At 38.6% G+C, this 102,946-nt stretch overlaps 3 protein-coding genes across 15 annotated transcripts in view; all 3 read left to right on the top strand.

The window, feature by feature from the left end:
* LOC142858167 (interferon-activable protein 204-like) overlaps positions 1–20,611 on the top strand; it is a 40,421-nt gene extending 19,810 nt beyond the window's left edge. The window contains exons 9-14 of the mRNA XM_075987360.1: positions 11,287–11,692; positions 13,690–13,793; positions 14,424–14,591; positions 15,962–16,378; positions 18,302–18,490; positions 19,469–20,611. Of these exons, the coding sequence (XP_075843475.1) occupies positions 11,287–11,692; positions 13,690–13,793; positions 14,424–14,591; positions 15,962–16,378; positions 18,302–18,490; positions 19,469–19,504 (1,320 nt within the window). The 3' untranslated portion in view covers positions 19,505–20,611. The remainder of the gene's footprint in view (positions 1–11,286; positions 11,693–13,689; positions 13,794–14,423; positions 14,592–15,961; positions 16,379–18,301; positions 18,491–19,468) is intronic.
* A 13,777-nt stretch (positions 20,612–34,388) lies between these two features.
* On the top strand, positions 34,389–69,497 carry LOC142859024 (interferon-activable protein 203-like). 8 transcript variants are annotated; one of them, XR_012912110.1, is made up of 13 exons: positions 34,857–35,187; positions 38,521–38,802; positions 40,411–40,514; positions 41,545–41,703; positions 43,779–44,204; positions 45,239–45,655; positions 47,585–47,773; positions 51,967–52,826; positions 56,755–56,879; positions 59,768–60,037; positions 62,070–62,212; positions 62,937–63,008; positions 67,439–69,497. XR_012912110.1 is itself a non-coding variant. In XM_075989194.1 (8 exons), exons 2-8 carry the CDS (start codon positions 38,691–38,693, stop codon positions 48,808–48,810), a joined length of 1,443 nt encoding a protein of 480 aa, XP_075845309.1. In that variant the 5' UTR covers positions 34,389–34,850; positions 38,651–38,690; the 3' UTR covers positions 48,811–51,955. The 8 variants fall into 8 exon arrangements, 5 of the variants coding, with proteins under 5 accessions (XP_075845309.1, XP_075845307.1, XP_075845308.1 ...); XR_012912109.1 differs by lacking the exon at positions 67,439–69,497 and having other exon boundaries at positions 62,937–65,710; XR_012912111.1 differs by lacking the exons at positions 59,768–60,037; positions 62,070–62,212; positions 62,937–63,008; positions 67,439–69,497 and adding an exon at positions 57,176–57,491.
* A 948-nt stretch (positions 69,498–70,445) lies between these two features.
* LOC142859026 (pyrin and HIN domain-containing protein 1-like) lies at positions 70,446–86,442 on the top strand. 6 transcript variants are annotated; one of them, XM_075989200.1, is made up of 9 exons: positions 70,446–71,130; positions 74,945–75,060; positions 76,247–76,531; positions 78,062–78,198; positions 79,376–79,534; positions 82,516–82,566; positions 83,023–83,439; positions 84,406–84,591; positions 85,726–86,442. In XM_075989200.1, the coding sequence occupies exons 3-9, from the start codon at positions 76,267–76,269 to the stop codon at positions 85,744–85,746; spliced, it is 1,236 nt and encodes a 411-aa protein (XP_075845315.1). In that variant the 5' UTR covers positions 70,446–71,130; positions 74,945–75,060; positions 76,247–76,266; the 3' UTR covers positions 85,747–86,442. The 6 variants fall into 6 exon arrangements, with proteins under 6 accessions (XP_075845315.1, XP_075845311.1, XP_075845316.1 ...); XM_075989196.1 differs by having other exon boundaries at positions 74,893–75,060; XM_075989199.1 differs by lacking the exon at positions 70,446–71,130 and adding an exon at positions 74,223–74,450 and having other exon boundaries at positions 74,893–75,060.
* Positions 86,443–102,946: the final 16,504 nt, after the last annotated feature.

The raw sequence follows: 102,946 nt of genomic DNA, 5'->3' as shown, positions 1-102,946 counted from the left end.
GTGAAGGTCAAGCTGGTAATATGAAAAAATGACCAGTCATTTCTCCTGGTCTAGCTTCATCCCTTTGTGATTCTCTAAAACACAAAGAACCCACCCGTCTCTCTACAAGAAACGTCAGAGCCATCATACTTGATGGGAACTCATATTGACCACCTGCTTACCTGTGCCCTTCTTTGCCTTGTCCATTCTTCTTTCTCCAGAGTACTCTTAGAGCATCTGCTGCCTTCTTTCTTCAGCTCCTCCACATATGTTACCTTCATTCATAAGGACCAACAAAAACATAAACAACAAGATCATTTATCTGTGTTGTAACTAAGCCCCCAACCCTTAAAGGGATGGATGCACAGTGGGACTCCCTTCCAGATTCTTGATTAGGCACAAACCATACCCAATGCCTGTTTTTATAGGGAGATCCCTTATTAAGCAGGGAAGAGAAGTTAAAGTGGCCGCTTTCTGGTTCTGACAGCAAAACAGCAGCAAATGACCTTGCAGGTACAGTTTTAAAAGGAGGAAAAAGGGGAGGTCTGTGATAGAATGGGCTAGGATGCAGTGGTAAAGGAGATAGAGTACTAAGAGAAGGAAAGGGTACAACGGGGAGGGAAAGCGGTATTTCTCCTGGAAGAACAAAAAACTGCCTGTGGATAGAGCGTAGACAGATGTTGGACACATAGGGAAATTGCAGTTTATTAGGGTATCGGGGGAAACACCTGTTGGGATGAGGTATTCAATTTTAACTGGTCATGTAAATTAGGTTAGTCATAAAGGGGTTCTGATTGCTGGATTTTGTTATTCTGCCTCGGAAAGAAGTTATCAAAGAAAGGAATAGACATTGATGCTAGCTTTAGGAATGTATTCTAATGTTTTTTTTTTTAACAAGACAGAGGGATTATGGGAGAAGAGCAAGGGCTGCAAGAGTCACAAGGTCTAGCTGGGCGGTGGTGGTGCACGCCTTTAATCCCAGCACTCGGAAGGCAGAGGCAGGCGGATCTCTGTGAGTTCGAGACCAGCCTGGTCTACAAGAGCTAGTTCCAGGACAGGAACCAAAAAAGCTACAGAGAAACCCTGTCTCGAAAAATCAAAAAAAAAAAAAAGAGTCACAAGGTCTAGTGGGCTAGTGTCTCTTCAAAACATACTATAACAAGCCATGAGAAAAGCAGATTAGCAGAAATACATGACAAGAACTTTAAAATAGCAAGTATGAAAATGCTAAAGGACTGTAAAGAAGATATGAATAAGTACCTCATTGAAGATCATGTAAACACAAATAGTTGGTGTTGTGGTATATTAGTTGAAAATATGTTACATTTATTTATACTGTGGAATATTTATTTAATGGTACAAAGATGCATTGCATATTTTTATATTGTACTATTTTAACTCCTGTAAAGCTGTATCACTTTTTCTGGCTAAATCACCTGATAGAGCTAATAAGTGTTGAATGTCCAATAGTCAGACAGGAGAAGGGATAAGTGGGACTGGTAGGCAGAGAGAATAAATCGGAGGAGAAATCTTGTAAACAGAAGAATAAAGAAGGAGATCAAGAAAAGAAGACACCAAGAGAGAGGGGGAACACTAGGGACCAGCCACCCAGCTACACAGATTGGATGCAGGGTGTATTTCAATCTTCCTATATTTGATGAGAGTTCCTTTGTAACCAATATGCTGTAAATTTTGGAGAAAGTTTCACCGAGTTCTGAGAAAAAATAAAATAGTGTTTGTGTGAAATGTTCTGTGATTTATGTTAGGTTTATTTGATTTTTGAGATGATTTTACTCCCAAGTTTCTCTGCCATTTTTTTTTCGGTCTGGATGACCTGCCTATTGGTGTGAGTGGCATGTTGAGATTATCCACTATCATTGTGCTAAGCGCAGTATATGATTTTAGCTGAAGTAGTGTCTCATTTATGAAATTGAATACCATTATATGTAGTTCATATGTTAACAGTGCGTGATGACTTGTAATATATTCTTGTTGTTTTTGTTTTCCTTTAGTGATATTGTATCAAATATTAAAATAGCAACTATGTTGCTAGAGCCTGCACATTGGCTTCCCAGACACCTAGGCTCCTCAATAATCACACATAAATCTGTATTTCTTGCAATACCACTTGGGCAATAGCTTAAGCATCTTTCTAGATACCTCTTATCCTAGTTAAATCCATTTCTATTAATCTGTATATCACCACTTCACTGTCCCTGACCAACAGTGTTCTGGCATGTCTGTTTCAGGCAGAGGCTACTTGGCTTCTCTTTGACTCTGCCTACTCTCTCTATCTATCATCTATCTATCTATCTATCTATCTATCTATCTATCTATCTATCTATCTATCATCTATCTATCTATCCATCTATCTATCTATCTATCTCTGTATTTGTATATCTATCTATCCATCCATCCATCCGTCTATCTATCATCTATCTATCTATCTATCTATCTATCTATCTATCATCTATCTATCTATCTATCTATCTATCTATCTATCTATCTTCCAGCCTGGCTATAATCTGTTAAGCCATTGGCCGAAAGCAGCCATTTTTATTAACCAATAAAAGCAACATATATACAGAAGGATTTCCCACACCATTACTATACTCTACTTGCTTCTTAGTTTCTTAGTTTCATTTACTTAGAATACTTTTTTTTTCATTTTCTTGCCTAAATTGACTGCTGTCCTTGATGATAAAGTCTGTTTCTTTAAAACTGTAGAAAGATAAATCTTGATTTCTAATATGATCTTTTTGCCTGTGTCATTTATTGAAGGAATTGAGACCATTATTATTGGGAGACATTTTGGAAAAGTATTTATTAATTTCTGTTATCTTGTTATAGTGGATTTTAGCCTCTTTTGAGTAACTATTCTGGTATTGTTCTTTCTTTGTGTCCACTTTGTTGTATGACCCTTCATATTGAAATTTTTCTATCAGTGTCTTCTGTAGAGACAAATTAGTAGAGAGAAATTGATCAGTGTGTTTATATCATGAGATGTTTTCTTCTTTGTTGATAGTTGTTGAATTTTTGCTGGGCATAGAAATCTAGGATGGCATCTGTGTTCTTTCAGAGTTTATAGAACATTTGCCCAGACCCCTCTTTTCAGAGTCTCTACTGAACCTTCAGGTTTTATTCTAATAGGTCTGCCTTTATAAGTGACCTTGTCTTTTCACCTTACAGCTTTTAGTAGCCTTTCTTTGACCTCCATGTTTAGTATTTGGATTCTTTTATCTTATGGAGAGTCTCTTTACACCTCCTATCTATTTGATGTTCTCATTCCTACCTGAAAGAGTCAGAGTTTGTGCTGGTAGGATGGCCCAGAAAGCCAGCTTTTTTTTTCTGCTATGGCTTAAAACCAAAACGCATGCGGTCATGTTTTTAACATCATTTAAGTGTTTTCTGGCAGGATCTCTTAAAAGGGCTGTAAGGTTTTATAGCTAAAGTTGAGTAAGGAAGCCTCTCTTAAATAAGAGTGCTTGCCTCAAGCACACAGAGCCCACCCAATAAAGTGTTGCTATCAATAAGCCATGTTTGACTCTTTTATTTTATGTCTAGAATTACTTTACAAGCTCTCTCAGGCTTTATGTGGATGCAGTTGCCCCATGTTGGTTGCTATTCTGTTGTCAGAGGTTTCTGTACTGTCCAGTTTACACAGTCATTAAGTCCCAAAGAAATCACCCAGAGGTCTACATTAATCATAGACTGATTGGCCTCTTAGCTCAGGCTTCTTATTAACTCTTATAACTTATATTAATACATTATTCTTGTCTATGTTAGCCACGTGCCTCAGTACCTTATTTGACGACTCAGTCACATGTTGCTTCTTCTGTGACTGGGCCATGATTCAGACTAGGACTTTCTTCTTTCCAGAATTCTTTTATTATTCTCACTGACCTGCCTCTACTTTCTGTCTGGCTACTGGCCAATCAGTGTTTATTTAAAATATAAATTGACAGAATACAGACCATTGTCCCACACCAATGATAAGATTGTCTTTCTGGACAGTAGCAATTTATTTTTGATTTTGTTACAATATTTTCTATGCATTTGAACTGGTTTCTTCTCTTTTCTCTATGATTTTTCAGATGATTTTTCTTTGCTATATTATCTCAATGTATCTGGCTTTATGCTGAGGTATTTGATCTACTTTGAGTGGAGTTTTATGCAGAGTAATAAATATGGAACTTGTTGCATTGTTCTACATGCAGATATCCAATTAGACCAACACCAAATGTTGAAGATATTTGTTGCAAGAAACCGCTTGTTCGTCTGGGCCACCCAGAACTGAAATAATCACACAGAACCTGTATTAAATCACTGTTTGACCCATTAGCTCTAGCTTCGTATTTGCTAACTTAATTTAATTTAATCTTAATTTAATTTAATCTTAATTTAACTTAATCTTAATTTAACCCATTTCTATTAATCTGTATATCACCACGAGGTTGTGGTCTACCAGCAAAGAATTGACATGTCTGACTCCAGCAGCAAATCCATGATGTCTCCTAACTCTGCCTGTCTTTCTCCCAGCATTAAGCTCCATCTTCCCCACCTACCTAAGTTCTGCCCTATCAACAGGCCAAGGCAGTTTTTTTATTCATTAACAAAGAAAAGCAACAAACAGAGAAAAACCTCCCACACCAGATACTGTCTTTTTTTCCAGTGTGTATTTCTGTCTGTATATGTATAAATCAGATGTCCATAGGTGAGAGGAGTTACATGTATGTTTTTCATTCAGTTCCATTAATCAATGTTTATGTGCCAATACCATCTTATTTTCTATGACTGCAGTTCTTTAGTACAATTTGAAATCAAGCATGGGGATATCTCCAGCAGGTTTTTTTTTCTATTTAAGGATTGTTCTAGCTATCTTGGGTTTTCTTTGTTTCTAGAATGGTAAAGATTAATAAAAATATGTCAGTAGATACAAGCATGGAAGGAATAAATCTTATCCATTACTTGTGGAAATATACCCATTATGGAAGTTAGTGAGTTGTTTCCTCAAAAGCTAAATATAGATCTTTCACAAGATCCAGCTAGCCCACTCTTGTGCATATACCCTAAGGAGTACACCATACTACAAAAACAATTGTTCATCAATATTCATAGATGTTCTATTCATAATAATTAGAGGATTGGAAACAACCTGGATGTCTGTCCATTAGTTGATGAATGGATGATGAAGATATGCAGTATTTACAAAATAAAGTGTTATATTCATCTGTTAAGAAAAATGTAAATATTCAATGTGAACATAATAGAGCTAGAAACAATCATCCTGAGTGAGGTAGGCAACCTAACTCATGCATGCATTCTCTTAGAGATAGATATTAGCTTTTAAACTTTAGGTACTTGTGTTTTATTTAGAATATAACCACAGAGTTTATATAGTTAGGAAGGGACCAGGGAGTGGAGGGGACTCAGGACAGTTGAAGGAATATGGGGGAGATAACTAACACTAAAGACTCTTTGAAAGTCATACAGGAACATACTACTATAGAAGTTTCCTGAAATTTATACATATACACATATGACAGAAATTTCAATGGATCCACCATATAATGGGGAGATAAACTCCCCAGTAGCAGAAATGGGTTACATCTTGTTGAATCTTTGATCAAAGGAATTCCATAAATTTCCCTTAAACACTGCTGGCTCCTGTTTCCTTGTTTTCTCTTTTAAATTGAGTGTCTGTTAGTGTGTGTGTGTGTGTGTGTGTGTGTGTGTGTGTGTGTGTTCATGTGCTGTATGTGTGCAAATGCATGCATGCATGTGTGTGTGGAGAAGTAGAGAGATAGAGATAGAGAGACAGAGATAGAAAGATAAAGAGAGAGAGAGGGAGAGAGAGAGAGAGAGAGAGAGAGAGAGAGAGAGAGAGAGAGAGCATGATGCAAGATGATGCTAATGTTGTTCTGATAGGTAAATACTAAGGATCTGGAAGGAGTTGGTTGAGGCAAAAAACTATTAAAAAATTTACTGTAGGAAATTTTAGTTTTGAAAAACAGTAAGTACCAAAAAGAAAAAAAAAGAATCAGCAGAAGTAGTAGCAAAGGTGCATGCAGCAGAGCAGGAAAGACATGCAGGCAATCAGGAGGGCAAAATGAACAAACATGGTGAAGCTGCAGGCTTCCTGAATTGGCAGCTAAAGAGAATAAGGATGGTGGTCATAACAGCATGCAGAAGCAGAGAAGATGATGAAGTATCAAACACATAGAGAACTAGAGGTTCTGGGCATAGGAAGACTTCCTGAGGGATGTTGAGCTTTTGGAGCCAAGGTTCTCAGGTACACTAGAATCAACACTGGCTGCTATGAAAGACTTAAAACTCCCCAAACGTAATCTCTCCATAAAGCTACAATTCTAGGCCAAGTTAATGCTGAATTATAAGTCTTCAAGAGTTGGAAAGCAAAGGATATGAAAGGTTTAAGTCTGTCTACACAAGAGCTATAGATCCTGGAAGCCTAAGACTTGTAAGAAAACTATAGCACCAGAGGGCAAAACTTGTAGCTGCTCCTTCCTGCATGCTACATTCTCTCTGTCAAAATCAGAGGGCACAAGAGCTGCCAAGGACAAGCTTTTGAAAGTCCTCTGGCATGTCTATGTGTGCATCCAGGCAATGTGTGCAACCCTAACATGCTGAATGATAACACCCCAAGAACACGATCCTGCTTGCACATCAGCTGGCGTGATTTCACCACCATCCACTGCCTGTCACCATTTTTTCTGTGTCCCAAATTACAGGAAACTTCAGAGATTTCCCCACTCTGCTTGACAGAAAGACACTAGGAAAATGGTCATTTAAGTTCCCTGATATTACTAACACCTGAGGGCTTTGCCACGGTTGTCAAAACCTCCACTTTGTTATCACATAGGCCCATTACACCTGCTGGGTTTATCCATAAATATTGTTTTTATTTTTTCATAAATGTCTTAATAGTGCAGAAATGCTAAGGAATCTTTAACTTAATCACTAAACGGAAAGCAGTGTAGCTCTTGTCTGGACAGCAACAAATTCCTTCCCATTTATTCATCATTAGATTAGTAAGTGTATTGAGTTAATTTGGTTTTTTTATGAGGTGGGGCTAGGAGAACTATTAATGAATGAGAAAATACTTTAGTAAGCTCTTAAATCAAAAGTAAGTGCACTATATATCTTCTTCTACCCAGGAACCACATTCAGTTCTTGGTTGCAATAGGCACCTGCTGTATTCTCTCTTCCTGCTACCCTATGCTGAGTGGAAGGAGGGAGAAGTGTCTGGGCAGCTCACACTTTCCCTTTCAGATGTTACCTTTATTCAGAGGAATGTATGTCTTAATTACCCATGGGTAAAGCTGTTGGACATGAAGGCTTAAGTTTAGAATACCTCCCTTTGAATATATGTAAGAAAACAAACTGAGCACAAAAGATCTTTGTTATTTCTGGTAAGTAAAGCGTATGCAGTTAGGAGACAATCCATTCTTGCTAGCTGGGGAAATCGAAAGCTAAGTACAATGGGAGGAGACTTCTCTTCTTCAAACCTTCACTTCCAGGAATAGCAGAATGCAAGCCACCCAAGGTTGCTCAACCTGAAGTGGAGTGAAACAACCCAGACTGATGTCATTCTTCCCATCTTTAAAAACACTTCATGTTCTGGGCAGCTGAGAGATTGCAACATACTGGTCCAATCACTGAGAGATTTATTTTCTTACTCAAATGAAACCAGTCCTGATTCTTGCCTTGCAGATGAACTAGGATCTGGACACTGCTGAAGAAATTTCTGAGAAGGTGAGTCCCGAACCCCGCTATGTAGAGTTGTGAGTTCTGTGAACCCACAAAGGCACGGGGGCAATCAATGCTGTTTCTTTCAGAGGACAATGGAAGGAACAGGGCTTGTACCCACTGCTTTTAGGGAAATGAACCCACAGCAGATAGATTCTGATGTTTCACTAGGGCAGATGGCAGACATTTTTATCCCACCCTTACTGGGCCTTGAGCCAAAAAAAAAAGGCATTTGGATTATGGCAGATAATAAAATAATTTTTTAAAGTATAAGTATGAGTAAAGACAAAATGAGAAGAAAGCTTTAGTTATCTTGGCTGGAGAGTAAGGAGTAACTTCTTGGCTATTTTGATTACTGTGGAATATTTAATGAAAATATATCAGGACATGGAGCTGCACTCTAGTGTTCTGCACGGGAAGCAATGGACATGTATAGCACAGAGTTCCACAGATTCATAGTTATTCAAGTACATCTTTTTTATTCAGCCACCAACATACTTGCTATCTTTTACAGCAGCAGTATCTCAATCACAATGAGTTAGTTCCTGTCATCTTGAAAGTTTTTTGTTTTCTTTAGTTTTACATTGCTTGGATTTGTTTTTAGTTTTCTGGTGGAAAACCTAGGGGTATTCAGGAGAGTTAAATAGAAATATATCTCTACTACATACTTTTAGAATATTTTAAAGGCTTTTCATGTACCCTGTAGAATTTCTAATATGTACTTGAACAGAGTATTTTAAAAATGATTTGAGACATGTATATATATAATGAGATCTCTCTTGGTATTTTCTTTATGTTTTTCAAACATTTTAAATTTTTTACAGATATTTATACCTTGATAGTTTAGTAATTGAGAAATATACTGCTGTATCTATCACAATGTTCTGGGTTTTATCTAATTCACTGTATGCTCTTTAACATACACATGAAGAATATATGTATGCAACTTTCCATTTGCAAAAGAAATATTCAGTGTTGCTACTTATTATGATCCTATCAAAAGACACAAAATACTAAGAATTACCATACACTATTAGTGGTATACAATCCCAACATTTAAAGTATTAAGGGTATGTTCTGGTTGCGTTTTGGCAACTTGGCACAAGATAAAATTATCTGGAAAGAGATTCCTGGGTTAAGAAAATGCTTCCTTTAAAATTGCTTGTAAGAATGTGTGGACGTCATATCCTTGATTAGTGATCGATGTGAGTGTGTAAACCTGTGGGTGCGGTGCCACTCCTGTGCAGGTGGTCCCGAGTGCAGAGCAAGCCATGAGAATCAAGTGAGGAATCAGTGTTCCTCATAGCTTCTGCTTCAGTTCCTACCTTCAGGTTCCAGCCTTGAATTAATTCTCTGACTTCTTTCAATAAAGGACTGTGATTTGGAATGAAAAATTACATGAACTCTTTTCGTCCCAGGTTGGTTTTGGTCATGATGTTTTATCACAGCAAGAGAACCTGTAACTAAAAGAGAAACCGGTACACGGTTTGTGGGATATTGTTGTGACACACCTGACTATGTTTTGGGAAGAATTATGAATGAACTTTGTAACTTTGGACTCTAAAAGCAATTGCATATTTAGAGATTAGTGTGGACTACTGTGGGAACTTAAAAAATAATGCAGAGGGCAGTGCAGATGACGGAGGCCTGACTTGGACTTCAGAGGGAAGGTTAAACGTTCCCTAAAGAATCTACTGAGATGACTTAATATTTTGAATTACAACTGTGATTCTGGTCATCTGGCATTGAAGAATTGGCTGTGATTAAGAAGAGATCAACATTATTGAGGAATAATATGGGAAGTATCTTCTCACTCAGTTCTTAGAGAAATTTTCAAAAAGCCAGATTTTTATAGTTTCTAATTTTCTAATTATTCTCTGATGAGTGTTGAAAGACAAGTGTATATAATAAAAGTTTAATTCCACTCCTACTTAGTAGAGTAAAATTAATAGGTTATCAAGAAGGCAGGAACTATGAGTAGTCTTGTCATAGGTTTTCCATCTCAGAAATGGTGCCAGGTTATGGTTTCAACTTATACATGATAGAGATCAAATCAAAAAAAGGATGGTTAATCCTACAATGTTCATGCCACAGTTGCACCAGTGACCATGTGATGACAGACTGTTTGTTACCTCCAGTAATCTACAACCAGGTAAGGTTAATGACTATTTTGCTCATCTGGAAGGTATTGTGCAGAATACCTTCCAGAATATCAAAATTTATCCAGTAAGGATGAGGCTTCCAGGTGAGCATCAACATGATTTGTTCGTGTTCTGTGACTCAAGAATGTGGTGTCTTCAGTAATACATTCTGAAATATAATCAAGAGCATTGTCAACAAGCTATATGTTGGGGGTATATGAGAACTGACTGGCCAATAACTTTAACAGAGAAAATTCATTCCTAGAACTGGGCATTTTGTTAACCTATGGTGTTTATTAGAAACTTGTTGCTCATTATACAGTAACTACATGTAAATTGTTGATATATATTATATAAAACAAATGATGGATGGCAGATAGATGAATAGATAAATAGAGTGTATATTATATCATATCACATGCCATTTTATATTATATTTTAGGAAACTTTATGTCAGTAGGCTTCTATCTTAGCTTTTGTAAACATAGTGTTAGTTATTTTCTCTCTCTATTTCTTCTACTATCCTACCCTCCCACTAATGAACCCATTTAACTTTTGTTTTCAAAGGTTTTCCAAGCAATGAAAAAGAAATTAGACATACCACAAACCTTGACAATAGGAGTGTATTTTGTATATTTTGCAGCAAATGACCTCAAGAATAAAAATAAACATAAATGGGATGAATGCAGATTATGCTAGAACTTCCTTTATATTTTAGGAGAAAGAAATATTTTTGACAAATTAAGAAAGTTTTAAAAGATCTGGGGAGGATTTAAGCATGACTTTCATGTAAAAATTGTGTCTGTGTACAAATAGAAACACTTAGTCAAGCCTGAAAGGATAAAAATCAAGAAACTACTGATATAATTCCATTCAATAAAATCTAGGGTGCTACTCTGAAACGTATGTAGACATTTGGGATATTGACAGCAATATGAACAAAAAAAGGACCCAAAGTGCACACAATCAGAGCCCAGGAGGGATAGTATGCTCATGAGGGGTGTTTGAGGGAAAGCCTAACGGATAAGCGTCAGTGGCTCAGCATGGCCATGATACTTGAGTCATGGTTCATCCAGGCATACTGTAATAGGATGGAATCCATTTGCTTATAGGTCACTTTACAATGGAAACAGTCAGAAACCCACAGGCAGATATCCAGAGATGAACTATAGCACCAAATAAGAAAGGAAGAAGGACCCAGAATTTTGACACTCATAGCACAAATCTAAACAAACATTGCAACAATTTCTGATCCAACACTTTACTAAACCACAACTGCCTCTGGTCTAAGTGACCTAACATGTCGAGAAGGGGGAAGCTTCCTAGGCTTGTTTATTAATACAGAAGTTCTTTATCAGTTTGGCACAGTGACACAGATTATATTTAACTCTAATTTTCTCTCACATGCAATTATAAATATTACCTTTTGGGGTCATTCACTCACACAGAAATATCTGACTTGGAATTGCCTGTATATGTGCATAATCCTATGTCTGCTTACATCTATTTTCATCTTTTAGGATTGTCCATAATTTTAGAGATAATGAGTGAATATAAGGAAATCATTCTTCTAAAGGGATTGGAGCGTATGGAAGACTACCACTTTAGGGTAATCAAGTCCATACTAAGAAAAAAACTAAATCTATCTAAAAAGATGCAAGATGATTATGACAGAATTCAGATTGCTGACTGGATGGAGCATACATTCCCAAAAGATGCAGGACTGGACACACTGATAGATGTGTGCCAAAGCATCAAAGAACTGGAAGGCCTTGCCAAAACCCTTAAAGCAGAGAAGGCAAAAGGTAACAGGGACCAACGGGACACTCATCCCTTCTCCACCCTCCCCAAGAGGTCTAGTTCCCTGCAGGGTTCAGAGCTGATATGTAGCTTTCCCAGGGCGTGCCTTAGAAACAGCAAGGGTGGAAACATTTCAGAGCAAATCAAGTTGGTGATTTCAAAAAACTCTTTCTTACAAAGAAACTCGATATATTTCTCGTAGACATCTTTTGTTTTGTAGGTAAATAAAATAAAAACAGTTGTTGAGGTAAAGTAGAATACCTATCGTGGTAGAAAAACAAGAAAATGATAAAGGAAAACTTGAAAAAAATCACTTAGAACATTTAAATAAATTTAATACTTTATTAACAATCTTACCCATTAATGGATATCTATTCTGGTAAAAAAAATGTGATCTAATATTTAAGTAGAAGCACAAATATTAGAGATGTGAATGAGTTTCTTCATATAAAGACACGAGATTTAAAAAATATTGTGACCCGTCCAGCAGGCCATGTAATTCGTGGGCCTCGACTTCGCGATCACCTGGGTAGGAATGGGGGGAAATAGAAAGAGAACCAAGCACGTATAAAGAATGACAGAGTCAGTCTGAGATGCATCTAGGTTCCGTTTATTGCAGGCAGGGGTTTATTCTTATAGAGAGGTTTTGGTAGGGAGGGGTAGGGTTAGAGGGGAAAGGAAACTATCGCTGCCTAGGCCAGGGAGGAAGCAATATATCTCTTGACACATCTTGTGGTTAGGCCATGTTTTGGAACACCTTGAGGTTAGGCCATTCTGATAACTGTATCACAGCTGTTTGTGCAGCAAGCTGTTTTTGCAGCAAGCTGTTTTTGCAGAGAGGATGAGGAAGATTGGCCAGTACTTTAGGTCGGGGGGCTTCTTGGTCCCCATCAATATTGAATGTACTGGTACACAATTCTGACCTGTGAATTTAGCATAAGGAGCCTCAGTCCAGAAAACCTGCAAACTGAGAATACCCTGAGTTACATAGAAAGATACATGGCCAATAGAGAAGTCAAAATCCAATGTTGCTGATTTGTTACATCAAATATCGAAACATAGTTCTTTATAATTATTTATAATTTGGAAATTATCTTCTTTAGAAGGTGACCTATTAGTATTATGATAAAAGTTTCATGTTTTTAAAATAAGACTGTTGGATAAGAGTGACAAGCTTATACAAATATGAATATATGTTCCCAGCATAGAGAAGCTAAGTCCACTACAGCTGGGTTGAGCAGAAAATCCCCTGAGGTAATTCCTGTATCTGACTTGTTACCACTGAAACCCTCCTATCCAGGCAAAGCCTCTGCAGCAGAAGAAAGTAAACACACAGACACAAGTAGAGACTAATTAGTTCTTAAAATAGTTGCTGGATAGTTGATCACATTTTCCACCAGGAGATTGCATTATTATTTGGGGAAAAAGCCCCCCAACAAAAAAAACTGTTGGCAGAATTTGGCCTGCCTCAGCCCTAGCACACACCTTTAATCCAAGAGTTTTCAGCTTAAATATTTTGATAGGATCTTAAAAAGTCAACCATAGATGAAGGGACGGAGCAAAAAACCAGTTGAAAGGAAGTAAACATAAGACTATTAATTTAAGAAAAACACATCAAGAGTAACAAAAAGTCAGCATGATGGATAGAGAGAAGCACAGGAAGTAGAGTGAAGGACATTGAGCTTGAAGGATTTTGGTTTGACGTGGTACTGGAAACAGGAAATTATGGAACATCAGTGGAAAAGGAAAATCAGATGGTTGCTATCTCTGTCTCTGTGAGCTAGCAGGCTTTCATCCCAACATCTGTCTCTTAAGTTTTTACTCGTAAAATTAAATGATAGCGGTTTTGTTAAAGTCAACATGAAATTATTGTCTTTCTCTAAAATCATTAAGAAAAAGAAAATAAAATACCCATTTTTAAAACTGAAAGAAAATAAATAATTCTGAGTGAGTTTCAACCATCTTAATCCCTGGATTTACTGTGTTTCCTTTATTCCAATAGTTCAGAAGCAAAAGAAAAGAAAAAATAAAACTGCATTGGGAAAAAGAAAGCAAGATGAACCCAGTAGTTGCCAATCTCTTTCCACCGGTAATGAATCAAACAAGGTAAAGTGGCTAATCTCCAGACAAAATGCTTCTACCCAGGTTCTTCCCCTTCTTAACTCTTTAGGAAGATTTAGCACTCTATCTATCTAGTCCAAGGCTCTATGAAAATGAAGTTCTAAATCAACAAATTCATCGTGGCCTGTGACTCATTTTGTGGCAGATATACTGGTGCAGTATATCCTCAAGGATGTAAACAAAAAATCACTATGTGGCTTTTTAAAAACCATTTACTAAAATATCAGTCACTTTAGGATATGACTTTTAAAACACTTCAACCTGAATATGAACTTTGTTAATCCACAGCTATTTTCTTATGACACCACAGGAATAAGTAGGATGAGATAAATGTAACTTTTTAACCCCTTTATAAGACAATTCTTCATGTCTTAGTTAGGGTTTCTATTTCTTTGAAGCAATGTCATGAATACTGCAAATCTTATGAAAAGCATTTAAAGGAAGCTTTCTTATATTCAAAGGGTTAGTCCATTATTATCAATGTAGGAAGCATGACAGCATGCAGGCAGACATTGTGCTAGAGAAACTGTATAGAAAAGCACATCTTAGCATGAAAGCTGGGGTTCAATTTCCAACACACAGGAAAATCAATAAAGAAAGACATTTTTCTTTCAGAAAAAAAGAAAGATGCCCACAAAAACCGAAGGTAGCAAGAAAAGGAAGCTTACACAGGAGCAGACTGAGCTTCCAGAACCTTCAGTAAGAAACACACAGAAAGATGAAGGTTGTCTCCAGACCTCTCATAAGCCTCCACCGACACCATTGAGCAGTTCCTCCAACAAGGTATCACTTTCCTATTCCCAGTGTTTGCCCCTTCCTGAAGTTTAACTGGGCTCACCACAGCCTTAGAAAAATATCTCATTGATCCCCTACTTCAGAGATTTTCCTCCTATTATTAAATATCTCATTAAGTTATTTATTCATTTATTACAGGCACCATGGTAGTGAAAAGGTAAATATTCATGAAATGATTTCTAAGGCTGTGAATGAACTTTCTGCTTAGGGTTCAGAAGGAAGTATAAAGGAGACAGATAGAGATGAACACTGGAATATATCAATCCCCATTGCCTATTTTCTTCTCAGTCCTTTTCCCTTTGCTAGTAGCCCAACTTCAGGGGATGTTTTCAACATTCTCTGTTCCTCTAAGTAGGTATTTTGACACATGCTGTTTACCTGCTTTGAAGTCTTTAGCCTGTTCATTCACTAACTAAATACTGTGTAATTGTAAGGGTTCTTTTGCTGGGAGTCAGATTCAGACCCCTTCTAGGCATACACTAAACTCTCCCAGACATTTCTCATTGAAGGGTTCCTGTTCTTATTTTGATGCCTTCTGAACAAAATTACAACCATACTAACCATGAAATTAGTTCTCATACAATTTCCTAATTTTGTACAATTTCTAATCTTCAAATTAATGCCCTCGTCTAATCTACTGTTCCATTTATACTAGAAATATACTTTCTGATATAAAACACATAGTTGAGGAGTCATAGTTAAACACTGCTACCAATAGGGTGAAGTCTACATGTTTCCAAGTCGAATTTCAGGGAGGGCTACCTCTTACAGCTGCCTTCATGAAATGTATCCATGTTGGCCATGACTGCCAGCATGCTTCTACTTTGAGTTCTATAGTGTTGCCCTCATTTCAACGTGTTCTCCTGATGCTCAAAAATGGAGTAGGAAACCAAAGTAAAATGGTTCGAAAACTTTTCCTGGTCCCAGGATTCTCCTCCATGCCTGCTATTATGCAAAAAGAAGAACTGCTTGTCTGAATCCTTTCTGATTAACAACATTTAAGGGGCACTTTCCGGGGCTGCCTGTCTAACCTTTTTTCCAGAAAGTTTGACAAGTTAGCCAAGATTTTATAACTAAAATCTTAAGAATGTTCATACATAAAAATAGACTAGAGCACTGGGGGCTTTGTGTTCATCCCCCATGACTATAATAAGTATAATCCTTTTATTTACAAGGTAAAATAGCATTAACTGGAAACACTAGGTAGGAATTTAAGTTAATGTCCATTTCTCCCTTTATCTAGGTTATAGATTGCGATCATTGTTCCAACGTTCTCCGTGGTACTCAGTGAGATTATGGAGTTGTGCCTTATGATCTGTCTGAATTATGCATGTTTATCCTGTGTGTGTTTTATATAGACACCAAGGACGGGAAACATACCAAAGGAACCTGTTAAGGAAGAAGGTTACCATCGAGAACCCAAAGAAGTGATGGTTTTGAAAGTAACAGAACCATTTACTTATGATTTGATTGATGACAAAAGGATGTTCCATGCCACAGTGGCGACTGAGAATGAATTCTTCAGAGTGAAGATTTTTGACCCAGTGCTAAGGAATAAGTTCATTCCAAATAAGATTATTGCCATATCAAATTATTTTGGCTTAAATGGCTTTCTGGAAATACACGAAACTTCCTGTGTGTCTGATGTAGACAAGAACAGAACGATGGCTATCTCAAAAACACTGAGGCAAAGAGCTAATGTGACTCCTAAAATTAGGGATCTTATCTCACAGGCACAGGGGACATATGTGAATGGAGAGTTTGTGGTCTATAAGGTAAGCCATTGTGATACTTGGGAAATTCCTTTTGCAGTCTGGGATTTTAAGTTTTAACTTGTCACTGGAATTTGCTCAACTTATTTAACACAGTAAATAACTGCTCTTCATCTCAGAAAGAGATGAGTATGGTTTCCTCATTTGGGGATTCGGAGAGTCTCTTTTCATTCTTCTCCACAAGGTAAAACGATGAAAAATCTTTGAAATCGATTCATCAATAACCTTTGGCATTTTTCTACCAGGAACAATCCATTATACCCATCTTATTCCCAGACACTATTCAATTTATAGCACACTTCCAGATTCTTATTCTTTGATAGCTTCAATACCCATATTATTAGGAACTGAGTTGCAAAAAGAGCCAAACTCAAAGCCTACATACAGTTTGAGATGATGAGAATAAAAAACAAGAGACTATTCTGCTCCAGATTGAAGGCATGACCAACAAGCCAAGATTATTTCTTTAATAATCTTGTTCTCATTGTAATATTCTTTACATTGTATCAAGCTCTTTTGATAGGGTGACTAATGTTTTAAATAATAAAAGGAAGAGGAGTTTTACAGTCTAGTTTAATTTCACAGTTAATAACTAGGCACAACAAAAGTGATGAAATTCAACAAATCTGTGACTTTCTGGGGTTTCTTTAAGTGCCAATGTACCAATTCATTAATATGCTTATTAAGAATATGATTTCATATTTCATTGTTTATGAATCAGCCATGGCTTTTTAATTTATCTATGCTGTTTTTGACTGTGCTGGTGCATTTGGTTACACAATTAGTAAGTAAACTAAGTGGGACACGAACTTAAACGCCAGGACTAAAAGCTGTAGATTTAACATTTGAGTGATTAGGAAGGAGTAGAATGAACAATGTGTGCAAGAGCAAATGTGATCCATTTAAAACGGAGGTGAGTGTGTTTGTGTCTGTGTGTGATGAATGAATGTAACAGTCCTTCTGTCTGTCTGTTAGTATCTATTTGTATGTCCATGCATTTGTATCACATAGTATCTCTTATTTCTGTTAGTGTGTTCCTTTTGTTTCATTCTTGTTGGTTTTCTTCTTTATTCACCTGTTTGTTTTCTTAAGAGAGAGAGAAAGAAGCTGTGGAGTTGGAAAGGTAGGGAAGTGAGGATAAACTAGTAGGAGTAGGGAAGGGAAAATTATGATCAGATTAGGTTACATGAAAATGAGTTTATTTTCAATAAAAATTGAAATAAATTAAATTAAAAAAACTTAGAGTAGTGTTTCTCAGACTGACAACGAGTCACAAGTAGCCTTTCTTCTCAGGCCTCCTGGAGACACCTAAGAAACCTGCAATGGTAACTAAAGGGTTCTTGCTTTTTATTCTTGTTTTCATTTTTTTTGTCCCTTAAGAAATCTCAGATATTCCTATATATTACCATTGTACTTAGAAATATACTCATTTTTTTCCTAAAAACACCCAGCAGAAGAAATCCTCAAGTAGGTAACACATAAGAGTGGCTTCCAAGGGCTGCAATGCTGACCCAATCATTAACGCTAGGCCCACAAGGCTTCAAGAGGGATTTCAAACAAAACATTTGTTCACTAAAACATCTTAAACTCTCTTGTGCCTGAAAACTTTTTTTAGTTATTTATTTTGTCTGGGAGGGATGGGAAGAAACACAAAAACTTTTAAAGTAGTGTGGAAGTCATGAGAGAACTCCACAAATGACTTCTCTCTTTCTACCATGAGAGCTGCTCATTGAGCCCAGGTAATCACGCTTGCCAGCAAGCCCCCTTCCCCACTGAGCCATCTCACTGGCCCTTGTGCCTGTGATTCTAAACCTAAGAGCCATCTTGCCTTGGCAGGGACAGGTTAATGCCGACACTCTTTATTCCTCATAGAGGTGACAAGCTTTGACACATTTCCTAAAAGATGAATGTTAACTTGCTTTTCAGAAAACTGAGAGGAGTCCCTTCATTTACTATGGAATTGAAGATGATACAGGGAAAATGGAAGTGGTGGTCCATGGAAGACTGACCAATATAAAGTGTGAGCCAGGCCAAAAACTTCGACTCATCTGTTTTGAATTGTCCTCAAGCAAAGATACATGGCAGCTGAAGTCTGTAAGACACAGTAACATGCAGGTGTGTGCTCTGAAATTTAATATTATTAAGAAACATTCATATATATGATTTCATAAATACATATATATCGTGTACTTTTCTGTTGGTATTACATATACAATCCAATAGAAATAAAAATTAAACTTTTCACGTTTAATAATAAAGTTCCTTCCACCACCTTTTAAGTAAATATTTTTAAATTATACTAAAGAAAAAATTCAAAAAATCTCAAAAGTTGTTATATGTTTAGATAATGACAAAAAGTATTTCATTTAACAAAGCAGAGAGATAATTTGACAGGACTCAGGTAATTAAGATGTTTGTTTTAAATTATGACTCTTTGATTTTTCAAAATGAGCAAAGACTAAAGCACAAAGAACCTTGGAGCCTTCATGTATAATATTCAAATACTGTCTGTTGCAGAGCATGATGTACAGAAATCATAAGTTCCAAAGGATGCCCTGGGCAAATCAGACCACAATGTGCTAAAATCCACAATCCTTGTTATACTTACACATTGTGTGGGATTCATTTTACACTTTTAAAAAGGCCACTATAACCACGTGAACTGAAAAATAGAAGGGATCACATGTTCATTCACAAAGAAAAGCTCTTACAGCACCATGGTTCTCACACCACCAGCCAAAGGTTTAAAACCTCCCCCATGGCGGCTGCAACAGCAAAGTCGTTTCTCCCTCCTCCCAGCCTGCCTGTTTAATGAGTCTCTAAACTCAGTCTCTCCATCAAGGATGGCAGCTATTTCCTCCCCTCTGGAGCTCTGTGTCATACACAGCCCTTCCAGCTGTGCTCAAGCCTGTAGGTGTGACTACTTTCATAGTCCCAAGTAGGGAAGAAAGCTGACTCCAAAGCCAGAGAGGCATTAAAAAGATAGACCAGTGAAAAATGGGACGTGACCTATAGGGTCGCATCAGTATCAATGTAGAGTGTTTGGTGTCATTGAATTTCACTTGATCTGACATCATCATCTTCTTCTTTAAGGTTGTCAATGTCAGAAAGAAAGTCCGTCAAGCCTGAATCAGATCTGAAAACCTGGATGCCAAGGATACTGTTTATGGAGATAAGATCCAAGTCCAGAAAATAAATGTATATATGAACTGTTGCAATACTATATCTATGAAAGCCAGCACCTTTTTATGGTTTTCCAAGATAGGATTTCTCTGTTTAGTCATTGTTGTCCTGAAAATCACTTTGTAGACCAGGCTGGCCTTGAACTCAGAGATCTACCTGCCTCAGCCTTCTGAGCGCTGGGATTAAAGTTCTGTGCCACCACCATCAGACCTGTTCTTAATTCTAGAAAATGGTACTTTCTTATATTCTTTATAAACTTTTGTATGATCTAAGTGCCATATTTTTATCAATAACTTTTATACTTGTTAATCTGTAAGTTTTACAAATAAAACTTAAATATAAACCACATTTTCAATAAAGCAGTGCTGCCATGGGAATATCTGTCAGCCATTTGAGAAATGCTGTCAAATCAAAAGTATAGAATGCATGCTTCACGTGTGAAGTTAAGGACAAAGCATGTTAAAGAACAAGTAGACCACATATGTTCCATAAAAACCAAAGCATTAATAGACACAGAAGATTGAATTCAGCCTTGAGTGCCATTTCCAAAGCTAGTCTGCTGAGGACAGGAGAAGTCTTCAGGTCCTTTTTGTTCAACAAATTTGAGTGTTTCATAGAGTTTAATTATTTGAGCAAAGAATCCCCAAAAGTGAGGTGTTTTATGAGTGGGGATTATTTTCAAGAGTATGGATTCTCAACTCCAATTCTATAATGAAATAATCTCACTGGAAACCTTGAGATAAAAACGACGAGGCCCTGTGGTAAAGGAATTAAGAAATTAGTCAGGATCCCCAAAGAGGCCTTTCTGGAGTATTGTTTACTTCTCTTACTGCTGTAAAAATGGACTGACTGCTGCAGGAGCTCCTTCCACTCTTTTAAGATACCAGCCCACTTGGGAGTGGTCTTTTTTGTTTTAAAAAGCAGCAGTAGCCCTGCTCTTCCTCTCTTGCCTCTGACTCCTAGACTCAGTTCCTGATCGTGCAGAGGGCTGTTGTTTAGGACAGTGATCTCTAAGTTTTCACCTTAAATAAATAACCCTTTTATTAATCAGAATTCCAAACTGGTGTGTGATTGTTTTGTGACTTACTTCTATATCTGATGCTCACATGAATTTGGAAATCCATGTCTTATTTCCCAATCTAATATCATGGAAATTTGGGATGGGGACGGGGGGGTTAGTTCCTGGTCACTTCCCATCAATATATCAATGCAACTTGAAAATCATATGTGGAAGGAAATTCTATTGTTGGTTTTGTTATTTTCATCTTTCTTTTATTTTTTCCTTTATTTTCGGTTTATTCTGCCAGCACATGAGGATGAGCTAGGCTAGCATGCAAACAGCTTAGCCACTTGAGACCAAACTTTTCTCGTTTGATAACCACAGTTACACTTTCCAGCCTGAGACCATTATCTGCATCCCCTGTATACACACATTCTGCTGTCAATATTTCTAAAACCTATTTACCACATGGACAGCCACCATACATCAGGTCACAAATAAATATATAAATGTTGGAAATAATGAAAATGATTACTGTCCTTAGAAATAGTTACATATATTACTTATATTCAAGTATTTCACAAAATCTTTTCGATACCAAAAAAAAACCGATGTAATACAGACTAGACTAGTTCAGGTACATGTACAACAAGACAAACTGTGTCCTCACAAGGAACTTTTATGACTAATATCATGCTTACCACCTTCCTCCTATGTATAATTGTGTGTATATAGTCAAATGAAATACTGTGTTGAAAGGACATGCACAGGAAGTAAATGCCTACCTAATCTAAGCCTGTCAGTTGAAATGAAGATCCACCCATGTCACATCCCCACAGCACCCCAACACCTTCTCCTGAACTCCATGAAAGTGGCTCCAAACAAAAGCTGTGGCCCTTGAACACCTTTTTTCATGTGACCCCTTTTGCTCTTCACGCATATTCCTGTCTGCTCTTTACTGTCACTGTGCTTTGAGAAAAGTTTCAAGGCTTCTTTATAATCTGGATGAGCCTTTAAGTAAGTTTTTGATTTAAAAGGTAAGATTTTAGAAACATTTGGCTTGGATTCTGACCACCACCATATACTGCAACAAAGATACAAGAAGAAACCACACCAAATGCTGGAAGTTATTTCTTGAATTCCCAAACTTGCAGATCTGTATTTTATTTATCTTCCTTATATAACACTTTAGCAGTAGTTTCCTGACACACCAAAGAACAGAGAGAAGAAAATGATGACTTTCCATAAAAGAAAGAGACAGGGAATTGTATCTTATACAGACGGAAAGTTTCAATTTGTGTAATCCACAAATGCATTGCAACAAAGATAAGGGTAACAGTAAAAAATCCACCTACACAAAGTAGACTGGAACCATTCTTTGACTGTTTTGTATGAAAATTTTCCTCAGGAGGTGTAAACAAGTATCTACTCACCCCAGACTGAAGATCAGATCCAAATTTTTATTGTGTTTCTTATAGGAATATTGATAAAGTATTACTTATAGAAGCAGAAATGACTCAAAGATAGCTATGTCACCAGTTCATCCCACAATGAGCATCAGCTCACAATAGAAAGAAATCTGGAGCACCCTTGACAGACTGTAGACAATACAATGCTTTGGAGAGTGTATGCTTCAGGTAGTTCAGGTGGTCAGAGCCCATTCTGCACAAACTGGTTGGTCTCTACTTTTTCCAGGCATATTAGCTTGTCTGAGAGTGCCTAGCAACATCCTGGATATTCTTGAGGAAGGAGGACAGAATTATATCTGGTTGGCAGGACTTCTAAATCGTCTAAATTGTTTATTTCTTGACCTTGATTTTACTGGCAGGATGCGAGTGGCCACCCATTATTGAAATATCCTGCTATTCTGCATCCTTTTGTCAACTCCCTGTATTTTTATCAATATTTCCTCTACAGGGAAAGATTTCTTTTTACCGGGAGATGCTATTAATTCCACAGGTACAGATGTAGAAACTGCAGGGGCCACAGTGACTCCATTTCTCTCTAGACTCATAGACAGAAAGTTAATGTTTGTCAAGGCCAAATAACAGTTTGTTTGATTAAGGTTGTGCCTACTAGATGTGTTGAGTATTAAGGAGGTTATTATGATTGTTTGTTCCTTGTATCATTGATAAAGAAGTCTGTTGCATTCTCCTTTTGCTTAGGGTATTAAAAACTATGATTAATAAACTTCGGGTTTTTCAGTATTCACTGAGAAGCCTTCCAATTCTATCTTCTGTCTTTTGTCTCTTTCTCAATCCTCAATCTACTTTCAGGCATATTAGAACAAGTCAGCTCAACTAGACAAGGAACAAGCTTGGTGACTGTGCAATTGATAACTTCTTACCAAGTTTTGGGCTCTCCTATACAAATGTGACTTCCTTGGGCAAAAAAAAAAGTGTCAGTCACACATCCAGCCAGATGACCCTTAGATCAACTCTGACTATTTAGAACATTGTACAGATACCCTGAGTAAACTGCAATTTTAGCCCGTGGCTTTCCTCTCAAAGATGCAGTTTCAGTGATGCTATTTCAAATGCTTTCTATCCAGCTTTACTATGTGTGCAATAAAACTTGAGGAATCCACATGATCTGGGAATCTTTTCGATCTAGGCTAGAACCAGAGCACTTCCTCAACACTTAAGAGAAATACTAATATAATTAGAGCAAATAAGATATTTCCCTTGTGTGTGATGCACTCTATCTCGTCTACAGAAATCCTTCTCTGCTATCAGCAACAGCTCAACATACTGTGTGAAACTAGAAAAACTGTCCTCTCAATATTAGTCCTAATATAGGACGCCTATGCCGTTTTTATTATTATTATTATTTTGGCAGTGAAGGTCAAGGTGGTAGCATGAAAAAATGATCACCCATTCAGTCATTTCCCTGGTCTTGCTTCATCCTTTTGTGAGTCTCTAAAACGCAAGGTATCCACCTCTCTCTCTACAAGGGACTCAGAGCCATCATACTTGACAGGAACCCATGTTGCCCACCTGCTTACCTGTACCCTCCTTTGTCTCCTCCATTCTGCTCTCTCCAGAGTGCTCTTAGAGCATCTGCTGCCTTCTTACTTCAGCCCCTGAACACAGGCTATCTCATTCCATATAAGACTCACTGATTTCCACCGCCATAGCCAAGGTAACTCTGGTTATTTCTCTACTCTTCTTCCTAGAGCTGGAATCTAAGACCTGTTTATCAGAACTATGGAGCTAGCCCTTCCCTTTATACCTCCAAGTGTTTTTGAACCTGTGGTTTACAATCCTTTCATAGGGTCATGTAAGATCATCTGCATTGTGACATAACTGTCATTGCAGTTATGGAGTAGCAATGAAAATCATTATGTGGGCAGGGTCACCACAACATGAGAAACGGTACTAAAAGGCCAGCTTGACTGGGACTGAACGAGCATGTGATCAAACTGGACTCTCTGAAAGTGGCTGACAATGAGGGCTGACTGTGAAGCCAATGATAATGACACCGGGTTTTGACTCTACTGCATATACTGGCTTTTGGGAGCCTAGTCTGTTCGAATGCATACCTTCCTAGACCTGGATGGAGTGGGGAGGGCCTTGGCCTTCCCACAGGGCAGGGCAACCTGACTTCTCTTATGACTGAAGAGGGAGGGGGAGAAAAATGGGGGCAGTCGTAGGTAAATAGGTGGATGGGAGGAGGTTGAAATTTTTAATAAATAAAAAAATTGATACAGTATTAGCAAGGTTGAGAACCACTGTGCTAACCTGACATCAAAAGTCTGTACCAGTAAGAATGACTAAGATCAAAATTACTGATGACAACTTACGCTGGAGAGATTGTGGGGAAAAGGGAACACTCCTGCATTGCTGGTGGGAATGCAAGATGGTACAGCCCCTTTGAATGTCAGTGTGGTGATTTCTCGGAAAATTAGGAAACAATCTTCCTCAAGACCCAGTAGTACCACACTTTTGGGTCTATATCCAAAGGATGCTCAATTATGCCACAAGGACATGTGCTCAACTATGTTCATAGCAGCTTTGTTTGTCTTACCCAGAACTTGGAAACAACCTAAATGCCCTTTAACCAAAAATGAATAAGGAAGATTTGGTACATTTACACAATTGAGTACTACACAGCAAAAAATCAAAACAAAACAAAACAAAAAAAAACCGACATCTTGAATTTTGCAAGAAAATGGATAAAGTTAGAAAATATCATTTGAGTGATGTAACCCAGACCCAGAAAGACAATTATCACATGTACTCACTCTTAGGTGGTTTTGAAACATAAAGCAAAGAAAACCAGACCACAAATCACAATCTCAGAGAACCTAGACAACAATGAGGACCCTAAGAGAGACATATATAGATCTAATCTACATGGGCAGTAGAAAAAGACAAGATCTCCTGAGTAAATTGGAAGCATGGAGACCTTGGGAGAGGTTTGAGGGGGGGGAATATGTAAGGAGGCAAGTAGAGAAAAATGTAGAGCTCAACAAAAATCAGTAAAAAAAAAAAAACTGCACCAATCTCGGGCTATTTGGAATCTGAACCCAGAATTTCAACTAGAATTTAAAAGCTGGGACTAACTGCAGTCTAAAAATTAATGCCACAGTGACCCCAAGTCTGAAATCTAGGCATTATTTTCCTCATCTAATTGTCAGATGGGGATAATAGTGACCAAAAAAACTGAACATCCACCCAGAATGATTTTTACAGATATCCACACCAAAAATAACCTTGCATTTTCATTACTAGATAATCTTAATTGCTAATACCAAAACCAAAACAAGTAATTAAGACAATATACCTCATCTCTAAACAATCCAGCAACCCAGGATGGGAGGCCTCCATAGTGAATGCTCCCTTCCAGATCCTGGATTAAGATAAAAATCACACCCAAATGCCTGTTTACACAGAAAGATCCTTTATTAAGTGGGGAAGACACATCAATTAGGTGAGCCAAAGTGGTCTTCTGATTGTTGGACTTTGGTAGTCAGCCTCAAAATAAAAAAGTATCCGAGCAAGAATAGGCCTTGGAGGCTAGCTTTATAATCTAATATTGTTTTTAACAAGTCAGAGGAAATGGGAAAGAATGACAAGGCTGCCATAGATACATGCTCTAATGGGCTACTTTCCCTTTAAATGCTATTGTAATAAGCCCTGAGAAAAGCAGTTTAGTAGCAATACATGACAAATACTTCAAAATAGCAACAATGAATATGCTTAAGGGCAATAAAGATAATATTAATAAGTTCCTCATTAAAAACCATGTATACACAAATAGTTGGTGTTGTGGTGCATTAGTTGAAGGTGTTTTACATTTAATTATGCTGTGGAACATTTTGTTGACAATGCAAAGGTGTGTTGCATTCTTTATGTTGTACTTGTTTACTCTGACTAGCTATCTCATTTTGCCAATCAAAATCACCGGATAGATCTAATAAAGAGCTGAATGTCCAATAACTATCAGGAGAAAGGTTAGGTGGGACTGGCAGGCAGAGAGAATAAACAGAAGGAGAATTCGGGGAGTGGGGGGAGGAGGATCAAGAAAGTGACCAAGAAAAGAAGGAAAGAGGACACCATGGGCCAGCCACCCAGCTACACAGCAAGCCACAGAGTAAGAAATAAAGAAAGGAATATAGAATAAGGAAAGATAAAAGACCAAAAGGTGGATGGGATAATGAAAAACTGGCTAGGAACAAGCCAAGTTAAGGATAGGAATTCATAAAGAAGAATAACTCTCCATGAGTTTTAAATGGGAACTGAGTGGTGTGCCCTGAAAAAGCAAAGAGTAAAACCAACCAAGTGTAAGTTGAGTTACATAAGGAAGACAATTGAAGACGTGAAAGAAGTATTTAACAAAGAAATAAAATCACTTAAAAAATCAAGCTGAAGTAAAACTCTAAATGAAACGTTTAGGAAGCCAGAGTCAAAGAGAAAGTCTTACCAACAGATTAAAAACTATGGAAGAAGGAATTTCGGGTCTTGAAGGTAGAAGCAATGGATATCTCTGTCAAAGTAAATATTAAATCTGAAGGCATGCAGGCACCAAACATCTAGGAAAACTTGGGTATTATTACCAGAAAAAAAAACCCTATATGAATAATAGATATAGAGGAAGGAGAAGAAACTGGTTTAAAGGCATAGAAAATAATGTAACACAATCATAGATAAATTGCTGGTGTAAAATAAGAGATGCTTATCAAGGTGCAAGAAGCATAGAGAACATCAAATTGATATGATCAGAAAAGGAAATCTCTTTGAGATACAGTAATTCAAGCATGAGAAGAAAAGAATATAGAAAGGCTATTAAAAGATGAGAAATAAAAAGATCACATCACTTATAAAGGTAGACTTCTTAGAATAACACTGACTTTCCAATGAATACTCTGAAAATAAGGGTCTGGTCAAATGTTCTATGCATTCTGAAGACCACAGATGTCAATCTAGACTACTACAAGCAACAAAAGTATCTATCACAGTCTACAGAGAAAGCAAATATCTCATGATAGAAACACACACATTTTAACAATTTCTCTGTACTAATCCCGCTCTACAAAAGACACTAGAATAAAATATGCAATATGAAGGTCAATATACAAAAACAGGAAAAATTACAATATGAAGGGTCAAAATACGAAAAAGGATACAAGAAATTAATAATACTAAAACAGTTAATCAAAAGAAGGGGAAAATACACAATAATAAAATAAGAGAGATTAATGAATAATTAATGGTCTCTATTTTTCTAATAAAATGAAACAACGTAACAGACTAGATTAGAAATCAGGATCTATCTTTCTGCTTCGATCAATAAACATTCTCCAACTGTCAAAGACAAACATCAATTTAGGGTAGAAAATGGAGAAATATATTTTAAGTAAATAGAAGTAAGAAGTAAGCAAGGAAGAGTAGGTATTTTAATATTTGATAAAACAGAGTTTGTGCCATAACTAATCAAAAGTAGAAAGGAAGGACACTGAATAATCATTAAAGGAAAACAATACAACAAGAAAATATTACAAGTTTTAACATTTATGCACCAGGCATGATGATATTCAGTTTTACAAAAGAAATACTAGTTCAGCTAAAATCATATATTAAGTTTAACACAGTGAAAGTAGGTGACTTCAGTATGCCACTCTCACTAATGGACAGGTCATCAAGGAAACAAAACAGCAGAGAAAATTTGGAGTAAAATAACCTTCTAAAGCTAATGAACCTGACAGACATCCTTAAAACATTGCACCCAAACACAAAAGAATGTAATACTTGTTCAGAAGTCCATGGAACTTTCTCCAAAGTTTACCACATGTTGGATACATAGAAAGTCTTATTATCAGAAATAGGAAAACTGAAGTAATACCCTGCATCCAATCTGACTACTGTTAATTAAAACCAAAAGCAATCTATAGATTCAATGCAATCTCCATCAAAATCCCAACGCAATTTATGACAGACCTTGAAAGAACAATACCTAGCCTCATTGGAAAAACAAAAAACCCAGGATATCCAAAACAATCCTGTACACACAAAAAAAGGAACTTCAAGAAGCATCACCATTCCTGACATGAAGCTTTATTATAAAGCTACAGTAATGAAAACAGCTTGGTATTGGCATAAAAGCAGACAAGTAGACCAAATGAATCAAATCAAAGACATGGATACTAATCCACACCCCTAAAAATATCTGATTTGTAGCAAAGAAGCCAAAACTACAAAATGGAATAAAGAAAGTATCTTCAACAAATGGTGTGGGCATAACTGGATGTCAACATGTAGAAGAACACATATAGATCCATATTAATCCCCATACATGAAATTGAAGTCCAAATGAATTAAAGACCTCAATATAAATATGACCACACTGAACCTGATAGAAGAAAATGTGAGAAGTAGCCTACAATGCATGGGCACAGGAGATCACTATCTAAATATAACCCCAGTAACACAGACATTGAGAGCAACAATAAATAAATAGGGCCTCCTGAAACTGAGAAACTACTGTAAAGCAAAGGACACAGTCAATAAGACAAAAAGGAAACCTCCTGAACGGGAAAAGATCCTCACCAACCCCACATCAGACAGAGGATAGATATCTAAAACACACAAAGAACTCAAGAAATTAGACATCAAAACTGCAAATGATCCAATTAAAAATGCAGAAATAAGCTGCTGTGGGACAATGTCTTGTACACTGTCACTTGTATTGTTTTAACAAAACACCTATTGGCCAATAGCCAGGCAGAAAGTATTGGTGGGACAACGAGGCAGGAAGTAGAGTTCGAACAACAAGAATAAGAGAATGCTGGGAAGAGGAAACACTCAATCTGCAGTTCATCCAGACACAAAGGAAGCAAGGTGGGAATGCTTTGCTGATAAAAGGTACCAAGCCATGTGATTAACACAGACAACATTATGGGCTAATTTAAGATGTAAGAATTAGTTAACAAGAAAGCCTGAGCTACTAGGCCAACCAGTTAATAATTAATGTAGGCCTCTGTGTGTTTCTTTGGGACTGAATGGCTGTGGGACCTGGCTGGAAGGAAATCTTCAACAACACTAAACAGAATTCTCATCAAATTGCCGAAAGATGCTTAAGAAAATGTTCAGCATTCTTAACCATCAGGGAAATGCAAATCGAAATTACTTTGAGATACCATATCACAGCAGTCAGAATGGCTGAGATCAAAAACACCAATGATAGATTATGCTGGAGAGAATGTGGAATAAGGGAAACATTCCTCCATCTAGTAGGAATGCAAACTTGTACAACCACTCTGGAAATCAGTATAGCAGTTTCTCAGAAAATGGGGAATCAATCTATCTCAGGATCCACCAATACCACTCTTGGGCATATACCCAAAGGATGCTCAACCATACTACAAGGGCATTTCTTCACTATGTTCATAGCAGCATTATTTATAATAGCCAGAACCTGGAAACAACCTAGATGTCCCTTAACCAAAGAATGAATGACGAAAATATAGTAAATTTACACAATGGAGTACTACTCAGAGGTAAAAAACAATGACATCTTAAAATTTGCACACAAACGGATGGAACTAGGAAGAAAAAAAAACATCATGAGTGAGGTAATTCAGACCCAGAAAGATGTACATGCTATGTACTCACTCATAAGTGGGTACTAGCTGTTAAGAAAAGCAAAGGATAGCAAGCCAATAGTCTATGATTCTAGAGAAGCTAAGTAACAACGTGAACCCTAAGAAAAACATACACAGATCCACGTGGAAAGAAGAAATTGGTAAGATTGCCTGACAAAATTGGGAGTACAGGGGATGGAGAGAGAAGGGAGGGCAGAAGGAAATGAGGAGGGAGAAGGGGAGCAGCGAGGAGAACGTGGGAGAATGGGATAGACAAGATGGAGGAAGGACAGAGAAGAGAGCAAGGAAAAAATATTGTTATTGAGTGAGCCATCATGGGGCTAACAAGAAAACTGGTGCTTGAGAAATGCCTATGAATCCACAAGGATGATCTCCACTAAGGCCCCAAGCAAAAGAGGAGAGGGTGCCTGAACTGGACTTGTCCTGTAGTCAGATTGATGAATATCTCATATGGGAGCTGGGAAGTATATATCTTAATTAAGGGAGCCATTTTAGGGTTGGCAAGAGCCTTGACTCTAGAGGGGTTCCCAGGGATCCAGAGAAATGTACCCAACTAGGTCCTTGGGCAGCTGAGGAGAGAGAGCCTGAAATGGCCCGATCCTATAACCATACTAATGAATATCTTGCATAGCACCATAGAACCTTCATCTAGCGATGGATGGAGATAGAGACAGAGACCCACATTGCAGCAAGGGACTGAGCTCCCATGGTCCAAATGAGGAACAGAAGGAGGGAGAACATGAGCAAGGAAGTCAAGACCACGAGGAGGGCACCCACCCACTGAGACAGTGGGGCTGATCTATTGGGAGCACACCAAGGCCAGCTGGACTGGGACTGAAAAAGCATGGATAAAACCGGACTCTCTGAACATGGTGGACAATGAAGGCTGATAAGAAGCCAAGGACAATGGCAATAGGTTTCAATCCTAATGCATGAACTGGCTTTTGGGAGCCTAGCCGGTTTGGATGCTCACCTTCATAGACCTGGATGGAGGGGGGAGGACCTTGGACTGCCCACAGGGCAGGGAACCCTGACTGCTCTTTGGACTGGAGAGGGAGCAGGAAGGGAGTAGGGCATGTGGAGTGGGGAGAGGGGGAGGGAAAAGGGAGGCGGGAAGGAGGCGGCAATTTTTAATAAAAAAAATTTTTGTTGTTTATTTTTTTGTTGTTGTTGAAAAAAATTTCTGGCTCCTCCCTGTTTCCCATTTCCCTCCCCCTACTCCCACACATTGCCCCCTCCCCCTACTGCCCTTCCCCATCCCCACTGCTCTCCCCCTCACCCCAATCCATTCCCCCTCCCTCTTGAGACTGAAGAGCAGTCCACATTCCCTGCCCTGCGGGAAGTCCAAGGTCCTCCCACTTCTATCCAGGTCCAGGAAGGTCAGCATCCAAACAGGCTAGGCTCCCAAAAGCCAGTTCATGCATTAGGATTGAAACCTATTGCCATTGTCCTTGGCTTCTTATCAGCCTTCATTGTCTGCCATGTTCAGAGAGTCTGGTTTCTTCCCATGCTTCTTCAGTCCCAGTCCAGCTGGCCTTGGTGAGTTCCCAATAAATCAGTTCCACTGTCACAGTGGGTTAGATCAGTTCCACTGTCACAGTAGGTGGGTGCACCCCTCACGGTCCTGACTTCCTTGCTCATGTTCTCCCTCTTTCTGTTCCTCATTTGGACCTTGGGAGCTCAGTCCAGTACTCCATTTTGGGTCTCTGTCTCTATCTCGATCCATCGGCAGATGAAGGTTCTAAGGTGATATGCAAGATATTCATCAGTATGGCTATAGGATAGGGTCATTTCAGGTTCCCTCTCCTCAGTTGCCCAAGGTACTAGCTGGGGAAATCTCCCTGGACACCTGCAAGCCCCTCTAGAGTCAAGTCTCTTGCCAACCCTAAGATGGCTCCCTTAATTAGGATATATATTTCTCTGTTCCCGTATCCACTCTTCCTTTATCCCACCTTCCTATTCCCACAAACTGTCCCCATCTTCCCCTTCTCATGTTTCTCACCCCATTTCCCCTGAGCCCCATGCCACCTCACCCCCAAGTTCCTAGTTTTTGCCTGGCAATCTTGTCTACTTCCCATATCCAGGCGGATGACTATATGTTCTTCTTTGGGTTCACCTTCTTATTTAGCTTCTCTAGAATCACAAATTTTATGCTCAATGTCCTTTATTTATGGCTAGAAACCAATTATGAGTGAGTACATCCCATGTTCATCTTTTTGGGTTTGAGATACTTCACTTAGGATAGTGTTTACTATTTCCATCCATTTGCATGCTAAATTCATGATGTCATTGTTTTTTTACTGCTGAGTAGTACTCTAATATGTATATAATCCACACTTTCTTCATCCATTCTTCCATTAAAGGGAGGAGCTGGCAATTTTTAATAAAAAAATATCACCATAGAACCTTCATCCAGCAACTGATGGAAACAGAGGCAGAGACCCACAGTGAAGCACTGTGCTTAGCTCCCAAAGTCCAGTTGAAGATTGGGAGAGTAAGAATATGAACAAATAGGTCAAGATCATGATGGGGACAACAACTGAAGCAGTTTACCTGAGCTAATGGGAGCTCACCAACTCCAGTTGTACAGGGAAGCAACTAGCATAGGACCAAACTAGACCCTCTGAATGTGGGTGACAATTGTATGGCTGGAACTGTCTGCAAGACCTCTGGCTGCAGCACCAAGGTTTATCCCTATTGCTTGTACTGGCTTTTTGGAAACCCATATTCTTTGGATGGATACCTTATTAAGTCTAGATATACTAAGGAGGGAGGGCCTTGGTCCTTCCTCAAAGCAATTTGCCTTACCCTCTCTGAGGAGTGAATGGGGGTATAGGTAAAGGGAATAGGATGAGGGGAGGGATAGGAAACTGGGATTGGTATGTAAAATGTAAAAAGGTAGTCTGCTTTCTTTTTAAAAAAATATTTTTATAATAATTTAAAAAAGAGAATTGAGTCATTTACTAAAGTTATACAAGACCCAAAGGAAGCCTTCACAGATTTCTCACAAAAATTGACATCAGCAGTAAACAGAATGATACAAAGTTTAGAAACTAGAAAATAATAATTGAATCTCTGGCTTTGAAAATTCTGTCTCAATGCAAAAGGATAATTAGGCCTTTAAAAGCAAGGACAGGACCCTTGGAAGAATGGATCTGAGATACAGTTAACACTGAATCTCAAGATCATGATGATGCTTAGATGGGAAGTGATATCCAAAGCTTTGCAGAAAATTCAAAATGTCAAGAATTATAATTGTGGCAAACATGGTCACCTAAAAAGAGATTGTAAACAGGGTGTTCCTAGAAACAATGTGTTTTTCTAATCATAATCCAAACATAATGCCCCTCATTTCTGTATATGCAGAGGGTGTGGCAGAGGCAATTACAGTGACCATAGAAGAAAGTTCTTCCCAGGGCAAATTAGAAAAAAACTTAATGCCAATGGTAAGAAACAATACTATCTGGATAATAAAAGAGCTATAAAAGAGAGAACAAAAATCCAGGAGAAACCATAAAGTGGGTGTTTTGACAAGCCTGTATAAATGAACAAAGATCAAAATAAAAACTAGAAAAAAAATTATGTTGTCATTGAAGGTCTGGTGCAGATGTAACAATAATTTATGAATTGGGACTTTATCTCAAGGAAAACTGAACATGAGATAGTTGAATGTATAGGGTCAGAAGGACAGAAGAGAAAATGAAAGACATATGTTGCTAACATAGCAATGAATTTGCAGGGATGTGATTGTTATAGCAATGGAATACTCAGATTAACATTTCCCCAATCTTAGAAACAAACCACAAACTAATATATGTTTTTGGGAAAAAATTTACAATATAATATAAATAACACTCACCAATCATTCAGGAGGAGAGCACTTCAGAATATCGTGCTTCACAGAAAAGTCTGACAGACATGAGATTGGTAGGCTGAAGGTGGGTGCTCCAACATTCCAGAGGAACCTTGATGACTGTCCAGGCAGCCAGTTGCTTCTTTCATTTCTCACAGTTTTTGGAAGTTGTTTTCTTGCACTTCCTGCTTACTCAGGTAATATGATTTCCTTCTCAGGTCTCTGATGGAGTTGAAAACTTTATAGTTACACTTTTGCTTGATACCAGATTCAGGGCCTTTGTGCTGGTTAAAAGGGATGTGTCAGATTTGTTGACTCTCCATGGGAAATCTTACTCACTCTGAGGAATGGATGGGGTGTGGAGTGCAGGTAAGTTGGCGGAGTGGGAAGAGGGGAGGAGTGGGACCAGGGATAGGTATGTAAAATGAGAAAACATTATTAAAAAATAGAGTTTAAAAAGAGTACAATTTTTTAAAGAGTATAAAATTGAGAGACATTAAAAGGTAGTGTTGGTAATGCGAGTTAGAATAGTGAATTCTGTACAACATTTGTCCTCACCAAAATAAAGAAGATGTAGAGTATTTTCTCTGAATGGGTCAGTTGTTCATTGACTACAAATTATTAATGTATTATTGACTGGATATATTGTATAAAGTTATTCTACTTAAAATATATAGTTTTTCTTATATTAGTTACATCATTCTTTTTACTTTAGACAAAAAAACTCAGGAAATGTAGTGATATTATATTGTGCTGTAACAAGTACAACTTGCCTGGAGATCAGAGGGCGGAGCTAGCCACTAGCTAATCATAGAGGTCAGGCAGTAGTGGCACACACCTTTAATCTCAGCTCTAGGGAGGAGAAAACAGGAAGTGATGTGGCTGGACAGAAAGAGGAATGGAAAGCTAGTGGAGACAGGAGCTAACCCATTTCAGGCTGAAGAGTTGGAGAGTTAAGAAGTGGCTGTGGGTCGCTCCTTTGTCTCTCTGCTCTTTCAGCATTTAAGCAGATGTCTGATCCGGCTTTTTTATTATTATTAAGATCATTTAGAATTCACCCTACACTACACTGCCTATCTTCTTCTGTCCAGGAAACACATTCAGTTCTTGGTGGCAGTAGACATCTGCTGAATTCACCTCTTGCCACTTCCTGCCTGATGGAGAAGAGGGAGAAGTGTCTGAGTGACTCGCCCTTTGCTTTTCAGATGTTAACTTTATTCAGAAGAATGTGTTTCTTAGTGACCCATGGGTAAGGCTGTTGGACATGAAATGCTAAGTTTAGAACATCCATTTATGAAGAAAATCAACTGAGCACAGGAGACCTTTGCTTGTTTTGGTAAGTAAAGTGTATCCTTTAGAAGACATTGCAGTCTTACTAGCCAGGGAAATCGAAACCTAAGAACATTGGGTGGCCTCACTTTTGCAATCCTCCTCTTCCGGGAATAGCAGAGTTCAAGACATTCAATTTGCTTTTCTTGAAGTGAAGTGAAATGACTCAGACCATTGTCATACTTCGCATCTTTAAAAATACTTCATGTTCTTGGCACTTGGGGGATTGCAACATCCCAACCCAATCTCTGAGAGTTTTGTCTTCTTAATCAAATAAAACTAGCCTTCATCTTGCCTGGGAGACCAGCTAGGATCTGGACACTGCTGAAGAAATTTCTGAGAAGGTGAGTCCTGCACTCGTTATGTAAAGCTCTATAGAACCCACAAGCGCAGGGTGGAAATCAGTGCTGCTTTCTTCAGAGGAGAATGGAGGGAGCAGGGCTGGTGAGAGCTGCTTTCAAGGCCATGAACCCACGGCAGCTAGGTTCTGATGCTTCACTAGGAAAGATGGTAAGCATCTTTTTCCCGCCCTTACCGGGGCCTGAGCCAGCACAAAGGCATTTTGATTAGGGCAGATAATAAAATAACTTTCTAAGTATAAGTATGAGAAAATGGAAAATAAGAAAAAGACTTTAGATATATTGCTGGAGAGTAAGAGTAACTTGATGGCTGTGGTGGTTGACTAGAGAAACAATAAGCTAGTGACACCAAAGAATTGCTGTGAAATAATGCTTAATGAAAATAGATCAGGAAATGGAGCTGCACTCAAGTATTCTGTTAATGCACGACAGGGGAGACTACAGATTAGTATTAAGTTCTACAGATTCACTGTTATTCAAGTACTCTGATTTTTATTGAGTTCTACATTTTTCTCTACTCCCCTCCCTGCCTCTCCTGTCCCCCTCAACCCTGTTTTTAATAATCCACCAAAACACTTATTATCTTTTACATCAGTAGTGTCTCAATCAGTGAGTTAGTTTCTGTCATCTTGAACATTATTTCTTATCTTCAGTTTTAGATAATTTGAATTTGCTGTTTAATTGTCTGGTAGAAAATATACATGATTGAGAGAAACTTAATTAGAACTACATCTCTATTGGCTGTTTTTAGAATCTTTTAAATGCTTTCCATGTACCCTTTGGAGTACTTAACATGTACCTGAACAGGGTATTTTAGAAATTGATTTCAGACATGTGTTTATGTAAAGTTATCTCTCTTGGTGAGTCACTTATGTTTCTCAAGCATTCTAAATAATTTTGCCAATGTTTATACCTTATTAATTTAGCAATTGAGAAATATATTGCTGTATCTATCAAAGTAATTTGTGTTTTTTCAAACTCACAGATTAGTAGGCTCTTTCACATGCACATGAAGAGGATATGTGTGCATCTTGTCATTTGGATAAAAGATATTCAGTGTGACTACTTATTGTGGTCCTATCAAGAGACATAAAGTGCTTAGAAATACTGTACATTATTGTTGGTATATAAATCAAAAATTTAAGGTATTATCTCTTTCTAAGGGCATGTTTCGATTAATTTCTGTCAACCTGACACAAGACATAATTATCTGGAAAAAGATACATGAGTTCAGAAAGTTCTTCCTTTAAAATTGTTTGTAAGAAGGTATGGAAGTCATATTCTTGATTAGTGATTGATGTGAGTGTGTAGCCCTTTGGAAGCATTGCCCCTTCTCTGCAGGCGGTCCTGAGTGCTCAGCAAGCCATGAGGATCAAGCAAGGAATCAGTGTTCCTCATGGCTTCTGCTTTGGTTCTTACCTCTGGGTTCTAGCCTTGAATTAATGCTCTGACTTCTTTCAATAAAGAACTGTGATGTATAAATATAAAATAACATAAACCCTTTTTATCCCAAGTTGACTTTGATCATGGTGTTTTATCGAAGCAATAAAACAAGTAACTAAGAGAGAAACTGGTACTGGTCATGTGGAATACTCTTGTGACAAACCTGGCTGTGTTTTAGGAAGGATTATGAATGAACTTAGTAACTCTGGGATATAAAACTATTGAGTGTTTAGAAATTAATGGACAACTGTGGGAACTTATAAGGTAATGCAGAGGGCAGTGCAGATGCTGGAGGCCTGGCTTGGGAACATCAGAAGGAAGGATAAGTGTCCTACAAAGAAACTACTAAGGCGACTCAATATATTGAATTACAAATCTGTGATTCTTGTCAGCTGATACTGAAGAATTGGCTGTGATTAAAAAGAGATCAGCATTATTGAGGAATAATGTGGGAAGTGTCTTCTCACTCTCAGTACACAGAACTGAAGTTGTGGTCTGGAGCAGGAAAAGGTTGTACCTTTTGCTGACAAACTTTGTAGTGTGAAAAACTCACCCAGGTGGTACTGGTTTTGGAGGCTTGCTGGAGTCATAGGGAATAGCTGAGGCTTGCTTCTGTGAAAGGCCATGAAGAGCCCTTTATGAAGATATAACCCAGGTGCAATGGGGACCCCAGTATTTTGAGCTGACAGTACTGTGCGATGACCAACAGGAATAGCAACAGGTGTGGAGAGAGGTGTCCTAAGCGTAGGAGAATCACTGTGTGTGTTTGGATGAAAGAGCAAAAGAAATGGATCTGCCAAGGCCAATTGGAGATCAGAAAATCTTTTTATACTGTAGAATTTTAATTTTCTTTTGATTTTAATGGAATTATGACATGGTTTTCCCCTCTTGGAATGACAAGGTAGGTAACTAATTATTTCTTTTGTAAGAGCATACATTTGAGATCCTTTGATATTTCATTGAGACATTGGGTATTTTAGAGAGGCATTGATATTTGGAAGAGATTTTGGGTGTTTGAAAGAGACTGAACATTTCAAGTGTTTAGCATTTTAGCAGTGAGGCTGAACACATTGATACAGAATCTAGTGAGCATAGATTCACAGTGACACAGATATATGGTATTGTGTAATATGGAAATTCTTTTGAGGTTGGAATTAGTCCAAATTCAAAAGCAATAACACTTCAATATCAAAATGAATGTTCTCATGTACGTGGGATCCATAAAAATTACACATAATCTTTGCCATCATTTATCTGGTTGTGTTTGAAACAGTTGTGTTTGCACAAGTACCAATCCCCCAAAAAACCTTTCTATTGTAATTTTCTCTGGGATCTGGAGATCAGTACTGTGTAAAAATTAGAATGCTGACCAAGGAAGCTTTACTGTTGAGATCAGTTTTCATCTTCTCCTTGAATATGTAGATGATCAATTTTTTAATACCCTGCAATTTGTATTAATCCATTACATTAGGGCTTACAGAGTATGTCGTTTCTTCATACTCGTCATTTGTTCCTCTCATGTGTCCTTGTGTGGACACCAAAGAAGAATGGAAACAGAAAACAGGATTTTAACACTCATAACACGAACTCTAAACACTGCAGCAATTATTGTGTACAACCCTTTTATTTCCCCACAACTGTCATTGGCCTAAGTCACCTAACATGGCTACTGGAGAAGGATTTCCTAAAGTTGTTTATTAATACAGAAGTTCTATATCCATTTTTGCACAGTGGCACAGCTTGTATTTAACTCTGTTTTCCTCACACAAGAAATTATGGAGTTATCAATTTTGGTCATTCGCTCACACAGGAATAATACTGTTTTGAAATTGTCTGGATATGTATGTAATTCTTTGTCCATTTTTGTTTTTGTAGTGTCCATAATATTAGGATTAATGAGAGAATACAAAAAAATTGTTCTTCAAAACGGATTAGACTGTATGGGATACTACCAGTTTAAAATAATTAAGTACTTACTAAGATGTGATCTACACCTGCCTGAAAGCACGCAGAATGATTATGACAGAATTCAGATTGCAGACCTGATGGAGGATACATTCCCAAAAGATGCTGGACTCGGCAAACTGATAGGATTTTGTCAAGAAAATAGAGATCTTCAATACCTTGTTGAAGATCTTAAAGCAGAGAAAGCAAAAGGTAACAAGGGGTAGCTCCCTGGACACTCATCCTTCCCCCATCCTTCCCAAATGTCTAGCTCCCTGCAGTGATCAGAGTTGATATGTCCCTTTCCCATTGTGTGCCTTAGAAAATACAGGGGTAGAATCTGTTCTGAAGTCTCTAAGTTAACGATTTTGAAAAATCCTTTCTTACCAAGAAATTTGATATATTTCTGGGTAGACATCTTTTGCTTTGGAGGAAACTGAACCAAAAAGCAATTGTTGAGATAAATTAGTGTACCCAACATGATAGAAAAAAAAATAAATGACAGATAAATTGGAAAAAAACTCATTTAAAGCATTTAAATAGAGAAAATTTAATACTTGATTAACAATGCATACCCTCTAATTTATTCCTTTTCTGTAAGAAATGTGATTTCATAATTAAGTATATGCCCACATTTTAAAAGTATTAAATAGTTTCTCTTTATAAAGTCTATAGGTTTAAAATAAATATTGGAAATAATGGTACATAACTCTGACCCAAGTATTTAGCATAAGGAATCTGAGTCAAAAAGACCTGCTGATTGACTTACATAGAAAATGTACTCTGAGTTACATAGAAAGATATATCCCAACATGGAAGTCAAAATCCAATATTACTACTTTGTTATATCAAATATTAAATCATAATTCTTTCTCTTTTTCTATGATTTGTAATTATATTCTTTAGAACATAACCTATTGGTATTATCATAAAAGTTTCATGCTTTTAAAATCAATCTTTGGGATAAGAGGGTTGGCAGACGGTTATAGTGATATCAACAGAAGTTCCCAAGATGGAAGAGCTGATTTCACTACACCTGGGATGCACAAAAATCCAGTGAGGCGTGAATATATCTGATTTGGTACCACAGGTGCCCTTCTGCCAAGGTAGAGTCTCTGCAGCAGAAGAAAGAAAAAGTATAGACACAAATAGAGATGAAATAGTTCTTGTTATTATTAAATGATATTTGATCACACTTTCCACCTGGAAATTGTGTTATTTACTGTTTTTTTCTTAAACCAAAAACAAAACTATTTCCAAGTTTGTTGTGGGCTCAACCCTAGCAACACTTTTAATCCAAGAGCTTTCTACTTGAATATTGTAAACAGAATTAAATAAAGTCAACCAGAGGTCAAGAGTCAGAGCAAGCAACCAGTTGACAGGAAGCATACATAGATTTTTTTTTAAAGAAAAAAACAATTCAAGAGTAAGAGAGAGTTAGCATGATGGTTAGAGAGAAGCACGGGCTGTAGAAGTGAGGGAAATTGAGGTTGAGAGGTTTTAGTTTGAGTTGATACAGAAAAAGGGGGACCATGGGATGCCAGTGGACTAGGAAGGCCAGCTGGTCCTTTCTCTGTTTCTGGGAGTTAGCAAGCTTTCATCCCAACATCTGGCGCCTGAGTCTTTATTGGTATAACTGAATGGTTGAGGTTTTGTTAAAAACAACAAAAATTCGTTGTCTTTCTGTAAAATCATTAATAAAAGTAGAATAAACTATTCATTTCAGTTTGGAAAACTGAAAGAAAAATCAATAATTCTTAATGAGCTTCAGCCATTTTCACCCATTTCCGTGGATTTACTGTGATTTCTTTATCCGTATAGTTGAAAAACAAAAGAAAGGAAAGAACAAAACTGCAGTGGAAGGAAGGCAAGGGGAGCCCAGCAGTGCCCATGGTTTTTGCTCCAGAAATGCACCCTCTTCAGAGGTATGGTGGCTGATTGCCCAACAATGTTTCCACTCAGGTACCACCCCTTTTTAATTCTTTAGGAATATGTAGGACTGTACCTATCTCGTCATAGGCTCTGTAAGAACGAGGTTTGAAGTCGACAAATTTATAGCGACTTCTCACTCACTGTGTGTCGTATTTACCACATGCTCTAACTGGTGCAACATTACCCCCAACACATACCCAAGGATGCAAACAAAAAATCACTATCTGGCTTTTTAAAGACCACTTACGGAAATAGCAGTTGCTTTGGGATGTAGCTCTTAAAAAGATTCATCCTAAATATGGGCTTTGTATTTCTGCACCCAATACTCTTCTGATACCACAAGGATAAATGGGGTGAGATTAATGAAATTTTTCTACTCCTCTATGAGACACCATTCTATGTCTTAGCTAGGGTTCCCATTACTCTGAAGAGATGTCATGACTATAGAAATGATTATTATTTTTTTAAAAGTCACATTTATTTGGGGCTTGCTTACATTCAGAACGTTAGTCCATTAATATCATGGTGGGAAGCATGGCAGTATGCAGGTAGACATTGTGCTGGAGAGCTAGCTGAGAGTTCTACATCTTCATAGGTAGCAGCAACAGAGAGTGACATTGTGCCTGGCTTTATCATCTGAAAGCTCAGTGACACACTTTCTCCAACAAAGTACACCTACCCCAACAAGGCCATACTTCCTAGTACTGACACTCCCTGGTGATGAAGAATTCAAATCTGTGAGTCTATTGGGCCATTCTTACTCAATCCACCACAATATACATACAGTCCATCTTTTCCGAATGAGGTATGCACAATGATAAAAAAATATAATTAGAACTCCATAATAAGCAAAAGATTCTTGTGGTTTTGAGAATATTATGTGTGACCTTATACTAAAGCCGTTACTACAGACTGGGGATAAAACTGTATAGAAAAGCACAATTTAGCATGTACAAAGCTTGGGGTTCAATTTTCAGTGCATGGGAAAATCAATGAAAAAAAACATTTTTCTTTCTGAAAAAGGAAGAACAAACTGTGGGAACTGAAAGTGGCAAAAAAAGGAAGCTTAACCAAGAGCAGACTCAGCCTCTGGAACCTTCAGGAAGCAACACCCAGAAAGATGAAGGTTGTCTCCAGACTTCTCAGAAGCCTGCAACAGCATCCAGCAATTCCTCCAACAAGGTACCACTTTCCTCTTCCCAGTGCTTGCCCCTTCCCAAAGCTAATTACTGGACTCACCACACCCTTGGAAAAATGTCTCACCTTACTACAAAGATTTCCCTCATGTTAGTAAATAGCTCATTATCTAATTATGTATCAGAGCCTCTGTGGTATTGAAAAGGTAAGTACTTATGAAATGATTTCTACGGCTGTCAACCAACTTTCTGCTTAGGATTCAGATGGAAGTATAGAGGAGACAGATAGAGATGAACACTGGAATATTTAAATCCCCAGTGCCTACTTTCTTCTCAGCCCTTTTCCCTTTGCTGGTGATCCAATTTCAGGGGTTATTCTTGTCATTCTCTGTTCCTCTTAGCATGTTTTTTTTTGATGCATATTGTTTCCCTGCCTTGAAGTCTTTATCCCTGTCCATCACTAACCCGTAGAACTGAAGCGGTCATTTTTGCTATGAGTCAGATTCAGAACCCTCCCAGGCATACACTAAACTCTCCCAGATATTCCTCATCAAGGGGAACGAAATCTTGTTCCCAGTTTGATGCCTTCTTAATATAATTGCAACAACCATAGCCTTGAAAGAACTAACCTCTTAATCATGTACGTTATTGTATATGTCGCCTATTCATCATGCATGTATTTTGAGGTCATGACTGCAATTTACAGAAATGTCCTTATTTTCTTGCATGGTACAATTGTACTGAACCCCTGATATGACCAACATTTGATCTTTTTAAATGATAGAGTCCTGTTACTTAGGATGGGAACTCCTTAGGCATTTCTAATTAACTGTGTTAGTAGATGATGACAGAAATACAATTGATATGTACACAAGTCTAGAAAATAGGCTACAGCTAGTAAACATTTTGCCTAGAATGGCATCAGCTTCTCAGAAATTGTTGAATTTTAGAAGACTTTTATCTTGGATGATCAAAACCACAAAGAGAAACCAGTAAAAAGTGACCTGTACAGTTATACAAAGGTATTTGCATACGAACTTCCCTTTGCTTTTAAAGCAAAATTTATAGTCTTTAAAATTTTTTGTACTGATGTTTCATTGTATTTTAATAAATAAAGTTGCCTGAAGTTCAGAGAACAAAACAGCCACACTGAATAGTCTTACAGACCAGGCAGTGGTGACACATATTTTTAATCCCAGTAGCCACACTAGTGTGGGGAGTAGTGGTGCATGCCTTTAATCCCAGCACTGGAGAAGACTATAAAACAGGAGGAGACAGCTCTCTGACAGTCTCATTCTGAGATTCCTGGAGGCAGGATCACCATTTCGGCTAAGGTAGAGGTAAGAGTCGGTGACTGGCCGTTGTGTTTTTCTGGCCTTCATGTTGAACCCCAGTTTCTGTCTCTGGGTTTTTTATTAATCATGCTGCAGTTTTATACCGCTAAGATTATGAAAGTGTAGTAAATGCTCTAACCAGATCTGTTGCCTGAACTACACGTAGTTCTCACATATGTAGAGGTTGTATTTAACTGGAGTCATGGTCATTTTAAAGACCTACACAGAGGTTTCAATGAGTCCAGATGGTCTTCAGGCATCTTAGTTACTCTGTCAACTGAGCTTCATCATAATTCAATAAATCCATCTAAGTGGATCAATTTTTAGCATACCAGTCACACAATATCCATCACATCATCTGAAGGTATGTGGGGGTTGTCTCCCTGTGTGCACAATAAGGATCAAATATTTGATGGATTGGAAAGTCTACATGAAGAAAAGTACAGAAATAGCCAATTTTACTACATGCTTACTTTCCCATGAAATGATACTGAGAATTGAACCAGACCAAGAAATATTTGGCCAGTTTTGTAAGATACTTTGAGCTAGTATTCTGTCCCAGACCAGAGAAAATCCAATACTGGACTTTTAAGAGAAGCTGTAATATCTAATAGTAAGAGTGAAGGCTAGGTGTTAGAAGTATGTTCTAATCAATTCCGTCAGCCTAGGAGCAAGCTGGCAGGTAAAAGTTCTCGTTACAGAAGGGAAAGTGAATAGAAGCACTTGGTCTCATTTTCAAAAAACCAGTAAACAGTATTAAAAGTATCTCAATCCTATTTTTCTTTAGAAACAGAAAACCACAAACACCAAACAACAGAGTACTCTAAAGATAGATGATTCCCAGAAAAATCACCAGCTTCTAGGATTGTCAGCAACCAGCAACTCCTCAGCTGCATGGGAAGGCCAGACTCTTCAGGGTCTCGCGGCAACAGCTTCTAGCAGCCTCAACACTACCCAGACATTTCCAGAAACATGTGACTCTTTAAAAACATCTCAAGGCTCTCCAGAACCACCCTCCCGAAGTTTTCTAATATCTCCAGTATCAGACACTAGCATCCATCTGAACTCTCTCATGAGTGCCCAAACTCCTTATTTACCTTCATCAACAGCGTCCAGTAATGTCTTGGAAAGTCTCCCAGCTCCACCAACAACATCCAAATGTCCCCTGGCTCCAATGATGTCTTCAGCAACTACCAGCAGCAGTTCATATGAGGTAATGGCTTCCTGCTCTCACAGTATAATGATGAAGATTAGCACATGCTTGCAAGAATTCTTTATTAATCTATATGGACACATAATCTTTTACTTAAATAATCACTATTTTTAATGTGTATAGTTACTACTCCTTTCCTGCATTCAATTTTAGAATACTTTTTATATTCTACACCATTAAGAAAATGTCTGACTCAGTGATCACCTGATCATGCCTACTCTGTAAAGAGTATGCTGAGTCACATGCGTATTTAATTTTGCACATTATACTTTTTATTCAAGGTGTTGTTTTCAGATTGTGAATCGCTGCTGCAATTATATTGGAAGTGTACTTCCTGATGTTAGAACACATCAGTTGGTAATCAGAGTTAAGCCCCATCACCCACAGGGTGAAGTCTGCATGTTTCCAAGTCAAGGGTCAGAGAGTGCTTCAGTTCTAGCTGCCTCCCTGCGCTGGTACCCAGGTCGGCAGTGACTGTCCATGTACTTCCTCCTTCAGTTCTACAGTGTTGCCTCCATTTCAAAGTGCTCTCCTGATGCTCAGAAATGGAGTAGCATACTGAGAAGGCAGGTGATCAAAGTAAAATGACCTCATGAACATTTTCTGGTCACATGATTCTCGTCCATGACTGATATTATACAAAATAATAGCTACAAGCCTGAACCCTTTCTGAGTAGAAACATTTCAAGGTATCTTCCTAGACTGCCTATCTATCCCTATTACAAGAAAGCTCTAATATTTAGTCCAGGTTTTGTAATCAAACATTTCCAAATGTTCCTAGAATAATAACTTAACTAGAGCTTGGAGCCTTTGGGTTCAGTCCCCACAAATATAAGTATAAACTCTTTACCTACCAAGTATCATTTATATTAACTAGAATAACTAGATAATAATTCAGGTAAATATGCATTTTTCATTTTATCTAGATTATAGTATGGCAATCATTGTTTACATGTTCTCCACTGTACCCAGTGGAATTGTGCCTTATGATCTGTCTGAATTATGCATGTTTATCCTCTGTGTGTTTTATGTAGACACCAAGGAGGGGAAACATACCAAAGGAACCTGCTAAGGAAGAAGGTTATCATCGAGAACCCAAAGAAGTGATGGTTTTGAAAGTAACAGAACCATTTACTTATGATTTGATTGATGACAAAAGGATGTTCCATGCCACAGTGGCGACTGAGAATGAATTCTATAGAGTAAAGATTTTTGACCCAGATTTAAAGAACAAGTTCATTCCAAATAAGATCATTGCCATATCAAATTATTTTGGCTCAAGTGGATTTCTGGAAATACACAAAAGTTCCTGTGTGTCTGATGTAGACAAGAACAGAACCATGGATATCTCAAAAACACTGAGAAAAAGAGCCAATGCGACTCCTAAAATTAGGGATCTTTTCTCACAGGCACAGGGGACATATGTGAATGGAGAATTTGTCGTCTATAAGGTAAGCCATTGTAGTACTTGGGAAATTCCTTTTGCAGTCTGGGATTTTAAGTTTTAACTTGTCACTGGAATTTACTCAACTTATTTAACACAGGAAGTAATTGTTCTTCATGTCAGAAAGTGATTAGTATGGTTTCCTCTTTTGGGGACTGGGAGTATCTTATTCTTCTCCACAAGATAAAACCATGAAAAATGTTTAGAAATCGATTCATCAATAACTTTGGCATTTTCCTGGCTATGACAATCAATTATGTCCATCTTATTCCTAGACAACATTCAGTATATAGAACATTTTCCTTTTAGATTCTATTACTTTGATAGCTTCCATACCCATATTATTGGCAACCAGTTGCCATAACAGCCAAACTCAAAGCCTACATACAGTTTGAGATGATAAGAATAAAAAACAAGAGACTATTCTGCTCCAGATTGAAGCCATGACCAAAAGTCAAGATTATTTCTTTAATGTGTTCTCATTATAATATTCTTTACATTGTATCAAGCTCTTTTGATAGGGTTACTAATGTTTTAAATAATGAAAGGAAGAGGAGTTTAACAGTCTAGTTTAATTTCACAGTTTATAACTGGGCACATTGGAAGTGAGGAAACTCTAGGAAATCTAAGACTATATGGTGTTTCTTTGAGTGCCGATGCACCAATTCATTAGTATTGTTGTTAAGTGTATGATTTCATAACTCATTGTTTATGAATCAGTCATGCTTTTACTTTTATCTACACTGTCTTTGTGCTGGTGAATTTGGTTAAAATTAATAAGTAAACTAAGAGGAACACAAACTTAAATGCCAGAACTAAAAACTGTAGATTCAACATATGAGGGGTTAGGAAGGAGTAGAGTGAACGATGTGTGCACTGAGAAAATTTGATCCATTTAAAAGGAGAATGTGTGTGTGTGTGTGTGTGTGTGTGTGTGTGTGTGTGTGTGTGTGTGGTGAGTGAGTTTATCAGTCTTTCTGTCTTACTGTTACTCCCTATTTGTATGTCTGTGTATTTCTTTCTCATACTATTTCTTATTTCTGTTAGTGTGTTCTTTTTGTTTCATTCTTGTTGATTTTCTTCTTTATTCACCTTTTTGTTTTCTTAAGAGAGAAAGAAGCTATGGCGTTGGAAATGTAGGGAAGTGAAGATAATCCAGGAGGAGTAGAGAAGGAAAAATTATGATCAGATTATGTTTCATTAAAAAAAGTTTATCTTCCATAAAAATTAAAATACATTAAATGAAAAAGACTTAGAGTAGTGTTTCTCAGACTGACAATGAGCCACAAGTAGCCTTTCTTCTCAGGACTCCTGGAGACACCTAAGAAACCTGTAATGGTAACTAAACGGTTATTGCTGTTTATTTTTGTTTTCATTTTTTGTCCCTTAAGAAATCTCAGATACTCTTATATGTTACCATAGTACTTAGAAATATACTCATTTTTTTTCTAAAAACACCCAGCAGAAGAAATCATCAATTAGGTGACACATAAGAGTGACTTCAAGGGCTGCAGTGATGACAAAATCATTAAGACTAGGCCCACAAGACTACAAGAGGGAGTTCAAAGAAAAGACTTGTTCACTTAAACACCTTAAACTTTCTTGTTCCTGATAACATTTTTTTCATTATTTATTTTGTCTGTGAGGAATGGGCAGAAACACAAATGCTTTTAGAGTATTGTGTAAGTCAGGAGAGAAGCTCCACAAATGAGTTTCTCTTTCTACCATGAGACCTGCTCATTGAGCCCAGGTAATCAGGCTTGTCAGCAAGCCCCCTTCTCCAATGAGCCATCTCACTGGCCCTTGTACCTGTGATTCTAAACCTAAGAGCCATCCTTGCCTTGGCAAGGACAAGTTTATGCCGACACTCTATTCCTCACAGAGGTGGCAAGCTTTGACACATTTTCTAAAAGATAAGTGTTAACTTGCTTTTCAGAAAACTGAGAGGAGTCCCATCATTTACTATGTAATTGAAGATGATACAGGGAAAATGGAAGTGGTGGTCCATGGAAGACTGACCAATATAAAGTGTGAGCCAGGCCAAAAACTTCGACTCATCTGTTTTGAATTGTCCTCAAGCACAGATACATGGCAGCTGAAGTCTGTAAGACACAGTAACATGCAGGTGTGTGCTCTGGGTTTTAATATTCTTAAGAATCATTCATATATATATATATATATATATATATATATATATATATATACATATTTAGTATACTCGACTGTTGGCATTACATAGACAATCCAACATGAGAATAAAAACTAACTTTTCACATTTAATAATAAAATTCCTTCTAGTATCTTTTAAGTAAATATTTCTAAATCATAATAAAGAAAATAAATTCAAAAGTTGTTATAAGTTTAGCTAAATGACAAAAAGTATCTCTTTTATCAAAGCAGAGAGATAATTTGACAGGACTCAAGTTAATTAAGATTTTTGTTTCATATTCTGACTCTGTGATTTTTCAAATTTAGCAAAGACTAAAACACGAAGAGCCTTGGAGTCTTCATCTATAATATTCAAATACTGTCTGTTGCAGAGAATGATGTACATAAATCATAAGTTCCCAAGGATGCCCTGGGCAAATCAGACCACAATGTACTAAAATCCACAATCCTTGTCATACTTACACATTGTGTGGGATTCATTTTACACTTTAAAAAAGGCCACAATAACCACGTGAACAGAAGAAATTGAAGGGATCACATGTTCGTTCACATAGAAACACTCTTACAGCACCATGGTTCCCAGACCACCAGCCAAAGTTTCAAATCTTCCCCCATGGTAGCTGCAACAGCAACGTCCTTTCTCCCTCCTCCCAACCTGCCTGTTCAATGAGACTCTGCAAACTCAATCTATACCTAAGGAATGACAGCTCTTTTCTCTCTTCTGGAGCTCTGTGTCATAACCAGGCATTCCAGCTGTGTGCTCAAATCTGTTGGAGTGACTAGCTACTCTCATAGTCCCAATAAGGGAAGAAAGCTGACTCCAAGGACATAGTGACATTTAAGGAGATAGACCAGTAAGAAATGGGATGTGACCCATAGGGACTCGTCAGTATGAATGTAGAGAATATTTGGAGTCATTTGAATTTCACTTGATCTAACCTCATCTTCTTCTTTAAGGTCGTCAATGTCAGAAAAAAAGCCACTCTAGCCTGATTCATATCTGAAAACCTGGATGCCAAGGATACTGTTTATGGAGATAAGATATAAGTCCAGAAAATACATGTATACATGAACTGTTGAAATACCATATCTTTGAAATCCAGCTCCTTTTGTTTTGATTTTTCAAGACAGGATTTCTCTGTTTTGTCATTGTTGTCCTGGAAATCACTTTGTAGACCATTCTGGCCATGAACTCAGAGATCTACCTGCCTCAGCCTCCTGAGTTCCAGGATTAAAGGCCTGGACCACCACCACCAAACCTGCCCTTAATTCTAGGAAATAGTGATTTTTTTTATTGTTTATACACATTTAATGATTTAAGTTCTATGTTTTCTATCAATATCTTTATACTTATTAATCTATAAGTTTTACATATAATACTTAAAAATAAAACCACATTTTGATAAAGAAATGATTCCTTGGGAATATCTTTTAGCCATTTGAGTGTTGCTATGAAATCAAAAGTATAGAATACAAACTTCACATGTGATGTTAAAGACCAAGCATGCCAAAGAACAAGTAGCCTGTGTCCACCCCAGAAAACTCAAGGCATTAATAAAAGGCACAGGAGATGGTTGAACTCAGCCTTGAATTCAGACTCTACTTTACTTGTTTGATAACCACGGTTACACTTTCCAGCCAGAGATCATTATCTGCATCTCCTGTGTACACACATTCTTCTACCAATATATCTGAAGTCTTTTGACCACATGGGCAGCCACATACATCAGATGTGTGTGTGTGTGTGTGTGTCTGTGTGTGTGTGTGTGTGTGTGAGTGTGTGTTGGAAAGAATGAAAATGATTGCTGCCCTTAGAAATACCTTCATGAATTATTTATATTCAAATATTTCACAAAAACTTTTTGATACCAGGAAAGAGGATCTGATCTAGACTAGTTCAGGTACATGTACAACAAGAAAAACAGTATTCTCAAAGGGAACTTTTATGATGAATATCATGTTGACCATCTTCCTCCTATGTATAATTGTGTGTATATAATCACATAAAATATGTGTTGAAAGGACCTGCACAGGAAGTAAAAGACTACCTAATCTATGACTGTCAGTTGAAAGGAAGATCCACCTGTGTCACACCCCCACAGCACCCCAACTCCTTCTCCTGAACTCCATGAAAATGGCTCCAAACAAAAGCTGTGGCCCTTGAGCACCTTTTCTCATGAGACCACTCTTGCTCTTCACACATATTCCTGTCTGCTCTGTACGGCCACTGTGCTTTGAGAAAAGTTTCAAGGCTTCTTTAAAACCTATGTGAGCCTTTACCCCAAATCTTTGAATGAAAGGGCAAGGTATTGGAAACACTTGGCTTAGACTCTGACCACCCCGTATACTATAACAAAGATACAGGAAAAACCACACTAAATGCTGAAAGTTAGGTCTTGGGTTCCCAAGCTTGCAGGTTTGTGAGTATTACATTTATCTTCCTTATACAACACTTTCTCCTTAGTGTCCTGACACACCAAAGAACAGACTCAGAGAGAAGAAAATGATGACTTTCCATAATAGTAAGGAACAGTGAATTGTATCTCATACAGACCTAAAGTTTCAATTTGTATAATCTACAAATGCTATGCAAAAATGATAAGACTAACAGTAACAAATCTACTTACATAGAGTAGGCTGGAACCATTCTCTGACTGTTTTGTATGAGAATATTCCTCAGGAGGTGTAAACAAGTATCTACTCATTCCAGGTCGAAGTTCAGATACAAATAAGTTCAATTTTTTTGAACCATAGGATTTATTTTTATTGTATTAATTATAGGAATATTGATAAGGTTTTACTTACAGAAGCAGAAATAACTCAAAGATAGCTATGCCACCAGTTCATCCCAAAATGAGCATCAGCTCACAATAGCCAGAAATCTGGTGCACCCTTGACAGACTGTAGACAGTACAATGCTTTGGAGAGTGTCCTTTTCAGGAAGTTCAGGTTGTCTGAGGCCCTTCTTCACAACTTGTTTGGTCCCTACCTTTTCCAGGCGCATTACCTTGTCTAAGCGTGCCTAGTAACATTCTGGATATTCTTGAGGAAGGAGGAGAGAATTATATCTGGTTTCCGGGACTTCTAAAACCTCAAAGTTGTTGACTTCTTGACCTTAATGATATTGTTTGCAGGATGTGAGTGTCCACCCATTATTAAAATATCCTGCTGCCGGGCGGTGGTGGCGCACGCCTTTAATCCCAGCACTCGGGAGGCAGAGGCAGGCGGATCTTTGTGAGTTCGAGACCAGCCTGGTCTACAAGAGCTAGTTCCAGGACAGGCTCCAAAACCACAGAGAAACCCTGTCTCCAAAAAACCATAAAATAAAATAAAATAAAATAAAATATCCTGCTATCCTGCATCCTTTTGTTAACTCCCTGTGTTTTACCACTCTTTCCTCTATGGTGAAAGATTTTGATCTTGGAGGAAACTAAAGACTTCCCAATGTTTATATATGGAAACAGTTTCTCTGTTACTTGAACTTAATTCCACTTCAAGAATACAGAAAGAACCGAGGCACTGTTGTTGGTTACTTTCATTAGTTTTGTACAAAAGAGAAAGGATACCTGGTACAATGTGGCACCAGTGTCACAGTGGTAACTGGCCGCTTTCTGATTGATTCTATTTGAGGCCTGGTACACAAGAGAAAACTAAAACTTATCATTAGACATCTTGTCAAAACCTCTCACCTGGAGGCCTGCAGACCCCAGGGAGAAACCTTATAAGTTATTGTCAATTTTCCTTAAAATATCCTTGTTTATATCCACAGGTCAGTGCTACTCATAGGCTTGGTCAGAGAAGCGTCTTTTTGCAGGAAGATTCTATTAATTCCCGAGATGCAGATCTAGGAAGTGCAGGGGCCCACAGTGACTCCGTTTTTTTCTCAACTCATGGACATAGAGTTATAGCTTGTCAAGGCCAAATAACAAAATATTTGACTAAGGTTTGCTTATTAGATGTGTTGAGTATTATTATGACTGTTTGTCCCTTGTATCATTGGTAAGGAAGTCTTTTGCATTCATCTTTTACTTGGGGTATATAAGGACTGTGATTAATAAACTCGGAACTTTTTTCTGTATTCACTGTGAAGACTCCCACACTCATCTTTTGTCTTTTGTGTCTTTCTTTCTCAATCTTCACCCTACTCAGGCACATTCGAACAGGTAGGCTGGACCGGACAAGAAACAAGCACGGGGACTGTTAAAAAGAAATCTGGTAAATGAAGAATGGTCTAAGGTCTAAGAGCTGTCAATAAAGCAATTCAACCTATAGGCCCTCTACAATCTAGAATTACTCTGCCTTCTCTATTACCAAAAGGATGGCCTCTTATAGTTATTGATTTGCAAGATTGTTTTTTCACTATACCCTTAGAAGAAAGGGAGAGAAAAAATGCATCCACAGTGCCCACTTATAATAATTCTCATCCTACTAGGAGATACCAGTGGACTATCGTTCCACAGGAAATGCTCAATAGCCCCACCCTATTCAAATAATTTGTAAATCAACCATTGGAAATAACACATTAAAAATTTCCTAAATCTATAATTTACTATTAAATGGGTGACATTTTGCTATCGGATTTAAAGATAGATGCTTTAGAAAGAATTTTGAAGAAGTAAAGAAAGTTTTGTCAAAATGGGGATTATAAATTGTTCCTGAAAAAATTCTAAATTTTGAATAAAAGAAAAAGTAGGACACCTGGTACAAAGATGGCACCATTACTAGGGTTGTAACCAACTGATTTTTTGGTTGTATTTGAGGCCTGATACGTAAGAGAAAATTTATACCTCACATTATATGCTTCATTAAAATCTCTGTCGCAAGGTATTTGATTACGTTATGTAAAAATATATAACTTGGATTTGCATGACAAAAAGCTGAACAACCAGTAGCTAGACAGGATTTTCAGAGCACAGAGGATGTTGGGAAGAAGAATGGCAGAATTGTTTGAAGACTTGGAGAACACATGACATGTAGGAGATGAAGAAATAAGCCATGAGCCATGTCATGTAAGTACTTAATAGAAGTGGGTTAATTTCAATTATAAGAACTAGCTAAAAACAAGCCTGTAGTCAGAGTTTTTGTCCTACCTGGTCCAGCAGCTGTTCATTCCCAAAACACACAGAGGCTTATATTAATTATTGTTTGACCTATTAGCCAAGGCTTATTACTGACTAGCTCTTACAACTTAAATTAACCCATAATTCTTGTCTATGTTTATCCACATGGCTTGGTACCTTTTCTCATCTTGCTTTCTCTGCATCTGCATCTGACTGCAGACTGAGACTTTTTTTCTTCCCAGAATTCTTCTAATGTTGTAGCCCCACCTATACTTCTTGCCCGGCAACTGGCCAATCAGTGTTTTATCAAACTAATAAGAGTGACAAATCTTTACAGGGTACAAGAGCTTTATCCCACAGCACGAGCCTAAGCTATAGGCCAAGTTTTTATAATTAATAATAATTCTCCAGGTAGTAATTTGGGAGGTGACTGGCAGGACAGAGAAAGACTAGCTACAAACCTTACAAATTATTGTCTGTTTTCTTTTAAAATGTTTATGTATATACCCACAGGTTAGTGCTACTCATAGCCTTCGTCACAGAAGCTTCTTTTTGTTGTATGTAATTTTACTATGTTAAATTTTAAAATACTTCCTTCTTATTATACAAAATGGAGAAATGTGGAATATTTCTTTACACTGTATGAATATATGCAATTCTGATTTATTTAATAAAGAAACTGACCAGCCAGTAGCTGGACAGGAAAAGATTAGACAGGAGATCCAAACTAAGGACACTGAAAAGAATAAGGACAAAGTCAGGAGTCAGGAGCCAGCTGCAGAAAAGGCAATATGGGAATTTCATTGAGGTGGTAAACAGGTCTTAGGGCAAATGGATTAATTTAACTTGTAAGGGCTAGTTAGTAATAAGCCTTAGCTATTGACTAAACATTTCTAATTAATACTAAGTCCCCTGCGTGGTTTTTTGAGAGCAGCTACAAGGACAGTAAATCTTCTCCTACAGAAGTTGCTATTAATTCCAGAACAACTGTACTAACCTAACATCAACACCACCCACTGCACCAATCTGGGACTATTTGGAATTTGAATCCAGAACTCCAACTAGAACTTGAGATCTGGGACTAGTGGACTCAGAACATTAATACCTGGAGTGAGCCCCAAGACCAAAATCTAAGCATTTATTTTCCTGGCCTAATTAATCTGTCAGATTGGAAAAACAGCAACCATAAAACTAAACATCCATTCAGCAATGTTGGGACAGTAACCATTAGAGATGCTAAGTTCCTAGTGCAAAAACAAAATCATAAACAATCAAGACATTATATCTCCTTCATAAGTAAGCTACCAACCCTGAAGGAGATTCCCACACAGAGGGACTCCCTTCCAGGTCCTAGATTAGACACAAAATATACCCAAACATCTGTTTTTATATAGAGATCCTTTATTAAACTGGGAAGAAAAGTTAAAGTGGCTGGTTTCTGACTCAGGCAGAAAAATAGCAGCACATGACTTTGCAGGTATAATTTTAGGAGTATGAAAAGGGAGGACTGTGGTAGAATGGGCTAGGAGGCAGTGGTAAAGAAGATAGGGAGCAAGAGAGAAGGGGAAGGGAACAAGGGAAAGAGGGAATGGGTATTTGTCCTGGAGGGACAAAGGAGTGCCTCTGGATAGAAGATAGAGATGTGTCACACAGGCAAATGGCAGGTTATTAGGGTAAAAGGAAAAACCCCCCTGTTGGGATGAGGTGTTCAGTTTTAACTGGGCATGTCAATTAGGTGAAACAAAGGGGGTTTCTGATTGCTGGACTTTGGTAGTCTGACTCAGAAGGAAGAAATAGCCAAAGAAGGGAATATACCCTGGTGGCTAGCTTTAGGAATGTAATCTAATGGTGCTTAGCAAGGCAGAGGGAATAAGGGAGAAAAGCAAGGGTTACCAGAGCCATGTGCTCTAGTAAGCTAGTGTTTCTTCAAACCCTATGTTAACAAGCCTGAGAAAAGCAGTTTAGTAGCAATACAAGACAAGGACTTCAAAATAGCAACAACGATATGCTTAATGACCTTAAAGAGGATATGAATAGGGACCTCATTGAAAACCGTGTACACATAAACAGTTGGATTAAATAAGATAGATAATTCAATAAATGAAAGAAGAACTTAAAAAAGAAATGGGATCACTAAAGTAAAACCAAGTTGAAGTAAAACTCAAAATGCAGCCTCCACCAACAATTTGTAGCTGCTCCTGCCTGCCTGCTACATTCTCTCTGTCAAAATCAGAGGGCACAAGAGCTGTCAAGGGAAAGCTTTTGAAAACCTTCTTGCATGCCTATGTGTGCATCCTGGTAAAGTATGCAACCCTAACATGCTGAATGATAACACCCCAAGAACACAATCCCACTTGCACATCAGCTGGGGTGATCTCTCCACCATCCACTGCCTGTCACCATTTGTTCTGTGTCTCAAATTGCAGGAGACACCAGAGATTCCCCACTCTCCTTGACAGAAAAAAGACTAAGATAACGCTTTTTTCAGGTCCCTGATGTCACTAACACCTGAGAGCTTTGTCACAGTTGTCAAGGCTTATATGCTGTTATTACATAGGTCCACTATACCTGCTGGGTTTATCCGTAAATACCACAAATAGTACAGAAATGCTAAGGAATCACTAACTTACCCACTGAAGGAAAGCAGTGTAGCTCTTGTTCAGAGGGCAGCTAATTCCTTCCTACTTATCCATCATTAGATTTGCAAGTATGTGATGAAATCCTTCTCAGGTTATTTTTGTCGGTGGGAGAACTTTTAATGAATGAAAGAATTCCTTAATAAGTGCTCAAACCAAAAGTAACTATGCTTCATAACACAACAGGGAAGTCCAGCCCCCAGAACTACTCATAGGTTATAAATAGAATTTTTCAGAGTGAGGGGATCATAGAAAATTTTCTTATCAATAAAAGATACACATATATGATCTGAGGGTCACACTCTTTATTCTTCTTGAACTCTAATTCTCTTTATTCACTTTATTCTAATCTTCCCTGATTCTCCACAGCTTATATGCACATTTAACAGCATTTTTTTGTAATAAAAAAGTTACATAGGCTCCATCTGAGGGAACTGAGTAACCATGGCAACACCCAGCCTCAAGGTCCCTAGTATACAAGCTGTGACCTGAGGCCAGTGGGTACAGTGCTTGGTGAAAAAGGCTGCTGATGGATATTTGCAAAGTATAGGTCTTTATCGGCCAGACTTTGAGTAAGGGAAGTATGAGCATAGTATTTTAAGTTGTTTTGTGTTAATAACCTTGGTTATACATCTGTGACTCTGTCCTTGTGCATATCTGTAAAGGTTTTAACTTATCGTCCATTAATAGAGACATTCAGTCTAGTTTGAATTTGCTCTATGGTTATAAATGAGCTAACTATGTGTAGCTTGACTTAGACTAGGGAGAAATTGTTATTTTCTTATGTTAGTCTAAGTTAAAGAAGTAAAACAGGGTTCTAAGTGTCTTACAATCCTTGTGGAACAAGAGATCTAATTATGAAGCATATTTCAGCATATTTTCATAGATACCAAAATTATAGAACTTAATGAGAAGTTGTCTTCCAGACCATCCATAGATATATGTGCCCATAACACTGAGATATAATCATTAAATTACATATATACACCACATGAGATTACATATTACAGTTTAGGTATTGGGAAGATACCATAGCCATTTCTGAACATGGAAACAACTCAGTCTTACTATCTGAGGAAATCTAAAGCTAAGAACATTGGGAGGAGGCCTCATTTTTGCAACCCTCCTCTCCCAGGAATAAAGGAATGCAAGACATTCAAAGTTGCTCAACTTGAAATGAAGTGAAAACTTAGACCAGTGTCATTCTTCCCATCTTTAAAAATACTTCATGTTCTTGGCAGTTGAAAAATTGCAACATTCCTGTCCAATATGAGAGATTTATCTTCTTACTTAAATGAAACCAGCCCTGCTTCTTGCCTTGCACATGAACTAGGATCTGGACATTGCTGAAGAACTTTCTGAGAAGGTGAGTCCTGCCCCTACTATGTAGAGTTGAGAGCTCTGTGGAACCCACAATGGCATGGGGAATATCAGTGCTGCTTCCCTCAGAGGAGAGTAGAAAGAGCAGGGCTTGTGCCCGCTGCTTTTAGGGCAATGAATCCACAGCAGCTAGATTCTAATGCTTCACTAAAGAAGATGGCAGACATATTATTTCACCCTTAGCAAGGCTGGAGTCAACAAAAATACATCTTGATCACTACAGACAGTAAAATAACTTTTTAAGATTTATTTTTATATGTGTCTGCTCTATCTACATGACAGAAGAGGGCACCAGATCCTTGTGTGGGAAGATTGTTGGGAGAAACTATGTATTGCTGAGAATTGAACTCAGGTACTCTGGGAGAGCAGTCAATGCTTTTAATCACTGAGCCATCTCTCCAACCCATAAAATAACCTTCTAAGTGTAAGTGTCAGTAAATAAAAAAATGAGAAGTCCTTAGTTACCTTGGCTGGAGAGTTAGAAGGAACTTGTTGGCTGTGGTGATTAGCAGGGTAAATGATTGGAATAGTGACATGAAAGAATTACGAGAAAAATTATTTAGTGAAAAATATATCTAGATATGAAGATGAACTCTCTAGTGTTCCAATATTACACAGCATGAGAGGTGATGGATGTGTTTGTGCAGTAGAAGATGTCTCAGGTCAGCAAATGCAGTTACTCAGATGGTGCTTTAATAATTTCATAAACACTTTTAATAACCTGCTTTGCTCTCTGGTAGGTACTCAAGGTATAAAAAGCAGCATTTCAATCACTACAAGAGAGAATTTCCATCACCTGGAGAGTTCATTGTTTTTTTAAATTAGTGTTTTTATTTTCTTACAGAAAGATATAAGGAAGAGTTGGGGTTAATTTGAAATACATTTCTATTACCTACTTTTGGAATATGTTACAGGCTTCATGTGTAGTCTGGTATAGCCATTCATGTGAACTTGAACACAACACTTTCGATGCTGCTTTGAGGGCTGTTACCATAGTAGAGGAATCTTCCCAAGTTTATCAGTTATATTGATAAACTTTCTAAATCTTTGCAGCTCTTTTCACTTTGTCCATTTAGTAGTTGAGAGACACAAGGCTGAATCAACCATGAAACGGTATTTGCTTTTTTTATGTTTCTTTCAAATTAGTTTGTGTGCTCTCTCTCACACACACACACACAAATGGAATGTCCAGTATACATATATGTGAGTGGGTGTGTCCACACGTGTGTACATATGGGACAAAATATATTCCAGAGCACTATTTTTGAGTGTCGAATGAACATGAGCCATAAGAAACACAATGTGCTAGTTTATTGAATAAATTCATAGTTCAATTTAGTGTCTTTTCAATATAAAGTACAATTCTATAATTTTGTGATAGGTGCCTATCTTTACAAGGTAACAAAAATTAAATTTAAAATTTTAGTGGCTGGCTAGTCCCTTCATGCATAGGCTAATAACATTGTAATTTTGTATTTTTGTTTTAATTGCAATGTTTTCCTTTTCACCTTATGGTATTTTTCTCCTTACATTTTGATATAAATAAATTAGTAAACTCTATGTCCTCGTTCCTCTGTCTGTCAACCATATTGGTATTCTTCCGGTTCCTCCTGTCTTTGACCAGGGCTTCACTTTTGAAGCAGATGCACACCTAACCAACCTTGTTTTTCACTCCGCTCAGCCTTTGGTTTGAAGTATCTCTCAGCTTTCCTCACTGATTTCTTCTTATTCTTGCAGTGACTGTTTCTACATGGGTCTGACCATTCAAAAACTACTGGGAATCTGGGTGCTGGGGAATATTTGTGAGGATTTCCTATGCAGAGCCATTTTTCCCTAGGCTAAATAAACTCAATTTGAATGATGTTTGGCTCTGACACCTCTTTATACCAGTGGAGCTGAATACATTCTAGTATCCAAAATTTGACAGCTTTATTCCTGTATATTCTGAATGCAATTATTAGGTCAAAACCTAAAGCAATAGTATTTCTACAACAAAACATGGATGCTCACATATAGGTCAGATTCTTAAAATGTATCAACAGCCTCTTGCCATCTCACATCCAGTTATATTTTGGGTATACTTGTCACAAGTCATAAAACATGTCAAACCTTTCAAATTTTAAACCTGTTGTATTTACAATTGATACAGACTTTAGCAGGGTTTAAGCATGACTTGTAGATAGAAAGCTGTCTCTGTGAGTTAAGTAAATCAAGCCTAAAACGAGAAAAAACAAACAACTGTTGACATACTTCCACCTAGTAAATGTGTCCTGACACTAGGAAATACACTGATGTTCATCAAAGTGACAGTTATAGGGGCAAAGAAGACACAGAGAGCACAATGCACACATCAGGGTATATAAGATATTAGCGAGAACTGCTGAAGAAATGGGAAGTGAGCAAGGGCCATGGGGCCACAGGCAACCGTCATTCCTGTAAATGATGAGAGGATGCAGCCCCTTTGCACACAAAGTCACTTCAGCCAAGAGTAGAGCAAGAATCAAGCATCCATGCAGGGCCAGGGTCCAGCACCAATAAGGAATCAAAGAAGGACCCAGGATTTTAACGCTCACAACTCTAAGGGTGCAGGGACTGCTGATTTCTATGCTTTCTTCCACCACAAACCATGGCAGACTTAAGTCAGACATCAACAAGGAAGAATTTCTAGACTTGTTTATTAACAGATTAGTTCCATGCTTATTTTTCACAGTGCCACATCTTGTATTTAACTCTATTTCACACACACACACACACACACACACACACACACACACACACACACTTATGGAATGTGTCATTCACTCACAGAGGAATATTCTATTTTTGGAATTGTCTGTGTATGTGTATAATACTGTATCCATTTTTATCTTTTAGGCTCATCCATAATTTGAGAGATAATAAATGAATACAAGACAATTGTTCTCAAGGATTAGAGGGCATGAATGACTACCAGTTTAGGACAATCAAGGGCTTATTAAAAAGTTAAGGCTATCTAAAACAATGCAAGATAACTATGACAGAATTCAGACCTGATGGAGGACTCATTCCCAAAAGATGTTGGACTGGACAAACTTATAGATGTGTGTCAAAGTATTAAAGAACTTGAAGATCTTGCTAAAAAGCTTAAGACAGAGAAGGCAAAAGGTAACAGGGAGCATCCTGGGCTCCCACCCTTTCTCAACCCTCCCCAGCTAGTTCATCCTCAAGAACTTCTTTCTTACAGTAATTCTAAAGTATTTGACATAGACATCCTCAGGAGGGTTGAAATTTTTTTTTGAAATTAAAAAAAATGTTTAATAAGCCCAATCAAGTGAAAATATGCAGACATTTTATTTTTAATTTTCTCAGAGATCTATAAAGTAATTAAGAGAGCTGGCTTTTAACATCTATTATAATTTCAGAGAATAAATACATTGGAAAAATTCTGATTTCTAAACTATTTGATTATATTCCTGAAATGTATAAGAAAGTCTTTGATGTTTACAGAAAAGTCAAGTCATACATTAGAAAACAACCTGTCCAGTCAAAATATTTTTGATATTTAGAAGATCTGGAAGGAGGAGGGAGGTCCTTGGACTTCCCACAGGTCAGGGAACCCTCACTGCTCTTTGGGCTGATGAGGGAGGGGGACTTAGTTGGGGGAGGGGGAGAGAAATGGGAGGTGGTGGCAGGGAGGAGGCAGAAATCTTTAATAAATAAATAAAAAAAGAAAGAAAAGAGTTTATCATAGGGAAATATTTGGTCTTATTTTTGCTATAAAAATGTTGAAGGAACTCGGGAGGCAGAGGAAGGCGGATCTCTGTGAGTTAGAGGCCAGCCTGGTCTACAAGAACTAGTTCCAGGACAGGCACCAAAAACTTCAGAGAAACTCTGTCTAGAAAATAAAAAAAAAATGTTGAAGGAAATAATGTGACGATAGAGGCCGTGGGATTGTAAAAACAGTTTATATTATTTGAAGAATAGTTATAATAGAATCACCTTCATAAAAGTCAGTCAAATAAATTAAATGAAATTTTTTTTAAATCAGAATCTGTTGAATGAGATCAGAGATTCCAATGCAATAGACACATAAGATAATGATAAAGTAAAACTAAAAACTTAACTGAACCAGAATGAATTACATCCATATGGGAAGTTATCAAATAAAAAAATAGTGCTATGGACTGAAGAGTTGGTTCAGTTCTAAGAGCATTTGTTGTTCCTTCAAAGGACTCAGGTTTGATTTCCAGCACCCACATCGAGTTTCACCTCCTCCTTAGGAACCAGGCATGCATGTGGTGCACAGACATGTACGCAGGCAAAGCATTCACACACACAGAATACAAAAAATAAAATCTAAAAATAAAATTCAAAGGCAGAAAATGATAGGAAAAGCAAAATAAAGTAAGTTAATGCTATGTGAAATATTTTAAAATAAAATTAATTTAGAGAAAAGTTCACTGAAAATTGTTTAAATAAATTAACATTTGTGCTTAATTAATATGGTCACTCCATTTTCAATATTCATATTGGCAACAAATGTGTGACAATATTTATTAATAATAAGTAAATCTGTATCTCAGCGATATGACCAAACTCCCTTTATAAAGTCAGTGGATACAAAAACCATGATAATATTCAGCCCAGTGGTACACACCTGTAATGCCTATGCTCAGGAGAGTAGAGCCAGGAAGGTCCCATTTGAAACCAGCCTGGTCTACAAAGACCCTGGACCAAAAAGCAAAGTGACAAAAACAAAAAAAGATAAGAAGTTAAAGTTGAATATCATCACTTGGGCACAGTGCAAATTAAATCATAATTTCATTCTCTGTTGTTATAATTTGGAATGGTCTTCTGCAGAAAATGGCATACATACCATTATCATCATATAAACTTTAGAATCATAAATGCAGAACGTACAAAAGAGGTTCGGAGAAAGGCTTGATGAGTGTCCATAGAAATCCCCAGGATAGGAAGACTGTACACAGCGGCTGGGAAAGGCAGAGAAACCCCTGAGCGCAGTGCTTGTCCCTGGCTTGGTAACTTTAGCCACCTTGTGGTTGTTATGTTGGACTTCTGCCGCAGAGGTAGGCAAGTACCCTGAGACAGGAGCAGGAGCTGAGACGGGGCAGTAGGACCAATGTCTGCTCTTGAAATAACAGCTTCCTGGTTCACTGTGCTTTCTTTACTGTTTTAGTTCAAAGAACAAAGAAAGGAAAACAAAAAACTACATCGGCCAAAAAAAAAAAAAAGCCAGCTGAAGCCAGTACTTCCCAACCTATGTCCACCATGAATGAAGGGCTGGAACCAGGATTAACCACAGAGACCCGGTCATCACAGGTAAAGTGGTCAAGCTCTCAAGGGAAAAGTTTCTACTATGGTTCTTCCTTTCCCTTTTGTCCTTTTTGAGAAGAATTACTGCCTTTCCTAGTCTAAGAAACTAGTGAAAAGGGGGTTTAGTGTCAGCAGATTGGTAGTTTCTGGTTATCTCTTCTGTTTTAAAACTGCCTCAGTCTAATGTAATTCCCAGTGATGGAAATGCAAAATGATTGCATGTTTTAAAAGTACTTACTGAAGTGATAATCAGATAAATAACATGGCATTCCAAAGCTGGTTAGAAGATTATAATCTAAACTGGGCCTGGTCTACATAGTGAGTTCCAAGCTAACCAAGGCTACACAGTGAGACCCTGTCTTTAAATAAACAAATAAACATAAAATGCTCTAAACTGGGGACGTTCTAAAGTAGGCCTATTGCTCTTCTATCACCACAGAGATAAACAGACTGACCTAATGAATAGTTCTGTTCCTGCCTATGGTGACCCTGTGCTCACCTCTGGCCATCTTTTAAGAGGGTTGAATCTCAATGACATAAGTATAATTAGAATACAATAAGAAAATGTGAGCTTTCTTGCTATTAAAAATACTGTGCAATCTAATATTTAAAAACAATACTTATGGTTGGGGATGAAGCACGAAAGTGCAGGGCCCTGAGTTCATCTACAACAAACAGAAACGAAAAACTCAACATTACCAAGAGAAAATGACAAACATCAATCTTTCAGAAAAAGGGGCACAGGCTCAGGACACCTGGAGGCTCCAAGAAAATGAAGCTTGCCCAGGAGAAGCATCTGACTGTAAGACTTTTAGCCACTAACACCCCGAAATAGGAGGACTGTCACCGGACTCCTTGCAAGACCTCACCACTCCCCAAAAGATCCTCAGAGAAGGTCCCGCCATCTTCTCCCCAATGCTGGTGCTGCCCCAAAGCATATCACCAGAATAACCATAACCTTTGAAAAGCTCCTCACTGATCCCTTTTTCTACCCACTTCAACATATAATTAAATCGGTCATTAAGTTATCAAGTGCATGTATCAAGATCTCAGTGTAGAGTAGAATATTTGCTATTAAGAAAGGATGCATTTAGGTTGGTTTCTGACCTCACCAGTATTCTTTCTTGTTTCAGCCCCGAGTGGGGAAGCTGGGATAGACAGGCAGAGATGGACACAAGAGCATGTCCATCCCTACTCTCTAGTTTCTTCTAATCCCTTTTTCTGTTGCTTGTAAGTTTAGCTCCACTGTTCTATACACACTCCAGGAGCTGCTTTGACACATGTTTTTCCCCTGTTTTCAAATTCATCACTCCTATCTCTTCAGTAACCAATCAACCAATCAACACTGAGGTGCCAGGCTAGCTGATCCTCACACTGTTCCTCCCTGAAACACCCTTCTGAGAAGAGCAGACAAGATTCTACTCTTTTATCATAGCATTTACCTTACTGTATTTAATTCAGGGTTAGCTTTATTCCTGTTAAACAATAAGAGCAAATGAAAAGTGGCCTGCCCCAGGTGAGAAGACACAGGTAGATGAGCCACGTCACACCTACAGCGACCAACTCCTGTCATAACCCCACCTTTTTATTCCTTTTTATTTCACCTTTTACTGTGTTCTGATATGATACATGTGGTTATCTGTAACCTGCAGCTTTGAAGCCATTCACTGGGGTGGTGAGCAAGAGAAAGCTTGTACAACTCCACAGAAGGGGGTGTCAGAGTAAAAACTAAATCACTGTTATCTAATGTGACTTCTAACTCAAAACCTGAGCTGCACTCTTACCCAGCCTGTCCTCACCATCAGTACTATAACAAGGGATGCACTCTGAAGACAGAGTGCCTACAGAAAATGACATTTCAATTTAATTTTCCCATGGATGTGATTGGTGATGTTAGTTTAAGATTCTACATTTTTTCTAACAATCTCTAATAAAAGGTCAAAGAAATATTTCTGGTATTGCTGTAGATTTATGGTACAAGAGATCATATAGCTAGAAACAATTTGTCTATTAGTTTGATTAGAACGAGAAAGTTTTAGTAAACTATAACCATAATATCCTAGAAATATTCTTTATAAGAACAAAATAAACAGATAAAAAACTAGAAGTTGTACATGATAGAGCTTTCTGAAGTCAGTGCGTAACACACACAGACCTCATTCTTTAGCCCTAGACATGAAAGTGTCCTCTGAACTTTAATTGATGACAGGACAGTGTGTGTGTGTGTGTGTGTGTGTGTTTAGTTCATGAAACTAGAAATGGGAACATGAGGGAGGAGGAAGAGATCTCAAGGAAGGGGAGACCTAGAGATATATACGTGTTAAGAAAGCAGAAGTGAGAAAAAGGTTGAGGGATGAAGGGAGTCAGCCAGAGAAATTCAAGAAGAGGGAGAAGGTAGTGGGGAAAGGACCAGGTGAGAGAGAGCAGTGTAATGACATAAACATGTGAAAATGCCAAATGATGCCCATGGCTGTGAAATGACATGAGAACATAATTCTAATAAATAAGTGTAGACTGAGGTTTGTATTCCTAGGGTAGCTGGAGCATAGATGGTGTGAGCATCTGAAGATGTGCTGCCATCCAGAGAAAAATGGGGAGTAAAGATTCTCTACAAAAAGATAGAAAGGAAAAAGATATATTGTTCTCTGCAGCTGGACTATCCAGAATTAAGATATTTAAGTACTTTTTCATTCATAAAAGGAAGAATTCAAGTAAAAATTCAAGTGATACTGTAAAAAAGAAGTAATTTGAGTAAATGACTGAGTTTTTAACCTTATCAGAAACCAGCACAGACCGCTCTGAGGCTCCAGCAAACCCTTCCAGCTAGTCCCTCATCAAAAGTAACACCTTCCTGTTCCCACTAAGATGCCTTCTTAATATAATTACAATAACCATAATCTTGAACAAAAGTCTTCTCATCCTTTGGTTAATTAATATGATGACTAATCAGATATATATTTTTTAATACCCAGGTCACAATTTGCAAAGCATGGTTATCTTAATGTATGATAACCATATATCAGGACTCTCTAGGTGACCAATGTGCAATTCTTTTTAAGAATTACAGTAACATTATTTGAAATAAGCAGCACTCGACATATCTAACTACTTGTGCTCCTAATATAATTATAAACATGCATAATCCTTGATGAAATTTTAGTTTGGATGACAGCAGTGTGGTGAAGCTATTTCCTAAGTTTTGTATTTTATCAGGCTTGAACCACAAGGGACCATCAATATACAAAAATAAACCAGAAATGACAGACATCACAATTATTTGCAAGTGCTTTTGAGTTTTTGAGTAACTTACCTGTTACTTTTGCATTCTTTTGTCTTTTTTGTTTTGTTTTGTTTTGCTTTGCTTTTTGTTTTTTGAGACAGGGTTTCTCTGTGTAGCTTTGGAGCCTGTCCTGACACTCACTTTGTAGACCAGGCTGGCCTCAAACTCACAGAGATCCACCTGCCTCTGGCTCCCAAATGCGGGTATTAAGGCATGTACCACCACCACCTGGCTTACCTGTTACTTCTGGAGCAGAATTAAGAATCTCAAAATTTTAATCACTTGGAAGTTTAGAAAAGCATATTTAAAATTCCTAAATAGATTTATCACCTTATATACAAATGTTTCCTGTGTATGCGGTAGTTTTATTTAACCATAATTAAAACATGAAAATTTAAAAGACTTGAGTCTCGTCAAATGTGTGAGTGAGTCTTGACTGGGTTTTGTGAATGCTACTCGGAAACTCTACCAATTGATCTACATCCCTATTCCATGACACTCTGACTGTACAGTCCATTCTTTCAGGGCACCTTTAACTTACCCTTCTGCCATTCCCAGGCTCTTCCAGCGCCTCTAGAATCTTCCTGTTGTCTCCAGGGTTCTCAAGTGCTTCCAGCAACACCATACAGGGTGATGATTTACTGGATGATATATTTCCTTTTATTTACCTAAATCACTAATTTTGATTAAATATATATTTTGAGAGCATGCCCTAAGTTCATTTTAATACTCATGTACTAAAACCTACGATTCATTGAGCACCTAGCCAACTCTGTTTTATCTAGAATACAATTAGTCATTCATTTATCTTTGTTTTATTTTGGCTGTCATTTCTATTTTTTTCCTACATGTATAAAGAAAGTGTTGTGTTAGGGTCAAAGGAATGTAAAAACACATGGCATGGCCAATCAGAATCAACCACCAGTTATTATTATTTATTTTGAATTGAGCTGATAACACCATCTTTTATAATATAGGAAAATAGTCACATACAAAAAAATTTAAAAACAAGATTTTACTGTCTGGAATCGTTCTCAAATGTCACACTGCAGTATCTATTCCTTTTTAATTTTGCCTTTTGTTGCACATAATGTGGAACAGCATTTTCCTACAAGATTTAATCACGTGACACGTATCTTTCTTTTCCAGATGCTTCAAAAGTTACATAATGTACCTTGAACTTCCATTCAATCAACCAATAATGCATTTAAATTTTTTAAAATCTTTTATGTTCAAAGCCAGCTCTTATTTTTTTAATTTATTTTTATTGTATTGATGTTTTGCCTGTATGTATGTCTGTGTGAGGGTGTTCGATCCTGGAGTTACAGATGAGAGTCCATGTGGGTACTGGGAATTGAACCCGGGACCCCTGGAGGAGCAGTCAGTGCCCTTAACCCCTGGGCTATCTCTCCATCTCCTAAATTATTTTATTATCTTCAAAACTCTATGATTAATTCATTTATTTTGAAGATAATCTAATGTGATCTGACTTTAGTTTTTTTGGTCTGTATTATATCAGCAGTGAATAGCAAGAACATATGCTCCTAACAACGTCTTTCATTTCTCAGATAAGTTGCATCTCCCTAGTTCTCTGAACCATCATTCAAACATTCCCCACAGAGACATGACTTCCGTACTTTCCTTCGACTGTTTAGCCCAATGGGAACCTCCCATTCAACCCTTGTCTTAAGTACTGAAGCTCTTTCCTCTGTCCTGTGGCTCAGTGACAACATACCCTGCTCTGCCAGCTGTCTTCAAACTGTGTAGGAGTGAATAGTTACTTCCATAGTTCAAAGCAAAGGAAGAAAGCTGATTCCCTGGGTAAAATCCAAGGTGAGGCAAGAATGAGAAAAGAGACATGAATGAGTCATACTGACAGTCAATACAGATAAAGACAGATGTTTGTGGACAACTACTTCACAACTTATACAAATTCATTATTTTTTTTTCAGGGTCATCAGGACTCATACAAGACAGCTCAATTCTGACTCAGTTATGGGAGCTTCACAAAAGTCCTTCTTCTGAAAACCTGGACATGACAGAAAGGATGTTCATAAAGATCTAAGTACAGAAAAAGTCATATAAATACTTAGAAAAACAAGGCACATAAGTCAGCTCTTAACGTTAGGAAATGCCACCCTTTCATTATTCTTTTTTATTGTTTCATGGATTCTATATGACTACTGTGTTTACATCACTTCCACCTAACACTTTCTTGCCTCCAACTCTTCAGGTATCACAACCTCCCCCCTCAACTTTCTGTTGACTTCATGACATCTTTTTCTTTATTATTCTTTAAAATACTTTAAAGTTATCTGAAGTTACTTTTAATTGAAAATACTTTATATTACCTTTAAGTAATCCCCAAACAAAGCTTTGGTCACTTGAGCATCTTCCCAAATACAGCCTATCATTCCTCCTGACAACATGTTGCTTTCCATCTGGGCTGTTGCTTGACTTTGACTAAGGTTTTCCTGCTATTTGCAATGTATGTGAGCTTATGTTTCAATTAATTAAGATGCCACCAACTTGAGAAATGCCTTACCCAGCCCCCAAACATTGTTGACATGTATACAGTAAGAAAACATCATCAAATTGTTTCCCAACCTCCAAGACTACAAGAATCAATATCTCTTACTTGTAAACCATTTTGTCTATGAATTTAGAGTATGAAAACACAAAGTAGACAAAGATACTATGTCTTGTCCATAATAGTTATGTGCAGAGACAAGTAAGTACAATAAATATGGATTTTCATCTACTCACATATTCCCTGCATAGTATGCCATGAAGATGGAATAACAGCGCCAAATCTACCTGTACGTAAGACCTGGTTTATATCACCAGAGTATCTACGTGAAGACATACTCTGCTGTCCAGCCCCAACCTATGCTTTATCATTATTCTGCTCAAAGTAGTAGGAATGGCCAGCAGAGCTACTGTACATTTGTCATTATTCATAGACTAGAATCGCCAGTATAATAGTGGCACAAATGTTGTAGGGCTAGTCAATGGCTTTCTGGAAGTATCTGAGTTCTGGAACATAGGAAGGTATCCATGTCTGGTACAGTACACCTGTTCAAAACCCCATCCATGGCTGGAGAGGTGATAGGTCCCGGAAAGGCAAGACCTACTGCTGTTGTTTTTGTTGTTGTTGTTGTAAACAGCCTGGTTGTCAAATTGCTTTCTTAATATTTGTGTTTTTATTACTCAATGTATATTGCTGCTACCATGGAAATCAGGGTTCTCCCAGCTGAAGATTGTAGACCTAAATGAATTTTAAGAATGGCAGCAATAGTATGTAGTGCTCTAAACTTCGGAACTAATTAGACTATCAGTCTCCACCAAGGACCAGAGGTGGAAATCAGATTCTTTTGACCAGAAGGAAGTCGTTTTTCCATAGTGATTACCTTTATCGCTAAAAAGGGCCGACTTCATTACAGGCAAGAGGAAAGCTGATGCCACAGTACTTTTTCTTGTTTGGAGGTTCAGGTGGTATATTCATAGCAACATTATAGTCTGGGACGTTCAAGGCTTGGGAATTAACAAATGAGAGACTGTTGCATGGTGCACTAAAGCCAAAAGTGATTGTACCTCAGGTTTTCTTTTCTTTTTTTTTTTTTTTATTGAGAAAAGGAGAAAGAAAAAAAAAAAACAAGTTTCCACCTCCTCCCATCCTCCCATTTCCCTCCCCCTCCTCTCACCCTTCTCTCGCTCCTCCCACCCTTCTCCCCCTCCGCCCACTCCTTTCCCCCTCCCTCTCCAGTCCAAAGAGCAGTCAGGGTTCCCTGCCCTATGGTAAGTCCTAGGTCCGCCCCCCTCCATCCATATCTAGGAAGGTGAACATCCAAACTGGCTAGGCTCCCGCAAAGCCAGCACATTAAGTAGGATCAAAACCCCGTGCCATTGTCCTTTGCGCCTCATCAGCCCTCATTGTTCGCCATGTTCAGAGAGTCCAGTTTTATCCCATGCTTTTTCAGTCACAGTCCAGCTGGCCTTGGTGAGCTCCCAATAGATCAGCTCCACTGTCTCAGTGGGTGGGTGCACCCCTCATGGTCCCGACTTCTTTGCTCATGTTCTCCCTCCTTCTGCTCCTCATTGGGACCTTGGGAGCTCAGTCCAGTGCTCCAGTGTGGGTCTCTGTCTCTATCTCCATCCATCACCAGATAAAGGTTCTATGATGATATGCAAGATATTCGTCAGTATTGCTCTAGGATAGGGTTATTTCAGGTTCCCTATCCTCAGCTGCCCAAGGAACTAACTGGGGACCTCGGCTTGGGCACCTGGGAGCCCCTCTAGGGTCAGGTCTCTTGCCAAACCTAAAGTGGCTCCCTTAACTAAGAATTGTGGTTCCTTGCTCCCCTGTCCAACCTTCCTTTATCCCAATCCTCCTGTTTCCCCAAGGCCCCACCTCCTTCCCTTCTAACTTTTCTCTGCCCATCTCCCCTTACCCCCATCCCACCCCACCCCCAAGATCCCAATTTTCTCCCCGGCAATTTTGTCTACTTCCCTTAGCCAAGAGGATAACTGTATGTTTTTCCTTGGGTTCCCCTTCTTACTTAGCTTCTTTAGATTCACCTATTGTAGACTCCGTGACCCTTATTTATGGCTAGATACCAATTATGAGTGAGTACATCTCATGTTCATCTTTTTGGGTCTGGGATACCTCACTGAGGATAGTGTTTTCTATTTCCATCCATTTGCATGCAAAATTCGAGAAGTCATTGTTTTTTTACCGCAGCGTAGTACTCTAATGTGTATATATTCCATACTTTCTTCATCCATTCTTCCATTGAAGGGCATCTAGGTTGTTTCCACGTTCTGGCTATTACAAATAATACTGCTATGAACATAGTTGAACAAATGCTTTTGACATGTGATAGAGCATCTCTTGGGTAAATTCCCAAGAGTGGTATTGCTGGGTCCAGGGGTAGGTTGATCCCGAATTTCCTGAGAAACCGAAACACTGACTTCCACAGTGGTTGCACAAGATTGCATTCCCACCAGCAATGGATGAGGGTACCCCTTCCTCCACAGCCTCTCCAGCAAAGGCTATCCTTGGTGTTTTTGACTTTAGCCATTCTGACAGTGCAGCTGACAAACTGACACAGCCAAGTTCTTCTCCTGCTGCAGCCTCATCCTGAGCAGGAAAGAAAAAAGTGGCCTGGTGAGTCAGCTTTTCCTTTTGGACCTATAAGATTTGTAAGGAAAAAAAAAAAAACAACAGTGAAGAGTAACGGTCTCTGGCTTTTCATGGTAACTAAAAGGGATACAGGAAGAAACTGCTGAGTTTCAGAATCTGAGGAAATCGAAAGCTATGAGCGCTGCTGGGTGGAGGTTCGTGGTTTCTTCTCTTCCTACAAAACAACACGGCTTGACTCACTCAGGAAGGCTTAGACCATGAAATAATCTAACCTTGAATTTCTGTAGATTGCATTCTCCAGTGCTCAAGAGATGTATTAGCTTAGCTTTTCAAATGCACATGCACACACACACACACACACACACACACACACACACACACCAACTGCCCCTCCAACACACTCTACAGAGAGGAAGAGAAAGAATAGGTGAGGAGAAACTTTGCATCCTACCCTGTAGAAGAGCTCAGAATCCTGACACCTCTGAAGAAACTTCCAACAACGTGAGTTCTACCTGCTTTCTGTAGACATTCGTTATTTCTGTGAAAATCACAAGAACAGAGGGGAAAACCTTGCTGATTCTTCTGGGGGAGGGGAGGTAGCTCCAGTCAGAAATGAACCTAGAGTAGTTGGGTTTGGAGGGTTCACTCAGGAAGATGGCAGACATATTTATTCCTCCACTACAGAGGAATGAGCCAAGAAAAATGCATTTTGCGTATTTCAGATCATTTAATAAATTTCCTAAGTGTAAGCCTGAGCAAGTGGCAAGAGGAAGGTGTTAGTTAACTTGGATCAGGAGTCCATGGTTAGCTGTTGACTGTGGTGACTGACTGGGGCAAAGTCAAGATACTGACAAGAAAAAATACCATGAGTGATAAACACCTCTGGACATGAAATGGAATTTTCTAGTATCTCAATCCTATATGGCATGACAACCAACAGGCATGTGCAGTGGAAAGATAGTCAGATTCATGATATGTAAACACAGACTGTTTTAACAATCTCATAAGCAAATTCTAGATTCTCTTCTGTATGATAAAGATGGTATTTCAGTCACTGTTAGTTTGTGTCAACTTGAGATACTTGGTTTGGCTGTTTTGTTTTTCTTTTCACTTTCTGATGGTAGGATGTAAGGGGGTGACTTACAGAATATTTTTGAAGAATCTATATACCATGGCAGAGTACCTCATGTGTACTTGAATAGAAGCTCTTAAATGTTGATTTCAAAATTATAAGAATATTGGGCGTCTTGCTAAGTTTATCAATTATGTTGCTAAGCTTTCTAAATCACTGCACAAAGCTTTCCTTATTTTTTTTACGTTTAGCAGTTGAGAAATATATTGCTAAATGCACCATGAAATTCTGGAGTATTAATATTAGATAAATCATTTATTTCTATGCCACCTATCTAAGCTGCTGTCCTATCAAAAGGCCAAGGCAGTCTCTTTATTTAGCCAATGGCTTTCCTCTCTGAGATGAACGTGGCTAGACACATCCTTGTAAGCCACAGTCACGTGGTGATATACAGATTATTAGAAATGGGTTAATTAAAATGTGAGAGTTAGCCAAGAAGAGGCTAGATATAATGGGCCAGGCAGTGTTTAAATGAATACAGTTTCCATGTAATTATTTTGGGGCTTAGCCAGGCGGCTGGGAAGTGGGCAGGATGCGGCTCACTCGCTGCTCATCTTTGCGACACAAATGGCCCTTAATTTAGGTGTCTCTCCCCATGTTCCCTTGCACGATTCCTTCTTCCCTCCCCTTTCTCCACTCCATCCATCCATCCACCCATAATTATCTAATCTAATTTTTCTAAGGAGAGCCATCTCTTCACTGTAGTCCAGTTTCTCAACCTGTGGGTTAGGACCCCTGTAGGGTTTTTTTTTTTTTTTTTTTTTTTTTTTTTTTTTTTTTTTTTTTTTTTTGGTTTTTCGAGACAGGGTTTCTCTGGGTTTGGAGCCTGTCCTGGAACTAGCTCTTGTAGACCAGGCTGGTCTCGAACTCACAGAGATCCACCTGCCTCTGCCTCCCGAGTGCTGGGATTAAAGGCGTGCGCCACCACCGCCCGGCTCCCTGTAGGGGTTTAAAAGACACTTTCACAGATATCCTGCATACCAGATATTTACATTATAATTCATAACAGTAGCAAGTGTACAGTTATGAGGCAGCAATGAAAATAACTTTAAGGTTGTGGGTCACCACATGAGGAACTGTATTAAAGGGTCACAGCATTAGGAAGATTGAGAACCACAGCTCTAGTCCTTTATAACTATCCTTTGTCGTTCTACAGATTGTAGCTTAATTATCATTGACTTAACAATAGCTACATATCTTAAATAAAAGTTAACAAAAGCTTTTACTTAACTGACTATGGCATTTATATTCAGGATGATAGTTAATACCTTCTTTGTTTTTCCTTTCCTTGCTCTTGCTATAGTTATTTCATTTCTGACATGTCTGTATTCTCTGCCTTACCTTTTCTTTAGAAGTTATGCTTTACAGATTAAGATGAAACCATTAGTGAACCATTACATCCTTTGCCTCAGCCCCCCCACCCCCGCCACCAGCCATATATCCTTCCTGTTTCTCCTCCCTTTGATCAGAGTTTCGCTTGTGAGGCAGAGGCAAGACCAGCAAAGCCTGTGATTCTGTTCAGTTTTTACCCTGAGGTACTCTCAACTTCACTTACTGCTTTCTCGCAATTAATTCTATTATCTTTTTCTATGTTTCTGGCTTTTGAAACTTCTAAGGTTTATAGTATCAGACAATATACTTTGAGAATGTCTTATTTTTCATTTTTTCTAGGTTAAGATACTAGCATCAGTTTTTTTTTCTTTTTTGTTTTTAATTCATGGCAAGTTGAAAGCATCAACTTATGCCAGTAGAACTGTATTTTCTCTATTTTTTTGGATGTATTTTCCCATCCAGTGTATGATATCTACAGACGGATATTAATGCCTGTTTCCTAAATAGTATATTACTGGAAACTTCATTGAGATTGGGATCAGTACCACCAAATCAAGGCAGTAGTTCAACAACAAAGCATTATGGTTCACATGTAAGTGGATTGCACACAAAGTATACAAAGTACTCATTCCTCCTGTATCACATATCATTATCTTTTGGAGATGATGTGTTTTTTCACAAATCATTAAACAAATTAAAACTTCATACTTTTTTGTTTTTTTGGTGTTGTTGTTTTGTTTGTTTTTTGAGATGGTGTTTCTCTGTGTAGCTTTGACTGTCCTGGAACTTACTCTGTAGAGGTGACTAGCCTTGAACTCACAGAGATCCACCTGCCTCAGCCTCCTGAGTGCTGGAATTAAAGGCATGTGCCACCACCACTTAGCTTAAAACTTAACACTTCTAAAACCTTTTTGTTTATGACATAATGGAACAGTGTATATAAAGTCCATACACTATTGCTTAAGGTAAATTGCTGTTGATAGTGAATTCTAATCTTGTCCTTGAATCTTTACAGGTGATCTAGCTGTGATGGCTAGTTTCAAGTCAGCTTGACAGAAATTAAAGTCGTTTTTGTAAAACAGGACCTTAACTGAGAAAATGTCCCTACTGGACTGGCCCTTGGGTATGCCTGTAGAGTATTTTCTTAATTGGTGATTGATGTGGAGGGCCCAATTCACTGTCAACAGTGCCACCCCTGGCTGGCAGTCCTGGATGCTATAACAAAGCAGGCTGAACAAGCCATAGGGAATAATCCAGAAAGCAGCACTCTTCTATGAGCTAAGGAGGAAAGAGCTTACTTTGGCTTAACTTTCACACCACCTTCTATCATTAAGTGAAATTAGGGCAGGATTTTAAGGTAAGAATCTGGAGGCTATAACCCCTTCCTCACGGGATTGTTTTTGGTCATTGTTTGATCACAGCAATAGAACCCCTAAAACAGTAGTCTTCAGGTCTGAGGGTTTACAGGGTGCTCACTTTCTCTGATATCTTTAATCATCTTAACTGTCATGTCACTAGATGGATTTTCATTCACTGTATTGGCCTTTTCAACAAGATGGTGCTTAACTCTTCTCAATAGGAAATCAGTGAATAGACCTGGAAATGTAACATTCCCATTATACAAAAGATATATAAAACATAATTATTAACACAAATGACCCATAATTAAAGATACTTCCTAACCCAAATAATTCCTAACCAAATGATTTAAGCTAACTTGGATCCATCCATATACTGAGTCACCAAGGAAATATACAAATGGCTAATCAGGTCCAAACTCACGAGACTGTTTTTTTCAGGCATTTTGGAAGTTTCCAGAGGACAAGTCTCTTTTTTTTTTCTTCTTAAAAGTTACCATGGGGAGGCAGACAGGAAGAGATGTGAGAATGACAATGAGACTCTAATTATCTACATCCCAAAGCAGAAAAAGTGACAGAAGATCGTAACCCCACAGCATCCCATACTAGGTATAAAGAAACAAATACAAAGATTTAAGGAACTTTTTTTATTATTATTTAATAATTTGAGGAATTGTTGGAAGATTTAAACCGAACATAATCATGGCTTATAAGCAGAAAACAAACTCAATGAACAAATAAATCTGACACTTGATATCAAAACACAAGAGACGAGAAACAAACAACTCTTGACATAATCTTATCCAATAAATTCTGTGACCTGACTCTAGAAAGTATGCATATGTTCAGCACAGTAACAGTCATATGGGCACAGAGGACCTTGAGACAGCATTCAACACCATGGGAAGCAGAATGCCAGTGAGAGATGTTTAGAGCCAAGTGGGCAAGTGTCCGTGCCCCCAGCAAGGGCCATTGTGTTGTAGCCGATCAATATCCATGCATATGGTAAGAAGACACAGCCCCTTTGTACATAAGGCACTTCAGCCAAGAGTGTGAGAAGGCAGATAGCCAGAGATAGGCTACAACATCAGTGAATATTAGAAAGAAGATTTAGAATTTCAGCACTTGTGCTGGTGTAAATGAGAATGGTCCCCAAAGGCTTGTAGATTTGGATGTCTGGTCACAAGGATTAGAAGATGTGGCCTTGTTGAAAGAGATGTGGGGCCTTGTTGTGAAAAGTATGTCACTGGGGGTAGGCTTTGAGGTTTCAAAAGACCAAGCAAGCCACGTACAGTGGCTGTGTTTTCCTGATGCATGTGGATCAAGATGTAGAACTTTCAGCTGTTTCTCCAGCACTATGCCTCCCCGAATGCTGCAATGCTCCTCACCATGATGATGGATGAACCTCTGAAACTTTAAGCAAGCCCCAATTAAATGGCTTCCTTTATAAGAGTTGCCATGGTCATAGTGTCTCTTCACAGCAATAGAAACCCTAAGACAACACTCAAAACCCATACTCTAAATGCTGTGGCAATTTTTTATTTCCACTTTCATCAATCAAAAACCATGGCAGACCTGGGTCAGAAACTGTTGTTAACAGGGAAGAATTTTCTAGACTTATTTTCATCAGATTAGGTCTACACTCATTTTGCAAAGTATCACATTTGGTCATTAACTCTATTTCTCATAAATGCAACAATGGCCACTGTGGCACTGCTCATTCCCTCACCCAGGAGTATCTTGGTTTTGAAACTGTCTGTGAATGTGTGTAATTCTGTATACTCTTCTCATTTAGGTTCATCCGCAGTTTGAGAAATGGTGAATGACTACAAGAAAATCGTTCTTCTGTCAGGACTAAAGGGTATCAGTGACCATAATTTTAAAATAGTTAAGTCCTTGTTGAGCAAAGAACTAAAGCTAAACAGAACAGCACAATATGGTTATGACAGAATTAAGATCGCTGACTTGATGGAGGACAAGTTTCCAAAAGATGCTGGAATAGACACACTGATAGAACTGTATAAAGAGATTCCAGAACTTGAAGACCTTGCTGAAAAACTCAAAAGAGAGAAGGCGAAAGGTAATATGGGAGCACCCTGGATGCCCATCCTTTCTTCAACTTCTCCAACATCATGCTATCTCTGTGTAGTGATCATAACTGACATGGCCTTTGACAGTGTGTGACTCGGGGTCTATAGAATGACAACATTTCACATGACAAGCATATTAATAACTTATAAAACTTCCTTCTGAAAAAGAATTCTGTTTGGGTGGTTGAATATCTTTCAGGGCATTAGTGCAAATAAAAGTTGAAAGAGACAAGACCTTCTTCTACTGTATAAAGATGAGAAAACTATAAAATAAAGATAGGAATATTTTTAAAAAGTATTTAAATCAATTAGTACTAATGCTCCACTAAGATACTCAACATTATCTATTCAAAAAAGAAAATAAACAAAACAAATAAATAAGAACATACTCAACTGGCTTTGTGGGAGCCTAGGCAGGTTGGATGCTCAACTTACTAGACCTGGATGGAGGTGGGGGTTCCTTGGACTTCCCACAGGACAGGGAACCCTGATTGCTTTTCGGGCTGGGGGGAGACTTAATTGGGGGAGGGGGAGGGAAATGGGAGGTGGCGGCGGGGAAGAGACAGAAATCTTTAATAAATAAATAAATAAATAATTAAATAAAAAAAAAGAACATACTCAATAATTAAGTGAATGTCTACATCCCAGAGATAGGAAGTAATTCTATTTTATAAAGTCATCAGGCTTAAAAGAAGGAAAAGAAATGACTAATTTTTGCATATAGACTCCCATTTATAATCCTAGTGATCAGGAGACTGAAACAGGAAGATAGTGAGTTTAAGACCAGTCTGGTCTGTGTAGCTAGACTCTGTGTCAAAACAAACACACACACAAACAATTAACAAATTAATAGATAAAACCAAACAGAAACAAAATGTAGGAAGTCAAAGCAAGTATAAACATTTTGTCATGCCACAAATCAGATCATTTCTTTCAATGGTTCTCTAAACCAGAGTGATCGCCTACAGAAGATGGTTTGTCAGTGATTATCATTACACAAGCATTTAGAGGCCAGAGGTCAAACTGTGTCTTCATCTATTGCTCTCTCTCCTGTTATTAAGGAAGGGTCTCTTATTGAACACAAGGCTCTCATTTTCAGCTAAATGGCAAGCTAGAATATGTCTACATCAGTCTGCCCAGCCTGGGATTCTAAGTTGCCACCAGACAGCTGAATTCGGGTCTCCATGCTTGCAGGGCAAGGGCTTTACCCAATGAACCATCTCCCCCGACCTTAACTTTAAATTAGTAAAAAACCAGACTGTAGGATAAGAGGGTTGGGATAGGACTTGACTGATGGACATAGGAGTTCCCAGGATGGAAAGACTGTGTCCATCACACCTAGAAAGAACCATACCTGAGACAGTCCTGTGGGGGCCACCTTGGGGCCCCGTCAAGCTTCCAAAGCAGAGGTAGACAAGCATAGTGAGCTAAGCAGGAACGGAGAGCAAACAGTACTGCATGAACTCCAGCTGTCTCAGACCAGCATCCCTGAGTTTACTGTGTTTTCTCTCCTGCTTCAGCTAAAAGGAAACAGACAGAGAAAAGCATAACTGAGGCAAAAAGACACAGGCAAGATGAACCCAGTACTTCTCAACCTATGCCTACCATACATGAAAATTCAAAACCAGGATCAGGCAGGAGTACACGGAACTCACAGGTATGTTGGCTACGTTTCCAAAGGAAAATCTGCCAAGGTTTCTCCCCTTTTTACCATTGTGTGGACATTTTATTTGTCTATTTCATCATAGGATCTAGTAAAAATGGAGGTTTAGAGTAACCAGTTTGAGGCTTACTGGTCATGACTACTGCATTCTTTAACTCGTATCATGTAATTCTCTGTGATGGGAATAAAAAATCATTTCTCAGGCAAACGAGATGGCCCAGCAGGTAAAGGTGCTTACTGCCTTACTGATGACTTGTGTTAAATTCCCAGACCCCACATGTTAGAGCAAGAGAACTAACCCCCATGAAATGTCTTCTGGCCTCCGCATGGCCTCAGTGGTACATCCACCCAAATAGGCGCAGTAAAGAACGGTAAAGCAGGTTAAATCATTGTTCTTCTTTCAACCGTTACGGAAATAGTAGTCAGTCAAAGGACATAGCATTTCAAAGCCGCTGAAATAATGTCAAACCTCAACTCAGGCTTTCTAAGTGTAGTCCTGCTCTTCTGACACCACAGAGATGCACAGAAAAGTGATGTAAATGAAATGTTTGTTTCTGTATGAGGCAATTCGACCTGATTCGCTGTCCAGAAAATGTTGTTCTCAAGGATGATATGTTGATTCTTTTGGTATTAAAGTTACTGTGCTTCACTTAACATTGAAAACCATGACTGTGGGTTCAGAATAAAGCTCAATAGGAAAGGAGAGAACAGCTTAGCATGCACAAGACTCGGAGTGTAGTTTCCAACAGAAAAAGGGAAAGAGAAAATGAATGGTTATCAAGAGAAAAAGAAGTTGATCACCGAGAGAAGGGGAAACAAACCCCCAAAATATGAAGACGACAGTTCCGTCATATGATTAAACACTCACCATATTATCAAATGCTTATGTCTAAGCCTCAGTTAAAATAAATTGTTTTTCTTGAGAGGGTATACCATTTGAAATGATTTTGTTCTCAACAGACTAAATCAGTAGTTTAATATAACTAGAGTTGCTAGAGGTCAGTTAAAAGACTTAAAATGGATACCTCCACAAATACTGAACTGTTGCAAATGCCTCAGGGGCCTCCCAAACCATCTCACATGTCTGACAGACTCCTTAGGTGTCTGCAGCAATAGCCTCTAGCAGCCTCCTGAGCCCTCTGGTGACATCCATTCCTCCCATATTGTCCAGGCTACCCGGCTAGCTCCAGCAACTGCTTCTAAGAGGGACCAAGCCACTCAAGTGTCTCCAGAAACATCATCTTGCAGTGTCCAAACTTTCCAAGTGCCTCTAACCTCAGCATCCAGCAGTACCCAGGCCCCTGGAGTGTTTCTAGCAATACCAGCCAAGGTAATTTTCTGTTTTCACAATATAACGATGGAGATTGCTACAATTTTCAACTAGCTCATTCATCCCTATCCTAACTCTTTCTGTTGCTGTGGTGAAACGTTCTGAACAAAAGGAACTTGAGAAGGAAAGGGAGTATTTTGGCTTAAGCTTCCATCATTGAGGGAAGCCAAGTCAGGAACTCAAGGTAGGAAACTGAAGGAAGGAATTAAGAAGAGACCATGAAAGAACACTGCTTACTAACTTGTTCTTCCTGACTTGCTCAGCTTGTTTTCTCATATAATTTAGGAACATCTGCCTGAAGTGGCACCACTCACAGGGAGTTGGGTCTTCCCCCATCAATCATTAATAATACCAACAACAACAAAAAAAATTGTCCTACAGACAGGCTCCAGAGCCAATCTAATGTAGAAAATTTCTCATTTCCCTCTTTCTGGTAATTCCACTTTGTGTCAAGTCAACAAAAACTAACAAGTAAAATCAGCAGTGAACAGGGAAAAAACCTGTCTCATACAGGTGTAAAGCAAAGACCGCCACCATAGGATGTCCTCCACTCTCCTCGGCTCACACACATGCAAACATTCTTACATTTATACACATGGGAAGAAAACAGTTTTTAAAATATTTAACATAATATTTAATATATGTTGAACTGACAATCAAGCACCAAATATCGATGTAAATGATTTTATTATTTGAAACAATCCATGAATAGTTTATAAAGATAATCCTGTGTGGGTATGATTTTTAGACTGTTTCTAGTCTTTTCTGGACCTGCAGAGAATACTGAAGACACCTGTAACTAAACTTCCTTCATTTCTAAAGGAAGTGTATGATAGTTGCTCCTTAAGTCCTGTGCACTTTTCCTCAGCTGTTGCGGGAGCTCCTTTCACTCTTTCAGCCAATAGCTGCTGAGATACCAGCCCATTGGGGCACTGGATCCCACTGCCAAAGCCACGACTTTAGTCCTACTGATATTGTTTGGTAAATTAAAGACTCATGTGATCACAAAAGAGACATATACAGTAAAAGAAAGATTCAAAATTGAAGAAAACATCTAAATGTTTTACAGTGTGCTAAAAATATATGCAGGCTAAAGGTTAAAGTTATTAAAAGTAAAAAAGAAAATAAAGGGAGTAGTTGGGTGTGGTGGTACATACCTTTAATCCCAACACCTGGGAGGCAGAGGTAGTTTGACCTCTGTGACTTCAAGGTGTGGCAGGATACACCTTTAATCCCAATGCCTGGAAGGCAGAGACAGACAGATCTCTGTGAGTTCAAGGTGTGGTAGCATACACCTTTAATACCAGCATTGAGGAGGCAGAGAAGGTCGGATCTCTGTGAGTTCAAAGACAGCCTCGTCTACAGAGTTATTCCAGGACAAAGATACACAAAGAACCTATCTCAAAAAGTAAAAATAAATGAAATAGAGGTTAAAATAAAGCCTCACAAAGATGGAAAATGCACAGAGAATCTTGATTCTGTATGCTATTATGCTCTCTTTGAATTGTTTGAATACTGAGGAAGGAGCAACAGCTGCTAAAAGATGTTTGTTTGTAAGTGCTGCTGAACTAATCCAAGATAGATAGTTTAAAAATACCCTGACTTCACAATTTGGATCTAAGGTTATGATGCTTTGGAAAAGTCCTTCTTTTGTTTTCACAGAGGATGAGACCCTGTGGATTGCTTCTATCCCAATATGGTATGATAGACCACGCCCTCCTGAAAGGTTGCTGTGAACACCCTCAAAAATTACTTCACTCAAGTGCTGACTGAGATGAACCTGGTACACAGGTTACACCATAAAAGACCTGATTAACAGCTCCCCATACAGCAGGAAGCAGTATGGAGAGAAAAAACTGAGCCCATATTCCCAAATATTGTTTATCAATGTTCTTTCACATTTAAAGAGGGATATGATATAGATATGAATAATTTGCATTGGTATAAAGTTAAGGTCAATTTTGTTATATGTATATGTATTTCTGATCTTGATTAAGATATTGTGATTGTGTAGTTCATTTAAAAATGTAATGTATATAGATTATTAATGGATAATCATCTATAATAGTCAAGCTTGTAGTCATATTAGTTCAATTTTCTAGATGTGCCTAGATATATTTCAGATAGGCATTCTTCATATCTTTCAAAGACTACAGAATATGGAATTTAAAGTTTTAATAATTTAGGGATTTTCATGACAATGAGACACGTCAGCTCCTGGCAGCACCAATCTACTTCAAGAGGAAGACGGGCATTGAAGAGGCTCCTTATAGAGTTTGATAGCCATTTGGGCAAGAAACTGCTCTTGCCTGGGCTATTGCATAAACTGGACACAGAGAACCCACAGAGAGAGGACTGCTGAATTTGCCTAAAGGTGAAATGATCTTTCGGGGTTCCTGATTCATGAAAGAGTCTGCAAGACATTCTGCAGGACACAGCAGATAGTGACCGAAGTGCCTTTGAAATTTTCTGCTTTATAGAAATGTCTGCGGGAAACTATGAGCCTGTAGGCCGAAGATGGATGCCCCAATGGTACAGAGGAACTTTGAGTGACTGTCCAGGCAGCGAGATATCTCTGTGATTTCTAGAGTTTTATAAGTTGCTTACTTCTCGTTTACTTAGGTAATATTATATCCTTCTGGAGTCTTTGATGGAGTTGAAGAATAGATAGATAGTTATAGTTGTTTTCCTTTGTTATAATAAAAGATAAAATAAATATAAATATTGTAACTGTAATTCTTAGTTGATAACTGTTTTGATATATATAATTTTGCTATGTTTAAGTTAAAGCCTTCCTTTTTTTGTTTAAACAGAAAAAGGGGAAATGATGTGGGAGGGTCTTCTGTTTGTGTTGATTTCATTGGTTAATAAAGAAACTGCCTTGGCCCATTTGATAGGCCAGCCCATAGGTGGGTGGAGTAGACAGAATAGAATGCTGGGAAGAAGGGAAGTGAGCCAGATGCTATGCCTCTCCTCTCCAGGTCAGATGCGATGGAGCCAGCCGCCAGGTCAGACATGCTGAATCTTTTCCGGTAAGCTACCACCTTGTGATGCTATACAGATTTTTAGAAATGAGTTAAGCAAGATGTGAGAATTAGCCAATAAGAGACTTAAACTAATGAGCCAGGCATTAGTTACAATTAGGCAAAAGAATACAGTTTCCATGTAATTATTTCAGAGCATAAGCTAGCCAGGCAGCCAGGAGCTGGGTGGCAGGAACGCAGCCCACTGTTTCTTCTACACTCAGCTGCTGCTGTCATATTGTGAGTTACTACTAAGGGTACCTTAGCTTCATTTGCCAAGACTAGAGAGATGCGCATAAAATCCCCTTCTCTACTACATTTGATTAGTATAAGCTGCTATTATTACCTATATCTCCATGAACTAAGTTATACCATGCCAGCTGTTGTTTATATTTTTCTTTCATTCTACCCAATTAGCTGTCTTAATTGTGCCTTTTTTTTTTTTGCTGTATACATTCTATGCAGAAACCAAGACGGAAGACTGTACCTGAGCAACCTTCTGAGGAAAATGGTCACCACCGAGGTCCCAAAAAAGTGATGGTGTTAAAAGCAACAGAACCATTCACATATGACCTGAGAGGAGAGAAAATGATGTTCCATGCCACAGTGGCTACTGAGACTGAATTCTTCAGAGTGAAGGTGTTTGATATTGTCCTGAGAAAGAAGTTCATCCCCAACAAGGTCATTACCATCTCAAATTACATTGGTCGCAATGGGTTCATAAATATATACAGTGCCACAAGTGTGTCAGAAGTAAATGATAACCAATCAATGAATATCCCAACTACCCTGAGACAAAGAGCCAACGCAACACCTAAAATCAATTCTCTTTGCTCAAAAAGAAGAGGAATATTTGTGAATGGAGTGTTTATGGTAAATAAGGTAAGCCACCACATTATTCTGTAAAATGTCTCATGCAATTTCAGATTTTCAGTCTTACCTTGCAAGACGATAATGGTTAACTTACTGCATGCCAAAACTAAAGGCCTCCTTGATCAGTGTTGGGGACTAGGGTTTCCTGTCTTTAAGTGTGAAAAGCAGTCTCAATATACTTCTAGGGTACCATGAAGAAAACTGATTTAGAAAGAGATTCACTAAGAGACTCTGACAGTTTTCAAGTAATACCATCTATTTTTACTATGCATGAACATTTACATTAACACTTGTATCATTAAGATTTTGTTTCGTTGAGTTCCTCACCCCCAATTTATTGAGAATTTGATGGTGAAGGAGAGTTGACCACCAAAGATAGAGTGTAGTGTATAACAACCAGAATACAAACCAAAGTATACTCTTCTGCCCAGAATGCACCAGTTTGAAAAAGATGGGTTCTTTCTTTCTACCTGTTAGGAATAGTAACAGCAAAGGAATGTCTCAGCAGCAGAATTGTTGAAGCTGTCCGTGAGAGTAGGGTTAAGCAGGGCAAAGGCAAAAGCTTCTTTCTTCTGGGTCCTTTTCTTTATGCTTCCATCAGGGATGGCCCAGATTTAAAACTGGGTCTCCTGACCTCAAGTGATCTGAACTTAAGATCAGCCTTGCCACCTTAAATGATCCAATCAAGAATAATCCGCTACTTATGTATCCAACTGTTTGAGTTTTTGTTGACTCCAGATATGGTCATGTTGAGAGCCAAGATAAGCCACCACAGTCAATATTAAACCTTAAAAAAGGTTTACATATCGGGATTGGCAATGCAAAATATCTGAAGCTGTTTTGCCCCCCCCCCAGGTCTAAACTGACAGCTCCATTTTTCCTGCCTGAGCCAAGATTCTGCTGACCCCCTTTACTTCTCATGACATGACAGTGTCTGGCCATTTCTCAGAAGATGAGTCTTACTTTCTTTTGCAGAAAAATGAGACAAAGGACTGCATTTGCTATGAAATCCAAGATAACACAGGGATGATGGAAGTAATGGTCTATGGACGACTGACCAGTGTTAACTGTAATCCAGGAAATAAACTTAGACTCACGTGCTTTGAATTAACAGATGAGGGTAAAGTGCACCTGAGATCTATGAGGCACAGTAACATGAAGGTATGTGCTCTAGGGGAACATCCTCCTTCCCAGGAATCATGTTTTTAATATTATAGTAAAACCACTGCAGGTATTGCATAGATAATTTAACAGGTAAAAGGAAGAAAGTTTTCAGTTAATATATGCAAACGTCCCTTTCTGTCCTTTAAATTATGATCATTTTAATCATAGAAAATGATGGAAATTCAGAAAGATTCTCAAAAGCCATTATGTTATTGGTAGGACATGGGGACTCTCACTTTTAATTCCACCACTCAGGGGACTGAGGTAGATGGATGGATCTCTGTGAGTTGGAGGCTAGCCTGGTGTCCACAATGAGTTCTAAGCCAGCCCACTTCCAAAACAACTAGCTATTTTGTCCTAAGTTAATTAATGAAAATATTGAATTTATTAAAGCAGAGAGATTATCCAATAAGTATGTGACTTTGATTAAGAGATGTGTATCACATTCTGGCTCTGTGGTTTTTCAAATTGACTAATGACATGAAGAAACTAATGATCCTAATCTACACCATAGAAATCGTGTCCATTGCTGAGGTTCATCAGCAGAACTCACAGCACATGTATTCTTACAAGGACACCTGGAGCAAATTAGAGCACAAAGAAACCAGAATCCATGCTCTTGCCGCTCTGATGCACACATCCCAGCAGGATTCCTTATATAGTAAAGCCAGTCTAAAATTGTAGTAGAAACAAATGAACTATAGGAGCTGACCTCCTGAGTCATACAGTCATGTTATTAGAGTCCCCAGTTCTCAGGACCATTGTCACCATTCTCAACCCTCCTCATGGCTGCGGCACAAGGCACGCATTTTGTACAGTCTTCCTGCCCTCCTGCCCAGTGAGATAACCCTATGCAACCCTTGTCATTAGGTGTTGCTCCTCCTTCTCTTCCGATGCTCCATGACACTGCATGCTTTTCCACCTTCACTCATACTGGGTAGGAGGAAAGAGCTCATGTTGCAGTCTCAAGCAAAGATCAAAATCTGACTGCAGGGGCAGAAAAATCATTTAAAGAAACTGGCAATGTGAGAAACGAGGGGTAGCTCATAGAGACAAGACGGTGTGAGTAAAGGGGGAGGGTGTGGCCAGCTCCATCAAAACCAAATTGACGTCATCACTTTCTTCTTCAAGGTCATCAAGACTGAGAAATGAGAAGCAACCACTCCATCCTGCTTCAATTGTGAAACTTCATGAATTTTTCACTGTGGAGACTTGAGGACCTCTGATGTTTATAGAGATAAGATCTAATTTCAACTACAGATAAAGATCATATGTGTAACAGATAAAAGTCAGTTAATTGCTCCAGGAAATAATGATTTTGATTTTATCCTTTCTCCATTTTTTGTATTTTAATTAGATAATTTGATTTTATAATACTTATATGTTGAAAAGAAGGAAAGCCTTTTACTCTGAATCAAGTACTTCTGCAATTTCTTCCATTTGTTACTTGCTTTAAAAACTTGATCATTCCTGTTTGTTCCTCTCCCCACTCCCCATCCACAATAGGATGTCTATTCTATTTCCCATCCACAGTGAAATTCGTGTTTTCTGCCTTTGAGCTTTCCTTGATACTAGGCTTCTCTGGGTCTGTAGATTATAGAATGGCTATCCTTTGCTTTATGATTAATATCTACTTAAAAGTGACTACATACTATGTTTGTCTTTCTGTGTCGAGGTTACCTTACTCAAAATGATCTTTTCTAGTTCCATCCATTTGCCAAAAATGTCATGATGTCATTGTTTTTAACAGCTGGGTAACACTCTCTTGTGTAACTGTACCATTCTTTGGTTGAGAGACATCTTGGTTATTTCAGTATCTGGCTATTATAAATAAAGCTGTTGTGCAAATGTGCTTGTGGAAAAGGGCAGCATCCATTGGGCATTTGTCCAGGTGGGGGGAGGATAGAGGGAGGGACAACTGGAATTGGGAGACATCTCTGGTGGTTTTAAGGAAAATGACCCCCAAAAGTAGTGACACTATTAGGAAGTATAGCTTTGTTAGAGTAGGAGTGGCCTTGTACTAGGAAGCAAGTCATCCTGGGAATGACCTTGAGGTCTCCTTTGCTCAAGTTATACTCAATGTAACACATAATTCACTTCCTGTTGCCTTTTGATCAAGATGTCGAAACCTCAGCTCCCTCTCTAGCACCCTGCTGCCATGTTGAGTCATGAGGATAATGGACTAAACCTCTGAAACTGTAAGCCACCCCAATTAAATATTTTTCTTTAAAAGGGTTTCCATGGCCATGGTGTCTCTTCACGACAATAGACACCCTAACAAAGACACCTAGTGCAGTGGAAACTCTCAATAATCTATAAGGGGAGCCGGGCGGTGGTGGCATACGCCTTTAATCCCAGCACTCGGGAGGCAGAGGCAGGAGGATCTCTGTGAGTTCGAGGCCAGCCTGGTCTAGTTCCAGCTAGTTCCAGGAGAGGAACCAAAAGCTATGGAGAAACCCTGTCTCGAAAAATCAAAAAACAAAAAAATCTATAAGGGTGACCCTAGCTAAGACATTTAACAATGGAGGATAGGAAGCCTGAACTGGCTTTCTCCTGGAGCCAGGCAAGACTTCCAGTGGAAGGATTGAGACACCAACCCAGGCAAAGACCTTCAACCTACAATTATTCCTGCCTACAAGATACGTTGGGGTAAAGGCGAAGCAGAAATTGTGGGAGTGGTCAACCAATAACTGGTCCAGCTTGGGACCCATTCCTTAAGAAGGAGTTCACCCTTGGCACTGATTGCAGGGCCAGAACACAAAGGTGAGAAAGCCCAGAGACCTAGGAAAGAACTAAACAAGATTGGGGGAAAAACATCAATGAAGTGATTCCTAATGATATTCTGCTGTACTAATAGATTTGTGCCTAGTCCAATGGTCATATGAGAGACTTTACCCAGCAACTGATGGAAATATCTGATGCAGAGACCCACATCCAAACATCAGACAAAACCCAGGGAATCCTGTGGAGGAAGAGGAAGGGTTGTAAGAGCCAGAGGGGTCAAGGACACATCAAGAAAACCCACAAAATTAGCTAACCCAGGCTCATAGACTGAACCAATGACCAGGGAGTCTTCATGGGACTAACTTAGACCCTCTGCATCTATGCTGAAGTTATGTAGCTTAGTCTGCTCTTGGGACTCCTAACAGCGAAAGCAGGGGCTGTCTCTGACTCTGTTGCCTGCTTTCCAGACCCTTTCTTTCTACCAGGTTGCCTCACTCAGCCTTAATAGCACAAGAGGTGCCTTGTCTCACTGTGACTTTCTATACCCTGGCTGATATCCATGGGAGGCCTGTCCTTATCTGAAGAGAAATGGGGGAGGAGTGTATGAGAGTGGGGAAAGGGTTGGGAGAGAAGGAGGGAAGGGAAACTTTGCTCGGGATGTCAAAAATAGCTGGGTCTGGAGATCAGGGTGGATTAAATACATTTCATGAAATATTTACCCTTTGGATGTAATATTTAAGGACAAAGCCTTGCTCATAAAAGGTGTGTCGACCTCAGAGAAATCAAACTCTCAATAAAAAGCAGGTTGAGTTTGAAATTCAGCTCAGAATGCAATTGCCAAGACCAGTGTCCTCAGGAAGAGTGCAGTCCTTTCTCCGCTTTTTCCTGAGTAAATATGAGCGTCTTACAGAGTTTAATCATTGGAAATAAGAATTTCCAGAAGTGGATGATAAGAGTACATTCTGTTATTGGCAGAAGTAAGAAGATGTCACTTCCAGTTCTAGGGTGAATTGAAATAAGGTCAGGGAAGTTTTGAGAACAGGAGGAACATGCCCTAGAACAAAGCAAAGACAAAGAATTAAGAGGGTAGTTATGAGCCTCAGGGAAGGATCCCTGTGGTGTTGGTTACCTTTCTGATTGCTATGACAACTAGCAAAAACAACTGAGAAAAAGGAAGGTATGGGTTTGCTCACAGTTTAACTGCAGAGGAGGGTGAGCTGGCTGATCACAGCCTAGCTGCAGCAGGAAGTGGGGAACGATGTGTGCTGTAAGAGAGCTCTCTTTCTCTTCTCATATTCTGTCCACAGCCTTTGCCCATGGAGAGCTACCACATTTCAACTGATTTACAAAATAAAAAGCTCCCTCTAAACGTGCCTAAAGTATTACCTCCTAAACGATTATTGATCTTGTTAGATTTATAACCAATATAAATAATCTGAGCAGTGATCTAACAGGGAGGAAAGGAGCAAAGAAGGGTGGAAATAGCAGCTATAAAGAAATAAGAGCTGAAGATAAATGTTGCTGTCCCCTTGGAAGTTTGTGTAATAAATGACTCCAGTCCAGTGATGTTGGAAAGTGGAGATTAGTGGGTCATGTTTAGGTCATGAAGACTTTATCAGTTCTCATAAGTGAACTGATACTACGACAAAAATGGTCTTTGGGTATGATTTCCTGTTTTTTGTTGTTGTTGTTTTGTTTTTGTTTTGGGGGGTTTTTTTTGTACTACTACGACAGGAGAATGTGCAGTATCAGGCATAGGGACTCCACTTGGCTTGGATTTTACACCCACCCCTCTTCTAAGAATACACTGGCAGCTTAGCCTTACCTGCACATGCTATGAAAACAAACCCCTCTATCAACAATGCACTTTTAAACCAATTGGCCACTTAGAACCCTCAAGTGTATCAGGCTTCAGACATATGTATTTCAAACAATGAAAATAAGTCGCTTTCCTAGCAATTCTTTAGTGATACATATCCCAGAACATGTCCTGATATTAAAAGGGAAGGTCTAATCCAGCCTAGACTGGTTTTGGTGCATGTATAATGAGACAAACTATGTCCTATTTACCATCTTATGGCCTATATATAATTGAGCATGCATGCAATTTATATTAGATGTATCATGAAAAGATACCTTTGCAGTGAACAAAATCCTATTGAACCCAAGCCTATCGATTAAAATAAAGAATCGCCTGTGCTGTGTTTCTTGGACAACCAATCTTCTACCTCTCTTCAAGTCCATAGCAGTAATTCCCAGACAATAACTGTTATTCTTGAGTATCTTCATTTATATGCCCTGTTGTTCCTCTTGACTTCATATTCCTTCCTAACCTGTGATACCCCTTAGTTTAAATAGAGTTTGCTACATAATTTGAAATCTGGATAGGCCTTAATTTCAATTCCTTGAATAGGATGTCAAGAATCTGAACACACTAAGCTCTGGTGTCTTAGAGTTTCCATTGCTGGGATGAAACACCATTGTAGTCGAGAGCTACTTGTTCATTTCTGGCTGCCCAGCTCCAAAATAATTACACAGAAACTATATTATTTGCAATACTGTTTGGCCAATAGCTTAAGTGTATTTCTAGCTAGCACTTATATCCTAAATTAACCCATCTCCATTAATCTGTGCATAACCACAAGGTCGTGGCCTACTGGCAAAGTTCCGGTGGGCTCTGATGGGGGCGTCTGTCTTCTACAGCAGCTATATGGCTTCTTTTTGACTCTGCTTACTCTCTCCTCCTCTATCTGGTTGGAATTCCTGCCTTGCCCTATTCTGCGCTGCAATAAGCCCCAAACAGCTTCTTTATTAACCAATAGTATTCATAACATACAGAGGGGAATCCACATCAAACCATGACCAAAAGCAAGTTGTGGAAGAAAATTTTATTTGGTTTACACTTCCATATCACTGTTAATGGATGCAGAAAGTCAGAACAGGAACTCATAACGGCAGGAACCTGGAAGTAGGAGCTGATGCAGAAGCTATGGAAGAGTGCTGTTTACTGGCTTGTTCGTCATGTCTTGCTCAGCCTGTTTTTTGTTTTGTTTTGTTCTGTTTTTGTAAAACCTAAGACCAACAGCCCAAGGATTGCAGCACCTGCAATAGACTGGGACCTCCCCCATCAATCCCGAATTACAAAAATGCCTTACAGCTGGATCTTAAGGGAAGATTTTTCTCAATTAAGGTTCCCTTATTTCAGATAACTGTAGCTTGTGTCAAGTTGGCATAAAACTATCTAGCACATCTGGTAACAAGGATTCAACAAGAAATCTGACTAAATTCCAAAGTCTTTATTTTTTGGTTTCCCAACATCCAGAACTGTGAGGAATAAATATTTGTTTCTTATAAATTACCCCATCTGTGGCCTTGTCGTATAAAAACACAGAGCAAGAAGTGTAGGAAAGAATGCATTTTCCACAAAAGGTGTGGACAGATTATAACTTGGACAAATCTGAAATTTTGATCACTCGTGTGTTCCTCAATGCTATTCCATGGAGATGAGAACAATGGTGCCAAATGCACAGTGGGAAGAAACTGGCTTGTGTGCCATAAAAGTTCACATAAGGACTCAACCCTCACTCCCTAAGCCAATGTCCTGTTATTCCACTCAAAGTAGAGAGAAAACCCACTGGAAGTGTTGTGATTTCTTTTGAAGTTTCAGGCAGAAGGAAAAGTAGAACAACTGTTGCAATCGTCATCCTACAGTTAAAGTGGTAGCCGGCTACTTTTGCATGGATTTGAGTTCCACTGCATAAGAGGGAATCCATGGCTGGAGCTCTGCACATGGCCAGAACCTCATGGAGCAGGAATAGGCTCCAGAAAGGAATACCCTACTTTTGTTTTACTCAGAGATATATTATCAAACTGCCGTAAGAATACTTGTGTACTCTAGAAAATAAAAGCTCCTTTTGGAGTTCTTTGTAGTGTTAAAAGATTTTAGAAATAGACTTTGAAGGAAGTTTGTGGACAATTTCACGAACATTTAGGAGAAAAACAATCAAGCATGTACTTTGTAAATCTAGATAACTGGTAGAAGGAGGAAGATGGACAAAAGGAAAAAAAATAACAGCATGCCTTTCTGATTTTTGGTCCAAAAAAGCACTCATGTACAGCCATGAGCATCGGCAGTTTGTTTCACAGTCAAAAAGGAAGCAGGTCTAAGGGGAAGAACAAAACACAGAGTGTGTCATAGAAAGTTTTTAAACTTTGGGCCACTATTCAAAGTAAGGAGATAGAAAGGAAAAAGAAAATATTATGTTCTATAAAGTTAAAACCTAGAAAAACAGGAAGGTGCAGGCTTCACAGTGTTACCTAGTAGATTTGATATAAGTTGCTGCATCAAGGGAGAAACTTCAATAAGTACAAGTCTTTCATCACATTAAGGAAATAATTAATCCTGCCATCTTCTTTGCACATCTTTGAATAAATTAGATTTCCCCGAGGAATAGTTTCCTGGTCAGGTGATTGATAGGCCTTGATGTGTGGGGAGCTTGAAGTTCCTTGTGTCCATAGATATCCAGAAAAACAGGATAGGTAAGCCCACAGGATTATCTTCTCAAATGAATGCATTTAAAACTTGTTTTTTTTTTCATTAAGAAATCTGGGGACTGTAGGTAATTAACACCCTGGTGATCTGTGTTACCTATTTGTCCAGGCTATATCAAGCTCCTATAACCAGGACCAGAGATGACTAGTAATCTACGTGACCATTAAATACTCGGGCTCGCCAAGTTTCCACAAGGACTAGAGATAGCTAATAGCTCAGATGGTCTCTATGTTATCTGTATGATGGAGTCTAGGCCAGATACTTCTCTGGAACCTTAAGCTAATGCAGGTAGCCTATCCCCAGAACATATTGTCTTCTTGGAAGAAAAGGCATATACCTTCTGTTGAGGTTCAGTGTAATTATGCTTCCTTGTGCACAAGGGATTATATTGGTACCAGGAAACTTTGCTCCCAAACTATACTGTGCTTAAATTTGTTGGAAATAAACTGCCTGTCAGCAGACCCCTAGAGGTTTGACTGTGGCTGACAAAGTCAATCTGAATGAGTTTTCACTCTCACCTCTTCACGGATTGTTGCCTGTTTTGACACCTGCAGAGAACCCCACATCAGTGGTTGGATTAATTCATAATGGAAGAAACAATGCTATATAATTTTCTGATCTTTGAAGCAAATCAAAACATCATCTCTTCACTCAGGCAGAAGTATAACTTAACCATACTTTTAACCAGGAAAAAAAAAGGCTTTCCTTTAGTGGACCTTGACAAAACCTTGATTGTTCTATCTTTTCATATGTTTTTTTTTAAGTCCTAAGGAGAAATATTTGTTATGTTAACCTTTATAGAGAAATAGAACATGGGATCCAAAGCTTTCCATGAGGGAGGGGTCACTGCTACTCCCCACAGCACTGATGTTTAGCCTTGGCGTTCTAGTTTCTTCTCTATTGCTGTCATAAAGCTCTCTGAACAAAAGCTACTTGGGAAAGAAAGGGTCTATTGGTTTACACTTTCAGGGAATAATCCAGCATTGAGGAAAGTTGGGCCAAGAACTTAAGGCAAGTACTCCAAGAAGAAACAACAACAAACTGCTCATCTCTGGCTTTCTCTCTTGCTTGCTCCCTGGCTCGTGTTTAGCTTAACAATTTTTATATAACCTAGGACTATATAATACCTTCAGAATGGTGTTACCTACTGGGTTGGGTCCTGGCACATCAATTAATAATCAAGGCGATCTCTCACAGACATGCCAACAGAACAACCTACTGTAGGCATTTCCTCCACCGAGGTTTCTCCTCTAAAATGATTGATTCTAGGCTGTGTTGACAATTAAAACGAAGCAGGGCACATGGTCAGAGAATCCTCTTTGTGAAGTAGAATGACCTTTAGTGCAAAGACTCATAAATGGTCAAACAGCTGAGATAAATCACTGTGGGATGCTTAGCCCCATGTGTCACATTTCTATCACATCCTCCAATGCTCAGAAAATATTGCTGATAGAAGGGTGGTAAAGAATACAAGAGATGGGAGCTGGGGAGAGTGCTGCAAACTGATGTGTCCTAAACATGATCTGGCTGCTGCATTCATGAAATCATAGGTTACCTACATAAGAAGAACATGAGATTTGTCCTACTCAACATTCCAACATAATAACGAAGAAGCTTGGGAATTCCTAAGACACTCTGGAGAGCCATTGCTAGTGGCTGCTGGAGCAGCAGCTTCAAGGGCTTAGTCACTGCTTAGTTGTCTATGACTCAGTCAGTAATGCTCACCCATTGTTATCAAGCAGCCCTGAGTCAACTCAGAGGGTGACAGAAGTCATACGGGAAAGCAGGAAGGAAAATTACTGAAAGAAGCATTTCAGTAGAAATGAGAGGGTGATAAGAAGGGTAGTGGAAGTGTATGTGATCAAAATACAATCTATAAAAGTGAGACATTTTGAATTTCAAATTAATATTTTTTAGATAGGAAAACAAAACTATAGCCTGCCACAAAACTGCAGAAAATGAACAATTGAGAAAAGCATTCAAGCAGAAAAGAAGGATTGCCATGGTTGGGAAAAATGGGTCCAGATACAGATATACCATCAGCAGCTGTTGGCATCCAGCTGAGCAGACATAACAAGCCTATATCAGCTTCTGCTTCTGAACGTTCCTTCTCTCTTACGAATGCTAACTACACAAAGATGGTATTAAACAGATCCTTAAAAACATCAAGCATCTTAAAAATCCCTTCCATGACTTTCATTGGCCTTCTTTCCGTTTTCTTCTCATGTGTAAAGACTAGGCAAGCATAGATTGCTAGCACAGCAATCTGTGTCCTCTGCTCACTACCAAGGGCAGTCAGGATATAAGTTTTCCTTAATTAAATCTTAGCCGAGCTACCAATCTGCTTTTCTCTTTGGTCTGATCTTTCTGTATGATGGGATGACTCTCAAAACGTTTTGCTAGTCCCTAAAAGTCAAGACAAATGCATTTTTAGTATGTTTTTTCTTCATATATTAAAATTTCAGCAGTATGGTGTGAGCTACAGCATTGCTCTGAGCTATTTTCTTTAGTGGCAACCATTTGTTTACAGCACACTAAGGACACATTTCACAAGAAATGACTAGAGAGAGGGAAAACATGAGGAATCATGGGACTTCCTGCCATGTGTGCTTGGCCATCTAACCCCTAAGTGAGGACATTTTCTAACCTCTTTCTTAACTCTCTAATATCCTGTGTAGTCCAGCTCAACGTAACCAAATACATAAAAACACTAACTCAAAGCCTGTAAAGAAACTTGAACTGTCACCATTGTTTGTGGCTCTCAGTCTACATCCTTTTGGATTTTCCCTTGACTTCTGCTTCAGGAGATGCTTCAGATGGTTCCAACTGCATACTGCAAGCATCTCATCTAAGGTTCTGCCTGGGATTAAAACAGTCAGCTTTCTTCTTCCCCATAGAAGCTCTCAGATTGATTGTCCATATTACCTGCCTTTGGACATTCCTTTCCAGATAGAAAAAAAAAAACTGAGAATCCATTTTTTCCTGGGCATTGAGAAGGTGTTTCATGTTGCAGAAGCCCTCATAAAAATTGCCATAACAATTAATGATAAATTAACCAAGTTCTTATTGCAAGCAGTTCTTCTTGAGTGCCTTTTTCTGCAAATGGACAAATATGCTGGGAGATTGGCAACTCTGGCTCCTTAATTAACAGCTACTAGGCTATCCCTTGCTGTCCTGACCCATTTGCCCAAAAAGATTACCACCCAAAATACATATATAGGCTAACCTTATAACCAACACTGACTGAATAATCTAAAGATGGTTTGAGCAAATAGCACAATTGCAGCTCATGGCTTTAACTTCCAAAAGCACAACCTCAGCAAAACTTTCACAAACACTGGGTATTCAGAGTTTACTGTACAAACATTGGGAAACACTAAGTGCCCCTGCAACCGTTTTCATACGGGCCAAAGGGATGGGACTTCCCCATGATGCCTAGCAAAAGAACACCTGTGATTGATGTAAGCTGATGTGGTATGCTCTGTATGCTGTGATTGCCATTAATGAATAAAGAAACTGCTTAGGACTTATATCAGGGCAGAACTTAGCTAGGCGGGAAAATCTAAACTGAATGTCGGGAGTAAGAAGGATGAAGTCAGAGAGAAGCCATGTAGCCCCTCCAGAGTTGGATGGAACTTTACCCTGTAATACAGATTAATATAGATGGGTTAAATTAATATGTAAGAGTTAGCCAATAAGAAGTTAGAGCTAATGACCAAGCAGTTATTTAAATAATATGGTTTCTGTGTGATTATTTCAGGAGTCTGGGCAGCTGGGAAACAAACAAGCAGCCTCCTCCAACAGTAAACAGAAACCTTCACTTTTATATATATTGCAACTGGTCCAGACACACTTCTCTGTATAATCAGGCTGTTCAGGTTGGAGTAAGCAGGAAGAAACTCTCCTCTGGTGGGTCTTACAGAAGCACAGTGGCCCTATGAAAGGCTTCTCAGTAGCTTCTTTTCCTGGCTATTTTTAGTAGTGGGGGCAAATTTGGTTATATGAAAACAATTAGCATCAGAATGGCAGTCATGGCATGGGCAGTGATGCAGCAGTGACAAAGGCTGTCACCAGGCCAAACTGCAAAGGTGGCCAGGCTACTGCAGGCTAGGCACTTTGAGAGAGCTGTCCGGACAGAAAGAAAGGGCACAGTAGAAGTAAAGGGGACAATGAGTAAAGGACTAGCCTGGGAAGAGCCAGAAAAAAGAAACCACCAGCCTTTGTCATTAGGGAAGTTGCTGATAAAGGTTAAGCCTTTAGAGCAGTGGTTCTCAACCTTCCTAGTGCTGTGACCACTTCATCCCATTCCTCATGCTGCAGTGACCCCCAACTATAAAGTTATGTTGTTGCTACTTCATAACTTTAATTTTGCTACTGCTATGTATCTTTATGTGAATGTCTGATATGCATGGAATCTGATAAGTAACCCCTGTGAAAGGGTGATTCAACTCCCCAAGGGGTTGTCACTCACAGCTTGAGAACAATTGCTTTAGAGCCAAAGGTGCCAGACACCTCAAACCTGGGAATTCAACACTAAACCCTGTCAAGGACTGATGAATCCCAACACCTATGGTTGCCCTGAGGTTATGATGCTAGGCTGTCTTCCCATCTCTTCAAGCATTTAAGTCTTAAAGAACTAAGGGTGCTAAGACCCTAGGTCTACATAAGAACTTAAACTTATACAGCTAAGTGCCTGATATCCAAGACCACCAGAAAAAAACTCTTGCCACTGCTCCTCTGGCCTGCAACATACTTATAATTATCAAAGGTAGAAAGAGCCAGAAGCTGCCCAAGGCTAGCACTTGAAAAGCAACTTGATGCCCATAATTTCTATCCAGGTGAATCTGCTAACCTCGGAGAGTATTAATCACCCAGCCATGACATCATCCTATTTACAGACCAGCTGGCAGGCTCCCACTAGCATCCACTACTAGATGGCATTTGTTCTAATACCTCAGAATTTCACCAGTTCTGAACCCTTAAATTCTCCATAGAAAAGCACAGCAGAACAAGTATTATTTCAGCCCATGGTCTTACTCAAAACTCAAAGCTTTTCTACCATTTCCAAGGCCCCAATTCATCCTGTGCCTACCCCATAAATAACATAGAAACAACGAGGAAGCATTAACTTTGTCATTGAAGGAGAGCAGCTTAATTTTGCAATCAAGAGGGCAGCTAATGCCAGATTGCTTTCTATGTATTCGAGGTGGGAGCTTGGAGTCGTCTGTATGTAACAACATTACGCTCTGCAAGCCCAGGCCTTGGGAACCACTAATGAATGAGTGGATGCTACAGACCGACTTAAACCAAGAGCTATCTCGTCTCAGGTTTTCTTTGAAACCCGTTCAAGTGCAGCCGGCAACCGACACAGCCAAGTTCTCCTGCTACTGTCTGCATCAGAGGCAGGAAAGAAAGTGGCTGGGTGACTTGGGTTTTTTTTTTATCTGTTTTTATTTTATTATTTTATTATTAAAAATTTCTGCCTCCTCCCCGCCTCCCTTTTCCCTCATTCAGAGGAATGTAGATTCCTAGGGACTCACCTGTAAGTTTGTGTACATGAAGATTGCAAATCTGAATTTTGTACCTATGAAGACTTATAAGGAGAATCCTGAGTGTAACTAACTCTCTTTGACTTGTTTTGGTAATTTAATGTTCACAGGAAGACAACTCTTAAGTTTCACTTTCTGAAGAAATTGAAAGCTATGAACATTGATGGGAGACAATCTCACTGTTTTATCATGCCTTCCACCACAAAACAGCACAGGATAAGACACTCAGTGCTATTCAGACCATGCAGTGACTCTAACCAGGGTCAGTTTTCTATTCTTTCTGAAAAAAGTTTATTTCCTTGGAATTTCAGGAGATTTCAAAATCCTCTGGTTCACTTTCCAACAGATTTATTACTTTTTACTATTTTAACTTCTTCTGAAACCCATCCCTCTCTCTCTCTCTCTCTCTCTCTCACACACACACACACACACACACACACACACACACAGAGAGAGAGAGAGAGAGAGAGAGAGAGAGAGAGAGAGAGAGAGAGAGAGAGAGAGAGAAACATACACACAAACAAACACACAAAAATTGCTTTCTACCCTACAAAATCTGGAGAGCGCTGAAAAACTTTCTAAAGAGGTGAGTCCTGCCCTGCTTTCTGTGGAGACTGAATACTCTGTGAAATACACAAGACTATAGGTAAAATCTTTGTGGATCTTTTGGTTGAGAGAGGAGGAGGCAGAGCTGGTGCCAGCTGCAGTCAGCAACGAACCCATGGTAGCTGGATTCGGATGATTCTTTCAGGAAGATGGCAGACATCTTTATTCCTCCAGCACAGAGGACTGAGCTCAGGAAAACACATAGCACATATTTCAGATTATAAAACAAACTTTTTAGAGGTAAGTCTGAATAACTGAATAAGAAAAAGAAGGTTTTGGTTATCTTGGCTAGGGAGTGCTTAGAACCTGGTGGCTTTGATGAGGGACTGAGTAAAAGACAAGTTGGTAACAAGAAAAAATCCCCATGAAATAACATTCAGTGAAAAACACATCTGGACATCAAGCTGCGTCATCTAGGATTCCCACAGCAAACAACACAAGGGTCAATGGGCATGTGTGGCAGCAAACGTCTCCGATTCATAGTTGCTGCAAACACAGTGATTCAGTGATTTCATAAGCACATTTAGTACTCTTCATTCACTTCTACATCAGGTGGAAAGGTGGCATTTTAGACATTGTCGTCCTGTGCTATCCTGAAAGTTAATTTGCTTTGTTTGTTTCTTTTTTTTCCCCGTAGTTTTCTTTGTTTTTATTTTCTAGTGGTAAGACACAGGAAAGAGATGGAGAGTTAACTATAAATAGATACATACTTTCAGAAAATTCTGAAGACTCTCTGTGTACTGGGGTATGTCCATCATGTGTACTTGTACAGAAGTTTTTAAATGTTGGTCTCAGAATCGTACACATATTAAATTAATACTGCTAAGTTTATCATTATGTTGCACAGACTTTCTAAGCCTTTACATTACTTCATTTAGTAACTGAGGTATGCATTCTTAAATAGACCATGAAAATTTGGTTTTTATAGCTGTTATTTGACAACTCTATTATTAAAGCTGCTATTTCTAGGAGGTAAACTATAATAATTTGTTGAGTTTTATAAGAATTTTTATCTTTAGTTCTAATTAATACAATGCTAATATAGAAAAATTGGGTTTTATTTGTTAATAAGCACAGGATTTATTTTAAAAACCACCTTTAGTGAATGTCTTATTAGCAACAACATTTAACTACATATGTTAAAAAATTTGACAAAGGATGTTAATTAACTGATTATATTAGATCCTTATGAGTGGGTAAATAACACATTTTTCTGACTTCTATTATGTCCATTTCTTTCATGGTATGTCTCTACTTCATGCCTTTTCTTTATATCTTGTGACTGACAGTTGAAGACAAAAACACTAAATGAGCTTAAATTCTTGCCTCCCTCAGTGACCCTGTTGATATCCTCGTTTCTTCTCTCTCTGAGGAGAGTTTCCCACCTGAAGCAGAGCTAGAAATAGGCAACTTTGGTTTTCACTGTGCTTCGGTTTTACTCTGAGGCGCTCTCAACTTTACATACCGTTCTCTTACCATGCTTCCAACAGTTGTTTCCTGTCCACTTTCTCATGTGAAGCTACTGAATGTCAGAGAATCCTCTTGAGACTTTGTTCTTCAAGTGTAAATTTATCTAAGTTAAAACACTTTCTCATTTTCTATTTTACTCAGTGTCAATTGAGGGCATCTCTTTGCACCACTGGGGCTGAATATATTTTGATATCCAGGACTTGCTGGCAGAAGCTGTGTTTTAACACAAATAGCCCAGATACTACATTATTGGACACTTTGTTGAAATTGTGATCACTATTCCAAAATCAAAAGAAATATCTTTTCAACAGCAAAAATATGAGTGTTGACATGTAAGCAGAATGAATAAAATGTATCAAGATATCAAGATCTCCTGTCATGTCACATCAGCTTATATTTTGGAGTAAGAATGTTATCAAAAGCCACAAAATCAATAAAACCTTCACATTATTAAAAACACTTCGGTTTGCGGCATCTTAGGTCAGTATTTGCTGAAAGGAGATTGCTCTTGAGAGTGAGTTTTAATCTGCTCCTTGACTGTTTGCAGATGAGCAGATATTTAGGCATAAAAGTTGGCATTGACTCACCCTCTGTAACATTCTTCATAGTCACTTCCCTGTGTCTCTTTGGAGAACTTCCCGTCATAATCTGGGCCTTTTCAGCCTGACAACACTATTCAAAAAATAAATAAATAGTCCTAGAATATTTAATACCCTCATTAGAATAGTACACACACATGAACTATATCCCATGACAAAAATTACTTACAAATTTAAGCAGATATTAGAATCCATCCTCTAGAGTTATAAAGGATGTATAGAAATTCCTAATCAAGCCTATCTAGAAGAGGGCATTTGGTCCATTGGGAGATAGCAAATATGGGAGTTTGTAGAAGCCAGGATCTCAGCTGATTCTTAGAGGCTATCACAGAAGGCCTACAGAGAAGGCAAAATGAAAATTATGACAAAAAGACAGCATCTATTTCACAAGGCGTGGCAAGGGAAGGATGCTGTGTGTTTTGAAGTGTGTGATGTCAAGAAAATAAAAGAAAAAGATGTGAAAGGTGCAGATTATCCAAGGCCTTCCAAAATAAAAAGAAACAAGGAATTAAGAAGAAAACAAAAACTTGATGAGCTAGAAAGTTATTTTAGCAGGATGTAAACATAGCCTATTCAGAGAAAACTGACACTATGAGCAAAGAAACTAAGAAATCAAGCCTAACAGGAAGAAAACCAACTAGCTAATTTCCCCCAGTAAATGCTATCATCAGACAGCACAGTGTGCACAGAGACCTGGAGAGCAAGGTCTAACAGCAAGCCAAACTATATGCCAATTGAAGCTGGTTAATGAAGAGCCAAGTGGACTAGGGCCAGTGCCACAGCAAGGATCACTCTCTTGCAGTTAACACACATTCCTGTACATGTAGAAATGATGCAGCCTGTTTACCAAAAGGCCACTTAAGCATGTGCAAGTCAGAAATTTGCCAGGGGATAGCCAGGAACAGGTTCCAGACCAATAAAGAGTGGAAAAAGAAACCAAAGTCTAACATCAATTTTACATAATAGAAAAGAGCCCAGGATTTCAACCTCAGAGCCCATATGCTGAACACTAAAACAACCACTGATTTCCATGCTTTCTTCTGTCACAACCATCACTGACCTAAGCCAGCTACCATCATCAACAGGGAGGAAATTCTTAGACTTATTTATTAACTGAGCAGTTCTCCGGTCATTTTTCACAGGGGCACAGTTGGTAATCAATTCTCCATTTTTCACATACACAGCTATGAACAACACAACCACATAGCTTGTTCACCCACCTAGGCACACCCTGATTCTATTATCTATTCATGTATGTAATTCTGCATGCTGTTATTCTCTTGTAGGCTCGCCCATACTTTGAGAGATGGTGAATGAATACAAGAGAATTTTTCTTCTGAAAGGATTGCAGTGTATCAGTGACTATGATTTTAGAATAGTTAAGTCCTTACTGATCCATGACCTACAACTGACTAAGAAAATGCAAGATGATTATGACAGAATTAAGATTGCTGACTTAATGGAAGAAAAGTTCCCAAAGGATGCTGGATTGAGCATACTGATAGAACTGTACCAAGATATTCCAGAACTTGAGGACCTTGTTGATACACTTAGAAAAGAGAAGGCAGAAGGTAATGGAGGAGCATCCTTGATGTGGACCCTTTTGCTACCCTCCCCAGCCTTGCTAGATCCTTGCAATGTTTACAGCTGATATGCCTCCCCCTTCCCCAGTATGTGTATTGGGACCTACCAAATGGGAGCATTTCAGATGTTAACCAAGTTGTTGAAAATGCAGGCAACTCCTTTCCTAAAAAGAATTCTAATGCATCTGGATGTAGATGTCCTTGGGGGTGGGTGAAGAAAAGGAAAACAGTAAAACAGAAGTTGCTCAGAGAAACAAGAGCTTCTAATACAGTAGCATGAATAGGCAATTATAAGGTAAAATTTCAATATCACGCTTAAAAATACCTAAGTTAATTAATACAACTCCAAATTAAGATATTCCAACATTGATGTATTTTTTGGCAACAAGTGAGTCAATATATAAGTAGAATCCTGAATCTAAGGGATGTGGAGAAGTTCCCCTTTATAAAGTTACTAGGTTCAAAATACATGAAAAGAAGTGGGCATATTGCCCACAGCTGTGGGACATTCTGGACATTCAGCATTTCAAACTCTGAAAACACCTGAGAATATTTTTTTTTCATTTCCAAAGAAGTGTATATCATCTACTCCTTAAATCCTGTGCACCTTCTGTCGGGTGTTCTTCACACCAATCTGAGGTACCACTTAAGTCACATTCGGAGTACACTTTCTATGGTTCAAAAACATTGGAGCACATTGAGGAGAAGTCAGACTTAAACCCCACCATCCACAGGCTTCCGAACCAGACCACAGAGAGTGCTCTTGGTTCATAACTACCTCACTACACTGGTCTCTAGGTTTCCTGTAATTGCCACCATCTTCTTTCAAAGTGAGATCCTGAGTTCAGAAATAGTGCAGAGTAGCTAGGTATGGTGGCACACACCTATAATTCCAGAAGAGACTGGTAGACCTCTGTGAGTTCAAGACCAGACAGTGTGATATACATAGCAACTTCAGAATCAGCTAGTAATACATATTGAGACCCTGTCTCAAACAAAAGAACCAAAGAAAGTGAGGTTGGGGGAGAAGGAAGGAAGAAGGTAGGGAGGGAAGGAGGGAGGGAGAGAGAGAGGGAGGGAAAGAACGAAGGGAAGGAAGGAAGCAAGGGAGGGAGGGAGGGAGAAAGAGGGAAATAAGGGAGGGAGGGGAGGAGGGAAGAGAGGGAGGGAAAGAAGGAAGGGAGGGGAGGAAGGTAGGGAAGGAAGGGAGTGAGGGAAGGGAGGGAGGGAGGGAGGAAGGAAGGAAGGAAGGAAGGAAGGAAGGAAGGA

Source organism: Microtus pennsylvanicus, chromosome 10, assembly GCF_037038515.1.
Source record: "Microtus pennsylvanicus isolate mMicPen1 chromosome 10, mMicPen1.hap1, whole genome shotgun sequence".
In the NCBI taxonomy this organism is placed as follows: Eukaryota; Metazoa; Chordata; class Mammalia; order Rodentia; family Cricetidae; genus Microtus; species Microtus pennsylvanicus.
The sequence above is the reverse complement of the archived record's forward strand: the minus strand, read 5'-3'. Positions and strand labels throughout refer to the sequence as shown.

Coding starts and splice junctions, on each gene's coding strand:
- LOC142859024 (XM_075989192.1), top strand. CDS start 38,541: ATGAGAGAATACAAAAAAATTGTTCTTCAAAACGGATTAGACTGTATG. Junction 44,205..45,238: donor CCAGCAGCAGTTCATATGAG/GTAATGGCTTCC, acceptor TGTTTTATGTAG/ACACCAAGGAGGGGAAACAT. Junction 47,774..48,774: donor TAAGACACAGTAACATGCAG/GTGTGTGCTCTG, acceptor TTCTTCTTTAAG/GTCGTCAATGTCAGAAAAAA.
- LOC142859026 (XM_075989200.1), top strand. CDS start 76,267: ATGGTGAATGACTACAAGAAAATCGTTCTTCTGTCAGGACTAAAGGGT. Junction 76,532..78,061: donor CAAAAGAGAGAAGGCGAAAG/GTAATATGGGAG, acceptor CTCCTGCTTCAG/CTAAAAGGAAACAGACAGAG. Junction 83,440..84,405: donor GAGTGTTTATGGTAAATAAG/GTAAGCCACCAC, acceptor TTTCTTTTGCAG/AAAAATGAGACAAAGGACTG.